Genomic DNA, 107,436 nt, shown 5'->3' with positions numbered 1-107,436 from the left:
GTTTTTATTCCCACAGCAGCTTCTTGTGTTTAATTTTCTCTGCTGGTCCGGAACCAAAGCAGCAAGTCCAGAGTAATCTCCAGTCTTCTGTGTCCAGAGATTTTGTGTTTCCTGTTGCTCTGGAGGGGAATTCATGGCCCTGAATAGTTTGAGAAATATCGTGGTAGCCCACTGTGCCAGTCCATCCCGCAGCCCGGGTGAGTTCCTCCGGTGTAAAACATTCCACAGGTTCAGCATCCAGCCTGCAATGGCGTTAATTATTCATTAGCTGGCAATTATCCCCCTTTCTGCCGGTCCTCAGCTTGGAATTTCAGAAGCACTCGGCGTTCTTCTCTGTTCTCAACTCTCGCAGGCTTCGGTGGCTGCACAGCTGTGGGAGAGCTAGTAAAGTTCAATTAAACCGTTTATTCTGATTATTTAAATAAAAACACTCAGAGGATTCCCCCCCGTGCCATTTGTTTGGGTTTTTCCCTAGGGCAGCCTGGCTGAACCTGGATCGTACTGCTGGTTTTTATGGGCTAAGCCGGGCTCCCCAGTGCTGCTGGAAGCTTTCTAGGAAAGCATTCCAGAGGGCAGGGCTGGTACAGCCTCGCAATTCCCGCCTGGAAGTCTGGGAGGGATTTTTCGGGTCGTGTACTGCAATTCCCTTCTGGAAGTCCGGGCGGGATTTTTCGGGTCGAGTACGTTTTGTTCCAGCTGTAGCACAGACAGGGTCAGGGAGTCTGTGCTGGGGAAGTGCTTGGAATGCCGACAGAAGGATTTCATCATGGAAATGCTTCTGTGCAGGGAAAAACCCAAACGGAGGGAATACGGGATGGCTGAGGCTGGAAAAGGCCTCTAAGATATTTGAGTCCAGCCATTCCCAGCACTGCCCCGTGTCCCCAAGTGCCACATCCACTTTGAAATCCCCGCAGGGATAAGGACTCCACCTGAGCACCTTTTCCTGAAGGAATTTCCCCAAAATCCACCCTGAGCTGTTCCTGAGGCTCCAGCCCCTTCCCCAGGACACAGGCAACTTAAGCAGCTTAAGAAATTTTAACCCCTAGGATCATACAAAAACACACAAAAGGCATTTTTTGCTCAGTTATATTTATTTGAAGACCCTCCTGCTTTTCATTTAACAGCTTAGGTGAAAACTCATGCCTTAAGATCTGATTTTGAACCCACAGCCAAGCAAGTCCTATTACACAGAATTTTAAGAGCTTTAGACCTGCCTGAGGGTGCAGCTCACCTGGCCAGGTGCTCCTCTCCCTCCAAGGCAAGGTGTGGCTGCTCACAGCATCTCCGGAGGTTGCTGGTTCCTGTTTCTCCTTTTTGGGAAGAGGAGGCTGCAATCTTCCAATGCTTCTTCAAGATTCCAATGGAATCTTCCAGAGGCAGCATCTTCCAGTGCTTCCAGTTTTCCAAGACACCATAAGTGGCTGGAGGTGGCACTCAGGTGGGGACCAGTCACAGTTGGACTCAATGGCCTTGGAGTCTTTTCCAACCTTCACCATCCTGTGATAAACTATTAATTACCTTATAATTATCTAATCCTTAATCCCTCCCATCATTCTGCCCCTGTTCCTGCCTAGGAACCAAGGAGATCCCACCAAGGACCAGCTCCAGACCCCTGAACATTCCTGAGAATCCTTCAAAGGAGCAGTTGGCTGCCAGTACCTCATTCCCTGCTGGATCAGCAGGAATTATCTGGATTTCTGTACTTCTGGGTCACAGTTATTTAAGCTCGTTACAAAAATAAACATCATTTATTTCACAGAGCAGATGCATCTCCTTCTTCAGAACCTCATTAAATTCTCCTAAAAACGCAACACGTGAGACTGCTGCCAAAATCTATTGGCAAACGGCAGAAATGCCACAGGACTCCGGGTTCCTCCTGAGCATCCTCCCAATCTTATTGCAGGACACACAGACACTGGACAGACTTTTAAACGCTTGGTAGTTTTTTTCATTTATTGTAGAAAAGTTATTGTAATGCAGTTCATCTTTGTACATCTAAATTCCAGAAAACGAATCCGTAGAAATGAGGATACTATGGGCATGCAGTCTGCATGATCCTGGTCACAAAAATAACACCACTTTTTTTTTTATTCTTTTTTTTTTTTTTCCAATTTTTGTAGTTTTCTTTGAAAGCCACTAAAAGCAGAGGGAGAGCAGAGCATGCACCACTGTACACATTGCATAGTATATGGTACCCACATGCCTGGTCAGGTGCTACACACACGGGGTCTAGAGGGCAAAACAAAGGGAAATCAGCAGAAAACACAAATTTGGGGTGGCTCTGTCCCGGTAAAGGCAGTAATGTCTTCACCAGTGTGGCTCTGAACTGGCTCCCAGCGAGGCAGCGCTGCCAGGCTCTCCCTGGGAGCCAGTTTGGCTGAGAAACAGAGATTTGCCAGGATGTGAGAAGCCCAAGGTCTGGAGTGTGCAGCTGGAACGGCAGATCCCAGCGCTCTCCCCGCTCTGCTTGCACACAGGCTGCGTCTGCTAGCCCGACTCTCCTGTCTGCCCCAGGAGGGAATCACTCAGGTGTGTCCCAACCCAAACACACCTGGGCCCACACACAGTTCCTCAAACTCACCTCCCTTTGCAGGGAATTCTTGGAATTTGGGGTGCTGTGACTCTTCCCACCCCCTCCCAGCTCTGTATCCCCACAAACATTTCCTGGGAGCGTTTCATTCCTGACCTTGGGCTGCTGCTGGGTTCACCAGTCCCATCCCAGATCTACACATTGGCCAAAATTAAAGTTACTCATGTGATTTCAGCTTCCAGGAGGAAATCAGCAGAAATGAATGCAGTGGGCTTTGTGATTTGGAAAGGTTCTTTTTGTTGTCATTAATTAATTCATATGGAAGGGATACAAGTTATTGAAAAATCAATCCCATGTGCAAAATGCCAAAATCAACTGCTGAAGTATCAGGCAGCAAGTAAACAGATCAAAAATGCAATAAATCCACTGAAGCTGGGTCAGAAATCTCCCCCCTGGTTCCAAACCCCCGATGCCAGATGCAGGAGTGGAATTATTGTAAATTTGTGCTATTACAAATGTGCTTCTTTTCCCTGGCTGTTTTCACACCACTGGCAGAAGGAGAACTCTGAGCTCTGTGGGTTCCCTGCTGCAAAGCAGATCTACCACAGGCATGTCCCAGTTAATTACAGCTCAATATTTCAATATTTTCAATATTGAGTATTTTCAGGCAATATTGGTGAGGCAGGGGAGGATCAGGAGGTGCAGACCTTGCCCTGGGACCAGGCAGGAGTTGGTGCCACTGCCAAGGGATTTGGGTTCCCCAATTCCTGAGGCAGGTCCATAAACCCTCCTGGGACCAAGGCAAGGCTGCTCCTTCCAGAGGAGTAAAGGAGTGACACTGGGTAACATCTGAAATGATCCCACCTCCTCCCCCAGTTCTCTGATGGATCTAATCACAATATTTCTCCTGACTTCTTGAGTGGATTCCACACACACTGAAAGAAATCTGAACTTTCACTCCTAAATAGCATTTTCACCTCTTTCTCTGAGTTAACTCCTTACATGTATTTTACAACTTTATTAAAATTTCTGAGTTTTTAAAAGATAAGCCTTTATTTTTCTATATAAAATAAAGTGGGCTTGGTAACATCCTCACCAAGGTTATTAAAATGCCTCTTAAAACGACACCACACTCTCTTTTAGGATCATTTAAACTCCATTTCCCCAGAGTTAAGCTTGGCTGCATTACAGGATCCTGCAGCCTTTGTAGGACTAATATTTGAAGGAATAAGAGGCAATTCCAACAAAATACATGGCAGCAGAATCCCATGGATCCAAAACCTGGACTGGCACCAACAGGGGTAACAGAACCTGATGTTAAAATGCACATTTTTAGGAGCAAACCCAGGTTTGTATAAATGGCATTTTATAAAATATGCATCTGATTTTGTCATGTGTAGTCGCCAATTATTTTGCCTTAAAAAAAAATCAGGAATGGGGGATCAAGGGCAAGTTTCAGAAGTTCTGAACCTGTGAAAGAAAATACAGCAGAGGACACATTTAATGGATTATTAAAGAAAAAAGGAGTGTCAGAACCCCTGACTTACCCAACTCAGTGTGCTGTGAACAACAGGAATAACAATATTGTTTTAGAATGGTCAGGTCAGTAAAGACAGGAGAGTCTGGAAGCTCCAGGGAATTCTGTGGTGTTGAGACCAAACTGAATTCAGAAGATTTGGCATCAAACTGAAGTTACAAATATCAGCAGTTGTGAGTTGCACATCCCATGGGAGAAGTGTTTGGCATCAGGAAAAGAATCTGTACATGTTAAATACAACTCCAGGGAGAAAGTATTTGAAGGTTAACAATTAGAATAATTGATTCCCAAACATAAGAATGTGCTGAATTTTCTCTGTAGAGATTGTTGTTATCACCTTGATTGGTTAAATCCTTGTTAATCCCAAAGTGTCTGAATGAGAAATTCAGATAACAACACAACTTAAAAAAACTCCCTGTTTTATAAACATTTGTAAACCCTCTGTCCCTGCCAGAGCTCCCAACAGAGCTCTGGTCTTTAGTACTATTTTAACAACAAGAAATGATGTGAGGACTGGAGAATGAGACTGGATTGCTTCACTGAGGAACACATGAACTCGTCAACTTCAGCTAAACCACAAGAGAGCTGCTGAGCAGTGCTGGAATCCCACCAGGAATCACCAATCCTGATCCCCAGCACAGCTTTCACTCCTGACTGTGTCCTGAACAGAAATCCCCTCTTCAAACAAACCCTGCCCACAGGATCTGCAATAAATTGAGAGTCTGCCAGCCTGGCTGCTGTTTCTGTACTTCAGGAGTGTCTCTCTTCACAGAATTCAGCAAGGAGGGAGACCTGCAGGGCCCCTTTGGTGACAATGGCATGGGCTCTGGGAGAAACTCAGGACAGCCAGGAGCCAAGGCAGCTTAACCCCAGGGCATGAAGGAGCTCAGGCCCATCCCTGGCTTCCCTCACAAGTTTGTTTTTGTCAAACCCAAGCAGTTTTGGCACTTGAGATGTTCAGGTGATGGACTGTGCAGAGTGTGGTGGCTGGGGATCCTTCCCTGGCCTGGGGTGACATGGAAGACTGAAAACAAGGCTCCAAAAGGCTCTAGGAAGTATCTGACTGCAAATATGCAAATCTCCTCAAGCAGTTAATGAGCTGATCCCTAATCTAGTGCAGAATAAAGAGAAGCAGCCGCTGCCCAGGGTTCTACAGCTGCCCTGCAGCCAGGACTTCAATGCACAAACAAGGAAAGCTCAGAGAAGAAGGGGCTGCCAAGGCCTCCTTTGTCCTTTCTGTGTGCTGGACATGGAAAAGGGGCTGGAGAAGCTGCTGCAGGATGCTGCCCTGTGCTGCAGCACAGAATCCTGCAGGAGCTGCCACAGCCAGGTCCTGCCACGTCCCCTCAGCCTCAGAGCTGCAGCCAGAGGGAATGGGCAGGATCAGGTCTGGCAGATCCATCCACAACTCTGCGGATGCACAGATTTCCACATTTCCCTTGGTAACTGCTCCATTGGGATCACCCAGTGGTGCTGCAGCTGCCTGTTGGGCAGTGGGGTCATTAAAATGATTAATTAATCAGGTGTCTGCCACCTCTTAATGCTGCTGGGTTTGGGTGCTCCACAAAGGACATGGATTGCTTTTCCCAGCAACTTCAAGAGGATAATCTGACTCCAGGATGTTGGAAACACCAGTGGTCTTTGCCAGCTGGTCCAGGATGTAGAATGAAACAGAATATTCCAGAAATTCCTGTAGTGCTACATGCTTTCAAAGCCTGGGTTCAGCAGGCTTTGGGAGGAAAACAAGCAAATAAAAAAGTTAATGATCCTTATTTTGGGGAAAACATAGTTGTGACGTGAACCTGCACAAACAAATGCACGTTCAGCATCATAACTGTGAATTCCAGGGAATGTGTGCGGTGGGAATTTCGGGAGGCTCTGCTGGAAGATGTCAGTGGTTGTACAAAATGGGCAATGGGGCTCAATTTTCAATCCCATGGGATCTAAGGCTTCACAGATGGTGTAAAACACAAGGTCCAACCATAGAAATTCATCTCTTGGAAGGAACTCAAGACTCAGCAGGTGACAGAAATGATTGGTAGGAAGTAAGGCAGCAGTATCTTCAAGGATTTATCATAGCTCTTGGAATGCAAAGCTTGGAATCAGCTCCACGACTTCCCTGGGAGCAGATTTTTGTCTGATGTTCCCTTTTTATTGCAGTTCTGACCGAGACGTTGTTTGAAATGTTTGTCAGTGATGGCCGGTGAAGCCCACTCCCTCCCCTTGGGTTTCGTGGCTGGAATGGATTTTCTGGAGGGTTCTTGTGCGCTGCTGGAATGGTGAGACATGGTCAGGCATCCCCAGGTGGGCTCGGGAAGATGGAACATGTGGGCAGCTACTGGGGGTACTGGGATGTAGGGACCTCAACACAGGGTCAGAGGAGGGGATTGCTTTTCATTTAAAAAGCAGGATAAAAATGGGAGAAAAATCTGATGTCTCTATACTCCTGTTCCATTATGGGACTTCGAGCTGTATTCAGGTAAAAGAGTGGGAAAAAATAAAGACTGTTCCCGACCCCCAAGCACACAAAGGATGGAGTTTGTTCCTTTTCCTGTCCCTACTTCCCGTCTCCTGTCGCAGCTCCTCCCTGCTGGTCCCAACAAAGCTGTCAGGACTGGCTGAACTCAAGAATCGTTTGGCTGCAACATTCATGCCAGGTCTAAAAATAATTTGGAACTGGAAAGTGTTTTGTAACTGCTGCAATAATTTGGGATATTTGGCACTCTCGAGAGTTTACATTTGGTTTGTCTGAAAAAGCCATTCTGGAAAGAAATCGTTAGAATAAATCCTTTTACTCCAACCTGAAATGGAAATTGAGCTCCCAGCAAAACAAATACTGGAGCTGACTTTCTGACTTGCAGTGGTTTGTAATTTTCAGATTTTTCTTCGTGTTTGGTTTTTTTTTCCCAACATGCTCACATCGACTTTCCAGTCAATTCACCCAAATTCCAACAGGAATTGGTTTATAAATTGGTTCCAACTGGAACTGGTCATTTGGAATTTCCAGCACAGGAAATTATTTTATAAGTGCCTCGATAAGTACCCAAAATTACAAACGGATGTGTCTAATACCTAAGGACGAGAAAAAAATATGGCTATAAATGCGAACGCTGTATGAAACCCAAAAATAATCCCAAAAACAACTTCTATGATCGGGCAGAAACGGAAGGGCCGGGCTGGGTTTTGCTGCCCCCTAATTAAACATCAATGACAGCAGGGTGCGACTGCGGTGTCACGGTCACACCTGCCAAATGAACGTGGTGTAATTGTTACTCCTAGCTACTTATGGCGAGGTACCAGCGGGGGATGCCGCTCCGCCCCAGTCCCAGCACTCAGAGCCGGTGCCGTGAGTCGTGGCTGTAGCCGCCGGGGGAGCCGCGGCTGCGGTGGGGTTTGTACGAGTCCTGGTAGGGGTCGGGGAACTCCTCTTCCACCAGGGGATAGTGCTCTCGGCTGTGCTGGGAACTGGAAGACAGGCGGTTCCTGCTCTTGCGAGCCCTCTCGTTGTGGTAGTTCTCGTCGGAGCTCATGAGGCTGCGCCGCTCGAGGGGAGAGCTCTCGGCGGAGTGCGCGCCGTGCCTCCCGCGCTGGCTCTGCGGGGCCAGAGAACGCAGTTAGTGAGGGCCCGGCGCGGCCCGGCTCTGCCCGGCCCGGCTCTGCCCGGCCCGGCCCGCAGCAGCTCCCGGCTCTGCCCGGCCCGGCCCCGCAGCAGCTCCCGGCTCTGCCCGGCCCGGCCCGCAGCAGCTCCCGGCTCTGCCCGGCCCGGCCCGGCCCGGCCCTGCAGCAGCTCCCGGCTCTGCCCGGCCCGGCCCGGCCCGGCCCTGCAGCAGCTCCCGGCTCTGCCCCGCAGCAGCACCCGGCTCTGCCCGGCCCGGCCCGCAGCAGCTCCCGGCTCTGCCCCGCAGCAGCTCCCGGCTCTGCCCGGCCCGGGCCCGCAGCAGCTCCCGGCTCTGCCCGGCCCGGCCCGGCCCGGCCCTGCAGCAGCTCCGGCTCTCCCGTTCCAGCAGGGCCCGGCTGCTGCAGGGCCGGCCTCGGGCAGCTCTGCTTGCTGCAGCTCCTCGCCCTGCTGAGTGTTACACCGAGCATGAAAAGTGAGCTGATGTAGTCAGCATTTATCACTTTTCTCTGATCAGGAACAGAACATCCACGCTGCTACTCTGCTTAGGGAATGGCTAAGCGTCCATTTCTGTGGTTCTGGAAAACATCTGAAGATGTTTGGGCTGTTTTTAAAGGTGCAGCTCTGGGCCTCATTTAAAACCCTTCCTATGACCAAACCATTGATGGTTGGCCAAGGAGAGGCTAAAATCATTGGATAATAAATTCTTTCAACTGAAGCACAGTATTTAAATATGGGGACAGAAAATCCCTTCCTGAGATAATTTATTAATTAGAAGCCTTAACTCTCCTCACGTTCCCGTAATGACAATGCCCATCATTTTCCTGAGATAATTTATTAATTAGAAGCCTTAGCTCTCCTCACGTTCCCATAATGACAATGCCCCTCACTTGTCACATGAACAAAATTAGTTCATGGTTTTTTGCCAGTTAATGGCACAGTGAAGAAACAGCCTAAAACAAGCATTTTGTTTGCTTTCACCACACATTAAATCTCTGAGGAGCATCAGCACCCATCTCTCAGGACAAACTCTGGGCTGAAACTCCAGCCCCTGCTCTCTGGGATATGAAACCTTCCTCCTGCTGCTACAGCCTCTGCCTGGCGACTGTTTCCTGAATAATTGATGTCCAAGGCTGCTGTGGCTGGGGCAGGGATGGAGCAGGGCTGTGTGCTCACAGCTCGGGGCTGCTGCTGCCAGGGAGGCTCCTGGAGAGGGGCCCTGAGCCAGGGACCCCTCTGCAACCTCAGCCCAGATGCGGGGAGAGCTCCTGCAGGGGATCCCCACTCACAGCACCAGGCTTTGGTGGGGATTATGGCAAAGGGCTTCAGAAATGGAAGGCAGGCTGGGACAGAGCCTTCATCTGGGGAAGGCTCCAGGCAGAGCTCAGAGCCCCTGGCAGGGCCTGAAGGGGCTCCAGGAGAGCTGAGAGGGACTGGGGACAAGGGATGGAGGGACAGGAGCCAGGGAATGGCTCCCAGTGCCAGAGGGCAGGCATGGATGGGACACTGGGAACTGGGAATTCCTGGCTGGGCTGGGATTGCCAGAGCAGCTGGGGCTGCCCCTGGATCCCTGGCAGTGCCCAAGGCCAGGCTGGAGCAGCCTGGGACAGTGGCAGGTGACCCTGCCCATGGATGGGCTTTAAGGTCCTGTCCAACCCAAACCATTCTGGGGTTCCTTGATTCCATGATGAATTATCCTCGTGTTTATCTGACACAAATGCAGTTTGGATGTACAATCCCCTCATCAATTGTAGCTTTATCTCTGTGCTCACCCCTCTGCCTCCCCTGTGGGAATTCACCTTTGGGGCTGCATCCTGCTGCTTTCCTGGAACCTTCCTGCTTCCCTGGCTGTGTGCTCATCCCAGGGCCTGCTGAGCTCCTGGGGTGTCAGCATGGGACACACCTGGCTGGGTACACCTGGCTCTGATGGCCCAGGTAACTTCTGATCTGCTGTGAGACTGGGATGGCTGCCTGCAGGAATGGACCTGAAACCCCAATCCCCTGGAGCCTAAGGAACACATCTCCCCAAAACCTGAGCTACAGGAGTTGAATCCAGGCACTGAAATGAGGCTAGATGTGTTTAGAGCCAACCAGTCAGAGGGAAACGACTGGTGCCAAGGAGTTAGAGAATCCCAGGATGGTTTGGGTTGGAAGAGAAACTGAGGATAACCTAATTCCTTCCCCTGCCATGGGCAGGGACACCTTCCACTGTCCCAGGCTGCTCCAAGCCCCATCCAGCCTGGCCTGGGACACTTCCAGGGATCCAGGGACAGCCTCAGCTTCTCAGAGCAATAAATATTTTTCTGGCAAAGACCAAATTTACTGTTCCCCCTCAGCTCAGCATCGAGCTCTTCCTTTAAGGAAGGCAGTTCCCTAGGATCAGGTGTGGCAGAGCCAGCAGTGCCACCTGTGCCCTCTCTGACTGCTCTGGATCTGTGCCACAGACTGTGACCCTCGTGACGTCCCTGAGTCAGGAGCTCAGGCAGAACTTTCAGTTCTCAGCAAGGCAAAGTCCAGGCCACGGCCAGGTGGAAATGGGAGTCTCCCAAAGTGGAACTGGTGAAGCAGGGACAGCCTGTCCCAGCACACCTCTATCAGGCTCACTGCTATGTAGCCTTTGGGCTTTTGCTTTTCAGTCCCCAAGGTACCAAGGGCAGAAGGAATATAAAATCTTCCTGCACCACAAGCACCTTTGCTAGTTTAATTAGCCTGAGTGCCTTTTAATTACCACACACATCATCACAGTGAAAGCTGATGCAAATCCTTCACAGGTTTGAATGGGCATAAAACCTCCTGGTGGGCAGCAGGGATGCTGGAGGTCCTTACTGTGAGATACCCATGGAAAACAGCAGGGCCTGAGCCCTGGTGGCACAGAAAACCTGCAGCTCTGGTTGGGCATGGATCACTCCGGGAGAAATTTACCCCTCTGCAGAGCACCAGCACCATTGATCCCACCGAAACCCTTTGGAATTCGGGTGAAGTGGGGATTAAGTGATGCATACCTTCAGCCAGCCCACTGCACAGGGGTGATTTTCATCTTCAGTGTGAGTTTTCCCTAAGTAAATGGAGCAACATTTCACAGTTATTGCTGGTGTCCATTGATCAGAGAGAAATAAATGCCTGAAAAAAATTCTGTGGATACACCCAGTTCTCAAAATGAAACTGAAGAGGTGAAAGTTCTGCAGATGGTATTTTATTGGCATGAAGGGATGGAAAACTGAAATTTTAAGGCAAGTGGAAAATGAAAACAACAGTTTACATGTGCATGTTATTATTAGTAACAGAACAGTGCTTGTGCATTCAGCCACTCAGGAGACAGTGACTTGCTGGTCCCAATAAAACCAAGCAGGGCTTTAGAAAGGTGAGTGCAGGAATTAAGCACCTTCAGGGAAGTGCAGCTCACTCACAGCAAAGGCAGCTGGATGTTAACTGAAAACACCAAACAACAGTCATTTCCTCCAAAGCTGTTACCTGCTTCCAGACACTCCACAAGCAGAGCAGACATTTGTTACATTTGTCAGGTGAATTATTCATTAAACGTCATTTGTTCAGTTCTATTTCTGACGTACATTAGCAAGTGACACTCCTGGAGTCCCACACACCCTGAAACTTGCAGGACTTAAAGCTCCCTGCAAATCCTGAGCCCCTCGAGCGTCCCCAGTTATCAGCCCCAAACGTTTCTGGTTTCAAACTTAATAAAGCACGTACTTCTCATTAAGGACTATTTACATGCCACGATTGAAGTGTCAAAGTTCAGCCGAGTCTGAGCTATCCCTGTGGAAAAAAAGGGTCACAATTTTTTTCAATGGGTAAAAAAAAAAAAAAAAAAAAAAAAAAAAAAAAAAAAAAAAAAAAAAAGCCTTTTATTCACACTCAAAGAACAAGCTTTTCCACCCATAAGCCAAGGTTTGGTGAAGTTCTGAGGGTAGAATAAAAGGGATCACAACAGAGCTGCCTGCCGGCTAGGAAATGGCGTGGTTCCCACTAAAGGCAGAGCACCGATTCGCAGAGGAGCTGCCTCCTCCTCCCCGGGCAGCCCGGGCAGCCCCGGGCGCTGCTGCCGGCGCGGGGCCCGTTCCTACCTGCAGGCCGGAGATGGCGGCGGGGTACGGGGACAGCGCGGCCGGGGCCAGGCCCCTGCCCAGCAGCGGCGTCATGGGCGCGGCGCTCGTGTGCGTGGCTCTCCAGTACGCCTCCAGGTACTCGGCCAGGTGCTCGCACGCGTCCTCCAGCTGGTTCTCGTCCAGGATCACGTCAAACATGTCCTGGGCACAGGGACACAGCGTGGTCACGGCCGGGGACACGGGGGTGGCACACACGGGGATGGCACACACTGGGGGGGCACACACTGGGGGTGGCACACACTGGGGGTGGCACACACTGGGGGGGCACACATGGGGGGGGGCACACACTGGGGGTGGCACACATTGGGGGGGGGCACACACTGGGGGGGGGGCACACACCGGGGGTGGCACACACTGGGGGTGGCACACATGGGGGGGGGCACACACTGGGGTGGCACACACTGCCTGTCACAGCCAGCCTTGGAGCTGGCCAGTGAAGGGGAATCAGGGCAGGGCAGAGGGGAGGGTGCAGGCAGGGACAGGGGGCACGGATGGAACACTGGAACACAGCAGGGAGGGATGGGACACTGCAAAGGAATTCCTGCCTGGGAGGGAGGTGAGCCCCTGAGCAGCTGTGGCTGCCCCTGGATCCCTGGCAGTGTCCCAGGCCAGGCTGCAGGGGGCTTGGAGCCCCTGGGACAGTGGAAGGTGTCCCTGCCCACGGCAGGGGAAGGAATTAGGTGATCCTCAACTTCCCTTCCAACCCAAACCATCCCACGATTCTGTGTCTAGTACAGAAGATGGTACAAGTATTTCTAGAAGGTGACCAAGAGCCAAAGCCCTCAAGAGTTGTCTCCCTGGGTTTTGCATGAGCCCTGGCACTGTCCCTGGGTGTTGCATGAGCCCTGTTTTGCTCCTGGGCACAAAACTCTTCAATTTATTTATTCATTTCCAGTGCTGATGCCCCTAAAGCCATTCATTCCCCCAGCAGAGCAGAGAAGGCAGCAGGCAGTCCTGACAGCAGCAGCATTCCTGCCTCAGGGAACTCTCCAGACACCTCCTCCGTGTGCTGGCTGAAACCACCTCCACCCCTGCCTGTCCTCCAGCCTGCCAGAACCAGCAGAGCCCCTCGAGAGAAACACAACCCTATTTTCAGCAGTTCAACTTCCTATCTCATCTCTAATCTTAACTTTGCAAAATACTGTGAGAACAGCACAGGAAATGGAAAATAAGTGCAGGTGCTGTGGGTGTAAAGGGCAACCAGCACCAACCACAGGCTGCTCTCTTCCACCTGTTTTTGCAGCTCTCAGAATAAGATTTAAAATGATACAGCAGTTTTTCTTCATTTTTTCATTTATTCTCTCTTCCCAGCACGGCAGAGAAAAGTTTCCTCCTCTGCCAGCAAGGAGGAGTTTCCTGGTAATCAGAATATTCCTAACACTGCATCCCTTGGTGCAGTTCACTGTTTATTGCTCTTCCAGTCCATCACTCACTTGTGGAAGAAGTTATCAATTAAAACAGTTAAATTAGAAATTTAAAAAAATGTGGTTTGCTTATGTATATTTTGCTTTGGAAAATATTTAAATTAAACACTGCAATATTCCTGGAGCCCTGCAATGTTCCCGTGTCCTGCAATGTTCCTGGTGCCCTGCAATGTTCCTGTGCCCTGCAATGTTCCTGTGCCCTGCAATGTTCCTGTGTCCTGCAATGTTCCTGTGCCCTGCAATGTTCCTGTGCCCTGCAATGTTCCTGTGCCCTGCAATGTTCCTGTGTCCTGCAATGTTCCTGGAGCCCTGCAATGTTCCTGTGCCCTGCAATGTTCCTGGAGCCCTGCAGTGTTCCTGTGCCCTGCAATGTTCCTTTGCCCTGCAATATTCCTGCTGCTCTGCAATGTTCCTGTGCCCTGCAATGTTCCTGCTGCGCTGCAATGTTCCTGTATCCTGCAATGTTCCTGGTGCCCTGCAATATTCCTGCTGCTCTGCAATGTTCCTGTGCCCTGCAATGTTCCTGGTGCCCTGCAATGTTCCTGCTGCGCTGCAATGTTCCTGTATCCTGCAATGTTCCTGGTGCCCTGCAATGTTCCTGTGCCCTGCAATATTTCTGTATCCTGCAATGTTCCTGGAGCCCTGCAGTGTTCCTGTGCCCTGCAATGTTCCTGTATCCTGCAATGTTCCTGTGCCCTGCAGTGTTCCTGTGCCCTGCAATGTTCCTGGTGCCCTGCAGTGTTCCTGTGCCCTGCAATGTTCCTGGAGCCCTGCAATGTTCCTGGAGCCCTGCAATGTTCCTGGTGCCCTGCAATGTTCCTGTGCCCTGCAGTGTTCCTGTGCCCTGCAGTGTTCCTGGAGCCCTGCAATGTTCCTGTGCCCTGCAGTGCCCAAGGCTGGCTAGAGCAGCAATCAGGGGCAGATTAGCAAGGAATTAATAATGAAAGCAGTTCCTGAGCTCAAATATGCCCAGCTATTTTTACAGTGTCTAGACAAGCAGCCCCAGCTCATTCCCTGTGGCTGGCTCTCAGCAGAGGAACAGAGTGAGGAGTGCATCCTGAGCAAGGACCTTCCCTTTAAACCAACACTCCAAATTCTCCTCTTGCAGGAATCTGAGCTGCAGAAGGGATGAGCAGGAGAGGGAGTAGTGCCTTTGCTTTCAGCAATGAACTTTTGCTTAATTAAACCCTGGGCCCAGTTTAATTTCAAGCCAGGCCAGACTGTCAGCTCCCTGGGAGAGCTCCAAGTCAGCACTGCACCCATTTCCTGCCCACCACCAGTGCAAAGTGCTGAGCTCTCTGTGAGCAGCTCCTGGGCAGGGCAGGGTGCAGACAGCCTCAGAGCAGGGCTGGGCTCAAGGCTGGGACCTGGCACTGACATTTGGAGAGGCTTTTCTGGTCCAGGTGAGGCCTCCAGCACTGCAGGGCAATTCCAGGCCTGGTGTTGAGGCAGAGTTCAGTAATCTGGGGATGGACAATCCCAGTGCCCCAGTGCACCCCACATGGATTATGTAATGGAATTTAGGAATCCCACGGGTTGGAAGGGACCTAAAACCATCTCATCCACACCCTGCCATGGGCAGGGACACCTTCCACTGTCCCAGGGTGCCTCAAGCCCTGTCCAGGGACACTTCCAGGGGATGGGGCAGCCACAGCCGCTCTGGTGACTTCTCTCATTTCAGCTGATGTGAGCAAAGTGAAGCTGAGTGAGAGGAAATCACTGAAGAAAGGGCAAAAAAAGGCTGTGAAACTCCCAGGGTTCTGTGTGCAGGTGCCAGAGGAAACACCTTTCACACAGGACAGTGTGCAGAGGGCTCTTCTGTGTGTGAGCTCAGGGCAAACACCACAAACAGGGGCAGCTGCACTCCAGTTCCACAGCTCAGCTTGGGAAGAGATGTGTGTTACAGGGATCAGGAGCTGGGAAGGGATGTGTGTTACAGGCATCAGGAGTTGGGAAGGGATGTGTGTTACAGGGAGCAGGAGTTGGGAAGGGATGTGTGTTACAGGGAGCAGGAGTTGGGAAGGGATGTGTGTTACAGGGATCAGGAGCTGGGAAGGGATGTGTGTTACAGGGAGCAGGAGTTGGGAAGGGATGTGTGTTACAGGGAGCAGGAGTTGGGAAGGGATGTGTGTTACAGGGAGCAGGAGTTGGGAAGGGATGTGTGTTACAGGGATCAGGAGCTGGGAAGGGATGTGTGTTACAGGGATCAGGAGTTGGGAAGGGATGTGTGTTACAGGGAGCAGGAGTTGGGAAGGGATGTGTGTTACAGGGAGCAGGAGTTGGGAAGGCATGTGTTTTACAGGATCAGTTTGCTCTCCAGGACAGTTCCAGTTCTGGCTGGGTTAGTGGGACCTGGATGGCTCACAGGAATAACCCAGCAGCATTTTAAGAGATCACAACTCAGTAACAAATTCCAAGTGAGAAATGTAACCCAGCTGAGCTCTGCAGAAGAACAGGCTGCCCAGAGGGGCTGTCACTGCCCTGGCACCTCTGCACTCTGCACTCCCATCCCATTATCCCAGAGAGATCCCACACAAAGCCACATCCAAGGCCATTTCCACTGCCTCTATCCCAGAAACCAGGTGTGCCTTTTAAAACTAAAAGTTTGAGCTGCCCTGTCCAAGCCCCTGCAGAGCCTCTCCCCCAGCCCTGCCTGTGAGCCCTGCAGGCTCTGCTCCATCAGCAGGAATGAATTCAGCACTCCAGGAGAGGGGCAGGAGCTCTGATCAGGAGCTGGCAGAGCAGTGGCTGTGCTCTGCTGAGGGCACTGGATGGCCTGCAGGGTCAGGAGCAGGGCTCACATGCCTGCTCACTGCCCTTCCCTTTCCACACACTCCTGTGCAGGGAGAGGAGGCCTCTCCAAAGCCACACTTTGTCCCTCTGGGAGCTGCAGCTCCACAGATGATGTAATTTGCTAATGAGCAGATTTGTTGTCCCCTCCACGTCACTCCTGCCCTGTCACCCTGCCAAAGACCAAAACAAACCCAGGGCAGGAGATAGGCAGGATGAAAGTCTGCAGCCCTTTGTGCCTCACGAGTGCAGGGCCGTGTGAGCAGCACCAGGGAGTGATAATGGATGGAGCCAGCTCTGCACAGGGATCAGCAGAATTCCAGCAAGCAGGAGCCCTTCAGCCTCTGCTCTGTACTTACTGGGGGGCATTGTGCAAGTTTATCAGCTGCCACCAACTGGACGTTGAGGTGTTTGCTCTGTGACTTCCCCCTGGACTTGATCAGTCGCTGCAGGACCTGCCAGCAGGAAAGGGCAGAAGGTGAATTTCAGGATCACTGATCTCCCTAGAGCTCAGTCTGACATCCCCCTGAGGGATTACCAAGGGCAGAAACTCTCCATAAAACGCTGCCCTTGAACATCCCAAACCTTTGTGATAACCCTTGTGACAACTGGGAACATTTCCCTCTGGATCATGTTTGAGCCCTTGAAAAATTTCAGTTGCATTTCTGCTTTATCCCACTTTAAGTCCTAAGTTATTTGTGACAATAGAGAAGCATGGAAATTATATTTATAGAGAATTATCTGGATTGCTGGATGGACTGTAGCACACCAGCAGTGCTTTATGTCACTTTTTCTCCTTTTCAGGTGCAGATTCCACACTGCCCATTCCCACCCTGCCCTCCAGCTCCCTCCTGGATCTTCAGGTGAGGAGTTACCTTTGGAGAGGACACCTTCACATGGACAATAATTGGTGCTAGAGATGTCTTGATAAGCTGTGCAGGGTGATTTATAGTGTCTGCATCCAGGACAACCAGCTGTAAGGACCTGGCCAGCTCAAAGATTCTTTCAATCTCACTCTGCACTTCAGCTGCAAAGGAAAACAAAGCAGCTGAAACCACTGGGATAAAAACCCTCACCCTCTTACTGTCACAGACCCATGAAATAACCTGTTACCTGTACCTCTAGGGCAAGCATTCGCTCAGGATGGCAGAGATTTGGAATTTGGGTTGTTTTTTTACCAAACCCAACCCCTCTCAGATCCTGGGAAGGTGTCCCAGAGAGCAGGATGTTGGAATGCAAATGATACACAAATTCCCACCCTTGTGGAAGGAAGAATCACACAACCACAGAACCATCAAGGCTGGAAAAGACCTTCAGGATCATGGAGTCCAAATAAAAATTCCTCAGGCTACTGTTCCCCAGCAGTCCTGACACTGAGGAGAGGAGCAGGACCCAAAGCCTCACAGCCAGACAGCAAAATTCAGCTGTGACTGCTCAAAATTAAACACACAACTGGTCCCAGGGTCAGGAATGACATTTCCTTGGCTGGACAAGTGAAAGCTCTTTGGCTGCTTGTATGTGGAATTAAAAGCAGAGGGCTGGGAAGGAGGAGGAGCTGAGAGGCCAGCTCAGGATTGTGCAGTAAAATGCTGCAGACAGATTTAAACCTGCACCTCTGCTGGGATCTGATCTTGGGAATGGCTGGAGCTGAGCCAGGGCAGGGTCAGGCTGGATTTCAGGGCAAGGCTCTTCCCCAGAGGGTGCTGGGCACATTCCCAACAGCTCCAGGAGAGCTCGGAGAGCGCTCAGGGATGCCAGGGTGGGGTTCTGGGGTGTCTGTGAGGGCCAGCAGCTGATCCATGCTGCTGTGGGTCCCTCCCAGCTCAGACTGGAAGGCTGGCATGCTGTCCTGCCCCCTGTGCAAGCCCAGCCCAGTCCCAGCCGTGGCAGGGCCTTACCTAGGCTGGACCTGGTGTTGGAGCGCTCGATGATGGCTCTCTTGCTGGGGTTATTGAGCACTGACCTCTTGGCCAGGGAGATGTCAGCTGTCACCCTGGTTATGGATATCCTGCCAGGAGAGCACAGCACACACAGACACACGAGTGGGATTTCCACAGGCACGGCCCATTGCAAAGGGCAAACACAACCCAACACGCTCAGGCACGTTTCCAGATGAGTTCTGGCACCATTAAAGAACAAGTGAACACAAGTGCTGGGTGGCTGGGATGTGTTTCCTATCCCCTGAGCCCTGGGATGGAGTTCCTGCCATTCTCCTTAGTGCATTAATGAACTTTCCTCCTCCCAGCTCACTCATCTCCTGCATGAATTTACACAGTGCCATAAATGCTGGGAGTTATGTGAGGCTTGGGGCACCCAGAACAAGGGAGCTGCAGTGAGGCAGCACTTCCTCTTCCCCAGAGTTACACCAGGAGTCAACCCAGCCCAGCTGACAGGGAGCTGGGCCAGGGGCTGGCACGAGCAGGAGAAAAGGAACTGGAGCTCTCTGGGCTGCCTGAACTCAAGTTTAACTCCACGGCACCTCTTTAACGTGTGGGCAATTTATTTACTTCATCTGTCAGTGAGCGAGAAAGACACAAAATGTTACAAAGCAAAGACCACACAATCCCTTCATGTAAAATCCAATTAGGAGGCCTGGGATGGGCCAAGGAGGCAGGAAAAATGGAAACAAAGCAAGCTGGGAATGACCAGCAGCTTTTGCACAGAATCCAAGATTTGTGCAGCTCTAAGTGAAATTTTCAGCTGCAGGGTTAAAAAGAAGTGCAGGTATTTTTCTGCATAATATATAAATAAATGCACACAGTGGAGGCCAAAGGTAAAAACAAGTTTAAAACAGAAATGAATGCACTGTGGGTCTGGGCTCAGTGGCCAGCAGGGGAGGTTGCAGTTACAGAGGAAGGAGCTGGCAAAGCCAAGGGAATTCAGGGGCAGGGAAGGAGTCAGGGCTGTCTGATGCCTCTGGAAAGGCTCTTCCTTGGACACCCAGCTCCTTCCTTGGACACCCAGCTCCTTCCTTGGTAACGTGGACCTCTCCCAGAACTGCAGAGGAGATAGAAAGAAAGAAGAAAGAAAAGGGAGGGGGGGAAGACCACAAAGCCATAGAAGTTGGCAGAAGGACCAAGAAGCAGCTTTGTCCTGAGTTCCTCAGAGCTAAAATCAATGGTGCCAGGCTGCTGGTGGCACTGAGCTCTCCTCTGCTGGAATTTCACACCCCCACCTGATCCAGCTGCCAATACTGCTGATGGAATCAGCACTTCCAGAAAATCACTTGAGCTGAGCAGCTCAGGACAGGCCAGGGGAGGAGAGGCTTTGCACAGAGGTTGATCATTAAATGTTCTCTGTGAGCTGTTCATGGACCAGTTCAGCACTGCCACCTCCTCACTCCTAAAATCCATAAATCCTGCTGCAGCTCTTGCACAGAACATCCTTTTCCCTGCCCTGGTGGTTTGGGTATTTCAAACCTGACTCAGTGTTAGGTGTTACCAGAACCTCTTTTCCCAGCTGGAATATCTGAACTGACTGGGAAGGGCAGAACACCCCAAAGATGCAGCAGGCACCTCCAAGGACTGAGGGGATGCCATGACCAAACCTGTGCTCCCAGCAAGGGAATCCCAAATATCCCCTACAGCTCACCAGGAAATGCTCCAGATGAAGATGAACCCTCCTTACAATTCTTTTTCTGGGCTTTATTCCTCAGCATTTCCTTCTTCCAACTACCCTTTTCAGTATTTTTACCTACTTAAGGCAGTCAAAATAAAATCTCATATAAGGAATATTTTAGAGCTGATTTTTCTTAGGGAAGACACTGAGACGGAATTCTTGTGTTGAACTAAGAAATCCTAGCCCAGCCATGGCAGAAATGCAGACATGTGCACCCCTAGTAACACATGAGCTGTGTCCCACTCTTCAGTGGTGACACAAAGCCAGAAAATCAGCTTTGATCATGCAGCAAACCCTCTGGCATTAAAAAAAAATTAAAATAATTGACTGAAATGTTAGTAACACATGGGCAAAGCAGCATGAGAAGGACAGAGTTTCTCACCTCCCATCAAACCTGTGCTTCAGGAAGTCAAAGAGAGCTTTCTGCATCATGTCTGTCACCTTGGCAGAGGGGAGCAGATTGAGCAGGGGGATGGACAGGGAGAGAAAGAAGCCAAAAGGAAGGAAAGAGGTGAGTAGAAGGCAGGGACACAGCCAACAATCCACACCCTTGCTGGGCAGAACCATCCCAGTGCCACATCCTGCCACCACAGCACTCAGCAGTAAATCCCCGGAGTTTCCTCTGATTTATTGAGCAGCTCCTTGTCCTTTGCAGGACAGCTCAGGCTGACAATTTTTATCTGCCAGGCCAGGCAGCAGCTTCATCAAAGCCCCAGGCCTCTCTGCCAGTTTATTTCCCTCCTTCCAACTGATTCCTTCAGCATTTAGCCAGGAAAAAACAGCCAAAATAAATTCCCCCAAGTAAGATCAAGTATTTTTGTTATTGAAATTAATATTCTGTGTTACCATTTCCACACATTTATATGTCCAAGGTGTTGTGTTTGGTGTTGTTTTATTCAAAAAAAGAGACAGGGTGGCAGATTTGAAGAGGTTTTTGTGAACAAACAGCCTCTCTCCCCTCCAAACTCGAGAGGTAAATTGATCTGTGGTGCAGCACAGAGGGAATTTACTCCTGTCAGAAAACTTCCCCATCAAGTGAAAAGGCAGAGAGCAGAACATGAAGTACCTCCTCTGCTGAGCTGCACCTCCAGCCACTCTCACATAAAAACAAAGCCAGAACACTGCAATATGCCAGGGCTGCCACCTCCCCAAAAGAACCATTCCAATATGTTTAATAATATCCTATCAATTACTGACAACATTAATTAAGCTTAATGAAGTGTATCTTTGATTTTATGTTCATTTAGCTCCCGGTTCAGCACTTCCCAGATGGCTGAGCTCCCTGAATTGCCCTGCTAAAGTCTCTGCTTGTTTTAGCACGAGGTAAATGCTCACTTGAACCTGCAGCAGCCCAAAAAAGGCTGTCCTGGTTATCTGGGCACGTTATCCTGCCCACTCCCACCTGGGCAATCTTTTAGGAGGGTTAAAGGTTCCTTTGCAAAATATCTGAATTTATTAATAAAGTGAAAAAAGGAGATCAACAAGGAAGCTCCTTCAAATGTTTTGCTAATTAAGTTCAAAGCATGGGCTGGTTTGATGAACATTTTTCATGTGTAGAGTCCAGCTCATTAATTTGACTTCTTGTAGCAGACACAAATTCTCTTTTTTACTTGATTTAATCAGGAATGAGTGCACTGAAAAGAATGGATTTGCACTGTGCTTAAAACAGCACAAGTCACAAGTAACCCTGAGCTCTTACTGAACATTTTGGCAACTATTTAAGCTAAATCACTTGAAATTATCATAAACCAGTTGCACTGAGCCACACACAGAACTACTGAGGATGATCAGAGATAATGAAAGTTGAATTAATTGCAAACACCTCAGTCCATACCTCATAGCCTTTGAGTGATGGGCCCACCAACACCACAGGTCTCATTGATGGCACTACATCATAGGGGGGAATATGTTCTGTCTAGAGGGAAAAAACAACCCTTCAGATCATCAGGCAAACAAACCCACAGGGAAATCCTGGCAATGATGAATTAGGAGGAAATAAAATGCAAACAAAAGCATTACTTACCACTTTTTGTTTCTGTTTTGCTAGAAGACCAAATGAGAACTTGGTTAAAACACACCCAGGCAAGCAGAAATCCCTTTGCCAAAGCACTTTGATTTCTGTCTGAGCACCTCCCTCTGCTCAGGCCTGACTACACTGGGAAATCTGTGCATTTAACTGGGCATTCTATACATTACACTGGGAAATCTGTGCATTAACTGGGCATTATATATGTGAAACTGGGCATTATATATATTAAACTGGGCAATCTGTGCATTTAACTGGGCATTATGTATGTTAAACTGGGCAATCTGCATTAAACTGGGCGTTCTATACATTAAACTGGACAATCTGTGCATTTAACTGGGCAATCCATGCATTAAACTAGGCATTCTGTATAATATATTAAACTGGACAATCTGTGCATTACACTGGGGCAGCTGCCACTGTTCCCAAGGATTTTTCTCAGCCCTCAGCAACTCCTGCAGGCTGGGAATAGCTGTCCTCCTGCCCTGTGCATACAAACACTTTGTTAGAAAACACCTCAGTAACTCAGCAAAGGAGATAACCTGCATTTCTCCTGTAGGGTTTTTAGACAGAATTATTAGCAAGGGTTTCCTTGAATAAATCCTGCCTTACCTGTGGCTGTAGGTGTGGCTCGAAATGTGCCAGAGACCATCTCTCCAAGGCTGGAAGAAGAATTCCCACTGGATTTCCTGCAGCAGCAGAAAGACCCCATTAACAGCAGGCACCCCAAAATGTGGGGGGTTTTGGGGAGCAATTGTCCCATGAGGAATCACAGGATCATACCAACATAAATGACTCTAACTAAAAAAGCTAAATATTAACTGTTTTATCATTATAATATGGAATTTTATCATACAAATCCAGGAGTATGTCACTGAACTCAGTAATTTCTCTGTATATTGAGACCCACTGGCTGCCCCTGAAGTTGTGTCAAAAATTATAGAAGAAATTTGGATGCTGTTCAACTATTCTTAAAGCATTTCCCAGGTTTAAATCCCAGACCTTTTTCCAGGGATTTGCAATCTCCAGGTCTGGCAGGGTGGAGACTCAAAAACCTCAGGCTGGAAGCTGAAGAATAAAGGATGGCAAAGCTGATCTTACAAAGTCTGGTTTGGGCCAAAGTAGCCATGATATTTTCTGAAAAATCCTTTCCTTAGGTTTTTTCTCCTGAGAAGCTGGGAGGCCTCAGGAACAAAATGCAAACAATGGTTATCTGCTGCTGTGGAATGCAACAGGTGCATCTGGGATTGGTCAGTGTTGGTTGTTTTTAATTAATGGCCAATCACAGTCAGCTGGCTCAGACTCGCTGGTCAGTCACAAGATTTTATTATCATTCCTTCCTTTCCTTGCCAGCCTTCTGACAAAATCCTTCCTTCTACTCTTTTAGTATAGTTTTAATATATAATTATATTTTAATATAATGTATATCATAAAATAATCAATCAGCCTTCTGGAACATGGAGTCAAGATTCTCATCTCTTCCCTCATCCTGGGATCTCTGTGAACACTACCACAGGCCAAAATGGAGAAAAAAGGAAAAATGGAAGAAAAAAGAAGAAAAGCTGGGAAAAATCTGGGAGACTTTGAGCCCAAGCTGACTTGAGGCCACAGGCACACAGAACTCTCAGAAATTCCTGTCATTATCCCTCACTGCTCTTTCCTGAGTCAAACCCATTTTGTTTGTCATCACCAACATCTCCCGCTCGCCACAAATCCGCACTTGCAGCGGGGATCCCAGACCCAGCACTGCAAATGCCCTGCAGCCAGGCAGCAGCAGGTGACCTCTGGAAGTGCTGCCTGGGCTGAGGGAGGATTTGGGGTGCTTTGCAAGGGCAGGCTGTGCTCACCCCCCGTGGAAGCGGCCCCTCTTCTGCTCCTGCTGGATGCGGATGTTCTCCAGGCGCAGCGGGCTCGGGATGAAGCCGATCTCGCAGCCCTCCTTCACCAGCCTCCCTATCCACCAGTCGTTGTTGTATTTCTGCAACACAGCAAGGCTCCTGCCCACTCAGCTCCCCACTTCCCTCCCTCTGTCACCTCCAAGAGGAGGTAACTCACTGTTACAGCTGGTACAGCAAACCAGGGTCATGGGTGACAGAGCCTGTCAGCCGCAGCCGCAGCCAAGCCTGAAAACTCTTTAATTTTGGCTCCATTGCATTATACCCTTTTCTTGCTGAGCATCTTAACACATAAGAACCAATCTATACCTTCACTTTTCCCTACAGCCTATCATGATTACTGTCATCAACATATTATGGTCAGTACTATCAATCACATGAGTTAGTATGGCACAGTTTAAGCTTAAAGTTGTTTTTCAGTTTTCTTGCAGTGGAAAATTCTTAAACCTTTTTTCTACTTGCCACATGGACATGTCTTGTTTGCCTGTGGCATCTTTCTGCTTGGTAAAAACATCTTTTTGTTTGTGGTCAGCTTATCAAAGACTCTTTCCAACTTGACATAACCTTTCCCTTCTTAGCTATCCAGCAAGACAGGCTCAGCAATCCTCAATTTACACATCTGTTATTCTTCTATATCAGAACTTGCTTCCATCTCTATCTCGTTCTCAGGTTCTACATTCAGAGATCTTTCTGCCAAGCACAAATATCTGTGAGGCTTTCCTGTCCAACTTCCATCCTTCCCAGCAGTTACCCACACTCCTGAACTCCACTCTGGATAATGAACCAGGCTCAAGTGTGAGAGCAGAGCACCGAGGCCATTTCCCCTTGTGCTGGCCCTTGCTGATTTAATTTCAAGGTTGATTTAATGAGCAGAACTCATTTCTTTGGGCTGAGGCCACCAAACAACCTCCCAGCAGCAAACACAAAAATAACACCTCCAGCTTCCCATCAAATATTGCTTGTCACATTTAATGGTCTAGACAAAAGATCACCACTTTCCCTTCCTCCTCTCCAGGTATTTGTAGGAATATTATTAACAGGTTATGACAGATGAAGAGAAATTCACCTTTAGGAAGAAACTTCAATATATACCTAAAGCACAGCATTTTATCATTGACCTTTAGTAACATAAATTCTTCTGCTTTATTGAAAGTCTGGTCTGTCCCTAATGATGGCAAAATGAAAAGCAGGATCCTGGTAGATATTGGAGTGGAAAAGGATTTGTTGTAGCTGCTGCCAGCAGAGCTTTTGAAGAAAAGTATCTGAAAAGCCTCTCCTCTGTTCTGCTTCATTAGGCAGCTCGGTGTTCAAAAGAAACATTGCTTTTCACAACTGGCTCTGGAGTCATTAAGAGCAGCACGAGTGAATGGGTTTTGTTTGCTGCCTCGAGGAAAAAGCCATCACAGAGATCTCATCTTGGAGATATCCCTGCTCCTGGCTCCACATTTGCAGGCACTTCAGCTCCTGCAGGAACACAGAAACACCCAGGCCCTGCTGTCAAAGGTGCAGCAGTGCCTGGGGATGGCTCTGCAACACAGAGACCCAGCTCTGAAAAATAAATGGGTTTTTATCAACCTAGATTTCTGAGCATGAACCCAATCATAAATATGAACATGTAATAAAAACTAAGGGAATGCAACTCTCATACCTTGAAAAACCTCTTTATCCTCTTTTATATATTTAGGCAAGGGGTTCCAGTTGATCATTCCAACTAAGTATTTATTCCTCCTGCTGTTCTGACCTTGATTCACACAGTGGCAGTGAGCAAAGCTTCATTTGAAGTATGTTAAGTTACAGAACTACTTCCAGTCTGTGAACCAGACAAATCCTTCAACATTCAGTATCCTGCTGCTGGAAATCAGTGAACTGAGAGGCTGTGGGACATCAATAGGGACAGACCTGGCAGTGTCCCAGGCCAGGCTGGACAGGGCTTGGAGCACCCTGGGACAGTGGGAGGTGTCCCTGCCATGGCAGGGGTGGCACTGGGTGGGCTGTAAGGTCCCTTCCAACCCAAACCAGTCTGACTCTACAAAAGCTGAGTTCCAAGGGCACTGCCTGCTCCATTTTGGCTCCAAAGGCACAGCCTGACCATGAGAATCTTTCTTCATGGACCTCTGAGTGATGCCTCCAGACATGGGATCAGAATCAGCCCTCTGGGGAGGGACTTGGGACAAAGGATGGAGGGACAGCACACAGGGAATGGCTTCCACTGCCAGAGGGCAGAGATGGATGGGGTTCTGGGGAGGAATTCCTGCCTGTGAGGGTGGGCAGGCCCTGGCACAGGTGCCCAGAGCAGCTGGGGCTGCCCCTGGATCCCTGGCAGTGCCCAAGGCCAGGCTGGACAGGGCTGGGAGCACCTGGGACAGTGGAAATGTCCCTGCCCATTCAAGGTCCCTTCCATGCCAAAGCAGTCTGGGCTGTGCTGAGAGCACCTGAACACACAAATGCCAAGGCTGCAGTGAGGAACTCGGGATTTATCTGCATTAGGCCATCCCCTCCCCTCTGTCAGTCTGTGTGTGGGAGGAGCACGTTCCCTCCCCTGGTTGCCATGCCCATGGTTCCTTCTGCTCTGTCAGGAATTGTTGCCATTTCATCCTTTAGGCAGGCACACAATGTATAGTTTGGAGGAGACAGATGAGACATACAGGACACAGCCTGAAAATAGCAGCTCCTCACTCACTGCCAGAGGGTGACCTGACTCTGTACCCAGCTCAGCAACATTCCAAACCCTGGAATCACTGAAAAAACAAATCCTGCCAAGTCTCTCTGCAGCATGGGGAGCCATCCCCCAAATCCTGCTGAGCTCCAGCTCCAGGCAGGCTGAGCTGACAAACACCAGCACCCAGATGGTTTCCAGCTCAGTGGCAGTGTGATCCTGGGATTTTAGACCTTGGGACACAACTCATGGAATGCCAAGGCATGGATTTGGGACACTTGTCTGCAAAAATGTACAGGGCAGCATGACAGGAGCTTGGAGTGTGCAACTCAATCAGTGCCCTGACAATAAAGGTGGGGCCACGTCCAGGAAAAGCAAGATTAAAAACTGGAAAAAGGGAATTTACTGCCTTTCCCTGTCAGGGAGAGGGGGTGTGAAGCAATTCCCTGCTCCAGCACCAGAGGAGGGGCAGCAGCAGGTGTTTTCCTCCTGAATGTGCTCTGTCTGAGGGAGATCAGTGCTCTGGAGTGATGATGAACACGTGTTCAAAGAAAGACACAGATGAGCACTGAACACCCCAAAATAAACCCAAAATGCAGAGATGAAAAAGTGCTTTTGCAAGCTGCAAGCCTCTGTACCAATCCACAGCACAACAGGGGGTTATGCAAATGTGGAGGGCTCACTTCAGATAAAAAATTGCATAAAATATGCTCAGCATGCAATAAAATGCAATTTTCTCTACCAAAGCCCATACTCAGGGCTCATTTATTCCATTTTTTTCCTTATTTTTGCATCTGTCCTCTTCAGGATTTTCTTTGCTTACTGCATTATCCTAAGTGTTACTTCCTCTCTGGAAGGGAGCCTATCTGGTGTTTTTCTGAAGACCTGGCATGACCTGGTGCTGCTCCATGGAATCCCTTTACTCCTGCACCATCTCTGATCCACCACAAACTGTCTCTGATGAAAAGAATCTGAACCCACCACTGTAATAAAGGATGGGATGTATTTCCTATTCCCTGAGCCCTGGGATGGAGTTCCTGCTATTCTCCTCAGTGCATTAATTAACTTTCCTCCTCCCAGCTCACTCCAATAACAAAGGCCATTATTTCCTTCCTGTGTGATGAACTTCCAACATGTTGGTAACACCAAGTGTGGCAAAAGGGCAGGATAAGCACCCCAGGGTGCAGGAACTCCAGGAGGGATGAAGAACCAGCTCATCCTCACTGTGCCCTCCTGGATAAGGCTCAGCTGTTCAAATCAAAGCCCTTGGCCTGTAGAAAGCCCTTTCCCATCCCCTTTTCCTGGGTTTTACCTCTTTAATGTGGAGGAAGTCCTTGGCATCGAAGGAGATGGCAGTGCTTGGGACAGGAACATCTTCATCCAGAGCCCCACAGTAACTCACGTTGGTCTTGACAGCAAATGCTACTGGTTTGGACTACAAACAGAAAAAAAAACCATCAAAAACACTGGGAACTTATCCATAAAAATGCAGCCCCAATAATTTCACCCAGGCCAGCAGAGCTCAGCTCCCTGGAGAACATCCCCATTTAGAGGAGGATTTACACCAAGTTCCCCAAACACCTTCTCTGCAGATACTCTGACTGAACTGCCCAGGCATTTCAGAAGAAGTGTGGATGTCACCAGCAGGCAGAAGGCCCTCCATGATCAGTGAGCAGCACACACCTTGGCCCTCTCCAGCTGGATGGCTGCTTGCTGCTCCCTTTCCTGGCGGATTGCTTCCCTGTCCTCTTCCAGAGACACATCAGAGTCTGAGGGTCTGCTCGTGTACGAATCTGCTGAGCCCTGAAAGGAAAGCCAGCTCACTGAGAAAACACTGAGGTAACAAGCAGAAACCCCCTCCCAGTCAAATCTTGAAAATACTTTCAAAATTCTTTGTATTTTTGGAGTGATTTTTACATAGACAAAAATGCTGAGAAAACCTCTCTCCTTCACTTTCTTACTGACACAGTAAAAATCCAGCTCAGCTCTGGGCGCTGTCCAAAAGTCTTTATAATATTCACATCCTGTTTGACAGCCTCAGACTCAGGATTGTCAAGGGTTAGGTCACATCAAATATAATTAAGGAATTATAAAGCTTGGTTTGAATCATCCCTCCCCACGAATATGCTCTGTTGTGTAAGAGCTTTGTTCCCATTCACACAGAGGTTTCTTCTGGGCTTCCAGGGGGGAAAAGTGGCAAAAATGACATTATTAAAGCTGCTCAACAGCTCTGTATTGATATGACATGAAAGCAGCATGTTCAGGCAGCAGCAGAGAGCTGCTGGGGGGAAAGAAGGTGCTGCCACAGTTGGATTTTTGCCATTTTTTGGACATTTTCAGGAAACCTGGCAAGCCCTGAAGTGTGGAGTGGCTCCTCTCTTTGTAGAGACCAGCCCGACTCCAGCATCCCACTGGGGCCAGTGGAAAAACAGAGCTTTAACCTTGCAAAACAGAGAATATTTACTCCTGATCAGTCTGTGGCTCTGTGTGTTCCAACAGAGCCACTCTACAGCATTATATCCTTATTCTATTTTTTTTTTCTTACATTGATTTATATCCTGCAGCACAGGCACTGTAGAATTCAATATTCTTACTGTCCATGTAAAGTCACATATTCTTAAATACTGCTGTGAATACATGGCCATTGCTGTGCATCCACATCCATCCCTGTGGATCCACGTCCATCCCTGTGCATCCACGTCCATCCCTGTGGATCCATGTCCATCCCTGTGGATCCATGTCCATCCCTGTGCATCCACATCCACCCAGATTCTGCTGGCTCAGAACCACTGGTGACCCTGTGCTCTTTCCTTGTTCCATACTCATTCGGGGAAAGGCAGATTTGCTCCAGGCCAAGAACAGGATTTGCCAACAGGAGCTTCACCCCCAGCTGTGATTTTAAACACAGCAGAAAATTCCTTCTGGGACATCCCACACCCAGGGAGAGCTGGGAAGGGCTGGGAAGATGCAGAGTTCAGGATCCTGAGCTGGAACAAGCGCAGCATGCCCAGGCTGAGCAGTGGCATCAGGAGCTGGCAGCAGCTCAGCTCTTCCCAGCTGGGAAGCTGCACATCCTGCTCTTCCTTCTGCTTCCTCGGGGATGGAGCAGAGAGCAGGGAACTCACAGCGCTGGGCCAGGCCTCCCCCAGACACCTCCCATTCCCTGAGCCCCCTTTCCATGGGGAAATTCCTGCTGTGCCCCCCTGAGCTGCCCTGGGCCAGCCTGAGGCCGTTCCCTCTGCTCCTGTCCCTGTTCCCCCCGGCTGTGCCCTCCTGGCAGGGAATTCCAGAGAGGGAAAAGATCCCTGGGGATCCTCCTGTGCTCCAGGTGAGCCCTGCCCGGCTCCCTCAGGGATTCTGCAGCCCCGGCCCGGCTCCCTCAGGGATTCTGCAGCCCCTGCCCGGCTCCCTCAGGGATTCTGCAGCCCCGGCCCGGCTCCCTCAGGGATTCTGCAGCCCCGGCCCGGCTCCCTCAGGGATTCTGCAGCCCCGGCCCGGCTCCCTCAGGGATTCTGCAGCCCCGGCCCGGCTCCTTCAGGGATTCTCCAGCCCTTCCCTGCTCCGTTCCCTTCCCTGGCCCCGCTCCAGCTCCCTCAGGGTCCCTCCTGTCCCAGAGCTGTCCCCAGCCCGGGAGGTGCCCCAGCAGTGCCCTGGGGCTGTGTCACACGGGGCTGGCACAGCCCAGGCACCTCCTACCCACCTGGGCACCCCTGGGGCATTGCTGGCTTTTTAGTCACTCAGGTCTGCTGTGCTCCAGCCCAGCTCAGTGAGGGAATCTGAGCAGAACAGACCCAGTGCTGGGCCCCCAGTGCCCACCCTGGTTTGTGCTGGTGTGTGCTGAGCAGCGCCTCGTTTGCTGCTGTCAGGGAGCTCAGGCTGAGGCAGAGCAGCTGCTGGTGCCAGGCCGCCCCCGGCTGCTCTGGGTGCCAGGCTGAGCGGTGCCCGTGTGCCAAGTGCCAGCACTGGTACATCCCCGCCGCCTGATGCCGCTCTCCCGAGGCTCTCCCGGCAGCCAGCGCCTTATCTGGAAGCTGCAGCCCCAGGACTGTGACTCACAGGGTGCTGAGCTGCAGCATCACGCTCAAAATCAGGCACCCTTCTGCAAATAGCAGCGAGAGGGGCAGAAAAGGAGCCAAACTCGTACTGAATTTTGGGTTCTGTTTGAAATGTTTGATTGGAGACAGGATTATTGCCAGAAATATTGTGGAATATTGACAGAATATTGCCCAACAATCCAACACAAACACTGCTGTCTGCTCAGCACCGAGAGCAGTGAGTTCTGCTCTGACAGCTCCTACTTGCTGAAACTGCAAGAGGGAATGAGAGATACAGAAAGAGGAAAGCCATTTCCTATCTATTTTTGTACACCAAGATGTTCCTAAAGGGAGAATTTGTTAATGGAAAGGGTGTCACAGACATATTTTCTGAAAAATCCTTTCCTTAAGATTTTTCCTCCTGAGAAGCTAAAAAACCTCAAAAACAAAATATAAACAGTGATTGTCTGCTGCTGTAAAATACAACAAGTAGAGCTTTGATTGGTCTCATGTGGTTGTTTCTAATTAATGGCCAATCACAGCCCAGCTGTCCAGACTTGTCTCAGTCAGTCACAAACTTTTATTATCATTCTTTTTCTATTCTTCGCCAGCCTTGTGATGAAATCCTTTCTTCTATTCTTTTAGTATAATTTTAATATAATATATATAATAACATAATAAATCAAACCTTCTAAAACAAAGTCAACATTCTCATCTCTTCCCTCATCCTACACCCCCTGCAAACACCACCACAAAAGGGAGGTCAGACCCTGGCAGGGCTGCCCAGGGGATGGTGGGGTCTCCATCCCCGGAGGTGTCCAGGGCAGGACTGGATGTGGCACTCAGGGCTCTGGGCTGGGCACAAGGGGAGGCTTTGGGCACAGCTGGGACCCCATCTTGGAGGGCTTTTCCAGCCTTGGTGATTCTGGGATTCTCTAAAAAGATCCTTTGATTTCTTTGTTTTCCCACTGCTTAGAGCAGCAGCCTGGTCATTTGGGGCCTGTGCCCACAGTTTCACAGATGTAACATTTGAGGACAAATCACCAATCCCACCCTTACCTAACCCCAATCCCTTTGGAAGACAGAGGAACTTTGTGGGGCTTCAGTGAGCTCAGCTGACACCAGATTTGGCAATTTGAAAGAAACAGGCTTTTCCAGATAATTACATTATTCAAGGCAATTGAAGACTTGTTGCTTACTTCACAGCCCTTATACTTTGGGCTCCTGTGAATTCATTTCTTATTTATTTCTCCCTCTCTCATCAACTAATGTAATTCAGCTTAGCTAAAAACAATCCCAAAACCACCAGGGAGAAGGGTAAAGCAGAAGGAACAGTGGCTCTGCTCATTTTTATTCTCCTGCTCACTGACTGCTCTTGCACATGAGGCTGCTGGAGATGTGCTGAGGTGGAAAGGGTGACACAATATTCCTGGTGAATAATATCCCAGCATTTTAGGGAGGAGGAGGAGACTGGATCCTCTTTCTGGACACTACAACACCCAGCCACATCCAGCCTTTGTGCTCACTGAAGGAATAATCAACCTTTAGCTGTTACAGCTGAAAAATAAAGACTTACTGAGCTTGCAAATCATTTTCCCCCAAGTGCCATAAATCCCCAGCTCTCCCTCCATCCCTGAGGAATGCTCTGTCACACTGCTAGTGCAATTAGAGCAGCAATCCATTAGCAGCTCCAATCAGCCAGATGACAGGCAGCCTCTCCTGGAAAGATTTAGGGTGCTGTGGGTCCATCCCAGCCCAGAGAGGCTTTGGGGACACATCCCTGCTCACAGAGAGCTCCTGCCCTCCCTGGCACTGGGCACGCAGGGGCTGTGCCAGCTCTGTGCCCAGCCACACACACACCCCCTGCTCTGCTGGGAACAGGGGGGATGGCAGGGCACAGCTCAGAGCTGCCCAGGCACCCAGTGAGGGGGAATGTGGAGCTGGGATAATGTCCCAGCTGGGGACAGCCTGCACGGCCTCACCCTCTGTGCCACCCTCTCCCTCCCTCCCCAGCAGCAGCCCCAGCTGGCACCTCCCAGCTTCCCCACAGCTTCTGGATACTGGGGCAGTCTCATCCTGCAAGAGCCAGGAAGCCAAATAAATTCCCAGAGATCCCAGAGGTCCTGTCCTGGTGCCAAACTCACAGACCACCCAAGCTGAACCAGAGTTCACTCTGAAGCTTTGAAACTGGTCAGGAGCTCAACTGAACATATCTGAGCAGACATGGGATCATGGAATCCCAGACTGGTTTGGGTTGGAAGGGACCTTACAGCTCATCTCCCTCCAGGCCAGCGACACCTCCCACAGGCCCAGGGGGGCTCCAAGGCCCAATGTCCAACCTGGCTGTGGGCACTTCAGGGATCCAGGGGCAGCCACAGCTGCTCTGGAAACCTGGGCCAGAGCCTCAGCACCTTCCTAGAACACAGGTCCTTCCCCATGTCCCATCCATCCATGCATCCATCCATCCATGCATCCATCCATCCATGCATCCATCCATCCATGCATCCATCCATGCATCCATCCATGCATCCATCCATCCATCCATGCATCCATCCATCCCTGCCCTCTGGCAGTGGGAGCCATTCCCTGGCTCCTGTCCCTCCATCCCTTGTCCCCAGTCCCTCTCAGCTCTCCTGGAGCCCCTTCAGGCCCTGCCAGGGGCTCTCCAGAGCCTTCCCTTGCCCTGGCTGAACACCCCCAGCCCTCCCAGCCCTTCCAGGGGTTCCATCAGCCCATCCTCCCTTTCTCCCAAGACAATTCCATCACAAACTGGAGCCTGAGCTCAGAAGGAGCCCGGGAGTGCTCAGGCCTGTGCAAGCTCCTGGGAGAATGGAGGCCACGTCCCAGAGCTCCTGACACAGCACGAGGAGAGCAGGCACAGGCATGGCTGCAGGGCCGTGTGCTGCCATATGCCAGGGGTGTTCCAGAAACCACCCAAAACACCCCACCAAACCCACGGCAGAGTTAGTGAGGCTCGCTCCAAGCCCCAACACAAAGATCTGCCCGGTCCAGGTGCACAAAGCAGGTTTAACTCACAGGTTACTACCAGAAGTATGTCATGGAGATGGGGGCCACAGAAAATAAGCATGAATTAATTTTCACCTGAAAACAAGAGCCAGAAGTTGAGGACTTAAGAAACCCCCACATTTTAAATACCAGTGGCCACCACAGTTGGTGCTCACCTCACCCCGGCACTCAGGGTGGGCAGCTAAATTTAATTACTGGCCAGGTGATGTAATTAATTAAAAGGCAAACACAAACCAGTGGGGATCTCTTCCTTTGGCATGAAAACCTCGCTGTGCTGCAATGGAAACCAGGGCCAGGAAAATCTGTGTGTGCCCAGCAAAGCACTGCAGAGCCCTGCCCAGGCTGGGGGAGCTTCCATGGGAGCTGCAGCAGGGAGAGCACAGCCCCGTTCCCATGGAAAGGGGGGCACAGATCACCCCTGCAGCACAGCCCCTGTTCCTGCAACTATTCACACCCCCCTCCAACCACAAAACCCATCCCAGCCACCGCAGTGTTAAACAGGGAGCTCCAGGAGCAGAGAGTTCAGTGGGACTTTTCCACAAACTCAAAATTATTGCCACAAATAATGGCAATATTTCCACGTGGATGTGGCACTGGGAGCCCCACCAGGACAAGGTTCAGTCCCCAAGGAAATGATTTTCCTGCTGAATCCCCAGCACACACACACAAGGCAGCTGCACAACCGCTTGGCACCGAGTGGGGATTTCAGAATCAAATGCTCAGCAATTATTTCCTTCTATATGTTTGGTAAATTTATTTAAGACAACTCATTAGGTGTCTCAGCAATTTGGAAATTACTAGGTAGTTAGAACATGTTTTTCTTCTTTGGGAATACTAATTGTTAGAAAATAGGGCAATTCTTCCAACATTTCCTGATCTCTTTTTTTTCCCCTGGATTTCAAATCTTGCAGTCTATCTCCTTTCTCCAGCTGCCTTCAGTTGGGCACAGATTGTGTTGCTACATTTAAGAAACAGAGTTTAAAAAAATACTGGTAATACAGATCTCTATTTACTGCCAAAATACTCCCATCTCTTTTGGTAATGTTCAAATGAACATGCAAGGCACAGGATTTTGCTTAGCAGGCACTGCAGGTACACACAAAGCCTGAGGGAGTGGTTAGAGAATACATGAGCTGCTCTGAACTTTTCCTTTTCACAGGTGAAAAATCCAGATCTTCCCCCACAAAACAACACCCAAAGCTCTTTTCCTGCAGCCTCAGAGCCAAGAGACAGGTGAGGATCACAGCCAGGGGGTACAGCCACAGGCTGAGGTGGTTCTCACCCACAAAGTGATCCAAATTTGAGCACACAAACCTTTCAAATTGCACAAAGCAGCACAGAGCTGCCTGGGAACACTCTGATCTGTGCCTCGTTCCAAATGCAGCTCGTGAGACCTGGCACTGAATGCACACCTGAACACCTCCAGCCTGAATTCTGCCTCACCCTCTGCAGCTGGGGCCTCTTTTTCAGGAAAGCTATTCAGCAGTCCCAGGAGAGGAAAAAAGGTGCTGCTTTTCCATGGTAAAAGGCTCCAAACTGAAGCTGACACGGCACAGAGACACTGCTTTATTTTGTCTAATTACTTCAGCTCTTGAAAGCATTGAATGATCTTGCCAAGGCTCTGGGGAAGCTGCTGCTGCTGGGTTTGATGAAACCTGATAATAAAAGTGCACCTGGTATCCTAAATCAGCTCTGCTGTGAGGAGGATGCTCTGTGTCTGTCCCACATAGCACGTTGGGAAGGCAAGAACGTTCCATAAGTCTCCAGGAAAAAAAAATAAATTACAAATACTGCCCCCAAACGAAACTTAATCATCCTCCCAAGTACACAGGCATCTGTGGCTGCCGTATGTGGTCTGCCACAGCATCCCCTCAGACATGCAGCCTTCAGCCAGTGCTGGGATATCGTGGTGTGCTCCTAAACCACCCTCCAGTCACCTCCTGTGCTGCATGGAGAGCTCCTGATCACAGGGGTGGATCACTAACAAAACTAAATCACACCTCCAGCCAGCTCCTTGCTACTGCACCAGGGATGTCTGACTTGGGATCTGCAGGAGGAGCAGCTCCCATTTCTGCTCTTATTTCACTCTGTTCCAGTTTATTTCCCTCTTTATTTCATGTAGCTTGGCTTGGTTTGCTCTGCCCAGGGCTCTCCTGTCACCAGGTCACCTTTGGGAGAACCAGGATGGGCTGGAATCTGAAATGCAGGGAACTTTCACAACTTTGGGCTTGGAAGCCAAAGCTGAGAATTAAACACAGGATTTGGTGTGAGACTTTGGCAAAGGTTTCTAAACTTAGATGTTAGAAGTGAGAATGTGGATTTATAGTTTAAAGCAGAGTCAACTTGAGAAGAGGAAAGTTTAGAGTTTTAGAGTTTTAAAATATAGAAAAAATGAAAGCAGTTCCAGAGGTGAACAAGGAGTTCAGGATGCAGCACTGTGGGTTTGTGTGCCATAACATGAGTGGCTAAGAAAGCTCACACATAAGGCCGTAAGACAAAATATTTAAGGATTGGGTCAAAAGAATAAATATCCTTGATATTTATTGATGTCCTTGCAGTATTTTATTGGTCAATAGATCCTTAACAAGTCTTGTGACTGAGGGCCTTGGGACCCTCTGAGCCCAGCAGTGAAGGTGTGAGCCCAACTCACCCCTCCTACCTGTGAAAAAGAAAAATAAACCACAACATCTAAAAAACTCAGAGGTGCCACCTGTAACTCACTGGAAATTCCTTCACAAATCCCCATAAGGATGACCTGTGCCAAGCTGGGAGTGCTCTCAGGCCCCACAGGATCCCAGAATCCCAGCCTGGTTTGGGTTGGGAGAGACCTTAAAGCTCACCCAGGGCCACCCCTGCCATGGCAGGGACACTCCCACTGTCCCAGGGTGCTCCCAGCCCCAAATCCCAGCCCAGCCAGGAATTCCCAGTTCCCAGTGTCCCACCCATCCCTGCCCTCTGGCACTGGGAGCCATTCCCTGGCTCCTGTCCCTCCATGCCTTGTCCCCAGTCCCCCTCCCTCACTTTACAATCCCTTTGGGATTGTGTCCCTTTAGGACACAGAGAGGTGTCCCCAAAGCCTTTCCTTCTCCAGGTTGAACAAAGGAAAAATTTCAGTTTATTCTCCTGCAGCACTGGGAGAATAAACTGAAATTTTTCAGTTTATTAGCTGAAAACGATTTTTCATTTTCATTAGCTGAAATGGTTTTTCAACTTCCCAACAAATAAAACCAGCCCATCACTTTCAAGCACACAGAACACTTCAGTTCCCCAAGCAGGGATGTGCAGCACAAGAACCCTCAGGGTATTCTACATGTGAGGAGGGAAGTGGAATTTTCCTCAGTGCTGAGAAGATCCTTGCCACCTGTCTGCTTTCAGTGCGTGCTCTTCCTAATTCCAACAGCTAATTTAAAGAATATACATCTTTTTTTAAGGATTTTGGTGATTACAGTGTCCTGATTTTCTTCTAGAGTGGTGTCACCACTTCCCACACCATCAGGCTTTACACAACCAAAATAACCCTGAATATTTATTTTACTTTTTTCAACAGAAGTGCTTTAGAACGTCACAGAATCAGACAGAACCAGACTCCCATCCTCAACAGAATCACAGGAAAATGACTTTGTTTCAAATGTTCACGCTGGGTAGTGAAAGGGAAGGAATTGTGACATGCTGGGAGGGCATTGTTGAAATGAATTTCATGCTGCTTAATTTAAGCCAAGCAACTGATGGAGTTTGGGCCTAAGCTGGGTATGTTGTGTTATGTTATGGTTTTAATTAGCTCCTTCCTTCCAAAAGCTTCCAAAGCAGGAGGCTTAGAAGCTGCTTTAAACACTGATAAACGAGGCTTACAAACAGAGAATTTGAATTTTAATTTTTTAACATTTTGTACTTTTTTTTTCTTTTTTTTTTTCCCCATGATCTCTGATTACTTTTCTTGCAGCCAATCCTGAAATCACTCGACTGCTGAACCTACAAGAAGCTCTTCTGGGCTGCTAGGGTCATACTCTGATACTGCTCCACACACTGAAAACAAAACACTGCTGTGAGAGGATTTGTTGTTATCAGTATTCCCAGGAGGTTTGTGAGGACCAACAGAACACAGGACAAACAACCAAGCACCTGTTATTTTGGGAAATGGGAAGCAGCAACAAATAAATACCCAAGGTTTTCAAAAAACCTGGGGATGCCACTGGCAAAATAGTCTCTCCATGTATTCCCTGCTGAGATAAATGGGAAGGTGGAAACACAAACCCACAAGGAGGGAACAGCCAGAACTCTGTGCTACATCTCAACTCCAGCCACTACAAACCAATTTTTTTTACATTGTGTGAAGGTATTTTCCCAAATTCTTGTGACTTTCTGGACATCAGGGCCCTCAAACCCAGCCCATTCTGATGACTGACAGTAATTTAGAGAATTAAACATTAAAAATTCAAAGACAGTTTTAAAATTTTTTAATAACTGCCTCCAGTTTTAGCTACAAAATGGATTCTTAATGAAATATCTTAGGAGAAACAATAGTTTAATATTCCTTCCTGCCAGCAACCAACAAGCATTCCCATCAAGAAAAGCTCCTTTAGGAACGACTATGTTACTCACAACCCTTTTGATTTGGCATAAGCAATAACTGAGAAGGACCCTGGTGGTCTCATTCTGTGCAACATCTCCTTCTCCATCACAGTTCTCATATGCACCAGCACACACAAATCTGCAGGAGCAAACAGGGCAGCTTTAATCACCTGGATATTGTTTTTTGCTGAAAGAAGGTAAAAAAAGCCTTGTCAGGAGAGGAATCTGTCAATCTTGACGAGATTTAAACCTTTAAAAAAGCTTTGCCATTATTGTGGGATACTGTAGCAGAGGTATATCCGCTCCAAAAGAAAATGTCAAAGGTTCTGCTGGTGCCCTGTAAATCTGCACTGAAATGCAATCCAAAAGGCAGGGAATGGGGATGAGGAGCGAAGGCAGAGCCTGGGCAAAGGTACAGCAAAACATCCAGCAGGAAGAGGGAAAACGTTCCAGGATGAGCAGGCAGAGCAGAAAAGCCCCAAGGAAGGAACTCATCCCAAACGGGAGGGTGGTGGCTGCCAGTACCCCAGGCACAGGGCAGAGCCCCCCTGCACAGGGCAGTGTCTCACTGGCAAAGCCATTCCTGCATTTCCTGAGGAACAGAAGGGTGAGGGGAAGGATGTCAGTCACAAACCAGGCTGAACTGCAGGAGGCTCCAAATTCCCTTTCTGCCCCGAACAAGGCAAATCCCCAGTGCCAAGCTGCTGGTGCTGGCCAGAGCCCTCCCTGGCACTGCATGCTGGAGCAGAGATGTCCCGTGTGACACAGATCTGAGATGTCCTGTGTGACACGGAGCAGAGATGTCCCGTGTGACAGTGTGACAGGGATCCAGGCACACAAACAGCAGGGCCTGGGGGTGCAGCAGGCACGGGTTTGTGCCAGTGGCTCCCTGGCACTCCCTGCAGGACGCAGCTCGGGAGAGCTCCGAGCCCCACAATCATTCCCTGCGAGCTCGGGTGCCCTGGCTGCCGGCAGAAGGGGAGGCTCCTGCCCAGCTCGCCTTTCTCTGTGCCTTGGAGCATGAACTGTTGGTTATTTCCTCCTCTCCGCGCGTTCCCCGCGCCAGGAGCTCTCCCTGGGAGCCCTGTGGGACCGGGGCTGTTCAGCCGCAGTGGCTGCTGTGCACATCCCGCTTCCCCCGGACAGAGCCGCAGGATGACCCGGTTCCTGCCGCCCTGGAGCTGCTCCAGCGTGAGCAGGGCCCAGCTCCGTGTGCTCCCTGCCCCAGCATCCCCCTCCTGTGCCCGGCAGGCGGGAACGCCGCGGACACCGCGGGCAGCAGCGGCAGCAGTGCCGGGGAGGAGGAGGAGGAGGAGGAGGAGGAGGAGGAGGAGGAGGAGGAGGAGGAGGAGGAGGAGGAGGAGGAGGAGGAGGTGCCCCAGCGGCTCCAGCGGCGCCTCCCGTCCCGCAGGGATGAGCATCCCCAGGGCTCCCCCTCGGGAACAGCCAGACCTTCCTGGCACACGGCAAGGGAGGGGACGGTGCCCCTGTCACATGCCGTGGATGCGAGGACAGGTCTGGTCCGGGCACCCAGACTCAGCTTCCAGCCCCAAAGAAGGAGGATTCTCCCCGGCCCCACGGTGACACACAGCACAGTGAGGGTACAAAATGCCGTCTCCCCTCTCCCTGGAGGCAGAGCTCGTGTGCCCCCTCCCCAGGAGCACTGCCCAGAGGAGCTGCGCTGCCCCATCCCTTGGCAGTGGAAGGTGACCCTGCCCATGGCACGGGGTGGAAGGAGAAGAGCTCCGAGGTCCCTTCCAAGCCAGGCCGTTCTGTGATTCCTGCGTTCCTATGAAGTTCCTGTCCCCTGCACATCTCTCCCAGCAGGGAAGGGCAGAGGGAGCACAGAGCACCACAGGCACAGCCAGGGTTCGAGCTGGCTCCTGCCAGACACATTTGTGTCTGTATCTCTCTGGAGCTGCCCCGACACAGCCCCTTCCCCACCTCCATCCCAAAACGTGCACAGAGCTGCAGAAGGCACGCTGCTGACACCCCCGAATTAGTGGAATAAATGAGAGAAGAACGTGCTGAGCCCTGGGGAGGAGGGGCTGCTCCTCCTGTCCGTGCAGCCTGGCCGGCTCCCTTGGATCTGGAAAGCAGGAGAGGGGCGGGACGGGGCTCAGTGCTGCCCTGCAGCCCCTCTCAGCCCGGCTCTGGGGCAGCAGCACCATCGCAGTGCTGGGCACAGGCACACAGGGACTGGCTCTGAGAGAAAGGGGTGAAACAAAATGAACACAGACCCCCCAAGTCCCTCAGCTCCCCAGAGGCTGCAGCGGACCCAGGCAGGCAGGCAGGAGCCCCTTGGGAAAGCGCTTTGCTGACTGCCCTCCTCGAGTGCTGCCATGGGAGAAAGCTGCTTCAGCTCCAGCTGCTGCCAAGTGCCTCCTTCTCCTTTCTTTATTTTTGCAAGTAATGCAGCAACTGCACTTGGGTGAAAAGGCAAAGGGAGGAATTATTTAGCAGCTGAAAGGAACGTGCAGCCATCAGGACTTTTGGGCCGCACTTCATTGAAATACATCAGTGCAGCTCCTCTGAAAGCTACATTTGGGTTTATCCCTCTGCTCAGTTCTGGCCCCAAATTCCAGATTTAAAGGCACACGTATTTCTGTTTTAGACTGGTTTGAAAATGTTCAGCAAAACCAGCCTGAAAAGCTGTGATGCCTTTGGAGAGATGTGTTCACTGACAGTTCTCAGCAAAACAACACTGCAGTGTTTGTATTTATTTGCACTGTTGTGGTTGTTGCTCTGAGAACACAGCTGGGATTGCTTTACCTGTATGAGATCAGAACATCCAGAAGAAAGGCAGACAAGCTTTATGAATAATTACATGTTGTTGTGGAATGTAAAACATCCAATTCTGATACCAAAGAGATCTCATACATCTTTTATAAATTAAATTCTCGCTTGTGAAGGAAGACACAAAATATCTGTGCAAAGCCACATCCCTTTGAAGGCATGTTCCCCCTCAGCAGGTACAGGCTGCATGCAGAGCAGCTGAATAAGAAATCACAGGACAGAGCCTCCTCCTGCAGACAGCACAGAGTCTGTGGAATCTGATGGGTTTGTGTGTTACATGCAGAGGCTGCTGAGAGAAACTGGGGCTCTCCTGTCTCTGGAGGTGTCCAAGGCCAGGTTGGACAGGGCTCTGGGACAGTGGAAGGTGTCCCTGCCCAAGGAACTGGGTGGGCTTCAAGGTCCCTTTCAACCCAAACCAATCTGGGCTTCTGAGAAAGCCAACAAAAAGGAAAGATTCCTGTGTGGTATATTCAGTACAGAGCAGGGAGGCTGAACATGTAACAAGGCTCTTAAATATTCTAACAGACAGAGCATCTTCAGCATCAGCACTCAAAGGACATCCAATGGCAGGTGTGAAGGCCCAAGCCAACTTCTCAGAACAACCTGTACATGTATCCAGCAGCAGTGCAGGAATTTTCAATGTGTAAGGGGAAACATTGCACTGCGTGACTCCTCTCCTCCCAGCTCCCACTCCCACTGGGTGTTTACACTGATCTATTCAAGGGAAACACCACTTAATGCACTCCTGGAATGAATCTGCTCCAGGCACAACACAGCAGCTACTCAGCAAGGTACTCCTGCACTTACCACCACTCTGCTCCTTGGGGCAGCAAGAAAAAACAACAAATGGCTGTAATGGAAAAATGGAGGGGGGCAAAGTGTAACTCAGTTGTCTGTTTTTCCAGCTGTCAATACCCCTTCATTTTCCAATAAGAGATCAATACCACGTGCAGAGCTCCAGCATTCCTGGTTTATGGTGTGCAAAAACATCTGGAGAACATTTTAACCAGAACAAGCACCACAGTGGGGATAAAGCTACTTCTCTTACTTGTCAGAAACTTTGGAAATAGATATCCTTTGAAGCAGTTCTGCTGCTCCAACAGACACTTCAGTGGCACATTTTAGTTCAGGTAACACCGCTCACAGAACATGAGCTGGCAGCCTGGCTGTGTCCCACACTGGAGAAACCCACCCTGAATGCAGCTGGACCTCGTGGGCAGGCGAGCACAGCCACAGAATCCCTGGCAGCTCCTCTGTGGTGCCCTTGGACACTGATTTCCGTGGATCTGTCACTCCTGGCAGCTTTGCTCCTGAGCTTTGTCACAGAGGCCTCTCACAGCTGCCAGGGGCTGGCCCAAGCTGCCACTGGCTTTTTTCCCTTGGTGAGATTTTCCAGTTGTTGGTCAGAATTGAAACATCCCTGCCCAAGGGCGATGCTGGGGCTTGTTTTGTCAGGACCTGATGAGCTCAGCACTAATTGTCCTGGAACATAAACTTTTATCACGGTGTCTCATGACCTATATATCACAGATTAACTGGTGATTTGTCAGAACACATTGTTTTCCCAAGCAAGAGAGAGACATTCTCCAGGGAATCCACCAACCACAGTGGAATGGGGGTCACAATATTGCCTAGAAATCGTGCATGGACACAGCCCCTGGGAGGAAGCACAGAGCACAAATGAGCTGAGCAGAGTCCATCTGCAGGGAAATGTCCCAGCACGGGGAAAAACCAAGGGAAGACTCACAGGGAAAATATGGCATATAATCTGGTATTTGGTATAAGCAGAATTCTCCTAACAGTTCAAACTGAATTCTCCCAGAACAGAAAGGCTTGTGAAGTTTATATGAAGCACACTTCACTCCTCCAGTACTCAGCATGATGATAGGAAGTGGTTTTTCCTCATGATTTCTGCCTTGTTGCTGTAATAAATCAAATCCCTGCCAGGCTGCATTCCCCATGCTGGTGCAGCAGCACAGCCAAATGGCTCCATTTCTGTAACTTATGGAGCCTTTGTCCTGTGGGACTGTTTAGGGAGAGAAAACCCAAACAAACCAAATCAGAAGGGCAGCCCCTTGTCCTCCTCTCCCCTGCCCTGGTGAAAGTTAAAACCCTCCTGAGGAGCAGAGCAGAACCTGTGGCCACCACAGGTGCCCTTTCTGAGTCCTTTCCTCAGGACACTTCAAACCCCTTCAGACAAGGCTTTGGAGAGAAACAGAAAAAGCAGATTTACATCCTGTGTTGTGCATTCACAAATTCAGGCACTGCTGCCTTCTTCCAGCTCTCCGTGGCTGGCTCTGGACAGTGGAATATCCTCCAAATCCAAAATCCAGCTACTGTGGGGCAGACAAAGCTGTGCTCCACACACTGCACCCGAATGGGTATTTATGCTGAGATATGAGAAGGAGAAAGAGCATGGCAAAAGCAGACACTCTAGAGCTGAAACCAGTTCGCTGCTGGCATGAAAACCAGTGACAAAGCACTGTGGAAAAATACAAAGCAGGAGCTGAGGAGAGGCTGCAAGCAAACCCTGACACCACCTGTGATCCCTACGGAACTCAGCACCCCGCCAGCTCAGTGACATTTTGGAATTCAGCACTGGATTCCAAATGGCCATGAGCACTTGTCCTGTTTGTAAAGCAATCTGCATTTGGGTAAAGTGCCGATTTGGAAAATCAGCCTCTCCTATCTTTATTAATGCATGCTCCAAGGGAAAGCCTCCAACAGCTCAGGGTCTCCCAGGCAGAGCATGTTTTTGGGAGATAGGGAAGCGAGCCATGGCATCAACAAATCCTGGGTTAAGCTCCTTCCCCTGTTATTTGTTATTTCTGTGATGTGCTCCTCCAGCACCAAGAGCCACACTGCTCCCCCCGATGCCCTTGAGGCCAGGGAGAGCTGCTGCACTCCCCACAGCAGCATTTCCTACAGCCCCGGGCAGTTTGGAGTCAATCTGCAAGCCCTGTGGCTTTGCTGCACCCACAGCCAGCCAGGAGCTCAGCACGAGGAATCCAAACCAGGATAAAGCCACAGCTCACCACACACCTTGTGCTCCATGTGAACTCACGGTTTTAGCAACCACACCCTGGACCAGCAGCTTTTCTTGATTGATCCTTGAAGCTTTCCTCTTTTTTTTTTCCCATTTAATTTCCACGTGTTTCTGGTATTCCAGTATAAAAGAAGCAAGCACCTCTATGGAAACAGCAAGCAGCAATTTATAAAAATGACTTATGAATCTTCCTGAGTGTTTTATTTGACTACTATACTATCAAATCACAATGTGGCATTTAAGGAACAGAAGATCTGAGTCACACAGAAAACCATCCTCACAAGAGCACGGAGCAAGGCAGGCATACCTAATGCTGTAGTAGTAGAACTTTGGGTATTTTAGGAGGAAAATCTGAGCAAAACCACCCCAGCAAACCCCCAAACAAGGCACCTTGCAGCCTCTCAGGCAGCCCTTTCCACAAGATAAATATCAGGCAGCTGATGATTCATTAGCCAAGGCAATCTATTAGGGGCTAATAGACACGAAAACAGATTTGGAACTGTCAAAAACACACAGAAGCTCTGACCATGTAAAAGCCAGATTGCAATGAGAATCCAGGAGACATAATGGGCAAAGGATGATCTCTTTTTGTTGGAAAATATTGATTGTTGTCCCAATCAAGGCAGAGCTTAGCACACATTTGAAAGGAAAAATCCTACATAAACAAGCAGCAAGCAGATAAGTGCTTAGGGAAAAGATGCTGCATGCCTGGGTGCTGACATCCCTCAGCCCATTTGGATCCAACATCAGGAACTGCACTAATTGGAAGGGGCAAATTCAGAACAGTCAAGCCCAAAGAGAAGCAAGAGAAAGCTGTCCAGCAAACCAACAGCACTGCCAACTTCTCCCAGTTCACATTCCTATCCATGGCAAAAATCCTTCCCTGGGAGGGTGGGCAGGCCCTGGCACAGGGGGCAGAGAAACTGTGGCTGCCAAATCCCTGGAAATGTTCAAAGCCAGGCTGGGCAGGCCTTGGAGCAACCTGGGATACAGGAAGGTGTCCCTGCCTGCAAAATCCATCAAGACATATAAATAAACCATCAGATCTCAAGTACCAACCTTCACCTTGACAATCTCGGAGGTGCCCTGTGGACATGACAGACCCAATAACCACTGACACCTTTCTAACCAACCCCCTGGAGTCCCAGGATTTATCTGGCAGCTGGATAAAGCCTCTGCTTGCTCTCAGCTGCCTGTTGTACAAAGATGTTCTACAGAATGAACTGGGTGCTGCAGAACCCAGCACATGATCACTGAAGAGACAGCATGAAAACCACTTTTAAATACACATTTTGATTGTTACTCAACCCACAACAACTGAGGCATACAGAGCAAGCAAAGCCCACCTTTCCTCCCCCTTCAGCAATTACAGAGGCACCAGACACAAATCCAATCAATATTTGGATATGAACTTCCCTACCAAGGTTTGTTTTCCTGTAATCACTTTTCCTGCTTGAGCAGCACACAGAGACGTTCCTGTCTCAGGTGCCATGAGAAAAGTGTGCACTGGCAGCAGAAGGATGGCACTTTGGGGAGCAATGTCTCTGAAAAAGCAGGGGAGCACATTTGTGTCCTCACAACGCCGTGCTGACCACTCACACAGTGAACAGAATGTATTTCCCCACTATTCCCATCACCTTTTTCCTAAAAGTTCCCAGCAATGCTCTCAAGAACTGTATGGAGCAACTGGAGACAAACCCTGTTATAATGCAGCACCACTCACAGTCCTGCTCAGGGCAAACTGGGACCAGTAATTACCTGGGTTGATCTCACTGGTGCTTAGTCCCTATAACCAGCAGAGGAAAGAGGAAAGACCCCTTTCAGAATGTCAAACACTTTTGTGGGCATGAATCCCACCCCAGGGGTTTGTCTAACCCTTGGTGACAATCTGAACTTCAGAAGGGCATCACCCTGGCTCACAGCCCCACAGCAAAGCCCTGCTTCCCCGAGAGCCTGCCCTGGAACCAGCAGGGGCAGGGAGCTGTGGATGCAGGCATGGGAATGGCCAAGGGAAGCCAGGCAGGGGTAGATGCACACAAAAGAGGTCGAGGAGAGAAGGAGCTCCTATGGCTCAGGAGAGGAGGATTTGCTGGGGAAAGAGCAAGCGAGTCAAAGCAGTTACTGAAAACATCCACTACAAAAGGGATACACAGGGCAAGCAAAGCCACCTCTCCATCTGTAGCGTCAGAGACACCACGTGGACACCCAATCAATAGAACTTCCCGTCCTAAATCCCCGATGGAAGAGGAAGACACGAGGGAAATGCTTTTGTAAACGGCTGGGACAGGAGGGGGCAGAGCTGCCCCGCCTGGGGAGCGCGGGATGACCAGGGGAAGGGCACGAGGCTGGCACCGGCCGGCTGCTGGGGCTGGCACCAGTGCCCGGGGCTGTCACCGGCCGGTTCCCGGGGCTGGCACCGGTGCCCGGGGCTGTCACCGGCTGTGTGCAGCTCTGGCACCGTGCCCTGCCTCCATTCCCGGCCCCTCGCAGCGCTGCCCTGCCCCTGGCTCACCCCACAGCAGCTCCTCACTGACCCCACACTGGCAGCCCCTGCTCACTCCCTGCCCAAGCCGAGAATCCCCATGCTCGCAGCTCCTCCCAGCCGCCCCATAACGCAGGGAAGCCGCCCCATAAGGAGTGAAGCAGCCCAGATAAGGCAGTGAAGTATCCCCAATGAAGCAGTGAAGTATCCCCAATGAAGCAGTGAAGTATCCCCAATGAAGCAGTGAAGTATCCCCAATAAGGCAGTGAAGTATCCCCAATAAAGCAGTGAAGCATCCCCAATAAAGCAGTGAAGTATCCCAGTAAAGCAGTGAAGTATCCCCAGTAAAGCAGTGAAGTATCCCCAGTAAAGCAGTGAAATATCCCCAATAAGGCAGTGAAGTATCCCCAATGAAGCAGTGAAGCAGCCCAGATAAGGCAGTGAGGCAGCCCAGATAAGGAGTGAGGCAGCCCAGATAAAGCCTCTCACGTGCTGCCAAGCCTGCACCTGACACCCCCAGATGGAGGAAAGGTGTTTCACATGCCCAGGTGTTGTTCAAGGGATAAACAGAAGCAAACGACCCCAAAGGGGCTGTTCTGACAGTTCTGCAGGTGCAAACACGGAGCCCAGCCAGGTTTTGTTCCTGGGGACTTGTTGCTAACTCCTGCAGAGAATTTTTTAATGAAATGCTGCCTTAATGGAAGGGTAATTTTACAGAAGAAAAAAGTTATTTCTTATGGGAAGGTTTCATTGAAGTTTGTTTCTGAAAAAGGTAGAGTCTTCCCCGAAATCCAAGAGAAACTCTGGACTGGCTATGGAGCAGCATTCCAGTCTCTCCCCACCACAGACACACAACAGTGAGTTCCCAGCTGTGAGAGGTAAAACAAAATTCATTTATTATTTGCTTGCCCAGGGGATCTCCCTGCCTTAAGCGCCTGTGCTAACGGGCATTTATATCCTCTTGTGATCAAGAATGTGAAATGCTTCCCTACAAGCTTTAATTCCCAAAAGGATGACCCTGATTAGAGCTACCCAAAGAATTTTTAAAAAGGCCTAAAAATCAAAAAATCACAAGGCAGGACAACGAGCAAGGAAAAACCTTCAGTGGGAAGATATTTCTCCCTGGGGTGATGCCTTCTCCATCCTTCTGTGCTCCTGACAAGGACACCTGTCTCTGCAGAACTTGTTCACTTCCATATCCCTGCACCTCTTTTCCTAAACCTGGAAATGACTTTTTGTCTACAGTCACTAGAGTTTTCCTCAGCTTCAGCAGTGTAATTTTCCTCCTCCAAAAAGCCTCACACCAGCTACTGCATCATCCACTTCACGTTAATCATCACAGCTGGTAATGGACTGTAATACCATGCACACGCTCATTTCTTTATATATCCATCAATAAAAATGGTATTTTTGCTTGTTTTATATATATATGTACACACACAAACACATTATGATAAGAGATGCTGTTACAAAAGTCACAGAAATATCTGTTCACTGTTAAGAAATGTTTGTTGCTGAGCAGTGAATCAGGAGAGATTAGGTACAAATTTCACAGCACCTTTGCAGAAGTGAGCATGTCTAGTGGGGATCAGTGGCACTCACTGCCCATCACTCCTGCCTTTAATGCAGAGCCAGGGCTGGGTGGTTTAGGAGGGCAAATGCCCACTCCAGGCTGAGCTCTGCACGCAGGGCTGGGTGGGCTCAGGAGGGCAAATGCCCACTCCAGGCTGAGCTCTGTACACAGGGCTGGGTGGGCTCAGGAGGGCAAATGCCCACTCCAGGCTGAGCTCTGCACGCAGGGCTGGGTGGGCTCAGGAGGGCAAATGCCCACTCCAGGCTGAGCTCTGCACGCAGGGCTGGGTGGGCTCAGGAGGGCAAATGCCTACTCCAGGCTGAGCTCTGCACGCAGGGCTGGGTGGGCTCAGGAGGGCAAATGCCTACTCCAGGCTGAGCTCTGCACGCAGGGCTGGGTGGGCTCAGGGCAAATGCCCACTCCAGGCTGAGCTCTGCACGCAGGGCTGGGTGGGCTCAGGAGGGCAAATGCCCACTCCAGGCTGAGCTCTGCACGCAGGGCTGGGTGGGTTCAGGACAAATGCCCACTCCAGGCTGAGCTCTGCACGCAGGGCTGGGTGGGCTCAGGAGGGCAAATGCCCACTCCAGGCTGAGCTCTGCACACAGGGCTGGGTGGGTTCAGGACAAATGCCCACTCCAGGCTGAGCTCTGTACACAGGGCTGGGTGGGTTTAGGACAAATGCCCACTCCAGGCTGAGCTCTGCACGCAGGGCTGGGTGGGCTCAGGAGGGCAAATGCCCACTCCAGGCAGCCGTTCCCGTGCCAGTGACTCATGGCTGTGCTTTATTCCTGGCTGCCATCAGCAGAGCCCTCCCTGCCAGCTCCCAGTGCTCCAGGGGATCCCAGCCGGGGCTGCTCCAGCTCTCCAGCTGCACGATGAGCCTCCAGGTCCTAACCCAGAGCAATGCAGAGCCCTGCTGGCATCTCCCTGCTCGCAGTTACTGCACCAGAATTCCAGCAGCACAATTCCTTTGCTACCGTCTCCATCCTCTCCCTGGCTCCTCTCTGGCCTCCTCTCCTCTCTCTCATGTGACCCATCCCCAGTACCTGTTTGCCAGGCTGTTGTCTCAGCAGGCATTCCCATTAGCCCTGAGTCAGGAGCTAAAATAATAAGGTTTCATGTTTTAAGCAGTGGTTGGGGAGCACAAAGCAAACAGACACTTGGGGAATTTTAACTGCTTGGTGCCTGAGCCTCTGGGGTTTATGGCCTCCAGTTTCTCCATGCAACTGGGAGATCCACATTGCTTTTAAGGTTTGGGGTGTTTTTATTGAGAAAAGGGAGGTTCTCACATATTCCTGTGACTCTGGAAATTAGGTCTATTAAAAGCATTCTCAATTGCAGAGAGGCTGTAAAACTGAACCAGCTGTAAAACTGCATTATCATAAACTGCTTAACAGAGTATTAGGGAATCTGGAAATGACTTCTTCATCCCAGTCCTTCCAGTGGACATCTAAAGACCAAGTTCCTCTCACCCATGAACACAGTTCTTCCAGCACACACCCTAACCCAGATGTTTGTGCAACAGGTGCCATTAAAGCTGCTTTTCCCAAATAACGTTTTGGAAGAGATCACCGGGGTTCACTGAAATATGAACTAAACCACAAGAAATTCCCCCTCCCCATGAGAAAGAACTTCTCTCCATGGAGGGAGGCCAAGCACTGGAACTCTGTCCAGGGAGGGTGTGGGGTCTCCACAGACATTCCAGACCCCCTGGATGTGTTCCTGTGTCACCAACTCCAGGTGACCCTGTCTTGGGAGGGGGTTGGAATGGGAGATCCCCAGAGGTCCCTTCCAATCCCCTGGGATTCTGGGAATGCACAGAGTTGAGCATCTCAAAAGCACCTTTAAATCCAGCACAAATTTACCTGCATTCTCTGATGAACTTCTATAAATTACACATTTCTTCTACACCAACCACTACCCAGCAGCTCAGTTTTCTCAGCCCTAGTTCTGCACTTTTAAGTTGCCTTCTTAGGAGCATAGTCAGACTTTGCTGAGAGACATTAAACCAGCACAAGGCAGACTCGGGATGGAGAACAGCTCCCAAGGACTCACAATCTGCCTGGGTTACAGAAACATCCAGCTGGATCCCAAATCACATCCCTAAAGGAACCAACACACTCATCTGCACAAGCCTGGCAGCTTGTGAGCAGCAGCGAGAGAGAAGCCAAGGAAGAGTTAACACACACATACCAACAGGGCAGGGATTTCTAAACTGACCCAAAGCTTTCCTCATCCCTGCAAGTGTCCAAGGCCAGGCTGGAGACGGCTTGGAGCAGCCTGGGATTGTGGAAGGTCTCCCTGCCCATGAGATGAGCTTTAAACCCTCCCAAGCCAAACCAGTCCAGGCTTCTAAGCAGCAGAGTTTTAAAATAATTGCAATACCCAGTTCGGAAGGATTGCAATACACAGTATTTCCTCTCAACATGGTGCACTGCATTAATGACAATTTTGCCCGGTTGTTGTTCCTCTCTGCCTGCAATAAAGGGATGCTAAAACAAGCGAGGTAACACTTAAGAGGGATCGCACTTCCAGACCAACACTGACACAGGCAGGAAAAAATTCCTCATCCGAAGCCCTCCAGGACCCATCCATTCTCCTGAGGACACCACATCATACCATACATACGTCTGCATTGACGTACACTCTATATTATGTTGTTATCTATGTATTTTACGAGCTGTCCACACCGCCTTATGTAACGGATCCCTGTTTAATATGGAGCAGCGTGTCCATGGCCGCGGCAATCCTGGCAATGCCCAAAAACCCCCAAAACCCCACTCGGGCACCGCCGGGGAACGCTCCCGAACGGCGGCGTCGGCCCGCGGCACCGGGGGCTCCGTGCGGCCACAGACCCGTTGTGTGAGGGGTGCCGGGAGGGAGAATTCCCCAGGGAACCACGGCAGCCCGTGCCGGCATCTCCGGGGCAGCGCAGGGTCACCCCCCGGCACCGCGCCCGCACACGGACACCCAGCCCGCCCGTGCGGGCTGCCCGCCCCGCGCCCGCGGCACTCACCGCCTCCGAGTCTTCAAACCCATGCAGGTACAAGTTGTCGTACATGGAGAGCCGGTGCGGGGCCGGAGGGCCGGGGAGCGCGGCGGCGGAGCGCGGTGAGGCGGCGGGGCCGAGCTCCCTGAGCGCTGCGGCGGCGCCGCCTCCCGCCGGCGCCCCCCCGCCTGCCCCGCTGCTTCCCGCCCGCCGCGCCGCCGCCGCCCATTGGCTGAGCCGCGCCGCCGCCGCCGCGCCATTGGCTGGGACGCGCCGGTGCCGCCACGCCATTGGCTGGGACGCGCCGGCCGCGAGCAGCTCTGCGCGCTGGCGCCGCCTCACGGCGCCTCACGGGCTGATGGCGGCGGCCGCTGTGCCCCGCGGGCGGCCGACACGGCGGCGGACACTTGCTTATTTGTAATAAATCTGGTTTACAATAAAACAATATCGTATAGTCTAGAGAAGACTGAGGTAGGATCTCATTATTGGATACAAATATCTCCAAAATACGCTGGCGCCAGGCTCCGTTCAGTGGCGTCAGTGACAGGTGGAGGAGCAATGGCCATAAAATAAAACACGAGTTCCAGCTCAACATGAGGAAAATCATCTTTCCATGAGGGGAGCAGGGCACAGGAACTGCTGCCCAGGGAGGGCTGGAGTTTCCAGGTCATTTTCAACACCTGGACACATTCCTGTGCCACCTGCTCCAGGTCACCCTGGATGGTCTCCAGAGGTCCCTTCCAGCCCAATCCTGTGATTTATTTACAATAAACATAAGATTTAATAAAATAATAAATGCAGAAGTTAAATACAGCCTTTCTTCTTCAAGACTCCAGAGAACAGCAGGTGGTTTCCAAAAAAACCATCCCTCCACCCTCCAACAATATTTGGAAACCCCGAAGCCACTAAGACTAAACACTAAGAATTGACAGAAAACACACACACACAATGTCTGGAAACAACAAAACCAAATCCTAACCACCCAGAATTAGAAGAACAGAAGTGTGAACCTGATTTACAACTAAATTAAGAAACAAAATCTCTAAACAGGTTCCTCCTGGAGCTCCACAAATTAAACTTCTGGTGTAACACTACGTGATTAAAAAGTCAATAAATAATTAAACAGTAATGACAGAACTAGTTTACAATTTACTTCCGACTCTTATTAAAACAATTACTTAAAATCTCATCTTCAGTGCAATCTGATCCACCACTGCAGTTTCACAAACGCTTCCTATTTGTGTTTTCCATTTGCTTCATCCACTTTTCCTCCCAAAAGCTTCCATCAATTCTGCAAAATTAACACTAATCCCATGGGAAGTGTCCAACAGGCACCCGAATCAAAGCCAAAGGTGTTATTCTTGTGAATATTCCCATATTCACAGTTTCTTACAAATTCAATGGAAGATCCCCCAAAGTTACGCTAAATCTTATTCCCAATTTACTAATTCTGATCGAGGAGGATCTCAGTTTCTAAAATGGTCTTTAAAATGTTTATAAAACTCTCAATTCAGGAGTTAATTTTTGCAGCCTGTTCTACAGACTTCTTGAAGATTTGTGCTGTTCCAGAGTGAAAGGATGAACTATAAGAATAATTTGGTCAAGATGAAGGGAAAGAAGTGAACTTCACATAGATTTGTAATAAACCAATTCAGAAATCAGGGGAATCACATTTGATTTCCAGTCCTTACATTTCACACTGTCCTTGTTAAGACACAGAAGTTATTAAAAATACATATTTAATGACTCAACTCCAAAGGCTCCTAAAAGATGCTATAAAAATACAATCCCCTGTAATAGAGAGGAATTCTAAATCAAAGGCTGTTTTGAATATTATGAGGTAATTTATCCAAGAAACACACACCAACGTGAGGGAGGAAGACACCCAGCTCTTTCAAGTTGACTGGGAAGTAATATAAATATAATAAATGTGCTGAGGGAACGGGGGGCTGAATGGAGCTGATATTATCCTGCAGGGAATTCCACTGTTCAGCACTACAGGAATGACCTGCTGAAAACATGCAATGGCTAAAGAACTGAAATGAGCCTTGGTAAAGTCTAACCTTTAAAAAATGTCATTTTTTGAACGGCTTCAGTTGCTGCATTATTCCTTTTTTTTTTTAATAGGATTCACTGATGGTGTTAATTGGAGCCCACAGCTCCACGTTTCCAAGGGTACAGGAGATTTTGAAAGAGATGTAAACAAAGACCACGAGTCATCCAAAACTTCTAATGCCCAACAAATCACTGAGGATATAACCCAAACTAAAATATCTTCAGGTTGGAGGTGGGGGAAAGAGAAGAGCTCGAAAGTCAGAATACTTTGAGTATCCACAGTCCTCCAAAAATACTTGGCTTCCTCCAAATACTCTGCTGCCATTAGAGATTATTCACATCCTCTTTATTTTTAATTAGAGTACAAAGGAAATCTCTCTGAGACATGCATCCATCTATCCCAAAATACCATTATTTAGTCAGTCCTGAGCTACCCAAATGTGGGAGCACTGGGGTGGTTTTTTCCGAGGGCGTGAATACAGAACCAGAGAAAATTTTATTTCCAGCCCGATCTAATGATTCCTCAATCAAATGACAGCACTTGTGTGGTTCTTTCAGGAGCTGGAGCAATGAACTATTTGCATAAACACACTGAAGAGCTGCTGGAATAAATAAATGTGCAGGATCCAGATTGCCGAGGCAAGGGAACGCCTCGGCACCGCACTGCGCCAACCGGGATGGGAGTCAGCAACTTCTGCTGCTCCCCACTCCAGCAAATCCCCCTTCCACCTCACCTGGGATCTCACCGAGGGCAGCAGCAGCACTGCCTCCCTTCCTGCTGCTCTGGGCAGCCACAGGAATGTTAAACCTGAAGCAGCAAAACCCCAGCACAGCCACGTTCTCGATGGCCTCTCCCTGCTCTCGCACGGTCCTGGATTCCTGACGTTACTCAGGGATAATGAGGCAAAACCCCCCAGAAGGCAAAGGCACATTAGCAAACAGCATTAGTGGTTGCATTAGGAGCAGCCTTGGATATGGATCTGCTCCTTCCAGCACACAGAGGGCTCCAAAACCCACAGTCCCCATCAGCATCCTCCCCATCAAACACAAACTCTGGGTTTCATCTTGCCCTGCCTGGATTCTGGGGCCTCCTGGGGAAAATTGCTCTCCCCTATGGAAAGCTGCTCTTGTTGCCATCAGCAGAAGAACCTGGGCATGGATTTCAGTGATGGAAAGGGAAAGGACCATCAGCAATCTCCAGCAATCCACCTTGCCTCCATCCGTGGGAAGGAGGCCAGTTCCTCACTCTCCTAAATTACTTGGCACAGCCCCACTCCTTGCCCCTTCTCCCTCTAAAGCAATTTCCCTGCCTCTCTCCCTCCTCCTCTGTTTTGTAATAGAGATTAGATAAGAACCTGGTGCAGTGACAGCAGCTTCTGCCCTGGGAGGAGGCACAGCCAGGAGAACCTCCCGAGATCCCCTCTAACCCTGTTTTCCAGCAGAATGGGATCCGTGGCACTTGGAAGTCCTTGAAGCCAGCAGAGGAATAGGGATTTATTTCCAAAAGGTTGTGCTGTTTGGGATATGTCCTGGCACAGAGGATTCGGTGAATTTCAGGGTTTTATTCAAACAGACTGGGTGGACGGCGTGCTTTAATCCTTGGAATTTCAAGTAATAAATTAGTCTGGTCTAATTTGACAGTTCTTCTGGAGGAAGCGAGGTGCCACCTATCCTAAAACACATTTATCTGACACTGTTATGTAAAGGCTGCTATAATTAAAGAGTGTGAAGACTCGGTTGTCACTTCCTCTTGGTTGGAAGCACCTCCAGTGAGAGGTAACTGGGCTACATTTGTAGGTACCCTCTATATTTAACGAGCTGTGAAATGCCTCTTTCCCTGGCTCTGTGAGACCTGCAGGAAGCCAAGGCCTTCCAGAGGGCTTTTCACAGGGAACAGGGGATGATCCCAGCTCCTGGGGCAGGCAGGGTGTGCTCCAGGGGTTTAACAGCTCCAGCCAGCTCCAAATGTGGCTTCCACTGCAGCACAGGATTGAGTGGAGCAAATCCCAAATGGCCTCAAGAACTGCCCCGTGTGAGCACAGGGATCCCTCTGGATGATGGGGAGCTTGGAATGAAGGGTCTATGGGCACTCACAGGGATATCCATGGACACTGAGCCCTCTGGAAGATGGGGAGCTTGGAATGAAGGATCCATGGGCAGTCACAGGGATATCCATGGACACTGAGCCCTCTGGAAGATGGGGAGCTTGGAATGAAGGATCCATGGGCACTCACAGGGATATCCATGGACACTGAGCCCTCTGGAGGATGGAGAGCTTGGAATGAAGGGTCTGCAGTACCCATGGGCAGTCACAGGGATATCCATGGACACTGAGCCCTCTGGAAGATGGGGAGCTTGGAATGAAGGATCCATGGGCAGTCACAGGGATTTCCATGGACACTGAGCCCTCTGGAGGATGGAGAGCTTGGAATGAAGGATCCATGGGCAGTCACAGGGATATCCATGGACACTGAGCCCTCTGGAGGATGGAGAGCTTGGAATGAAGGGTCTGCAGTACCCATGGGCAGTCACAGGGATATCCATGGACACTGAGCCCTCTGGAGGATGGAGAGCTTGGAATGAAGGATCCATGGGCAGTCACAGGGATATCCATGGACACTGAGCCCTCTGGAGGATGGGGAGCTTGGAATGAAGGATCCATGGGCACTCACAGGGATATCCATGGACACTGAGCCCTCTGGAAGATGGGGAGCTTGGAATGAAGGGTCTGCAGGATCCATGGGCAGTTACAGGGACATATCCATGGACACTGAGCCCTCCAGCAGCTCCCAGGCTGCTGAGAAGGTCCAAAAACATCGAGTCACACCCCAAAAAGCCAGAGTGGATTTGTGGCTGGAATTGTGTCAGATTTCCTTGCTGGAATGGAGATGGGAGGGGTTCTGTTTTTAGGGAAGATCCACGTTTTCATCTGCCCTGCCAAAAACCATCTGGGCCAAAGGATTAAGCACTTGTTTTATTCCGTATTTTCAGCTCCTTTGCTTCCCTTATGAATGCTAATCAATCTCCTTAGCTGCCATAAGTGCTGATGCTGAGTTTCTGTGCAACACCTCAGCCTGCAACTGCTGGGATGATGGGAAACGCTCTCTAAAAGCCAATTACAAACTTTATGGGAAGCTGCTGCTGTTCACCCGAGCAGGGAAAGGCACCAGGGCATGCTGAAACCCCATCAATAGTGGAACAGACCCACCAGGGCTGCAGCCATCCCCCTGGGACTGGGAACAGCCAAGCTGCAGGCAGAAGGGGCTCTGGAAGTGTGCTGGGAATGCCAGGACATCCCATGGCTGAAGATCCAACCTCTACAGAGCAAGAACTGAAAGGTTTTCCAGTCTCAGAACAGGCAAACAGCCCAGAGAGCTCCTGGTCGGGGTTAATTTCCCAGATGCATTTAAATATTTGCAGTTTTATCAGTGCACACTCACGAAAAGGTTGCTTTAAATGTATTTTTGGTAAATTACAATTATCATGTAATAGTTCTTTGGAGAAAACAAAGTGAGCAAAAAGACAACCCTGCAAGCTACAGTGAAACTCCAGCTTCTGTAAAATACAGGATCTCATGCAGATTTTTTTTTCTTCAGCTAAACTAGTAAAACTACACGTTTTATTTTGTTTTTAGGCTCAAGGAGTAGGGCAAGGAGTGTCTTTAAGAGAGTCAGACACAGAGCTTTTAATTTCAGTGCCAAGAAGAATTTGCTGTTCTTGTTAAGAGGTTAAAAGAATAAAAGAATAAATAAATAAATAAACAAATAAATACTAGGCAGACACAGCTCAACTTCATTCCCATTTGCTGCTTCCCCTTGGGACTTTACAGGGATGCCTTGATGAGGGATGCTGATTTTATTGCCTCTCCCTCTGCTTTATAATGCAATTACCACAGGCTGCAACACAGCACTTGGAATTCCATGGCAGGGGATGGCAGGAAACTCCTCAGCTCCCTGCAGTAGATTTCCATGACTCCTGTCCAAGTGGAGAAACTGATCCAGAAATAACAGATCAATGAAGGAGGAACCACTTGTCCAACCTGATTTCTTGAAATATGTAGCCAGAGTACTTGGGAGCTGAGTTGAGAAGAACAAATATTCCTGGCTTTAGCTCTGCATATTTAAGTGAGCTGTGCTCCTTCCTGCAGAGTCTCTGGGAGACCTCTCCTTTTGTACCTGCTGAAACGATGACTCTGGGATGTTCTCACCATCCAGGAGCACAACACACAATCTGTGGAAAAATCCTCAAAATGATGACTCCTCATCTTCCTTACAGGACTGCCTGGAACACGTAAAAACTCCATTTGCTGCTTTTCCCAGCTGTCACAGAGATGGGCTAACTGAGAGGTGTTTTTAAAGATTTTACTCCCTTATCAGTCTCGATGAAGGGTGAGACACAAGAGATGTAAAACTCAGCACCATTCCATCAGAAGCCACCCTATTTCCTGGTCACAATCCCTTAGGAATGTTTTTCAGCCTGGTAGCTTTTGCCACATGATGCTGCTGATAATCACCTATATTTTCTCTAACACCAATCACCTATATTTTTTCTAACAACAATCACCTATATTTTCTCTAACACCAATCACCTATGTTTTTTCTAACAACAATCACCTATATTTTCTCTAACAACAATCACCTATATTTTCTCTAACACCAATCACCTATGTTTTTTCTAACAACAATCACCTATATTTTCTCTAACACCAATCACCTATGTTTTTTCTAACAACAATCACCTATATTTTCTCTAACACCAATCACCTATATTTTTTCTAACAACAATCACCTATATTTTCTCTAACAACAATCACCTATATTTTCTCTAACACCAATCACCTATGTTTTTTCTAACAACAATCACCTATATTTTCTCTAACACTAATCACCCACATGGTCCTTTTACAATGCATCTTTCACAGTTCTAATTCTCTAAAATATCTAGTCTTTTTGCAAAGCCATAGTTTGAAACTTGTTAAAACTTGTAAAAACCCCTATTTCTGTATTTCTGATGTTTCTCCATTGGAGAGGTTCATTCCCTTCCACTGGCAATTCCTGAAGGAAGATTTCCAGGAGAAGGACTCAGTGTCACTCTGATTTTTTAAGTTTTTCTGAGCCTTCGGATGTTTCCATTCTTGTAACAAACTTTCTCACACACTTTATGTAGATAACTTATTGTTTTGCATTCTTTTATGGAGGAGGAGAAATTTAATGGACTGTTGGTTTGTCCAGTGTCACTGGAGAGGTGGCACTGTCACCCTCCAATCCACCGCCACTTTTGGAAATCTATAAATGTTGGAGTCAGGAATTTAAAATCTCTCTTTTACCTTGAAAAGAGCAGCATGTCCATGGTGTGTTATTTCATGTCCTAGAGTGACAGACTCAGGGTTTTGCCAGCGAGCTGGGATGGCTCAAAACAAACACCCCAAAGCCAAAACATCCCCCTGGTGCTCCCTCTGCAGGGACACCTGAGCCAGGTCTGCCCCAGGGACAGCAGTGACCGGGACAGGACGAGAATTTGGGGATCCCTGGGCTCTGCCATCCCCCAGAGCCAGGAGGGAATTTGGGATGAATGGAGCCATCCCCGTGCTGCTCCGGGTGAGCAACACCTGCAGCCCCCACTTTGTTCATTCAGCACCTCCCAGGACCCACAGCTCCGTGTGAGTCCTTTACAAAGCCCAGGCACTCAGAAAGGACTGGAAACACCTCCTGCCTTTGCCTTGAAAAGGAAAAAAATATCATTCAAGAAGTCTGGAGAATCAGATCTGGTTTCATAGCAATCCCAAAATCATTGAATCCCAGAATAGTTTGGGATGGAAGTTCATGGAATCCCAAAATCCCAGCCTGGTTTGGGTTGGAAGGGACCTCAAAGCCCATCCCATGCCATCCCATCCCATGCCATGCCATGCCATGCCATCCCATCCCATGCCATCCCATCCCACCCCACCCCATCCCACCCCTGCCATGGGCACAGACACCTTCCACAGCCCAGGGTGCTCCAAGCCCCAGAAACTTGATTAAATCAGGTCATTTCTGATGCTCTGAACGCTTATAAAATGTTAATATTAACACTTATAAAACGTTAATATTTCCTCTCTGACTCTTCCATGCAGGTTCAGACCTGAATTTTTCCTTAATCTCTCAAACCCTGCATTAAAAAAAGACCAGAATCATTAGTTGATTCCAGTCTTCTACAACATCCCTACAGAGATTACTTAAAAATCCCCAAACTCTAAATAAACTGCTAAAAGTTCTGTCCTAGATCTAAAACTACCTACGAGACAGGAAGGAAAAATTAGGAGTAAATAGGAAAGCATTAATATTCAGTGGCCCCCAAATAATTAATATTTTAATTAGGAAAATAATATTAAGTATCAATATTTTATGTGACAAATTAATATTTTATTAAGAAATTAATTAATTTCCTAATTAATGTTTTAATTAGGAAAGCATTAATATTTTCTGTGGCCCCAAAAAAGTTTGGGGACTTTTATTTCCACTGTATTTCAAGTGAAATGAGAGCAAAAAATGGAAAAATTCAGCCTGAGCAGCTCAGCCTGAGAGAGTTACAAGCAGAAAACAGAATATTCTAATTGTGGAGAATAATAACTAATGGCAGCTCTGCCATCCCTGCCTATAATCATGATGAGCAATAGAGGAGCAGATCGGAACCTCATGTTCTCAGCATTTAATTCAGTGTCCAGATGAGGGAGCACGGAATTAAAAGGTGATAGAACTCCAAATTCATAAAAGGACTTATTTATCCCAAATGGAGAAAAAGGCCAGGCTCTGTTGGAATGAAGAACTTGGAAGCTCATCCTGAAAAAAGATTGGCCCTGAATTGGAATATTACTCCTGCTGTAGCTCTGCACGTTGTGCTTAGCAAAATTTAGGGATAAAGGCAAAGCTTTGACTTCAGCCTGGATCCCTTGGAGGAACAGGTTTAGCAAGGGACCTGAAGTTGATTTTTTTTTTTTAATATCTGTTTTGCACTTAATTTTATTCTCTGAAGATATCTGCTGTGATGGGCAGAATAACAGCTTAGACACACAATAATTCACTGAATTCTGGGAGTTTCTGCTTTGCCCAGCATCCTGTGCAGCCAAGGGAAACCCAAACTTTTTGGGCTACACCAGAAATTTAGAAGCAGAATTTTCAGATACATCGATGCTGTGAAGAAAAATTGGGTTTGTTCCAGTTCAGGCTAGAAATAAAATGGCTCATTATGGCAATTAAATATTATATTCATGTAAAACACATGAAATGTCTTAGCAGGGAATATTGCTGCCACCTCTTGGTTCAGCAGGATGAAAGTAGCAGGGTAAGATGAAGCAGAGAGCTGCAGGTGGAGCTTTCCTGGGTGCTTTCTCCACTCAGGAATGTGGCTTTTGGAAACCTGTGGGTTTGGGATGGCTTTCCAAACCCAGCTGGGAATGGGATACTCTGAAATCACCCCTGTTGATTTTGAGTGAAGGAAAATTGGCTGGGCATGGAGGAGTTTGGAGGGGAAAAAAGCCATAATTTGACTTTACTGTTCAAATCCTCCTTGGAGCTGCACCAATGGCCACAACAACAAAGATCAAATTCCCAATAAATGGAAATCCAGCAGGCACCACCAGTGTCCCTTTCTCCCACCCATGTCCCACTGGGACTGATTTCACCAGGATGTGCCCAGGCTCCAAGGCTCCTCGTGGCCTGGCAGAGTCAGGAATTGTCATTGTTGCTTTACAAATGAAGGGATGGGATTATTTTCAAGCTAAAAATGATTTATTACTCAGATAAGCATCAATCTCAGGGCTGTGAAATTTTAGAGGAGCAGCAGTCAGCCATAGCTCAAGAGTAATCACAAGTTCTTCATTACAAGACAATATAAAACTTTCTAAATTAATAGACAGCTGCCACAGAATTCATTTTACTTTTCTGACCTATCACCTTTACTTCTGCTGCACTGTGGATTCTTTTGTCCAATGGCTTCTGCCTCACATACACACAGATGCTTCTATTATAACTTCTAAAATCTGTTTCTATTATAATTTCTAAACTCTGTTTCTGTTATAACTTCTTAACTCTCATCTTTTACTCTATACAACCCCACCCCTACTATAAACCCTTCACCATCTTACCCATACAGTTTCTCACTTACTTAATTTCTCACTTATTTATAATATTTATAATAATTAGTGTCTCACTTATTTAATTATTAAGCACATTCTTACCTACAATTATAGAAGCAGAAGTTTATGATGTTTCTGCTCAATGTCTGTGTGCTGTATTTTTACATCAAATCTCCCAAGGCTGCAGATGAACCCCTCCTGTGTCTGTGGGAGTTTCTGTTTTCCTGATCCCCACAAGGAATACCTGACCCAAACCCTTCCTGTCTAGCACCAGCAAAGCCCCCTGCCCTTTCCCACTCGCTCCACACTGAGTTTCTGGCAAAACTGTTGCAGTGGAGGATTCTGAGCCTTTGGTTGTGCCAAAGGAGGGCAGGCACAGGGAAAGCTGCAGCTCCATCCCACCCCAGAGCACCCAGAGCCATCACTGCAAACCTGCAGGGAAACTGGAACCCCACAGCCACACGTGGAAAGGGCTGAGCAAAAGGAACTGGGGCAAGTCCACTGTGAAAATCCATAAACAGCCCTGATGCTGCCTAATGGAGGGGCCAAAAGCTCTGAATCAGAGGTGAGGTGACCCCCCAAAGGCTGAATGTCCTTCAGGCTGCACTCACACACTCCCAGAGCCACAGGATTTAACCACAGCAGCTTTACAGACTTAGTCATGGGGAAAAAAAAATAAAAATAAAAGGGTTTTTATTAAACGTCTTTGGTACTTTTCATAGTAGCAGGAAGCAGGCATGAAGGATTTCACAGGTTCTTTTGTCCCTGGGCTCATTCCTGCCCACACACTTGCGTGCCCACTCTCCCCACGGAGCTGGAGAGTCCTGAGCTCCTCCTCGTGCAGATAATTTGGGTTTATTCATCTTCTGCAGAGCCCACCTAAACCCTGGGGGTGTGAGTGGGTGGGGAGGGCAGAGGGGACTGAATTGTGCTCACAACTGGGAATATCCAGCTCCTGACAGGGCTGATACATCCAGGAAAGCATTTCCTTAAAATACCAAATGGCTCTAATTGAAAGCAGACTCTTAAATGCCTTTATCTTCAATGAGCAGGTATGAAGGGTAATGAGAATATTCCTTCTGCTGCAGACAATTCCTCCCCTCCCTGCTGAGCACTGACAGACAACAGCTCCAAAATTCCTTCCCAACATCCGGAATGCAGATTAAAGCTCAGCTTTAGGAATCTCAGGAGCCATTTCCAGACAAAGCTCTTGTGTTGCAAGACTCACAGGAATCGTTTTCCTACCACAAAAAAACCCAGCAAATAACCCAAAAGCAATGTCTGATTCCAGAATCCTCCTCACAGGTAATTCACAGTAATTTCCAGTGCAGCCAATCAATTCATAAATCCCAAAAATACATGTAATGAATGGAATAAGCACGTTATGGCCCTTTGGGGCCCAGGAATGCTTCACACACAGTGGCATTTCCTTCATTCAAATGAGCTGGTTGAAGTCCAACACCTGAAAGAAGTGCCAATTAATGGAGGTGCATTAATTAGCAGCTCTGGAGACCTGGACTCTGATTTGCAGCGCTCCTGCACAGACACGTGGGCAGGACAAACAGGCTGGTGAGCCCAGGCTGGACTGGGGCCAGAAACCCAAAAACTGAACCCAAAACACGACAAGCTGTGCTCTGGGTGACAACACAGACCTGCCAACCTGCTTTGCTCTTACAAAGCACCGCAAATCCCACAAAATAAACTCCCAGGAGGAGGAAATGGCGCACACAAAGTGGGGAAAGCCAGTCCTGGGCTCCCCTGTGTCCTGCACTGAGCCAGGCTGTGGAGGTGTTCACAGGGGTCCCAGGGCGAGGGAAGAGATGAGAATGTTGACTCCATGTTTCAAAAGGCTGATTGATTACTTTATTATATATATTAATATGATTCTATTCTATTCTATTCTATTCTATTCTATTCTATTCTATTCTATTCTATTCTATTCTATTCTATTGCTATTGCTATTGCTATTGCTATACTAAAACTATACTAAAAGAATAGAAGAAAGGATTTCATCAGAAGGCTGGCAAGGAAGGAAAAGGAATTATAATAAAATCTTGTGACTGACCAGACAGTCTGAGCCAGTTGACTGTGACTGGCCATTAATTAAAAACAACCACGAGAGACCAATCACAGATGTACCTCTTGCATTCCACAGCAGCAGATAATTATTCTTTTTATTTTCCTCTGAGGCTTCTCAGGAGAAAAAAATCCTGCTAATCCTACCATATTTTTCAGAAAATATGTCTGTGACACCAGTCCAGACATACTGGGTCCTTTCCAACCCAAACTATTCTGGGATTCTGGGATTCTCAGGCATTGGGATTGTTGGGGTGTCTGTGCAGGAGGCAGATCAATGATCCTGGGGGTCCCTGTTGGAATCTGAAATGCAGGGACTCTCAGAACTTTGGGCCTGGAAGCCAAAGTTTTTGAATTAAACCTAGGATTTGATCTGAAACCTTGGAAAAGGCTCCTAAACTCAGGTGCTAGAAGTGAGAATGTGGATTTGTAGTTTAAAGCAGAGACATATTAAGGTAGGAAGAGGAAAGTTTAGAGTTTTAGAGTTTAAGATACAGAAAAAATAAAAATAGTTACAGAGGTGAACAAGGAGTTTAGGATGCAGCACTGTGGGTTTGTGTGTCAGAACATGATGGCTAAGAAAGCTCACACATGAATCCATAAGGCAAAATATTTAAGGATTGGGTCAAATCCATAAATATCCTTGTTGGCAGTGTTATTGGTCAATAGATCCTTAAAAAGTCTTGTGACTCAGGGTCTTGTGACCTTCTGAGCCCTGCAGTGAAGGTGTGAGCCCAACTCACCCTTCCTACCTATGCAGGCATGAATCACATAATCTAAAAAACTCAGAGATCTTGTCTCTAATTCATTCAAAATTCCCACAGGTCCCTTCCCACTGTGGATATTCTGTGGTTCCCTGCCTGCCTCTCCTGCACCATTCCCTGCTGGCCCTGCACAGACCAGAGCTCCCTGGGCAGCTGGACAGTGGCAGAGCCTTTTCCCAGCTCCCGTGGTTCCATGGACAGCCAGGACTGCCAGGACTGCCTTCCCCTGCAGCTCCCAGAGTGACTCAGAGCACAGAGCTCACATTTATGCTCATATTTATACACCAGTGATGTGCAAATCTGCACAGCATGACAAAGTCCTTCAGCTTTAGCACCAGGGTAACACTGAATGCTTTCCTCAACACTTCCATTTCTGGAGGCAGAGGAACATCAGATATCAATCAGTCAATCAATCAATCAATCAATCAATCCCAGCTTTCACTTGGAAGCTTCTCCAGCACAGTTGAGGAAAACAAAATTCTCTTTGATTTCAATAAAATCACAGCTACAAGTTTCAACAATCATAGCTAAATCATTAAAAAATGAATATACACAGGGAGAAAGTGGCTCCAAAGCAGCTGGTTTGGGAACAAATGAGGGCAGCTTTTACTGCTGAGGATTGGAACATGTCCAGGGAAGGGAATGGAGCTGGGCAGGGGCTGGAGAATCCCTGAGGGAACTGGGAAGGGAATGGAGAATCCCTGAGGGAGCTGGGAAGGGGCTCGGCCTGGAGAAAAGGAGGATCCAGAAGGGAAACGCTCTGCAGCAGAACCTCCTTCAGACTCCCCTCACTTCTTTTTTCTCTCACAATTTCTCCCACTTTTTGATTTTCCCCTCATGGCAGGAGACACCCTGAAGGGAACCCAGCTGGGGAAGAGGCTGGACAATTCCTGAGGGAGCTGGGAAGGGCTTGGCCTAGAGAAAAAGAGGATCCAGGAGGGAAAAGCTCTGCATCAAAGCCTTCCTCAGACTCCCCTCATTTCTTCCCCCCCTCATGTTTTCTCCCACTTTTTGAGTTTTCCCTCACAACAAGGGGCTGAGGGGCTGGAGCATGTCCAGGGAAGGAAATGGAGCTGGGCAGGGGCTGCAGAATCCCTGAGGGAGCCGGGCCGGGGCTGCAGAATCCCTGAGGGAGCCGGGCAGGGCTCACCTGGAGCACAGGAGGATCCCCAGGGATCTTTTCCCTCTCTGGAATTCCCTGCCAGGAGGGCACAGCCGGGGGGGTCGGGCTCTGCTCCCAGGGAACAGGGACAGGAGCAGAGGGAACGGCCTCAGGCTGGCCCAGGGCAGCTCAGGGGGGATTTTGGGGCAATTCCTGCAGGAAAAGGTGCTCAGGTGGAGTCCCCATCCCTGCAGGGATTTCACAGCCCTGTGGATGTGACACTTGGGGACAGGGCAGTGCTAAGGGAATGGTTGGAGTTGGTGATCTCCGAGAACTTTTCCAACCCTAATGATTCCAGGGTAATCCCTAAATCCATTCCCAAATTCCATCACACCCTCCCAGCTCCCCCCATCCCAGAGGGTCCCAGAGCCCCACACTGCAGCTCCAGCACAGCACTGACGGCTCTGCCTTCCAGAAACACTCAAAACCATCCTGCTCTTCCCACCTGGGAATTCTGCCTGGCACAGCCACTTGTCCTCCCTCACTGACTGCTGCTGGAAAAGTCCAAACCCTGTGGCACAGTTGTGCAATCAGAGGGTTGGGTGTCCCAGGAGAGACTCCCTGCGCCAGAGCATCTCCTGCCTTCCCTGGAGGATTCCCCCTGTCCCACCAGAGCTGTCACTAACCAGGGCAGTGTCTCCATTTTAGGGGTTTCTCTCCCCAAATCTCTAGCATGAATCAGTTAATCAGGGATGAGCCCTCTGGATGTCTCATGCTAAGTGGCCTTGCACTGCTATTTTCCATGTGGGTTTCCATGGCAATCGGCAGAACCCAGAATAAATTTGTTTTGTCATAATTGCTGCACAATTCTGGGCAAAGGGAATAAATAAATATTCTCTTACTATTTCTCCCAGCTTGACTCAGGAGCTGGAGCTTTCCTGAAGCTCCTGATTTAGTGAACAAGCCCAAAAATCACCAAATATGATGAATTTCAGCAATTATGGTTATTTAGGATAACCAAACCTGAGCTGTGCCAGCGTGTGGGAGTGTTTATTAGTGTCTCAGTGACTCAGAATTATTCCATCTTTAGAGCTTTTCCCAGATTTTCCCGTGCTCCACGACGTGAGGGGGAGAGAGCAGAGATTTGACATCAGCAGAACATTTTTAGGGCTCTGAGAAGACAAACCAAAGGCTGAGCCAGCTCTGAAATCTCCCCCAGCACTCCCAGTTCCACCAGTCCGGGACAAGGAGAGTAGACAGCCTAGCCCACATTCCCAGGAGATTTATTAGAAATCATGAATTAATTTTAAAATTTATTTATTAAATTTTATTTATTTTATTTTATTTTATTTTATTTTATTTTATTTTATTTTATTTTATTTTATTTTATTTTATTTTATTTTATTTTTATTATTTTTATTTGTATTTTATTTTATTTACTTAATTATTAATCTATAAAGTCACCATAGAGAAGACCTTGGAAGACCTTTTCCTCTACTGGCTTCCATGTGAACATTTCCAAACAAACTTGGATTTAAAAAAAATTGAATATATAAAGATAAATAATATAAAATAGAATATAAAAATTATATAAGTATAAATATATGATTTATAAGTATAAAATATAATATTATGGAGTAGATAGCTGGAGATGGAAGATGTTTTTTGGGGAAAAGCTGTGATTCAGACACAGCCACATGCTCTTATTGCAGCTCTCAGGGAGACAATAGGGCAGGGGCCTCTCCCCAGAGAAATCCTAAGGGCAGGGTGGGGGAATAACTTCATTTTGCCAATTAAAGACCTTTCCCTATGGAACATCAAGGGATAGGCCAGTCAGCTGGGAAAACTGCACCTCCTGAGTGCTCTTTTTAGCACATTTCTCACAGTTTTATGGTGTCAAAGCAGCACAAATGGGGTCATTTGCATTACCAAATCTGGCTGCCTTGCCCAGTTATTTTCTATAAGTTTAATCTGTAAGAAAATCCAAGATCTTATCATTAAAAAGACAAAGTTTTTAATTTACATCACCCCAAATCTCAGCAGTGCCACCGGGCACCCACCACAACCCCAGTGGGGATTTACAGTTATTTCTGGGCTGACAACATGGAACCTTCTTCCTGGAAAAAAAAGTGCTGGAATTCCCATCCTCTACTCTCAGGACAAAATATTTCTATGCAACTTAAACCAACTTTTTATGCAACTTATAAACCAACAGCTCTGTGAGGAGATGAGAGAAATTAATGAGTGTTTTGTGCCAATCACAACAAAACAATGGTGGTTTGTGGGGTAAATAGAAGGACAAAAAAGGGAATAAGGGATCAGAAAATCATGGAATATTTCGGGTAGGAAGGGAGCTTCAATCCCATCCCAATCCACTCATTCCATGGCAGGGACACCTCCCACTGTCCCAGGCTGCTCCAGCCTGGCCTTGGGCACTGCCAGGGATCCAGGGGCAGCCCCAGCTGCTCTGGGAATGCCAGCCCAGCCAGGAATTCCCAATTCCCAATGTCCCAATATCCCATCCAGTCCTGCCTAACAGAAAGTGTCAATGAGAGAAATGAAAATACCCACCCACCCAACCAAAAAAAAAAAACCAACAAAAAAATCCAACCTGCCTCTGGTATTGATAAGTTACCAGTTATTGATAAGTTACAAGTTATTGGGAATTCCTGGCTGGGCTGGCATTCCCAGAGCAGCTGGGGCTGCCCCTGGATCCCTGGCAGTGCCCAAGGCCAGACTGGATGGGGCTTGGAGCACCCGGGACAGTGGGAGGTGTCCCTGCCCACGGAATGGGTGGATTGGGATGGGCTTTAAGCTCCCTTCCAACTCAAATTATCCTGGGATTCTACAAATTTACATTTAAGGCAAGAGAGAGCATCATGGTTGTCTTAGCATGGCTTAAAAAATCCAGGAATTCCTGGAAGCAGCATTCCTTGTACCTCCAACTCATCTCTCCTGGGATAACCCAGGCTTCTCACAGACATCCAGCAATGCAAATTATTCCCCAGAAACCAGCAGGAGCAACCCTGGAAATCAGTCACATTGTGTTTGTGGTATTTGTACCTGAGCTGAGGTGCTCCGGACTTTGAAAAATAGAAAACATAAAGATATAAAAATATCAAACCCACATTTAAATTGTGAAAAGGACTTAAAGTGGTGAGGACTCGGGGCTGAACACTGGGATGCTCCAGCGAGCCTCAATCCAACATCCCCATCCTGTGGCTCGGACCAGAACTGCAGAGTTCCATCCCAGAAACAGCTCCTGCTGCCACCTAAGCCGAGATGCACACCGGGCACGGGATTCTTCTTTTTAATTACTTTCCTGCCTGGAATTCTCTTGGAAAAGGATTTTCCTATGGATCTGAGCTTGTACAGAAATGGGAATTGTGTGTTTGACAGCCATGAAACTCCTTGTAGTAAATCAAGAGGATCTTCATCCTGACACTGCACCAGAACCAAGGAGCAGACTCCCACAAATTCTTCTTAAAACCTGGGCTCACCACCTGAGCCAGGATTTGCCAGGTTCCTCCTGCCTGAAGGAAAACTAAGGGATAAGGAAGAATCTTGTGAAAATGGGCGTTTAGAAGGTAACTAGTGACTTTCTGTGTAAGTGAATACATGTCCCAGTGGTCTGACATTCTTATAAACATATTTCCTATTTTTTCTAGGACCAGATATTTAATTCCCATGAAATTTAGTGTTGTGTGTCCCTACAAAATGCTTCACTTGATGACACGAGGGTGGAAGGACTCACAAAACAAGCAAGACAGCAGCAACACAAGCAAACTGCAGCAATCTGCTGTTCATGGGACCCAGCACCACCTCTGGGGCCCCAGGGGACAAAAAGCAGCAAAACCCACCAAACCCAGCACCTCTGGAGCCCAAACCAGCATTTGGGGGGCCAGACAGCAGCTCAGGGGTTTGTGCTTGAATCCTGCATTAAATCTGAGAGGCTGAGGGAGGGAACACAACCAGAAAAGGGCTGGGGCAGGATCCAGACCAGGAGCTGATCCAAACCAGAACCAGGATCCAGACCAGGAGCTGATGCAAACCAGGAACAGGATCCAAACAGGAGCTGATGCAAACCAGGAACAGGATCCAAACAGGAGCTGATCCAAACCAGAACCAGGATCCAAACTAGGATCTTGATTCAAACCAGGACTGAGATCCAAACCAGGATCCAAACCAGGATCTTGATCCAAACCAGAACCAGGATCCAAACCAGGGCAGGATCCAGACCAGGGGCAGGATCCAAACCAGGACCAGGACAATCCCCCATGGTTGTGCTCCCACAGCCCAAATGGTCCCAGCCATCATTCCAGGGAAGACACGTGATTTATTTTGGTCAAAACTTTACATTTTGGAAGATTGCTATTACTGCTGGGTACCTGCTGGGTACACAGGGACATTTGTGCCTGCTCTCCTGGATGTGGGGAGGAGAGCTGAGAGGGGCTGGGGACAAGGGATGGAGGGACAGGAGCCAGGGAATGGCTCCCAGTGCCAGAGGGCAGGCATGGATGGGACACTGGGAACTGGGAATTCCTGGGCTGTGGCTGCCCCTGGATCCCTGGCAGTGCCCAAGGCCAGGCTGGAGCAGCCTGGGACAGTGGGAGGTGTCCCTGCCCATGGCAGAGGGGTGGATGAGGATGGGTTTTAACCCTTCCAAGCCAACCCACTCTGGGATTCTGGGATGCCCAGGGCAAACTGGAGATGTGCCAGATGCTCTCCAAGCCCAGCTGAACCCCCTCAAGCTCAAACCAAGCCACAGCTGCCAGGGCCAGGGTGGAAGCCAGGGAGGCAGATCCCTGGGATCCCTTGGGAGCTGCTGTGCCAGGAGTGGTGATGAACATCTGTGATGGACACATGGACACCTCCCTGCAGGCTTCTCCCTCCAGATGGTCACGGATTTCCAGTCATGCTCCGAAATCTGGGGTTTTTTTCTCTGCACAGTATTTTGCTTCCATAGGAATAGTGCAAGCTCATCCCACCCCAAAGTGTTGCCTTTTAGGTCCAACCCAAAAAGGGCTTTTCCAGGAACAAAGGGTTTGACCCCCTCCAAGGCAGTAACATGTGGGTGGACACAGCAGGACCAGTTCAGAGGCACAGTCCTGCCAGGGGAGCCAGAAACCATCAGCACAGTGCATTTTGATTTGGGCTTGTATTAAAATATACCCTACCAAGAAAGTGTTCTAAGAATAGAACTGAATAGGAAAAAACCCAGGGATTTTATTAAAATACATTGTACCAAGGAAAGGTTCTAATAATAGACCTGAATGGGAGAAAGGCACAGCTTGGAACTGCTGTGGATGGCAGAGCCACCCCTCTCCCAGCCAGACTTAGCTGAAATTCCCCAGACCCCGGGGAAATGATGCTGGAATTCAAGCAGAGCATCCTCCCCGCTCGCTCATTAGCTGCTCATTAGCATATTTTACATTAGCATGTGGCCAGGGTCTGAACCCAAGTGCTCTGGTATTTGCCAAGCAGGGAGTGCATGTGGCACTGAGTCACACCCCAGCCTGGTCGGGACTGCAAGGACCTTGAAGCTCATCCTGTTCCATGCTGCCACGGGCAGCGACACCTTCCACCAGAACAGAATGATTGTGCTTAAAAGATGACATAAACCGGGGGAAACTGCACAGATTCCTCATGAAAGCACACATGAGATGGGTTAAATATAGCCCAGGCAGGCTCCTCACACAAGACAATAAAAGGTTCCCAGTGTCTCTCTTTAGCATCTCGAAATGCTGCCTGCTGCATCCATGGCAAAATCCAAATGGTTTTCCAGGACTGGGTTTGATTTCCACGATCCTCCCCCCTGCATCTCCTCATTCCACCCCTCTCCGTGGTGCCTACGCCGCTCCACCCGCTCCTTTATTACCATGAGAATCACACTTGCACTCCTCCTTTCCACCACGTTCTGTATCCTTGGAGCAGGCTCATTTTAGGTCCAAAGCTGTTCCCTCTTCTCCTGTTCCAAACCCCTTCTCTTCACCTTCCACTCCCTCCCCAAAGCCCTTCCCCAGCAGCTCCTGGATGTTCCCTCTGCTGCAGGGGAGGAGGTCAGATCCCAGCCCAGATATTCCTCATGGATAATTCCTGGGCATTCCTCTAAATCCCTCCTCAGCTTGCAGAAATATCAATATCAATATCAATATCAATATCAATATCAATATCAATATCAATATCAATATCAATATCAATATCAATATCAATATCAAATCTGTATTTTGTACCCCCAAACAGAGGGTGAACAGCAGCATCCTTCACTTTCTTCAGCAATATCTTCCAATGATATTCCAGTATCTTCCCCAGATATTCCTCATGGGCAATTCCTAGGGCTACACTCAGCATTCCTCTAAATCCCCCCTCAGCTTGCAGAAATATCAATATCAATATCAATATCAATATCAATATCAATATCAATATCATATCTGTATTTTGTACCCTCAAACAGAGGGTGAACAGCAGCATCCTTCACTTTCTTCAGCAATATCTTCCAATGATATTCCAGTATCTTCCCCAGATATTCCTCATGGACAATTCCTAGGGCTGCACTCAGCATTCCTCTAAATCCCTCCTCAGCTTGCAGAAATATCAATATCAATATCAATATCAATATCAATATCAATATCAATATCAATATCAATATCAATATTATATCTATATTCTACACCCCCAAATACAGGGGGAGCAGCAGCATCCTTCAGCAATATCTTCCAATGATATTCCAGTATCTTCCCCAGATATTCCTCATGGGCAATTCCTAGGGCTGTACACAGCATTCCTCTAAATCCCCCCTCAGCTTGCAGAAATATCAATATTATTTCTGTATTTTACACCCCCAAATGCAGGGTGAGCAGCAGCATCCTTCACCTCCTTCAGGAATATCTTCCCAATTCCTTTATTTCCCTGCTCAGTTCCAAAGGTTTCCTGTTGCCCAAGGCCTTGGCTTGAAGGCCACATCTCCAAAGGCTCTAAATCCATGGATGTATGCACACAAGAGCAGACTGCACCTTCCTAAACCCTCATTTATTCCCACAGATCCTTCAAAACCAGCTGAGGGATCTCTTCAGAGATCTCCAAAGCACAAGATGGAAAGTCCGTAAGATGGAAGGCTCTGGGAGCAAACTCAGCAGCCCCTTTTCCAAAGGGGGAAATTCTTCAGAATTCTCCAAGGAAAGGGGAAATTCTTCAGAATTCCTCAAGGAAGGGGGAAATTCTCCAGAATTCCTCAAGGAAGGGGTCTGTTGTGAGGAAAATAAGGAAGCATCCGGAGCTGGGAGTTCAGCCAAAGTTTAGAGATGACGTAAAAAGAAAGGTGGGGCCAAAAGGAGACATTTGAGTCAATGTAGGTACTGTAGAAATTCAGGGCATGATTCATTAGCCAAAAAAACCCTGAACCCCCTCCGTAGCTATTTCCAAGGAGGTACATCCATAATTTATGTGGAACAGGAGTGGGCTGCAATTTCCCCCACACTGCTCCTGCATAAATTACACCAGCTTGTGATTCCCCAGCTCCTGGTGTTCCTGCCTCTCATTTTCCCATCACAGGAACCAGAGGCATCTGTGAAAAAAGGAAGAGGAAAGGTTTGCAGGTGAAAGTTTCCAAGTTGGACTTGTGGTGCCAGGAACTGGGGAAGCTGAGAGGCTGTGGGGGATTCTCAGTTATTTATCAGCATAGGTTACAGAAACCCACAAAAATCTCCTAAATCGCCTGCACTGAGCACAGAGAGGAGCCAGGGCATGGAGAAGTTTAAAATATCAAGAGATTTATCATGAGAGCTGCTCCACCACTTGTGGATGGTTTGGAGCAGGAGAGTCCCTGAGTGCATGAAATAAATCCAGAGAACATTTTTCTCTCCTGGGAGAGCCCAAGGCCAGGTTGGATGGGCTTTGGGGCCAAGGAAATTTCCTTTGTGAATGTTTGGCCACTGAGAGAACAGGGAAAATCAAAACAATCTCAGTGTCTTGCAGAAACCCTATAAACTACATCCCTGGAAAAATCCCTTGGAAAAAGGAGAGGGGCAGAGGCTGGACGTGCAGAGTGCCATGGAGAGGGCATGGGGTGGCAGGAGGCAGCAGGTGACTCCTGGTGGCCTTTCTGCTGTCCCCCTGGGGCCACTTTCTGTACCAATCCTCATCCAAACTCTGCAGGGACAAAGGAAAGGGAAAGGGAAAGGGAAAGGGAAAGGGAAAGGGAAAGGAAAAGGAAAAGGAAAAGGAAAAGGAAAAGGAAAAGGAAAAGGAAAAGGAAAAGGAAAAGGAAAAGGAAAAGGAAAAGGAAAAGGAAAAGGAAAAGGAAAAGGAAAAGGAAAAGGAAAAGGAAAAGGAAAAGGAAAAGGAAAAGGAAAAGGAAAAGGACCAAACCAGAAAGAAAAGAGAAAGGAAAAAAAAAGAGATGGAAGCAGAGGAAGCTGCTCCAGGAGCAGTGAGTGTGGCTAGGACACATCCAACTGCTCCCTAAAGGAAAAGGGACAATTTTCCTTCCAGAACACCCAAGAATGGGGGAATGAAGTGACAGAAGATGAGTTATGAAAGAGTCACCCACTCTTTAGGGCCACTACCCACATTTTGTGCTCACAGACTCTGCACACCAACCAGAGACAGATTCCACCTCCCCTTTCTTGGTCTTTTTCCCCCTCCTCTTCTCCTTCCTCTCACTTTTTTCCCTGCCCCTGCTTTTTGTCAGGTTTTGGGGAGCTCTTTTTTTATCCCTCAATCTGTTCCCATCACTGGGCTGGTGTGCCACCCTGTCCACTGGGCAGCTCTCATGGTCTGGGGAGGGAGTGTCCCAACACTGTCACCTCTAAGGGACAAACACAAGCTGTGGCACACACAATGGGAAACAAAAGAGAGTAACAACATTCCCAGGAAAAACAGAAACAAACAACAACAAAAATAACAAAAAAAAAAAAAAAAAAAAAAAACCCAACAAGACAAAAAACCCCCAACAAAACAACAAAAACCCCACACGCCGTCCTTATCCGAATTTAACCAGTTACTATAGTAAAAATTTGGGATTTCCCCTCTTCCCACTCTTTTTGTCTGGTACAAGAGTGGGTAATGAGGCAGCTGCTGAAATTCAGTGCAGAGGAAAGAGAGGCACTGGTGGAAAGGAGACAGCTAAGGCAAGGCCAGAGGGAGCTCCTGGAGGAGAAGGGAGAGGGAAGAGGAAAGGGAAGAGGAGCAGGGCCATGGGCTGCAGCAGAGGAAACAGCCCCAGGTGGCTGGGGGAGGTTTAGGGTAAATGTTAGGATCACATTTAGGTGATACCTGGGGACACGGGTCAGTGGTGCTGCTGGCTGATGTTGCACTGGATGGTCCCAAAGGTCTTTTCCAACCTTAACAATTCCATGGCTCATCCCACAGGGATCCTTCCCACGCTCTCCCCTCACCTCCTCTTCCTCACCTCCCTTAACCCCAGCTCATTCCTCACTTCTGAGCATCTCCCACACCACCTTCTCCTCCGAGGAACTGGGTTCCATTTGGAATTCCTGGAGTCCCTCTCCTCCCACCCAGCCCAGCTGTCCCTGTGCCACCCCCAGGTCACACATCTCCTTTATCCACAGCAGAGCAGAGCTCTGTCCATGGGATGGAGCCTTTCTCCCCATGAGGGGAGCAGGGAGAGGGAGCAGAAGCTGCTCCTGCTGGCCCAGGGTGCTCAAAGCCAAAGCAGCAGGAGAATATTCCAGCCCCAATTGCCAGCAGGCTCCTGGAAGATGAGTGCCTGGCTGGGGTTCCACCACCTCGGGCCATTAACCTCCACTGCTCATTAAGGCCCAAGAAATGCCAAGGGCTGAGGGTGTTTTTATCTCCATCTGATGAATAAAAAACTCACCAGGTTATGAAAAATCTCCTAATGGGAAAATCAGTTCCCAGTGCTCAGAGGAGATCACCCAAGGAATGGACACCCCATGAACTCCTGGTACAAAAATTCCACCTGTGAACTTTGAAGTGCGGAGGGAATAAAAGGCTTCAAAAACAGGTCATAAAAATGGGAGTGAACGTTTACATGTCAAGTGTTGTCCCCAAGAAGGTCCCATCCAGGAGAAGGTCCCCTAAGCCCCTGAGGTGGAAAATGCAACTCACCACAAGAACCTGGGCAAGCAAAATGCAAATCCAAATCAATAATGGGATTTGGTTGGAAAATCCTCCTGTAATCCACATTTCTCTTTGGGAACAGACACATAACTCTGTAGTTGTCAAGGTTTACTGGAGTCACTGGTGAGGAGCATCACTGGGATCTTCCTCCAGGACATGGTTGGGATTCTCCTGCTTCAATCCAGGTGTCTGCTGCTGCTTCAGGTCACCCAGCAAATCCCAATAATTATCCCAATAAAAGAAATGTCTTGATTTCCAAAGGAGCATTTTCAGAAGGTTTTTGGAAAATTCCAGCCTGGAATTCTTTTAGTGCCCTGCCTGGCTGGGGATCTGTGATTTTTGCAGGGATATCAAAGTGCATTAAGAGCAGAAACCTGCAGAGATGTGGAGACAGGGGGGCAGCTCCTGCTGTCTGCAGGGATAAATGGGAAATGATGCATTATGTAAGCTGGGAAAAGAGTGCCTGGGTAGGTACAGCCTGGAGAGGGACCCCAATAAAGCACAGACCTCAGGAGAAATGGGATCCAGGGAAAGCCAGGAGGAGGTTATGGTTTCCTGTCTGCTTATTCCTGGCAGGAAAAGGTGGCACAGCCCAGAGCTGAGCGCTGCAAACTGCCAGGATTCCAGGGACTTTCACTCAAGGATGTTAAATCCCTCATTTGGGACAAGAAAAGGTGCTGCTCATCATGGAAGTGTCCAGGAGAGGGAATGCTGAGGGTTTATTGTTCAGTGGGAATGGGAGGGGTGCAACCACCAGGGTGTGTTTGCCCCAGAACCTTCCAGTGCTTCACACCCCCCTCCCCAGGGACAGGGCTGGGAGTGGGGACACCCAGGGACACTGGGGACACTGGGGACACTCAGGGACACCCAGGGACATTTAGGGACATTCAGGGACACTCAGGGACACCCAGGGACACTGGGGACACTCAGGGACACCCAGGGACACCCAGGGATATTTAGGGACATTCAGGGACACCCAGGGACACTGGGGACACTGGGGACACTCAGGGACACCCAGGGACACCCGGGGACACCCAGGGACACCCAGGGACCACGGCAATGCTGGCACCACGATTCCCAAGAGCCCCAGGGAGCAGCACCTCCCACAGAAGGGGTGAGGTGTAAAAGGTCCCAACACGCACAGGGTTTGTACCAGGGCAGAGAATGGGGCCAGCAGGGATCTCCAACCTCCCTCCCTGTCCTTTAGGAAAGTTTCCCATTTTTGTTAGAGGGAAAGGGAAAGGTAGGCAAGGCCTTGCTGTTCCCAATCCCTTTTTATCTGGAGACCTCATTACCAGCAGCCAAAAATTCAAACAACAGAGGAAAGGCACGTTCTTATTCCCACTCTAAATTACCTCAGTTGTCAAATTATCCATCAGTCATTACCAAAATATTTAGCTGGGATAGTGGGAATTGGGAATGGCTGGCTGGGCTGGGATTCCCAGAGCAGCTGTGGCTGTCCCTGGATCCCTGGAAGTGCCCAAGGTCAGGCTGGACAGGGCTTGGAGCAGCCTGGGACAATTCCCTGATGGAACTGGATGAGCTTTAAAGTCCCTTCCAACCCAAACCAGTCTGGGATTCTGGGATTCTTTTTATCCCACTTGACTATCAGCCAAATCAGCCAAAACCCCTTTTAACAGCAGATCTTTTTAACACTGTGAGTGGCTCAAGAATTTTTAGATTTTATTTTCCTAGAGCTCTGCTTGATTATTTTTTAAAGCCAATTTGGAAGATTATTCACATCAGGCTTCCCCTCCTAACCCTGAAACCAACAGAAAGGAATTTTAGGAATTCTCTTTTTTCCAGCTCTGTGGGCCCCCCAGAATCCAAGGGGTTTAGGATAAAAAGCTGTTTCAGTTCCTTTCAGAGCAACAGAACACATTTGAGCACAGAGTTCCCCATAATCACCATCTCTGCTTCCTCCAGAGCCCATGGCTGTGCTGGTGTCCATAGAAACCACAGCCCCATCTCTCCCTGGGAAAGGAAAAGCTGAGATCCAGACTGGGGGCACTGGGAGGAGGAGCTGGGCACGGGGCTGCCCTGGCAGCGCCAGGCCTGGATTTAACTCAGGCTGGGCCAGGTCATGCAGGATTCCTGAATTCCAGGCTCCTCCCTGCAGGAATGGGGACAGCAAGAGCATCAGACACTATAATTCTATTTTTTTATATTGTTAAAAAATAACCTTTCAAATGTATATATTTGCATGTTTGTAAAGGTATTTTTTAATTCTTTCCAATTAAATACTGAAGGGGGACAGCAAGAGCATCATGCATTTGTACCCTATATACCTATGTATATTTATCTATATATATATATCAATGTGTATAGATAGATAGATAGATAGATATTTACACATATATATATTTATAACCTTTTATATATATATATATATATATTCACATGTTTGTAAAGGTATTTTTTAATTATTTCCTAATAAATATTGAAGGGGACAGCAAGACCATTGTGCATTCATACCCTATATATCTATGTATATATATCTCTCTATATATCTCAATATCTATATATATAGATATATATTTACACATATATATATTTATAACATTTTAAAATATATAGTTACATGTTTGTAAAAGTATTTTTTAATTCTTTCCTATTAGATACTGAAGGGGACAGCAAGAGCATTGTGCATTCATACCCTATATATATATTTACTCCCATATATATGTTTTTACATGTTTGCAAAGGTATTTTTTCATTCTTATCTATTAAATGTTGAAGGGGGGCAGCAAGAGCCTTATGTATTCTTGCCCTATATATTTTTTAAAAATATATTTATATGCTTTTATATGTATATATTTACATGTTTGTAAAGGTATTTCTTGCCTATTAAATACTGAAGGGGGACATCAAGACCATTGTGCATTCATACCCTATATATATATTTATATTTATATTTATAGATAAAAATGCAAATATATTTTATATAATTTATAAATTTTTATATTTGAATATTTATATATTTCTAATAATATTATACATTTTTAATCCCCGCGTTTCCTGTCTGTGCAGGTATTTTGTCATTGTCACCTCTCGAGCCTCCCCCATTCACATCCTGCTCCCATTCTGCTGCTCTAAGCACGGAGATGCTCGCTGGGATAACACAGCTCCACCAAAGGGAATTAATTTTATAGGTCACGCTGCACAGAGCCACGTAAACAAACACCCACCGCCGCCCCAGCCACACGGATCCCTCCCAGATCCCCCGAATTTGGGGTGAGGAGCAGCCGGATGCTATTTTCCCTCCGTCCCTGCGTCGCTCTCTATTAATACCCGACTTTGCGGGGTGACTTGGGGCTCTGAGCAAAGCCCAGCCCGGTTGCCATGGCGATGGTAAGGCGGTCAGCGCATCACTGGGAGCCGGACAGGGCTGGGGAGGCACAATCCCAACCCCATCCCGCCCAGCCCCACCGTTCCAGCAGCTCCCATTGCAGCCCCAGCGCCAGGATGCCGAGCCCCAGCCTCCCCTGCTCCCCGCGCTGGGGACGGGGATGGTGCCCCAATTCCATGGGAGCTGCACCATCCTGGACACCTCAGCGTGGACATCACCCCCGAGGCTCCAAATCCAGCCAAAATCCAACAGCTGGGGGGTTTTCCCTGGAAAACCGCGGGGATGTGCTTGCAAACACAGCACACACAGGATCGCCTCCCAACAGAGCCCCGAGTGAGAGCTTAATTGGGGATTCAATTAGAGCAGGAAGAAACATTCAATTAAATCTCCTGGTGCCGTGGAGGTTCCCGGGCACGCAGCATTCCAGAGGAAAACAGGAATGTGCAGAAGGCTGCCGGCCCTGGTGATGACAGAACTCAGGAGAGAAGCCAATTTTCCTACTCCTTGCTTTATAATTAAAAGCAAAAGGAAAAATCCATTTAATTTGCTGGTATTTCAGCCTGGTGAAGGTTCATGGAGTCACAGAATCTCCTGAGTGGGAAGGGAGTCACAGCACCATGGATCCAGCTCCTTGTCCTGCACAGACACCCCAAAATCCCACCCTGGGCACCCCTGGGAGCAGTGTCCAAACCCTCCTGGAGCTCTTGGGAATGTGCCCGTTCCCTGGGGAACCTGGGCAGTGCCAGTGCCAGCACCCTCTGGGGGAAGAGCCTTGCCCAAAATCCATCCTGCCCCAGCCCCACAAAGGACACGCTCCAAGTGCTTCCATTTCCTTCCAGAAACCCTGGGCAGGGTCCCACCTGGGCATCCCATGGCTCTGACCCCATCCACACGGGCAGCACCCTGCAGGAGCTGATGGAGGGATGTCCTCTGCATGGCCTTGGGCCCACCTGCACCTTCCACACTGGCAGCTCTAGGGAAGCAGGGCTGACTCCTCATTTTCCAGGATCTCCTGCCCGAGGTCACTGCAGCCATCCCAAATCCCAGCCCTGCCCCTTGGTGGGATGGTTCCTCTGCAGCTGCCAGGGGACAGTGCCATGGGAGCTCCCCAGTCCTTCACAGGGAATTGCTGCCATGGATTGTCCCAGTGCAGCCCTGCAGGGAGCAAACCAGCCCCAAAAATCACCTGGAATAGGCCTCAGGCCATTGTGAGGACTGACAGAACAACAGGGCCAAGTGTGCCAGGCCAGGCTGGACACTGGGCTGGGAGCAGCCAGGGACAGTGAGAGGAGTCCTTGCCATGGCAGGGACCTGGGATGCGAGGGGATTTAAGGTCCCTTGAACCCAAACCATTCCAGGATTCCATGATTCTGTGACATCCTTTCCCCCAAAGCAGCAAGGCCCTTTTGGAAAGCCTTTGTGAACTCTGTGGTGCCGAATGCAGGAGAAAACCTGAGGGAATAAACCTGAGGGAAATAAACCTGGAATAAACCTGAGGGAATAAACCTGAGGGAAAGTCAAGCAAGACACCCTGGGATCACTCATTTCACTGCAAGCCCTAATTCCCCTCTTTGATTCAACCTAAATATTTGGATTTACAAAGTCAAATCTTGACTTTTACAAACCAAATCCACTGTTTCTTCATCAAATGGCACACCCTGAGAGCTGAGCTGAGCTGAGCACCCTGATTCCAGCAGGGATGAGGCACAACCATGCCAGGGCTGCTGCTCTGGGGAGAGAGGGCTCAGCCTTTTATTCACCTGTCAAATGCTTAAACAGCTCCTGAGTGCTGCACAGAGGAAAATAAGAGCCCAGCCTAAGGAATAATCACATTCCATGACAGTAAGCTGTATTTTAGAAATTAATGACTCATGGCAGGATTGAGCTCATCCTGAGCTAAATTACTGAACCTCTGCTCTGTTCCTCTGCAGACACGATTTTTATCCATTTAATCAGTGCTGGATTTTGAGGAATGCCTGGATCACTGCAGGCTCCCCCTGGAATGGACCCTGCTCCCAGCAGCTCCAGGGGTGACCAGAGTCCCCAGGTGATGCTCTGAGGAAAAGGATTTTGAGACCAAAAAATGCAAAATTCTGGGAAGAATTCAGAAAATTTCATCCAGAAATGGTCACTGACCAGCAGAGCCTTGTGGAAACAAGGCCGCAAAACTCTTTTAAAATATTCTAAATTCTTTTGTCACAATGTCCTCAACCTTTGAAGTGTTGTTACAGTCTGAGAGCTGCTCTGATAACACAAAATGCTGCTCTTCTCTTCCTCTCAACATTACACAGGAAAAATTACATTTAAAAAAGGGAAGCACAAGTGCTGCCAGAGATGCAGCACCAGGTGTAACTAAGTCTCAAAAGAAAATTGGCTTTAACCTCAACTATCTCTAAAGAAGCAGCAAAAACTTCCAGAAATAAACTGCACGTCTAAATATAGTTTTGTGTGAAGTTGAATGTCCTTGGGCTGCTCGGGGACACTCAGTGGCTTCACTTGGAGTCTCTGGCACAAGCTGGGAAGGATTTCCACTGATTCCTGTCAATGTTTCAAGGGGATTTGATTACAAAGGCCAAAAGTCCTCTGGAATCATTGAGTTCAACCATCCCCACCACTGCCCTGTCCCCAGTGCCACATCCACAGGGCTGTGGAATCCCTGCAGGGATGGGGACTCCACCTGAGCACCTTTTCCTGCAGGAATTGCCCCAAAATCCCCCCTGAGCTGCCCTGGGCCAGCCTGAGGCCGTTCCCTCTGCTCCTGTCCCTGTTCCCTGCGAGCAGAGCCCGACCCCCCGGCTGTGCCCTCCTGGCAGGGAATTCCAGAGAGGGAAAAGATCCCTGGGGATCCTCCTGTGCTCCAGGTGAGCCCTGCCCGGCTCCCTCAGGGATTCTGCAGCCCCTGCCCGGCTCCCTCAGGGATTCTGCAGCCCCGGCCCGGCTCCCTCAGGGATTCTGCAGCCCCTGCCCGGCTCCCTCAGGGATTCTGCAGCCCCTGCCCGGCTCCCTCAGGGATTCTGCAGCCCCGGCCCGGCTCCCTCAGGGATTCTGCAGCCCCTGCCCGGCTCCCTCAGGGATTCTGCAGCCCCGGCCCGGCTCCCTCAGGGATTCTGCAGCCCCTGCCCGGCTCCCTCAGGGATTCTGCAGCCCCTGCCCGGCTCCCTCAGGGATTCTGCAGCCCCGGCCCGGCTCCCTCAGGGATTCTGCAGCCCCGGCCCGGCTTCCTCAGGGATTCTGCAGCCCCTTCCCAGCTCCATTTCCTTCCCTGGACATGCTCCAGCCCCTCAGCCCCTTGTTGTGAGGGAAAACTCAGAAAGTGGGAGAAAACATGAAGGGGGGAAGAAATGAGGGGAGTCTGAGGAAGGCTTTGATGCAGAGCTTTTCCCTCCTGGATCCTCTTTTTCTCTAGGCCAAGCCCTTCCCAGCTCCCTCAGGAATTGTCCAGCCTCTTCCCCAGCTGGGTTCCCTTCAGGGTGTCTCCTGCCATGAGGGGAAAATCAAAAAGTGGGAGAAAATGTGAGGGGAAAAAGAAGTGAGGGGAGTTTGGGGAAGGTTCTGCTGCAGAGCTTTTCCCTTCTGAATCCTCTTTTTCTCCAAGCTGAGCCCCTGCCCGGCTCCCTCAGGGATTCTCCAGCCCCGGCCCGGCTCCCTCAGGGATTCTGCAGCCCCTGCCCGGCTCCCTCAGGGATTCTGCAGCCCCGGCCCGGCTCCCTCAGGGATTCTGCAGCCCCTGCCCGGCTCCCTGAGCCCCTCCTGACCCTGAGGTGTGAGGGAGAACATTCCAAAGGGAGACCCTGCACGAGGGCTACAGTTGGGCCAATAAAAAGCAAAATGTGTAAATATTCCTTTGAGAGACATTTGGAGAGGAGGAGAAGGAGAAAAATGAGGAGGAGAAAGGGAACTTCCACCCCAGCATCCCAAGAAGTGGTAGATGCTCTGACACAACCTCTTGCTGCTATCCTGCACAGATCACAGCTTTTGTCAGTGAAAGAAATCTCATCAGAAATCACAGGGAATAAATTGATCCTGCCACAATTAAAAGAGAAAACACCAAATCCTGTGTCACAAACCCCCAGAAAACACAATGAGGAGTTCTGATGCCAGCGTTGTGTGGAATCACAAGCACATGTTTCCAGCTGCCCTAATTAGTGTCTAATAATTGACTCCTGTCCCTTAAGGGGGTTCTTGGCTCTAATTGAGCAGCACCTGCCACGTCAGAGGAACAGTTCTGTGCACCCATTCCTTGCTCAAAGGCCACACTTGACCCCTTCAGTGCCAGCTCTGCTACCAGCCTTGGATTTGGCACAGCTGGGAATCTGCACCAGGAGTCACTCCAGGACATCAGGGACCCCACTGCCTTTGGGGGTGTTCAAACATCATCCCACTGATTCCCAGCACACCCCTGGCTGTTCCTGGCAGTACAGGAGTCCCCCTGTGCCCTCCAGAGCAGCATCTCCCCCAGCAGAGAGGGCACTGCTGGCTCCCCACACGGACAGGCTGGAGCTGGGAGCTCTGTCCTTGTGGACACACACACACCCCACAGAACCTCCCTGCTTCCCACCACACAGTGTGGACAAAAAAAATGCAAATCCAAAAGCTCCTCCAAACGTTATTCCCTTCCTAAATTAGATTGAGCAACGGATCGAAACCAGAAATTAAATGCAACATAATGAAAAGTCGAGTAATGAGTTCAAATCCCAGGGAGCTGCTTCTCTCCTGGCACAGAAGGAAACCAAGGATGTCATTTCCATAGGTACTATGGGTTTGGGGAGAAGCTGGTGCTCAGTTTTTCATGTATACAAGATGTACAAAAGATTTAATTTTTACAGATTACAGATCCCACTGACAGAATTCCCATTTGTTTTTAAATCAGACCTACAAGCACCACAGTGCTGCCTGAAGCTGATCCCTGCTGGTGGGACTTTCTGTTCCACTTGTGCTTGCAGAGCCTGATTGTTATGAGGGAGAACTTCCCTGTGGGAGGGTAAAGGACAGGGAAAACATCCCATCACCTGATTTTCCTGCTCTAAACTGGAAGGGCCCATCCAGTGTGGATGGGGGAATGACCCCCATGGGGTCAGGAGAGAAGTGAGTCCCCACAAACCAGACAAAGGCCTGGCTTCCAAAATTCCAGGTCATTCCTGCTGCCTTGGACACCAGGTGATGCCAAGGACCCTCTGCCCAAACCACCAACCCCGAATTCCCAGGTATCACAAATCCACCTCTGGAAGCAGCTCCCCTGCCAGACTGAGAGCTGCTCCAGGACATCTCCCAGGAGCACCCACGGCAGCATCTCCTCAACCCTCCAGCATAACCCAAAACTGCCTTTCTGCTCGTTTATCCTCGCTTCAACTCCAGTCTGCACGGCTCACATCACCCTGAACATCAGACTCATCCCGAGACTCTCACATGTCACTCTGGGAACGGGGACTGCCAGCCCCAAACAGCTGCTCTGGGCCGGGGCTGTGACAAGGAGGTGCCAGCAGGCAAATGTAACCTCCCTGGGTTCTTTAAATCCCCCTCTGTGACAGGGCAACCTCCATGGCCCGAGCACAGCACGCTGCCATGCACGGCAAGTGTCCCTGGATCTGCCAAGGGCCCGGCTCTGCTTCCCCTGAGCCTCCTTCAATTCCTCTGGAGTCCCTGGGCAAGCTGGGATGCAGGGTCATGCTCTGGGGAGTGCTGCACACGCTGGACTTGGCAATGAAACTGATAATATTTACTGCAAACAGGGGTTTGAGCCGAGGGTGATGCTCCAGGGGACTCGGGATGCCAGTCTGTGTCTGAGCAGGGACAGCTGGCAGGCAGAGTGGGAGACTGGGAACGGGGATGGAAAAGGGGAGCAGGGAAGGAAAAGGGGAGCAGAGAATGAAAAGGGGAACGTTAGCATGAGGTTCCACGCTGATGGCTACCAGTGCTCCTGCAGTGCACGGAGCTGCTGTGCAACCAGCTCTGAGCAGCCCACCCTCAGATACCGATGCTCTTGACACACTTAAAACCATTTCCCTTCCAGAAATCCTCAAGTCAGGAGATCACTAAACCTCAGCTCCCATTCCCTAAGCCAAGAGCATCTCCCGGTGTCCCGGGGAATAACGAGGAGACGCCCAGCGGGTCAGCCACCGCCGGGAGCCCGAGGCGAGGACGATCCGTGCGTTCCTCCGGCCGCAGCCGGGCTCCGGGGCCGCTCCCAGCCCCGAACTCCGCCGTGCCCGCAACTCCAGCGGTGCCGGAGCCGGAGCATCCCCGGGCAGCGCTCCGCACGGGGTCCGGCCCCGCCGAGCCCCGGAGCCCCCCGTTTGTGCCCGAGCCCCCGTTTGTGCCCGAGCCCCCCGTTTGTGCCCGAGCCCCCGCTTGTGCCCAGCCCCGGCGCTGACCTGCCGCAGGATGAAGCTGGTGGAGGTGGTGCTGCCGTCCGAGCGCTTGAGGCGGCTGCGGCGCGTCGCGGTGCCCCTCGTCACCTGCCCGGGGACAAAGCGTCAAGGAGGTGTCCCTGTCCCTGTCCCGGCCCCGCCACCCCGGCCCCGCACGCACCGCGGCCATGGCTCCGCTCCCGCCGCTCCCCGCGCTCCCGGGCGCTCTCCGGGCGCAGCGGAGCCGCCGCCGGGGCGGAGCGCGCTGGGGAGGGGGCGGCGGGCGGGGGGCGGCCCCGGGGCGGGGCTGGGACGGCAAAACCCCCGGAGCCCGGCCCCGGCACGGTTCCAGCCGAGGGGCGAGCCCGGAGCCCGGCCCCGGCACGGTTCCAGCGGAGGGGCGAGCCCGGAGCCCCGCTGAGCGCTGGGAGAGAGCTGGGGATGCCCACCGGGAGAGGGGAAGGGTCCGGGGCTCCAGGACAGCTGCAGAGGGACTGGGAACAAGGCATGGAGGGACAGGAGCCAGGGAATGGCTCCCAGTGCCAGAGGGCAGGGATGGATGGAACATTGGGAATTCCCAGAGCAGCTGTGGCTGCCCCTGCATCCCTGGCAGTGTCCCAGGCCAGGCTGGATGGGGCTGGGAGCAGCCTGGGACAGTGGGGGCTGTCCCTGCCATGGCAGGGGTGGCACTGGATGGGATTTAAGGTCCGTTCCTTGGGGGATGCCCTGGGCAAGCAGCGCCCTCGGAGCCCAGCGGGCCCGTCCAGCCGAGCCCCAGGCCCTGCCCAGCCCTTCCCACATCCATCAGCACCGACCGACAGCACTCCCAGCCCGGGAGAGAGATCCATGCCCAGGGCACGGAGGGAAACAGCTAAATCAGGAGATGAGGAGTTGGAATAAAATCCGAGGAAGATTTGGAAACGACCTGGATTTCCTTCCCACTGCCGAGCATCACCTACAGACACATCTCACCTCCCACCGGGATGGGAAGGAGCAGCAATGTGCACACCCTCACTGACACTGGGATGGGCAGAGCAGGATTGTGCACACCCTCACTGACACTGGGATGGGCAGAGCAGGATTGTGCACACCCTCACTGACACTGGGATGGGCAGGATTGTGCACACCCTCACTGACACTGGGATGGGCAGGATTGTGCACACCCTCACTGACACTGGGATGGGCAGAGCAGGATTGTGCACACCCTCACTCACTGACACTGGGATGGGCAGGATTGTGCACACCCTCACTCACTGACACTGGGATGAGCAGGAGCAGGATTGTGCACACCCTCACTGACACTGGGATGGGCAGAGCAGGATTGTGCACACCCTCACTTACACTGGGATGGGCAGGATTGTGCACACCCTCACTCACTGACACTGGGATGGGCAGGATTGTGCACACCCTCACTCACTGACACTGGGATGGGCAGAGCAGGATTGTGCACACCCTCACTCACACTGGGATGGGCAGCATTGTGCACACCCTCACTCACACTGGGATGGGCAGGATTGTGCACACCCTCGCTCACACCTACACGCTCTGAGCACAGCCAGTTTCCTCCTGCCTCACTCCAGACACCAAATCCTTCCATCCTTGGCTGAAAGGAGCAGCCTGGTTTCTGTGGCCGAGGTGAATGTGGGTCACTCAGGCTGTGGTCTAAATGAGATTATTTTTACATTCAGTTTCATCACTGAATTGGTCCTAGGAAGGCATTTCTGTTGAAACATTAACCGTGAGGTGGCTGATTTCCCAGGGAAATATTCTCTCCAGAGACACCATGGATTCAGAAGGGAAAACAAGCCAGTATTTCCCAGTAATTCAGGATATGATCTGGCTTTTTAAAGGTTGACTTCCAGCCTGAAGTGACCCTAAATCAACACACTGGGGTGAGAAGGGCTGTAAAAAAAAAGGACGAAAACCAGTGACTGATGTGTCATGTGTAATGACAATTTTTGGGGCTCTTTGCAGGCATTTGTGGTGTCCCCACACAGCCTCAGCAGCAGGATGAAAGCCCAGGGATGCACCCTGATTTTTTGGCATGAGCCAGAATTTTTCAGGTGTTTCTGGTGTCCATGCACAGCCTCCCAGCAGGGTTAAAGCCCAGGGAGTCACCCTCGTTTTTGGCATCAGCCAGAATTCTCAGGTGTTTCTGGTGTCCATGCACAGCCTCAGCAGCAGGATAAAAGCCCAGGGATTCCTGATTTTCTGGGATGGGCCAGAATTCTCAGGCAGGACCACAGGACTCAGCTCTTCCTCTCTGAGCAGGGAGTTCTCCAGGGTGTGTTTGTGAACAAATGTTGCTCATCCCACAGACACTCTCAGTGCAAGAGGGGCAGTGCCTGCACAGGGAGCTCTTAGAAAAGATGCACAGATGAAAACAAGGGAAGAAAATCATCTTGATCTCAGGAAATGACCCCTGAGAGAGGCCACAGAGTCCCACAAGCCCAGGCCATCCCCACCAAACCCTGCAGCACAAAGAACACACAAGAGCACGTGGAAGGTTTGAATAATCTGATTTTTACCATTATTTCTGGAGCCAATTGGAGAGACAAAGCGTGGCTGACATCAGGTGACAGAGCACAAGCCCTCAGAGCACTCTGGGGTGACAAACTGAACAGACACAACAGGTCCCCAGCTCACACCAAAGGAAATGGATCTCACAGTGACACTTAACACCCATGAAACAAATATACCACGTGGAAAGTCTCCTTAGAAAGGTTCCTATGTTAAGGGTTTGTATGAAAAAGCAGGAGTTCTCCACCCTGAATTCCTGATAGAAAACAGCAGGTAGAAACCTAAGGTAGAAATCTGGAGTTAGAGAAATCCTTTGGCAGCATGTTCAGTTACAATCAGGCCTTAAAAATAAATATGATCATGTCTAGAAGTATGAAGAGAAACACCAACCCCCTCTAAATACACTGGTTTAATAATAATTAAATTATTTTACACTATCTACAAGTTGCATATCACAGAGTTAGGAGTAGAAGAGGTGACAGAAGGACAAATCCTGCTTTTATAAAAGTTCAGGCATGTGTGGAGCTGTGTAGAAAATCTCAGACAAATGAGTATATACATTATTTATACTTAACGATTAACATCATCAAATCACATCTGGCTGGCTCAATTGAAGATTTCTCTTGGCCCAAAGCTCAGAATCCAAAAAAACACCAATTTAAATTTCCTAACAAACATGGAGAATTGATAGCAACGAGAGCAAGGTTTAGTTCTACCCCAAACCAACTTGGAACAAAGTAAACTCTGACAAATAAAAGCTCCAAACAATAAGAATTTGGAACAGCAGCATTGAAATAAACTCATTTCCTCAGAAGACACAAGGAACAAGTTATCAGAACACTTCAGTATTGCCACGTGAGTTATTTGTACTGAGCTACTTCCAGGGCAAGGATCAAGACAAATTAATGTCCAAAAGAAAGACAAAATCCTCCTTCCAATTGCACACATTTCAATAAAAAGTGATTTAAAGAGCACTTTTTGCATGAGCACGAGGCTGCAAATATAAGGTCAAGATAGCAAATAATTAAATAAAGGAGGTGCTGAGTGAAGGGTGGGTTTGGTCACTCAGCAGCCTGGGAGTTCCAGTCTGGGATGAAGTTTATACATCAAAAATGCTTATTCAGACATCTGGGAGCTTCCTGCATTTAATGGGGATGTTTTTATCAGTAATTTGCTTCCATTATTTCCCCAAACCAAGGATTATCCCTCAGCAGAGGTGGTTAAAAGCAGGATAAATGTGACCATGCTCCAGTGAGGAGGTAAACAGGAGGATGAAGTGATTTTTTTGTTCAGCAGTTGAAACAAGAAAAAGAAGGAATTCCCACATTCCCAAAGGATAATCCAGCTCATGTGCTCCCTTGGACAAACCCCACCCTTCAAAAAGTGCATCAGGGGAGAAATTCTTGGGTTCCTTTTCTCCCCAGCTCCGAGGCAATCCCTCCTGCAGGGAAAGGCTCTGGATTTCCTGTGCACAGGAGCCCAATCCCACCCCCAGCACGTGGGATGGCCTCAAACCCCCCCTTCCCAGTGGTGCAGAGCTGCTCTGGGCTCAGGGCTGGCTGAGACATGGACACAGGGGCAGAGAGAGGAAATCCAAGGGAGGCAGAACCCCCTGGTCCCATAAGGAGGGTTCCTGTTCCACTCAGCTCCCCCTGCAAAGGGAACAGATCCTCAGAGGCTTCAGCAGCTTCAAACACTCTCCAGCCCCTCCTTTCCCACAAGGAATCCCAATGCTCCTTCACTTCTACATCCATCCAGAAAGGAAAACTGAAGAGAGATCCTGTGAGTTCCTGGCTCAGCCCCTTGGATCCACCTGGAGCATCCCCTGCCTGCCCTTGCCAAGGAGCCTCGTGCTGGCAGTGCCACCTGTGCCAAGACACCGGGGAACGGGAGGAAAACTTCTTTTCCTCAAGAAAAACACAGCAATCCTCTGTGACTTCCAAAACACTGTTAAACCCCTCTTTTCCTCCTATTTCCACAGGGCTGTGGTCCTGAGGGCAGAGTTTCCTCTTGCAGCTGGAGCCAGGGACCCCTCGGATTGCGCAGAGCGTCCTTCAGGAAGGGGACTCCGGAGTGCAGAGGTTCCCTAAAGCCACTGGGACACAAGGATCACAGAAGACACCAGAGGAGGCAAAGCAACAGCATCTCAGCATCCTCAAGCTTCCAGAAACACATTGCAAAGAGAATTATTTTGGGACAATCTTTCAAAGACTCGCAAGTGACGTTTCCTGAAAGCGCAGAGAAAGAGGAAAAAAAAGGGACTCGGAGGAACGGGGAATTATTTTAAACCATCCCCTAATCTAGTTCAGGATGCAAAAATGCAAATAACCATCAGAGCTGGTGCCTATTTTTACTCTGCACCACCCTAACGCAGCGAGCTGGGCTATTTGAGAGGAAGATGGACTTGGATATCCACGGCAGGGACTCCCAAAGACCGCCGAGCTCGGAACTCCTCCATCCCGGCTGTTCACAGCAGGGGCTGCTGATGGAAACTGGGCTGCTGCTGGAGCAGGGAGTGAGCAGGCAGTGCCACGGGGTAAGCTGCTCCCTGGTTGCTCTGGAACGCTGCCATGTCCACGCCCATCTGGTGCTGGGGGAAGGCGGCGGTGCCACTCGGGAAGGGCTGCGGCAGCGCGGGCTCGGGGCCGGGGCTGCGGGGACACAACACCAACCACGCTCACAGGGACAGCCCAGGGACACCTCGGCACCAAGGGCACCCCCAAAACGAGCTGGGAGCCCCCAAAATATGTACATTTGACCAAAAAGGTCACTTTGGAAGCAATTTCACGTTTTGCCGGCTGCAAAAATACAGTTTTTGACATGCACGCTCTCAACTTCAATCAGCTCTGGCCTTGCACTTTCCCTCCAGTCACTCCTCCATGTTAATAAACAGTTTCCCAGGAATTCCATACCTTTAATGCCTCTAACATGGCAGTTTTTTATGGCTTTTGCACTAAGAAACATTTTCACCCTCAAAATTCTTCCAGCATCTTAATAATTCTACTATGTAACTTTTCCTTTTCAACTTACTCTTGCTCTTCAACTTACTCTTTAACTTACTCCTACTATTTAATTTTCAATCTTTGGTGCTGAGTGCTTAAAGCCAAGATCAGAGGTTCCTTTTCAACCTTCCTGGGAAATCTCCTTGTGCAGGATCAGTTTCACCCAGAATAATGCTGTCACTGCTCCCTGGTTTACTAAAATTGGTATTTTCCTCTCAAAAATGACGTGTCACTAAATGTAAACGCCACAAAAACATGCAAAGTGGCAAAATTCCCCCCAGAAGAAGAAATTGCTGGGTCCATACCTTAAATAAGCAGCTGGAGGTGGCTGAGTGGCTGCAGAGTTGATGCTCTGGGGCAGGGACCTCACCTGGGCCACCTGCTCGGGGGCCAGGCCGTACCCTGGGGACATGGACACCCCCTGGATCATGTAATTCCCACTGGGAGGCTGCACAGGATACGACTGCAAAGCAAAGCAAAGCCAGCAGATTTGGTGCTCAGCAAGCTCTGGAGTGAACCCACCAGAATATTCTACAGCTGGAAGCCAAACCTGCACTTTCTGCCAATTCTGGTTTAAATAATGCAAGATTCCCTCCAAATCCAGGTGCCACGGGCTGGAGCTGCTGCTGGGGGCTGCATTTGGGATAAACAGGTTTGTCCCAAATAAAGCCCAGCATTATCCTGCATTTCTAGGCACCAGTCTTGGGAGGAAACAGCAAACTCCAGCTGCCTTTTGGCTTAAATTACTTTGTAACCTCCAAATATAATGAATTTTCCATCGTTACTGGAGTTAAGGACACGGAATTACTTTTAACTGACATATTTTCAGATCTAGCAGTTGCCATGGCAACTATTCTTTTCCCACTGAACAATTAACATGAAAGTAAAATTCATTTCAAGTAAAAACCCTCATTCTGTGCTTTTTGAAAATCTCTCCTTCCCCTCCATGTTTATTCCTTAAGCCATCATTAGGGACAGTGTAAAACAGTTTGGAGCACAAATACCACATGTTTAGAACTGATACAAAATGTTCATTTTTCTAAGGGCAAAAGGAGCTAAAAGCAGAGTGTTTCTATATTTAGCAAAAAATACACTTGGGATTAATAGACTGATAGCCCAGTTCCCTCCCATCCCCACCATGAGATAAGAAGGGAACATTTTACTTGGAGATTGACATGACTCACAGCAAGAATACCCACCAGGCTGCTGCAACACCCAATCCCAACTGCAAGGAATGAATTATGGAAGGGATCTGCTGGAATTCTCAACAGTGGCCAAGCAAAACCTTCTGTTCCAGTGCATAAATCCCAATTTCTTGCAAAGGCAATGTCAGATTGCTCGTGGGCTCCCTTTGGTTTTTGCTGTGGTTTTTTTAAAGCAGGGATAAGCAGCAGGGAATTTCAGGATCCCAGGGACACTGACCTGCACAGAGACCCCAGAGGAGGTGGGTGGGAATTGTGCAGGGTGCTGGAGTTTGGAGTAGGCTGAGTACATGGGGCTCTCATTCATCAGTTTGTTGTAGAGCTCCAGAGCTTCCAGAACCTTCACGTTCAGCTCGGATAACTCGGAATGTTTCCTGTCCCAAAACAAATGGAGAGGGCACTGAGCTGCTGGGACATCTTGCATGGGGAGGAAAGACCAGTGCTGCATGAAATGTGCAAGAGAAATAAGCCTCTGAAAGGTAAAAGGTCATTTTTAACCCATTAATATTGAAAAATTGCTGTTGTGTGACTGGAAGGAAAATCCAAGAGCTGCACAATCACTGGTGGCACCAAACCAGCAACTCCCAGCTGGAATTCCCTGTTCTTTCACCCTCAAATATTCCCAGGAGTCACAGAATCATGGAATGGTTTGGGATGGAAGGGATCTTACAAGATTTCATTCCAACCTTCTGCCCTTCTGGGCACCTCCCAGTGTCCCAAATTTCAGCTGAATCCCAAAATTCCAGAATGGTTTGGGTGGGAAGGAGCTTAAAGCCCATCCAGTGCCACCCTGCCATGGCAGGGACACCTCCCACTGTCCCAGCTGCTCCAGCCTGGCCTTGGGCACTGCCAGGGATCCAGGGGCAGCCCCAGCTTCTGGGAATTCCCAGTTCCCAGTGTCCCACCCATCCCTGCCCTCTGGCACTGGGAGCCATTCCCTGGCTCCTGTCCCTCCAGCCCTTGTCCCCAGTCCCTCTCCATTTTCCTGATCAGCCCCTTCAGGCACTGGGCAGCCAAATCTGAGGAGGGAGAGGTGAGGAAAACCTGGAATAATCACCAACAGGCTGAAAATTCAAACCTCTGGACAGCCTGGAGAAGGCTACAGGCACAAAATGCCAAAGTAAAAAGCATCTGTGACCTGTGCAGGGAATTTTGGGAGAGCAGCAATCAAATCTCAGTGCACACACTCAGAACTTGATATTTCAGCATTAAAAATAAAGTTATTATGTTTTTCTTGCAAGGTTTTCTAGCTCAGGAGATGAAAGTACCAAGGAAATCTCATTAAACCTGCCCAATTTGAAGGAAATGAGTGAATAAATTGTGCTCACCTATCTATCTCTTCTAGTTTTTCATCTATCATTGGACCCATCTGCTGGCAGATATCTGTGAAGACAAAGTGTTGAGGCAGTTGATGTCTTGCACAATTAAATGTTTAAATGCAGCCAGAAATATTTTATCCAACTACTGTAAAATTATTTTCTTATTTATTTCAGGGTTGGGACTGGTAGATGCATCTTGCAAAGCTCAGGCATTTTACAGAGCTGGGAGTTATGCAAATGACTCTGCTAAACGTGGAGCTGGCTTGGAACTATTAAAAAAATTCAAATTATCCCCAGAGCCCCACACTCCCACGGTGAAATAAGTGTTCTCCAGCACTGTTAGTACAGAGCACAGCTCCCCTAAGCTTAAAATAAACACAAAGAACTCCCAGCTCAATCCACAAAAGGTAATTGTGAGAAGAAGTCATAAAAAAGAGCTCATTTAGTGCTGCAAGTACCTTCTGAGTTGAGAAGATCTGGGGAATCAAGCTTTAAATCTGTGGGATCTATGCTCTGAAGTACCTGCAGTGTTTTATCCATCTTATCCTGAAAGGGAAGCCAAGATGAAGAACTCTGATTTCCCAGCCATGCCAAGATTGGTTTAACATTCAAATAAAAGTTCTTTATAGAAAAAGAATCATCTGCCAGCATTCAGCACTGAAGGAATGTAAAAGCCCAGCAATATTTTATTTTAAAGTGGCTTCATACCTCATCAATATAAACTGGCTCAGGTTCTGCTTTCTTAATTTCTTCTGCAGTGTCCTCAGGAACAGAGATTTTATCCACAGCTGCTGGAAGAACAGAGATGAGTTTCTTTTCTCTCTGTTGCTGTGATAACTTCAAACAAACATTTGCTCCTTGTTATTTTTCTGTGTGAAAAGACACTGTGACATTTGAAATGGCAATTTGCTGGATTTGTAAATATGTTGCTGACAAGGAATTATGGTGAATCGAACCAAATTTCTGTCACAGAAAATGGTAATAACTTCAAAGAGAAACAGAGACAGAAATTAAGGGGAGTTCTGGAATATCTGTGCTTGATTGTTTGAAACAAGGGCAGGGTGTCTCTGAATTCTTTCCTGGGGCTGACAGAGGAGATTGTTTTGCTGCTGGGCTAATTAGGATTGCAGCACTGAGCTGCCTGTGCAAGGATCCATCCATCACTTCAGCAGGTAACTCACCTGCCTCGGGCTCCACAGACAAGTCAGAGGTGACAAAATTGGATGGGAACAGCCCCACTCCCCTGTGGTTCTCCCCCTTCCACCAGTTGGCATCGCTGGGGAAATAAAAAGGGTTACACAGCTCAGGGGGGAACACAGCCAGAGACACATTTGGGGTTTTTACTGAAAATCTGAGGTACACAGACATATTTGGTGGGTTTTTTACCAAAACCCTGTGATATCTAAAAGAGAACTTGGCAGGGATTAGCACAAAGCCAAACAGGGGCTGGGGCACAGGGGAGGGAAGGGAGGAAGAGGAGTCCGGGGATCACTGAAAATTGAACACAACCCATCAAATCTTTATATTGATTACTTGCCAGCCCTTTAAAATTGTAATATCCCTAGAGGTGTTAACAACAATCATTATTTTAGCTATTTTAAATCAGTTTTATTCTTGGCAAATCTGATTCTTGCTAGCCAGAGGTTTAACAGCTGCTGGAAGTAGATGGAATGTGATGCCAGTGCATTTTCTTATGTCAGACAACCAACTAAGATTTATCTTCCAAACTACAAATTGGATGAAATACTCGAGGTTCTCCCTGCACTAAAAAAGATTTGAGGTCAGAAACAAGGAATTTGGAAAGATAAAAGGAAGAGAAAGGGATGTGAGGCAGGGCAGAGTGACAATGACATTTCTGTGAGGGGGAAAAAGCATCAGAGGAAAAATGTGCTACCCTGAGAGAAACAAGAGTGGTGGAACAAAGTCAGCTCCACCTGAGTGTATTGTACCTGTCATCCAAAACAAAAATAATTTCTCCACTTTTAAAGGTGAGCTCATTGTCCTCCACAGCTTCAAAGTCATACAGGGCTCGCACCTTCCTCAGGCTCTGGGGGTTCTGTGCCATTTCTGCAGGTGGGTACAAGGATTTGGTCTCCAGCTGCTGCTGCTTCTGCTCTTGCAAAGACAATTCAATGGCTGCAGGTGGGGCAGAGAGGAAGAGAACAGGTTTGAGGGGTTTACCCCTGCAGACAAAGCAGTTTGATTGTTTGATTTAACAAAAACAGGATTTATTGGCTTATTTAAGCAAGGTCTGTGTCTGCTGCTGTAGTACTGGAAGGTAACATTTAAAATGCTGTGTGATGGGGAGGAATGTGCCTTAGCCCACATCCCCATGGATGAGGGAAACACCTGGAATGCCACAATTCCCAACCCACTGTGGCATTGACTTCAATCCTGTGCAGCAGGAAAGAGCCCAAATTCCCATTTCTGCTTTTTAACCAAACTTCTGGAGTCCAACCCAAGGCTGAGACAGCAACTCACCTTTAGCTATATCCTCATCTTCTTTGGATTTACTGGATGAGGAGCCATTCTTAGCAGCACTGGTGGAGGCCTGCAAAGGTGGGACAACAGAGGGACAAATGACAATGACATCTCCATAATTTGGTATTTTTAAAAATTAGCACTGAGATGTTCCTGATCAGGTGAATTATGGAATCCAGGTGATCTCAGAAATAAAAGTCACCACTCTTCAGGCTTGTTTCTGTTTTCAGCAGGGAAAAAAACAGTAAAAGAAATACTGAGATTTAATTGAAATAACTGATTTTATTGACATAATTATTTTAGTCATATTTATTACAGTGAGACTACTCACTTAAATGATTCTTTCCACTTTTATGCTCCCTTCAAGAGACAAGATGCTGCAGTTGGGAGCTGCTGACTGAAATCCTACAATTCTCCCCAGCAGCACAGTGAAATCATCCCTGGAGTTTTCATTCCCACCAGGAACTGGAATTGGGTGCCAGTGCCCAACTCTCCCATGTTCCTGCCATATGTTTTACACATAGATCAGATTTAGAAGTGAAAACATCTTTGTGGAGGGAGGAGGGATTGTAAAAGTTAAAAAACTCACAGTGTTTGTAAAAGTTAAAAAACCCTCTGTGTTTCATATCGAGGGAAGTAAACTTTGTGTGAGTAAATTGTAATAGAAATCGTAATTTCAATTTTCAGGACTGAATAACGTGGAAATATTTAGAAGTATCAAGAAGTCAGGAAAAAACCACCTGGCATTTCTGCTGTCAGATTGGGCACAACAAACCACCAGAAGTGAAAAATTAAGCACTCCAAACCCAGGCCAACTCCTGGGACAAACAGGAAAAGGGGATTTGGGAAAGGACACCAGAGCCTGGGACCATCCCTGTCCCACAGCAGCTCTCACCTGGGACCCTGCTGCAGGGAAGGTGACCCCCTCTTCCTTCAGGGATTTGATGGTTGCAGATATTAAACTGCATTGTGGGTCTTTCTGGAATTCTTCTGACCACTCCACCATGAGGGTTTTTAGCTTTTCACTCACTTTTGGGTGAGCCTGGAAGAACAAAATTGGATAAAAGGGGATTTTTGAGCCTCAAAATAAACAGGAGGAGCCGTTACCAAAATTGTTACCAAACACATTTTACTATAAATATGCTTAATTATTAATAATTGTGTAGCTTGAGAAGATTTGGGGAGCAGAGTGTAGAATATCTGACCTTTTATACCCTGATCTGATATTCCAGAGAACATGCTGAGCTCCTGGAGCACCAATTCTGGAGAAATTCAGGCTGCCTACCACACTTATCCCAAATTTCTGCCTCTCTGTGTTACTCACCCTCCATTTAACCTCAATTTTCTCTTCATTCCTTCTCAAGTGTGTTGTTTTCCACTTCCCAACCACAAAAACTGGTCTGGTATAAGCCACTGTCTTCCCCTCCAAGAACTCCTCCAAGAACTCCTCCAAGAAACCTCTCCCTAGAAGAAATCTTCCAAGAACTCCTCCAAGAACCCCTTCCCTACAAGAAATCCTACAAGAAGTCTTTCCCTACAAGAAATCCTTCCCTCCAATAAATCTTTCCCTCTAAGAAATCCTCCAAGAAATCTTTCCCTCTAAGAATTCCTCCAAGAAATCTTTTCCTACAAGAACTCCTCCAAGAAATCCTCCCCTACAAGAAATCCTTCAAGAAATCTTTTCCTACAAGAACTCCTCCAAGGAACCTTTCCCTCCCATCCACCTTTTCTGGCCTCTGCAGTTTCTCCTCAGATGTCAGGACAGCTTTGTCCCAGCTGAGAGACCCTCACAAACCCCTGATCTGTGTCTCCCACAGCTTCTCCCACAAAAAGGAATTATCCATGGGGACAATCCATGGGGACAGTTTTTGTTCCCAAAGTGGAGCTGAGCTGGTAAAAGAAGATGATTTGCTTGGAGTGGGGGCAAACCAAGATCAATTTATGCTCTGCCTGAGATTTCTGTGGCAGCCCCAGATCCTGGCACTGGGACAAGATTCCCACCCCAAGGAATCAGATCCCAGCATGGGCTGAGCAGGGAGGGCACTGCCAGGTGCCAGGCTCCAACCTGCATTTTTAACCAGAAACTTTGCTGGGCTCAGGAGCAGCACAAAGATGTTTGTCACACTTGGCTAAACTCATTTTCTCATGGAAAAGAGGGGAAAAGCCCAATTTTATTCATTATTCCTCCAAGGGGGCAGAGCTGGGGATAAAGGGTCAGTATTTCCCAAGAACACAGAAATTGTGCTCCAAAACCCATCCCTGGCTGGGATCCCAGCACTCCTGCCCACCCCTGGGTGGGATCCCTGCCCACCCCTGTGAGGGACCCCTGCCCACCCCTGGTTGCTGAAGGTCAGTGTGAGCCCCAGGATGCACCCTGCCTAATGGGAACGCAGGCAGCACTTGCAGACCTATTTTCCCACAAAAGCCAGAAACACAAGAGCTGTGAACTCATTTTGCTTCCCAGCAATTTTATTACTTTCCTTAATTGCTTTGCTCAGCCTCTGATGATTGCAGGGATCTGAAAACTCCTTTTTAACCCATTAACCAGGTTTGTCTCCAAGTGGAGCAGTGATTAGGGAAAAGCTGCTCCTGCTTACTCAATCCTTACAGCCACATTTAGAGCCCAGCAGCTGCTTGACCACAACCATTTCAGTCTCCTTTTCTTGGTTATTTTCTCATTCAACATTCCCAGAATCTCTAAAAAGCTAAAAAGGATTGTCTGTAACTTCATCCTTTCCCTTATACAAATGTATTTCACTTCCTCATAATTTTCCCTTTCACTTCAGCCCGGGAATTTCCTTCAAGCCCAATAAAAACTCTCCTCAAGAAAAGCTGCACTTATCATGATCACATTAATGGGGCTTAGGAACACAGCTTTTAATTAAAATTGCTCATGTAATTTTGTAAAAGTGTGAAGGATTATCAGCTGTCAGCTCTTCAACAGATTATTTTTTCACAGTAAAAATGACACAAATTTCAGTGAAAACACAGAAAATGTGCATTAACTACAACATTCATTTGGAGAAATTACCAAAATAATCTTTCCCCAGGAAATTCAGGCTCATAAACAATTACCTTGTTTATTATAGCTCGAGCTTCAGTGGCAAAATCCCTGGAGCACACCTCCAAGTGGAAAATCTTCCCACAGTTTGACACACAGGCTCCTAAAAGCTGACAGCAGAAACACAATTGGGAAAATGCAGGGAAAAAAAAGTACAAATAATCCAAAATATAAATAGTGCAAATAAAAAGAAGAGTGCAAATAACCCAAAATAAGGGGGAAAATGCAAAAAAAAAAGAGTGCAAATAATCCAAAATTTCAAAAAGTGAAAATAAAAAGAGTGCAAATAATCCAAAATAAGAAAAAAGGTGGAAATTTTAAAAAATAGTGCAAATAATCAAGAATAAGATAAAAAGATGCAAATTTTAAAAAAGAATGTAAGTAATACAAAATAAGGAAAAAATCGCAAATTTAAAAAAGAGTGCAAATATTCCAAAACAAGGGAAAAAAGTACAATTTTAAAAACAGTGCAAATAATAATAAACTGCAAATAAAAAAGAGTCCAAATAAACCAAACTAAAGAAAAAAAAGTGCAAATAAAAAGGACTGCAAATAATCCAAAATCAGGAAAAAAGTGAAAAATAAAGAGTACAAATAAACCAAAAAAGGAAAAAAACCTGCAATTAAATCAAATTTTATATAATATATATATAATCCAATAATCCATAATTTCAAAAAGTGAAAATAAAAAAGGGTGCAAATAATCCAAAGTAAGGAAAAAAGTGAAAAATAAAGAGTGCAAATAAACCAAAAAAAGGAAAAAACCCTGCAATTAAAAAAAGTGCACATAATCCAAAATAAGGGGAAAAAGTGTAAATTTAAAAAAAGGCTGCAAATATTCCAAAATAAGAAAAAAATGTGCTAATTAAAAAATACTACAAATAATCCAAAATTAGAAAAGTGCAAATAAATAAGAGTGCAAATAATCCAAAATAAGAAAGAAAAATGCAAATTAAAAAGAGTGCAAATAATCTAAAATAAAAGGTAAATCCAGCACAGACCCTGATTTACTGAGGTTAATCAAGGTGTTAATGAATTTGCTCAGTAAATATTTAATTGCTGCATCCCATGAGGTTTTGGGGGGAATTTGGGATTTACTCACTGTGAGAGCCTGCAGAGCCACGTGGGGAACTTTGTGATTCATCCTCTTCATGATGGCTTTAAGGCAATCCTTGGCTCTGCAAAGGAGCAACAAATTCTGGAGAAATGGGAGGCACAGGAGCTGTGCAAGGAATGAGCCCAAACTCCACCAGAACTGAACCAAAGTGGCACCAAAGCTGAGATTATAGGGTGAAAATGGCACCAAAACTGAGATTATTGGGTTAAAATGGCACCAAAACTGAGATTATTGGGTTAAAATGGCACCAAAACTGAGTTTAGTGAGTGAAAATGGCACCAAAACTGAGATTATTGGGTGAAAATGGCACCAAAGCTGAGATTATTGGGTGAAAATGGCACCAAAGCTGAGCTTGAGTGAAAATGGCACCAAAATTGAGATTATTGAGTGAAAATGGCACCAAAGCTGAGCTTAGTGAGTGAAAATGGCACCAAAACTGAGCTTATTAAATGAAAATGGCACCAAAGCTGAGTTTATTGGGTGAAAATGGCACCAAAGCTGAACCTGCTAAAAAAACTGTCACCAAAGCTGAACTCATTGAGCAAAAATGTCACCAAACCTGACCCTATTGAACAAAAATGTCACCAAAGCTGAGCTTAAGGAACAAAAATGCCACCACACCTGAGCCCGCTGAATGAAAACGTCACCAAACTGAGCCTCTCAGGGCTGGGCAGTCTGTCTGTCTGTCTGTCTGTCCTCAGCTGGGAGCTGGATTGGCAGAAATTCCCTTTTTCCCTGGCATTCCACATCCATTGCCAGAGCTGCAGCCAGGCAGGAAGGGAAGCAATGGCAAGGCTGGGGCAGACAGGGAAGGGAATGTCCCACAAAAGGAGAGGATCCAGTAAATGGGTATTTCATGGAATTCATTCATTCCCAGCTCCTGGGTCCCCTTTCCCTCAGCCTGAGGACACAAAGGTTGCCATCATTTGTTTCAGCACAATCTGAGGTGAGAGGAGAATAATAAAGAATAATAAAGAGCTCTTTAAATGCTGCTGCTGAGGGGTTTGCACACTTGAAATGAGCATTAATGGCTGGCAGGAGCTCAGGCACATCAAAGCTTCATTAACACTCGTATTTGGAACATTTAAAAACATGAAATCCTGGGGAAAAAAAAGCTGATGCAGCATTTAAAAAATAGTATCACTGCCAGATACTAGAGCTGCTGTTTTAGCAAAGCACAGAAAAGCCTCTGTGCCAGAAAAATACACTTTTAGTCCTAATATTTTCATTTTATTTCATGTACAAACCATTCAGCAAAGTCAACTCAGTTATGTTAAGTTGTATTTTTATTTAGGGTAGGTAAAAATCTTCATTATTCTCAAGGGCAAAAAGGAAGAAAACGACACAAAATTGAATTAAAAATATGCCAGCAGCAGTGGCATTTAAAATTCAGAATTTGGGATTTTAATTTCTATACAAATATATATATTTACATTTAATTATGCATTTTATATACTTCTATTTCTGCATATGTATTTCTTTAAAATCACTGAATTTTTTATAACATCCCTTCCTCCAAAACCAGATTTAAAACAGTTCCCTCTACAAAACTCTTGTGGCACTAAAAAAATTTATTTTTAATAAAGGACACAAAGGACATTTTTTTTCCTTCAGGACTAAAGATTCCCAGACTGAACAGATTTGCTGTTACTGCTTGTGGCAGGTAATCAATTAAAACCAAAACAAAACAACCAAAAAACCCCAATTTTAATGTTAAACAGAACTGCTGAAAATTCTGAGTTGCTTAAAAATTCTAATTAACCGAAGATTAATTCCAGAATTAATCTTAGAAATTGAAGTTTCATTCCAAATTTAAAAGATGTTATGACTCAAAAACTCAGCAAATATTTCTGGCCACTACAGAATCACTGAAATTCCATTTAAGTTCCACTCAGGCTAAAGTGATTCCAAGTGATTTGTGCTTTGATCCCTGTTTTTCCCTTTTCTCTCCCATTTTTCCTGACAAGCAGACACAGACAAACACCATGAAAGCCCCAGGTCCTTGCCAGGTGTTTTCCTGCCCAGAAATTGTTTCACTTTCTCTCCTGGCACAGCCACTTGCCCACATTTGTGCCAGATGATTAAATATGGATAACTCTGTGCAAAAACTCCAGGCAAAAGCTGGAATGTGCTCAGCACACACAGACTGCTGTGCTCCAAACCCTCCTGGAACATTTCTCCCCAAGCATTTCCCAGCCAACTCCATGAGTTTGGGAGGCTGCAGCTCTCTGTGCCATTTTCCTGCTCCCAGCACAGAATTCCCTGCAGTGCTGAGGGCAGCTTACCCATTGGGGGTGCTTCCAACCTTGTCACAAATGTCCATGATCAGCCCCCAGTCCTCACTGGTGTTGTACTCATTTGTGGCTTTTTCTGGAAAGGAAAAGGAGATTTATTAAGTGATTTGGTGCTTCAGTTCAGATTCTATCAATCAAATGTATCCCTAATTAATATTTCATGGAATGATTTGGGTTGGAAGGGACCTTAAAGCTCATCTAGTCCCACTCACTCTATAGATTAATTAATAAGGCTTAATGGTATTTATTTGTGCTTTTAAGTTTTTATTAGCCAGCTTATTTAAATCCCAAGTTAATAAACAGCAAATTCAATATCTGATTGCATTTGCTGCTTCAAGATTAAGTTTCAACCAACTAAACTCAACTAAATCTGTCTGCTCAGCAGAAAGATTTCCACAAAGGAAATCTTTTTCCAATATCCCAAATTCCTTTTGTTGCAGATGTAAAAAACATGGAAATTTAGAGTTTTGGCCATAATTAATCCTCACAGACTGGAATATTTACTTCAAGGAAGTACATATTATTTTGAAACCAAAAACCTTCAGTACTAACCCCAAAAATGATGGAATTGCTAAATTTTTTTCTAAGTGCATCAATATTTTAGGGCACGAACAACAAATTCATGGATGGTGTGGGAAATAAATGAGTGCCTGCAATTTTAAATACTTTAAAAAAAAAAGGAAAATCAAGTGAAATCAGCCTCTGGAAGCTGCAGATTCCCTGGATATGCAATCCCTAAGGAGTGGAAAGATTCCCAAGGATATCCTGAAGTACTTCCCAAGGATCCACTGAAATTTCCCTGAGTGGAAATCACACCAGCTTTTCCTGCCAGGGCAGAAATAATCCCAACTCTCCCATGGCAACAGGAAGGTTTGATGATCACAGGCTTCAGCTGGAAGAGTTCACCTGAGAATTTTTATGGAATTATTTTGGGTGGAAAAGCCTTCCAAGGTCACAGAGTCCCAGCTGTGCCCATGCCCACCCTGTCCCCAGCCCTGAGTGCCACCTCCAGAATTGCTGGGACACCCCCAGGGATGGGCACTGCAAACCTCCCTGGGCAGCTCCAATCCCTGAGCCCCCTTTCCATGGGGAAATTCCTGCTGTGCCCCCCCTGAGCTGCCCTGGGCCAGCCTGAGGCCGTTCCCTCTGCTCCTGTCCCTGTTCCTGGGATGATCCCAAATCCCCCCGGCTGTGCCCTCCTGGCAGGAGCTGTGCAGAGCCACAGGGTCCCCTGAGCTCCTTGGCCCCACTCATGCCCATCCCAACACCAGCTCAGCCCCAGCACACCCCACTCAGTGCTGCTCCCTCCCAGCTCCCAGCACATTCCCACAGGAGCCCGTTCCCTCTGTGCTGGGAGCAGCCATGGGACCCCAGCTCTGTCCTTCCCAAGCTCTCAGGGATCTGCAAATTTCCCTCCCTGCCAGCACGACAAACTGAGCAGCAGCTGCTCTTCTCCTTCCCTAAGTGCAGGAACAATCCTGAAGGGTAACTCCCTCACAGATGCTGAGCCAGAGCAGGAGCACATGTGGGAGGATGCATTTTCCAGGAGTTTCTCAGCACAGAGGGAACATAACCTTTAAAAACGTGGAATGACTTGTCCTCTGCAGCCCCCCAATTAATGAAGGAACATTAGACCTGAGCTGGCTTTCATGGAAATAATGATAAAAGCAGAATGAGCTGCTTGGGGTGCTTTGATAAAGAATTCCAGGGGCATTTTCCCTGGGTGAGCTCCCCGAGCTGAGCTGCTGTGTGGTTCCACAGGAACACTGCCAGCCCAGGAGAGGGGACAGCACTCACAGCAGCAGCTGGGAAGGGGCTGGGAATTGTTTGCTGCTCCCACTGCCAGAAGGAGAAAAGATTGGAGAGCTCTGCCCCAAAGCACTGCCACAGGAAAACTTTCCTCCAGGAAAGCAGCTGGGAACTGAGGGAAAGGGGGAAAGGGGGGAAAAGGAAAGGGGGGAAAAGGAAAGGGGGGAAAAGGAAAGGGGGGAAAAGGAAAGGGGGGAAAAGGAAAGGGGGGAAAAGGAAAGGGGGGAAAAGGAAAGGGGGGAAAAGGGAAAGGGGCGAAAGGGAAAGGGGCGAAAGGGAAAGGGGAGAAAGGAAAGGGGAGAAAGGAAAGGGGCGAAAGGAAAGGGGAGAAAGGAAAGGGGAGAAAGGAAAGGGGAGAAAGGAAAGGGGAGAAAGGAAAGGGGAGAAAGGAAAGGGGAGAAAGGAAAGGGGAGAAAGGAAAGGGGAGAAAGGAAAGGGGAGAAAGGAAAGGGGAGAAAGGAAAGGGGGGAAAAGGAAGAAACTTTGCACTGAGGGAAAATTCTCAGGATCACCCCTGATCATTCCCACACCAGCCAGGGACCAGGGGATGTCCTCACCCCCTGTCACCAATCCCTGCAGGACCTCTCCAAGCTCCAGCAAACACCTCCTGGAGCCCTGCGTGGCCCTGGAGAGAAGGGCAGGAAAACAAACTCCAGAGGGAAGGAGGCTGCTCCAGGGGTGAGGGCATGGGAGAGGAGGACAGAGCTGGGCAAACAGCGAGAGCACGTGGAGCCTGAACACATCCAGAAAAATAATAACATTGGGGGAAATAATAACATTGGGGGGGAATAATAACATTGGGGGGAATAATAACATTGGGGGGAATAATAACATTGGGGGGAATAATAATACTAATAAATACTAGAAAAAGAAAAAAGGAAATAAAACCTAAGAGAAATTAAAGCCCTTGAGGGCTGGGTTGGGTAGGAAAAGGAAATTCCTTTTTCTCCACAGGTGCTCCAGAAAAGAGCAGCTCTGCATGAAGAGGCAGCTGGATCTGCCCCACTGCTGCAGCCAACAAAAGGCACCAGAATTCCAAACTCAGCACCTCCCCAGAGCATCCACATGTGATAATCTGATATCTTCCATGCTCGAATTTACAACAGAACACTGATTTCTTTAAAGCTTCTAATGACAAAGTTTTTCTGGAAAGGGACTTTAAGATTTAGCCCCAATAATTCAAGTTCCTATTGTGCTGCACATGCTAAATTTTAATAAGTGATAATAAAAATTATAACTATAAATATTAAATTATTAAAGGAAAAACACACTGAGTAAAGTTTAAGCAAACAGAGTCCCAGTTTTGAAGTTCTGCAGCCTGGCAGTCCTTGAAGCATTTAAGTTTGTTAAAGAATCTTACAGAGTTCAAAAAAAATCCACATGAACAAACATCAGTTTGAGCCACGTGAAATGTGAGTGTGGTCAAACAGCAAACTGCAGCAGGGAACTGAAATTGGAAGTAAAACAATAAATAAAATAAGAAACCAGCTCAACTTCTACCACAAACAAACCAGAGATTGTGTGGCAACAAGAGCACTCAATCTCTCCCATTGTGGCAGGGACAAAAATCCCAGGAATGTTGAATTCTTCTCTTTCCTAGGATCCCACCAGGAAAGCCGAGCCCGGTGTCTCGTTTATTTCACTGCTTTTGTCAGTGCTGCCACTCAGAACAGGCCTTGTGGAACAAAGAAGTGACACTGAGCACGAGTGTAAGACAGCACAAGTCAGGGCAGGACACAAACCAAAACAAGTGAGTCACCGTGCTCAGCCCAAGGCCAGGCAGGTTTTGTAACCCCTGAATTACAGAATATCCTGAACGGAGAAGATCCACGAGGGCGATCCAGCCCAGCTCCTGGCCCTGCACAGCCACCCCAACACTCCCACCGTGTGCCCAGGGAGGTTCTGGGGCAGCTGCTGGGAAGGAATCCTCAACAAAAGGAGGAAAAGCAGCAGATATTCCACAATTCCCTGGATCCCTGCAAACCCAGCAGGCACAGAGACACCTCAGCCATGCTGGGAAAGCTGGGAAACTTGAGGAGTCAGAGCAAAACAGACACAAACCATTCCCTGATGCTGCTGACGGAAAGGAGGGAGGGACTGAGGGATCCTCTCCCTGCCAGAGCCCCCAGCCCGGCCAGGATGGGGCAGGAGCAGCCAGGGACCCCTGAGCTGCAGTGCCCTGGGCCCAGCACGGCCACAGGAGCAATCCCGGGATTATTTTGGGTGGAAAAGCCCTCCAAGGTCACAGAGTCCCAGCTGTGCCCATGCCCACCCTGTCCCCAGCCCAGAGCCCTGAGTGCCACCTCCAGAATTGCTGGGACACCCCCAGGGATGGGCACTGCAAACCTCCCTGGGCAGCTCCAATCCCTGAGCCCCCTTTCCATGGGGAAATTCCTGCTGTGCCCCCCCTGAGCTGCCCTGGGCCAGCCTGAGGCCGTTCCCTCTGCTCCTGTCCCTGTTCCCCCCGGCTGTGCCCTCCTGGCAGGGAATTCCAGAGAGGGAAAAGATCCCTGGGGATCCTCCTGTGCTCCAGGTGAGCCCTGCCCGGCTCCCTCAGGGATTCTGCAGCCCCGGCCCGGCTCCCTCAGGGATTCTGCAGCCCCTGCCCAGGCCCGGCTCCCTCAGGGATTCTGCAGCCCCGGCCCGGCTCCCTCAGGGATTCTGCAGCCCCTGCCCAGGCCCGGCTCCCTCAGGGATTCTCCAGCCCTTCCCTGCTCCGTTCCCTTCCCTGGCCCCGCTCCAGCCCCTCAGGGTCCCTCCTGTCCCAGAGCTGTCCCCAGCCCTGGAGGTGCCCCAGCAGTGCCAGCACAGGGACGGGCACTGCCCTGGGGCTGTGCCACACCGGCCTTTTGCCCACCTGGGCACCCCTGGCTCCTGTTCAGCCGCTGGCCCAGCACCTCCCAGGGCCTTTTCCATCTCTCCAGACATTTCCAGCCCGGAGCGCTCCCAGGGCTGGCTGTGACCCAGAGCAGCCTCGCCCTCGCCGCCTGCCCAGCTCCTTCCCCATGGCTGCCGCCGCCTCAGGCCAGCCCTGCTCCCTCAGCACCCGGCCCAACCATGAACCAGCCATGGGAGCACTCGACCCTCCTCCGGATCATCCACTGACACCCAACGGGACCGAGACTGACACCGATCGGGAGAGCGGGGAGGGGAACAGGGAGAGGAAAAGAGGAGAAAAACAACGAGGAGGAAAAGGAAGCGGGAAAAGAGAAGGAAGAGGAGAAGGCAGGGGACGGGAGGCCGCCCCGCCTGCCCTGCACCGGGCGCAGCCGCTCACCCACGTCCTGCTCGAAGGGGTTGGCGGCGAAGAGCGGCATCTCTGCCCCCGGTGCCGCCGCCGCTCGCCCCGCACCGACTGACCCGGCCGGAGCCGCCGCCGCCGCCGCGCCCGCCCCGCCTCGGCCGCCCCGAGAGCCGGGCTGCCCGCCGCGCCCGACCGCCCCGCGCGGCCCGCGCCGCGCCCGCAGCGCCGCGAACCGCCGGGATGAGCGGCCGGGAGGGGAAACGGCGGAGCCGCCCGGCGGGCCGGGGGAGAACGGGGCCGGCGGCGGCGCCGGGAGCACGGCGGCGGGGCAGGCACTGCGGAGGGCAGCCCCGCGGCGAGGGGGCCTCGCGGGGGCGGAGCTGACGGGGTGCTGCGTGTGCTCGTGACGTCAGGACGGCGCCTTGACGTCATGCGCCGCCATGTCGCGGCAGTGCTGAGGGATCGCGAGGTAGCTCCGGGCTGTCCCCGGTTGTCCTTTAATTAACCGGAATTAAATCTTAATTAACCGGAATTAAAGCTGTCTGAGGGCGCAAATTGAGGGGGGAGTGCGGCTGAGGGGCAGCTGTGGCTGAGGGGATGGTGGGCGGTGATTCGTCCTGACATCCCAGGAGCAAAAGTTAAAAAAAACATAAAAACTGTTAACCGTCGGAAATGCGGAGCAATTTTCGCAGAGGGCTGCAGGGAGAAGAAGGTCACGAGGCAGGTCCTGCCTGATTGTTGTCAAGCA

At 48.8% G+C, this 107,436-nt stretch overlaps 2 protein-coding genes across 8 annotated transcripts; both read right to left on the bottom strand.

The window, feature by feature from the left end:
* Positions 1-1,925: 1,925 nt before the first annotated feature.
* On the bottom strand, positions 1,926-84,879 carry CACNB4 (calcium voltage-gated channel auxiliary subunit beta 4). Of its 6 annotated transcripts, XR_010028521.1 has the most exons (16): positions 84,821-84,879; positions 84,664-84,747; positions 27,900-28,019; positions 27,529-27,651; positions 23,513-23,643; positions 22,278-22,354; positions 21,663-21,682; positions 21,474-21,554; positions 20,022-20,080; positions 17,920-18,029; positions 16,897-17,048; positions 16,381-16,476; positions 11,766-11,948; positions 11,392-11,457; positions 10,686-10,738; positions 7,602-7,660 (listed from the first exon to the last, which is right to left on the bottom strand). XR_010028521.1 is itself a non-coding variant. In XM_063161497.1 (15 exons), exons 1-14 carry the CDS (start codon positions 84,827-84,829, stop codon positions 10,688-10,690), a joined length of 1,296 nt encoding a protein of 431 aa, XP_063017567.1. In that variant the 5' UTR covers positions 84,830-84,879; the 3' UTR covers positions 7,522-7,660; positions 10,686-10,687. The 6 variants fall into 6 exon arrangements, 5 of the variants coding, with proteins under 5 accessions (XP_063017564.1, XP_063017566.1, XP_063017567.1 ...); XM_063161497.1 differs by lacking the exon at positions 11,392-11,457 and having other exon boundaries at positions 7,522-7,660; XM_063161494.1 differs by lacking the exons at positions 10,686-10,738; positions 11,392-11,457 and having other exon boundaries at positions 1,926-7,660.
* A 2,262-nt stretch (positions 84,880-87,141) lies between these two features.
* Positions 87,142-106,815, bottom strand: STAM2 (signal transducing adaptor molecule 2). Of its 2 annotated transcripts, none has more exons than XM_063161492.1 (14): positions 106,722-106,815; positions 101,627-101,711; positions 99,327-99,402; positions 98,239-98,334; positions 96,059-96,205; positions 95,164-95,233; positions 94,632-94,818; positions 93,864-93,958; positions 93,391-93,473; positions 93,141-93,228; positions 92,692-92,746; positions 91,584-91,737; positions 90,467-90,624; positions 87,142-89,810 (listed from the first exon to the last, which is right to left on the bottom strand). In XM_063161492.1, exons 1-14 carry the CDS (start codon positions 106,759-106,761, stop codon positions 89,627-89,629), a joined length of 1,518 nt encoding a protein of 505 aa, XP_063017562.1. In that variant the 5' UTR covers positions 106,762-106,815; the 3' UTR covers positions 87,142-89,626. The 2 variants fall into 2 exon arrangements, with proteins under 2 accessions (XP_063017562.1, XP_063017563.1); XM_063161493.1 differs by having other exon boundaries at positions 93,391-93,470.
* Between the last annotated feature and the right edge of the window lie 621 nt (positions 106,816-107,436).

This window comes from Melospiza melodia, chromosome 8 (genome assembly GCF_035770615.1).
Source record: "Melospiza melodia melodia isolate bMelMel2 chromosome 8, bMelMel2.pri, whole genome shotgun sequence".
Lineage (NCBI taxonomy): Eukaryota > Metazoa > Chordata > Aves > Passeriformes > Passerellidae > Melospiza > Melospiza melodia.
Note: the sequence above shows the minus strand (reverse complement) of the source record. Positions and strands in the feature narration are given on the sequence as shown.

Bases quoted from the DNA above. Each gene is read 5' to 3' on its own strand.
- CACNB4 (XM_063161494.1), bottom strand. The intron at 28,020-84,663 runs GTCAGCGCCGGG...CTTTCCTTTCAG, and splicing joins CCAGCTTCATCCTGCGGCAG to GGCTCAGCAGATTCGTACAC. The intron at 18,030-20,021 runs GTGAGAAACTCT...CTCTCCTGGCAG, and splicing joins AAGCACAGGTTTGATGGGAG to GATATCCATAACCAGGGTGA.
- STAM2 (XM_063161492.1), bottom strand. From the start codon at position 106,761: ATGCCGCTCTTCGCCGCCAACCCCTTCGAGCAGGACGTGG. The intron at 96,206-98,238 runs GTAATTGTTTAT...TTGTTCTTCCAG, and splicing joins CTCGAGCTATAATAAACAAG to GCTCACCCAAAAGTGAGTGA. The intron at 89,811-90,466 runs GTATGGACCCAG...GTGTCCCCGCAG, and splicing joins CCTCCAGCTGCTTATTTAAG to CCCCGGCCCCGAGCCCGCGC.